Source organism: Leptodactylus fuscus, chromosome 3, assembly GCF_031893055.1.
Source record: "Leptodactylus fuscus isolate aLepFus1 chromosome 3, aLepFus1.hap2, whole genome shotgun sequence".
Taxonomy (NCBI): Eukaryota; Metazoa; Chordata; class Amphibia; order Anura; family Leptodactylidae; genus Leptodactylus; species Leptodactylus fuscus.
In genome coordinates, this window is record NC_134267.1 from 53469611 (window position 1) to 53596528 (window position 126918).

At 43.5% G+C, this 126918-nt stretch overlaps 2 protein-coding genes and 1 pseudogene across 5 annotated transcripts; 2 read left to right on the forward strand and 1 right to left on the reverse strand.

The window, feature by feature from the left end:
- Positions 1–27001: 27001 nt before the first annotated feature.
- Positions 27002–72395, forward strand: PNPT1 (polyribonucleotide nucleotidyltransferase 1). The gene is made up of 28 exons (XM_075266580.1): positions 27002–27250; positions 29205–29265; positions 30540–30614; positions 30909–31014; positions 31326–31375; positions 31653–31716; positions 37139–37186; positions 38498–38611; positions 39411–39597; positions 41317–41368; positions 42592–42649; positions 44096–44192; positions 44272–44374; positions 45851–45921; positions 48264–48300; positions 50852–50918; positions 52979–53068; positions 53381–53434; positions 53899–54008; positions 58976–59047; positions 59181–59244; positions 60457–60540; positions 64911–64994; positions 67174–67280; positions 67365–67420; positions 69146–69224; positions 70502–70549; positions 72177–72395. Exons 1-28 carry the CDS (start codon positions 27081–27083, stop codon positions 72321–72323), a joined length of 2355 nt encoding a protein of 784 aa, XP_075122681.1. The 5' UTR covers positions 27002–27080; the 3' UTR covers positions 72324–72395.
- Positions 72396–80650: 8255 nt separating this feature from the next.
- Positions 80651–115233, forward strand: PPP4R3B (protein phosphatase 4 regulatory subunit 3B). Of its 4 annotated transcripts, none has more exons than XM_075267590.1 (16): positions 80651–81228; positions 93325–93380; positions 94311–94409; positions 95402–96025; positions 101136–101213; positions 102172–102288; positions 103352–103468; positions 104381–104530; positions 105126–105228; positions 105727–105768; positions 109446–109604; positions 110365–110534; positions 111292–111431; positions 112084–112268; positions 112432–112634; positions 113528–115233. In XM_075267590.1, the coding sequence occupies exons 1-16, from the start codon at positions 81087–81089 to the stop codon at positions 113621–113623; spliced, it is 2481 nt and encodes an 826-aa protein (XP_075123691.1). In that variant the 5' UTR covers positions 80651–81086; the 3' UTR covers positions 113624–115233. The 4 variants fall into 4 exon arrangements, with proteins under 4 accessions (XP_075123691.1, XP_075123694.1, XP_075123690.1 ...); XM_075267593.1 differs by having other exon boundaries at positions 104381–104512; XM_075267589.1 differs by having other exon boundaries at positions 80652–81228; positions 113525–115233.
- A 3271-nt stretch (positions 115234–118504) lies between these two features.
- Positions 118505–118604, reverse strand: LOC142198745 (U2 spliceosomal RNA; annotated as a pseudogene).
- Positions 118605–126918: the final 8314 nt, after the last annotated feature.

Consider the following 126918-nt stretch of genomic DNA (forward strand, 5'->3'; position numbering starts at 1 on the left):
CCTCCTGAACTTTTATGGATATTAATTGGCTATGGATTTTATGAGGCTGCTAAGGATCGGAATTGGTCACGTCAGATTACAGATGGATTAATATGGTGACGGATATCTATTGATGGATTTCTATAAAATGATATAAAGTTGATCCGCATACAAAGCCTGGAATATATGGTTTGCTAAGGGAAGAAATTTCCTTAAAATGTGGTTAAAAGTGGCTTCAGCGGTGTGAATAGTGTCACTATCAAATTAGAGAATCCAGCGAAGTAGTCTATTAAAATCTGTGTGTCATAACCGGAGTCCGTCTCCAGTTCCCAGCATATCATGCTGTTTTCCTCTTGTGAATTGCTGTCTCCATTGAGATATTGTCATTCTTGTCAATATGTAAATCAGTTCTTTGGAGCAATGAGGGCAGTGTTATTGCTCCAAAGAGGTAAACAGCAACACCCTTGTTGCTCCAAAAAGTTCATTTGTATAGTGTCAAAAACAAGGATAGCTGGGGCCACATGGTGGCTCAGTGGTTAGCACTGCAGCCTTGCAGCACTGGAGTCCTGGTGTTCAAATCCTGCCAAGGGCAAAAAACCATCTGAATGGAGTTTGTATGTTCTTCCCAATTTGCATGGATTGCCATCCCATATTCCAAAAAAGACATACTGATAGGGAAAAAATGTACATTGGGAGCTCTATGTGGGTCTCACAATCTACATTAAAAAAAAAACAAAAAAAAAACAAGGATATCTCAGGAACAGAGGCCATGGTTCATAAGGGGACAATACTGTATAATTTAGCCTGGAAAGTTTGTGTGCAATAACCCTTACCCCCTAGCAATGAGTGCACATGTCCAAACTTATTTGGCACCAGAAAGGGTCTCTTTTTGAGGAGAAGCCATCCTACCAATAGCAGCACACTGAATTGAGGACCTGCACAGTCATTTGCCCTCAGGTCCTGCCCACATGCAACACAACAGTATTAAAATAACACATCTGAAAGGGGTTATCTGCGATAAACCAATCATTCTAATGTAAGTTAGCCACCTGCCACCTTCCTTCTAAATTACTTACTGTACCAAAAAGCTATATTATTACACAGATTCCTGGGGCAGTCAAGTGACCCCCGCCCCCAACCCCCAACCCCCCCCCCCCGGGGTTAATTTTCTGATTTTTTTTTTGCTGACATTCCGTTTCCCCGTTTCCGGAAACAGAACCGCACCAAGGAGGTACTGGCCGGGAGTCAGCTCTGAGTGAAGAGCAAGGCATCATGGTGGTTGTAGGAAAACAGAACAGGAAGATACCCATGTAAACAAATGTAGAAGATGTCAGGAGCTCCCAGAGAAACCCATAAATCACTCAAAACACTGCTAAAGCTATTTGGTTGAATTTATTAACCTATTAATAGCACTAACCAACCTTTTTTGAAAAAATATTTTTGGCTCATAAAAACCCCTTTAATAATAAAACACATGACAGGCATTATCATCATTAACATATATAGTTGTCTTAGAGGTTGGAAGTATACTCCATAGTAATATATTTAAAGTAACCTCTTGCATATCTTAAAAAATGGGGCATACATATTAGACAAATGTCCAAACCAGACAATTTTGGTGAATATTCTGCCTAAGCATTTAGGTTCCTAGCCTGTAAATGTTCATCCAAAGGTGCTTCTCTGTACTGGATTTATTGTGCCTTAAAGGGGTTGTCCCATCACAAGGATCCTATCTATACTGCTTGTTAATGTGGATGTAAGACTTTTCCTAAATACACTGCTTCAGCAAAACTGCTTTGTTTGTCCACTATCTTACTTTATTCAATTCATTGTTGACACAGCCCTTGACTTATCTGCTCAAAAGTCAAGTGATGTATCTGCTGCTCTAAGGGGGAGGGGCTAAGTTTACGGGAGCCAGCCCGTGTTTCTAGCTATTCCTGTGTCTACACTATGTGACCTAGCTTCCTGCACTCAGATAGGGGAGAGGAGTTGCTTTCATTTCTGAACTCGTCTTCTGTTCTCCCAGTTATCAGGCTAGCTAATTCAATTGTGTTCATTATGGCAGAGACAGGCAGTCTCTGTATGTAACACAGAATGGAGTTGCTCCTGCCTGTACTTCATAGAACAATATTGTGCATATAGTGTTGTTTGAGGACCTTTGATGACATCACAGGCCCTTCATCCGCCCCATAGGATCACGCTATGTGGTGGGCGGAGCTACACACTAATTTGTGGGTGGAGCTAAACGGAAAGTTGCATGTGAAACCCCACCCACCAAATGACGCAAGAAACCAGGAAGAAAGAAGATTTTACAGCAGTGAAGACTGGTGAGTATGCGATGTGGGAATACCCCTTTAACTCAGCTGGTTTCCTGATTTTGTCTCTGCCTGCTGTCACTATCGTCTGACTACCTGCAACAGACTCTGGCCTATTCCTGAGTACTGAACTGATGCTTTGAGCCTGGACCTTATGCCTACTCTGCACAATCTCTGACTGCCCTTACTATATCCATGTTCTCTGACATTGCATGCACACTGTCAGCCCTGACTTGAGCCAGTACTTAGGCTCTGCTTCTGTCTGAACCCTTGGTGTTCTGCACCATAGATCGTGATCTGTCAGCAATATCATGATCAATCCAAGAGGTAGCCACCTGATGGTCTCCCTGCAGTGAAGTGCTTTTCCTTATTTAGAGTTTATAGGGTGAAAATTAGGGAGACCATTTTTACAGCAGTGGCTCAAAGATAAACCAGTTGGGTTACACAATCAGCCCACATCCCACTGGCTGATACACTTATTCAACTCTCTCCATTGAAAGTATAAATTTGAAAGAACTTTGTTTATGGGCATATAAGGAGGAGTAGCTCAGCCGATAACTATCTAAAATTATAGTATAAATTCTCTTACTCATCCATATAATACCATATGTAGTTTACATCCCCTTATGACCTTGTGGTTTATTGCTAAAGCTAAAACAGTATGCCAAATTAGCAAAAAAAAATAGAGAGAATATATAAGATCTATGGTGACAGGAAAAGGCACTCCCCAATGGATCAAGCATTTTACAGAGATCCATGGAGACAACTTGGAAGATATAAGGTTTTTAGGGTTGGAACAAATCCTAAATTTCAAATGGGATGGAGATAGAAACAAGATGTTTGTGTACAGGGAAATCCAAAAGTTATTCTTTGGTTCTTCAGTGTTAAATGAGATGGATGAGTTCCACAGTATTTTGTAAAAGGGAAGGAATTGGATTACATTAGTGTGCAAATTAGGCTGTGCTGGAATGGCGATACCTCTGTGATGCTCTATTAAGCCTAATGTAATATAAACACACAAGAACCAATGTAACACAAATGTGGCTAGTTTATTGGATATACTGTAATTAGTTTGTCCGTTCCCATTTAATACTTTGTTTTGTGGTTGATCTATCGAAAAGCTGATTTCTCTTAAATTCCCCTTTGTGAGGTCGAACTTAATGAAGCATGATAATTAGATATAAATAAAGGGGCATGTAGAAATCCTGGACATATAAGAATATACATCTAGGCAGATAGAATGGCTGCAGCTGTGGACAGGCAAGTTTAACATATTACATGCTCCTTTAAGAAACCCCCGCTTTCACACCGGCTGGCGTATCGAAGGCTGCTGACCCCTACTCTAATCCTACCAAAGACCACTTTTTTGAGGAAATTTTCCAGTGGGAACCCATTTGAACAGACCACACATTGAACTTGCCCATACTGTGAAATGCTTTTGCGCTGTGCAGTATCACTATACCGCAGCATGCAAGAACAAGAGACATCAGAGGAGAAAAGTTACCAGCAGGAAATCCAGGTCATAGTCAATGCAATTTGCTACTTAGGTGCTGAATATACATGTCAACATTCCCAATTTTGTTGAAAAAATCTTGGGAACTGGCTCACAAAATTGAACAGTTTTATGAATATCCCACACTAAAGTGAGCATTCTTTTGTTGTTTCCAAGTGGGCTTTATAGTTCAGATTTTGGCCGATGAGTAAGTATCATCAAGGTTAACTGAAAAGGGAGAAAATGTAAAGGAGAGCCATGTTGTGGTCCGGGCAATGACGAACACCGATAGCAAAGGGGCCCTGTGCAAAGACTTATATTGACTGCTACTTATTACATTATTCTAGTAGGTAGCAGTTGATAATTTAATCACCCATCCACACTCCTGTCCAGGCCAGCCTCCACTGCCTAGATGGTGCTGCACTTATGTGGAGGCTGAAGAGCACCAGGACACTATGTCCACTGTCCTGGCATTTTTCAGCGTTGGCTACAATGTGCCCTAGTGGTTGCAGTGGAGGCCAGCTTGGACAGGAGCATGGATGGGTGAGTATCGCCCACTACTTATGGCAATAATACAATAAGTAATAGCCTAACATATACTGCGGACAAACTGGGCATAGAAGGCTGGCATCTACACCTCTTCCCACTCATCAGCATCCTCGCCAGGACTGGTCTCTATTGGCATTAGAGACAAGACATCAGCTTCGATTTTGGCTTTGCTGAGCTTGTATTGGAGAAGAAAGCTGTGGCTCCCAGTGCTGTGAGGGACTCTTCTATGCGAGGTAAGGGATAGGCATTCTTGTGGGTGACAGCATTCAGCTTCCTGTAATCTACAAAGAACCGGGTACCACCATCCTTCTTCTTCACTAGCACGAATGGAGCAGCCCATGGGCTGTGACTGTCACAAGTCACAATAGCATCCTTCATTTCAGCCAGCAGCTTCTTGCCAGTCTATAAGTTAGGCGGTGGAATAGGCCTGTACCTTTTTTTTATAGGAGGATGGGAGTCAGTAGGGATGGTAAGCTCAATGAACTTGGTATGCCTATAGTCCAGTGAATGTTGACTGATGGCTGACTGACAAATCTTCACCACAGAGAGAACTCCTTCAGTCTGCTCACCTGGAGTGTCTGGGGCTCCAATATGCAAGTCCTCCCACCTCCAATATGCAAGTCCTCCCACCAGATTCTGTCGGTACCTCAATGATGTCTTCTGGAGCCCATAGGACACAACAGCCAACAGGTAGTGTTTCTTTAACTACACTGGAAGTTTACTCAAGCTCATGATGCATACTAGCATCTCTCCACTTGTGATCTTAGTCAGGCAGTGTACGGCTAACAGCTTGAGGTGGACCTCTAGAGGTATAGGTTCCACTAGAGCCAGGTAGTTCTGTCCTTGTACGACACCACACTACAGTCTCTGTTCCAGGTTGAAGAGTCACTGACCTGCTGTCTTGGACACAGGTCTAACCAACTTCTCCTCTGACATTGGCAAATTTCTGCTGAGCAGCCAGGAGACAAATGGTTTTCTGGATCACCCTCTTTTTGGTAGGTGAGGCAGTAGGTAGTGCATTCTGCAGAGCCTCCAGCATTTCTCCACGCAGCGCCACAGGAGGAACAGCTGTCAGTTACCAGGATACCTTGTCCATATAGCTTGACCCATCCAACCACCACATCAATGGTCCAGTACCCAGTGATATCAACTAGCAGTCCATTGCTAGCAAGCACCATAGGTGGCGCCTCACAGGGATGCACCAGTCGTTTATCTCCCCATAATTTGGTGAAGGTGGCTCTCTAGATGGTAGTGACTTGAGAGCCAGTGTCCAGCAAAGCAGTAAGTAGCACCAATTCAATATGTATGGTGATGTCAGGATGGGGGCCTACATACTTAGGAGAAGGCTTCATGTTGTGTGGTCCTATTGTTCTTCTAATGTCTCAAAGTGAGCCCCAAACAGTATAATGTCCCATAGCAGCCACTTCACAGACTATAATGTCTCATAGTGGCCCCTCCATACAGTATACAGTGTCAGATAATACTCATTTTCTTCCAGAAAATGATTGCAATAACAAATTCTTTGGTGTTAATATCTTCATTTAATTTGTCTTCAATGGAAAACCACAAAAAGAATTGTCAAAAAGCCAAATTGGATATAATTCCACACCAAACATAAAAAAGGGGGTGGAAAAAAGTATTGGCACTGTTTGAAAAATCATGTGATGCTTCTCTAATTTGTGTCTAGTTAACAGCACCTGTTACTTACCTGAGGCACCTAACAGGTGGTGGCAATAACTAAATCACACTTGCAGCCAGTTGAAATGGATTAAAGTTGACTCAATTTCTGTCCTGTGTCCTTGTGTGTACCACATTGTGCATGGAGAAAAGAAAGAAGACCAAAGAACTGTCTGAGGACTTGAGAAGCAAAATTGTGAGGAAGCATGAGCAATCTCAAGGCTACAAGTCCATCTCCAAAGACCTGAATGTTCCTGTGTCTACCGTGCGCAGTGTCATCAAGAAGTTTAAAGCCCATGGCACTGTGGCTAACCTCCCTAGATGTGGATGGAAAAGGCATTATGAAGTCTGAAGACTACCAACAAATTTTGCAGCATAATGTAGGGTCCAGTGTGAGATAGCTGGGTCTCCCTCAGAGGTCATGGGTCTTCCAGCAGAACAATGACCCAAAACACACTTCAAAAAGCACTAGAAAATGGTTTGAGAGAAAGCACTGGAGACTTCTAAAGTGGCCAGCAATGAGTCCAGACCTGAATCCCATAGAACACCTGTGGAGAGATCTCTTGATGGCAGTTTGGAGAAGGCCCCCTTCACATCTCAGGGACCTGGAGCAGTTTGCCAAAGAAGAATGGTCTAAAATTCCAGCAGAGCATTGTAAGAAACTCATTGCTGGTTACCGGAAGCGGTTGTTCGCAGTTATTTTGTCTAAAGGTTGTGCTACCAAGTATTAGGCTGAGGGGGCCAATACTTTTGTCCAGCCCATTTTTGAAGCTTTGTGTAAAATGATCAATGATTTGACTTTTTTTTCATTCTCTTTTGTGTTTTTTCATTGCAAGCCAAATAAATGAAGATATTAATACCAAAGAGTTTGTGCTTGCAATCAATTTCTGGAAGAAAATGAGTATGAGACAGAATTGCAAGGGTGCCAATACTTTTGGCCAACACTGTACAAAAAAAACAAAAAAAAACAGGGGCAAGGCAGGTCCCATGCCCTGTGATAGCCGCCATGACTGCTGCTCTAGTACTTCTGTCTCTGGTGCCAGCTCTCTGTGTGTTAGCAGTAAAATGGGGTCTAGACATGGTCACTGATTGAGGGTCATGGGACCCGGCTCTAACATCAGCGCCCCCTTTGACAAACACTTTGGACACACTGCGCAGTCACAACATTAGTCTATTGAGCTGCTGAGTGATGACCCGGGTTACATGTTCCACTGCCATCAGCCATGTCTAGAGGCCTATTTACTGCACGAAAGGCACATGCAACAAGTATTATTATTTGCTGCTGTTATGTGCTGTTTGCAGCATAGTGTCTAAAGTTTAAGGACAGTGACTTACCCTTTAAAGCATAGGCCATACATTATAAAAACCTGGATAACTTTAAGACATATTTTCTTTTGGAGACAAACAGCTGCAATTTGTCAGATTTTCAGAAGTAAAGTTGTGATCATGACAGACAGGTAGGTAGGTAGATAGATAGATAGGCAAGCAGAGTTAGGCTCTGTTCTCAAGGAGTAAAGCGGCGCTCATTGAGACACGTATACACGTGTCAGAGCGCGGCGCTTCAAAACAAATCCCATTGATTTCAATGGGTGCCAGCATACGTGCGTGACACATTGAAATCAATGGGTTACAAAGCCTCCCATTGATTTCAATGTTTAGCGCGCGTAAGCCGGGACCCATTGAAATCAATGGGATCTGTTTTGAAGCGCCGCGCTCTGACACGTGTATACATGTCTAAATGAGCGGCGCATTACTCTGTGAGAACGGAGCCTTACAGATATTCAGTCAGATCACAAGTCAGTGCTCTCCAACAGTATGAACCAGCTAAACAAACTGGAAGGTTTGCTGCTGCGTATTTCTTAGGCAGATAACTACTGCCATCTAATGGTAAGAACAATGTGCCTGATATATTAAGGTGAAATATTATCTAACATGGTGTGACATTTGTTCTTATGTTTACTTGCAGTCAGCAGCTCAGACAAAGCAATGTATAATTAAATGAAAACATACTTCAATACATTCTAGTGGCACTGCCATTCCCTATTACCAATTGTTTTTAATTAGCATGATGTAGTGATGCCATTAGTTGCCTGCTGTAATTAAGCTTCATCTGCATTCACTGCCTGTTATACTCATTTTAAAATAAAGGGTACCATGAAGTGGCAGAGACGAGTGACACAAGGTCAGAGTCAGTAAAGAGAAGTATATTACAGAGTTCTTTTCATTACACGTTGTGTGAATTTAGCTTTACATATTTGTCCCAGTTGTAGTATGTACAGTATGTAGGGTGTATTGCATGTCTCTTCAGAGTGCCCCCAGCACGCCATCCTGTAGTAATGTAGGAAAGTCTTTCTTCTGCCAGGGGTCGGACCACACTGGTGGGCCAAGTAGAAAGAATGGGGGCTGGATTGTGTAGTGTTGTAGTGAGGATGCAGGTCTTCTGGAATAAGTCCACTATGAGATGGTTACTCTTGTAGATCAGAACTCTTTATTCCATGCTCCATCATGGCTCCCTGTCTAACAACTCCTCCCCCTAAGCTCAGCTCCTCCTCCATTACTACCTCACTGTTGCTAGGCAGACAAAGCAGAATAAGTAAGCAGAACAGAACATACAGAATATACTTATAACAACATCACATCTCTCCCCTTCTTATAAAAAAATAAATAAAATGCAAACATTATAAATGAACAATAAATAAAAGGTCCGAACTGAAAAGAAAATTTTACTGCAGAACATAGTCCCTGAGGTGCGTTGGTGGCCTTCGACTTATCCTTGTCGGGTAGCGTTGAGACATCTCGTTATCAGAAACAGTCTGTGAATTTTCGGTATCTCTTGTTGGTGTTGCTGAACCAGTTGTACCTGGTGAAATGTCCTCATCATCTGTCTCCTCTGCACTTGCTCCTGGATTGTAGTCACGAAGCTTTTTAAAATGGGAGACATTTCGTGTCACTTGATGACCCTGGCGTTGAGCAGTAACCATGGTACCTTTGACATGTGTGACTTGAAAGGGTTCTGGATGATAAGGGGATGATAACTTGTCACTGGGTCTCAGCCTTTTAACAAGGACCCAGTCTCCCATATCCAGCTGTTTGAAGCGACAACTTCTCTTATCTGCATATCTTTTCATCCTGCCTTTGGCAAGGGAATCATTGAGGACCAATGGAGTCTGGACGTGAACTACTGGGATGTTTGGAAGCTTAATGCGCAAAGGCCTGCCGAAAAGCGCAGTCGCTGGCGGAGTTCCTGTAGTAGAGTGCGGGGTGGCTCTGTACTGTCTAAGGAATCTGTACAATTCTTGCTGCAAATCCTTGTGTTCCATGGTAGCAATCCGAAGAGTTTTGTTGATTGATTGCATGAAGCGCTCCACTTCACCATTGGCTTGAGGCCAGTAAGGAGTTATTTTCCTGTGGTTAAAACCAAGATAAGTTGCAAAAGACTGAAAATCTGCACTATTGAAAGGTGGCCCATTGTCAGTCTTCACTGTTTCAGGTATGCCATATGCAGAAAAGATTTTGTCCAGTTTTGGTATGACAGCTCTTGCAGAGGTGGTGGAAACGGGTTCAATGACTGGAAACCTAGAAAAATCATCTATGACAACCAATAGGAATGATCTGGCAAAGTGCAGAAATCAACACTCACAGCAGTCCATGGATTGTCTGGCAGAGGTGTCATTTGTACTGGTGCTCGGCTATGGTCCACCGTAGTTGCTTGGCAAGGTATACATGTGGCAATAAGTGCTTCCACTTGTTTATCTAGTCCAGGAAACCATACTTTCTCCCTGAGTAATTGCTTTGTTTTAACTATACCTTGATGGGCCTCATGGGCCAGATCGATCACTCTACTCTGAAGTTTCTGAGGAATGACCAGGCGGTTGTCACGTAGTAGTATGTTTGAGTCAGATACAGAAAGAGAGTGTCTTGCATTAAAGAAGGCCTGCAAATATGCTGTTTGACCCTGCGGTTGAATACGAGTCTCAGCTAGAAAAGAGTTCCAGTTCTTAGACCGAACAGTGTCAATTACCAACTGAAGTTGGGGATCAGAATCCACCGCATGTTTAATTTCTTCGAGGGTCATTGCTCTTGGCACAGAGTGTGTAACAATGAAATTTACATGCTCCTCAGCTAAGACAGTGGCAGGCAAGTCGTCTTTGGTAGACTGTGGTGAAGGGTGTCTTGAAAAATAGTCTGCAGGGTTCCCAGCTCCTGCCTCATATCTCAAGTGAAAGCGATAGTTCTGCAGGCGTAGTAGCCAGCGTTCAAGTCGTGGGGGTGGCTTTGATGAATGTTTATTGAAGATTGGAATGAGTGGTTTATGATCACTGACCACTGTGAATGGACGACCAAAGAGGTAAAGATGAAAATGAAGGCATCCCCATACAACTGCGAGAGCTTCCCTCTCAGTTTGAGAATAGCGCTGTTCCGTTTCTGTTAAAGCCTTGCTCGCATAGGAGACTGTGGAGATACTGCCAGTTTTGGACACCTGAGTTAAAATTGCACCAAGGCCTACAGGACTGGCATCCACAATGAGCTCAGTAGACTTTAGTGGGTCAAAATAGGCCATGACCGCGTCACTAGAAAGACTGGACTTAAGTGTATCAAAAGCTGATTGATGTTCAACTGTCCATGACCAAGGAGTATCCTTTTTAGTGAGTTGTCGTAGGGGTTCAGAAACAGTAGCCAGATCAGGTATGAATCGTCCACAGTATGTGACCAGACCAAGAAAACTTCGAACATCTGAGACATTTTGTGGCTGGCTAGCAGAGGTTATGGCTGCTACTTTCTCAGGGTCTGCAGAAACACCATTTTCAGAAAAAATGTAGCCAAAAAAATTCAATGACGTCTTGTTGAACTCGCATTTTGATGGATTAACAGTTAAATTGCAGGTTTGCAGTCTCTGAAAGACTTGTTCTAGGTGATTGTCATGTTCCTCTTGGGTTGTGCCAAAGATAAGGATGTCATCACTAACATTGAGGACTCCAGGTATTCCTGAAAGAACCTGCCTGATAACATTCTGAAAGATTTCTGCAGCCGATGAAATGCCAAAGTTCAGCCTCTTGAACCTTCTTAGACCGACATGAGTGCTAAAAGTTGTGATATATCTGGAGTCTGGATGCAATTCAAGCTGATGATAACCAGATTTTAGATCAATTTTTGAGAATACTTTTGCACCATTTAGATCTGTGAGAATATCATCAATGGTAGGTGTAATGTGCCTTTCTCTTTGAATGGCTCAATTGGCATGTCGCATATCCACACATAACCTGATTTTACCAGGCTGCTTAGGTTTAGGCGCAACAACAATTGGTGAGACCCAGGGAGTTGGGCCCTCGACACATTCAATAACATCATCTGTCTCAAGGTCTTGTAGCTCTTTCTCCACTAGCTTGCGGACATGGAATGGGATGCGCCTGTGAGGTTGAACTGACGGCTGGACTGACTGGTCAATGTGTAATTTCACTTGAAAGTCTTTCAGCTTTCCTATGCCTTGAAAGAGTTGAGGATATTTCTGCATAATAGTTTGGACAGAAGAGTGTGTTACGCTGTTTGCCAGTTTCACTAGGCCCAGAGATACCGCACTATTGCAGCTGAGAAGAGTGTCTGCAGAACACTCCACTACATAGAAAGTGTCCGTGATGGATTTCCCTTCATCCGTTAGTAATGCCTGAAATTTGCCACATAGGGGTAATGCAGTAGCTGAACCATAAGGATATATCTTCAGGTTAGTGCCTTGCAAAGCAGGTTTGTTCTTTAGCTGGCTATAAGTGGCATGACTAATAACATTGACAGACGCCCCTGTGTCTACCAGTGTCTCCACCGGATTGCCATGTATTAAGATGACTTGTTTGGGATTAGACATTGCATGCACATTGCGAGACCCCTCAGTCACTGAGAATAAGTAGGTGCTACTGGGCTCATCCGCAGGGGACACTGACTGCACTGCCTGAACTTTCTGTGGCAAGGCTTGTTTAGCAGAGAGAGAAGATTGTGATTTTGATCTGCAGACTTTTGCAAAGTGATTTTGTTTCCCACAGTTATGACAAGTTACTCCCTTTGCTGGGCATGGTTTCTGATGAGGATAAGGACCTCCACAGTTGTAGCAGGCTGCAGCCTGTGTGTGAGGCACATGTGGCTTCTGAGTGAGATTTGCTACAGAAGATGGCTGCTCTGGTATACAGTCTGTGTTCTCTATATGTTTAGCTTGATTCTCTGCTGCATCATGAATACGTGCAATGTCCAGTAGCTTTGCTAAAGTCATGGTGGGATCTCTGAGTGCTTGTCTCCTTAACTTAGAGGACACACAACCTTGTATGATTTGCATCAGAATTTCCTTGTCTATATCAGAAAATTCACAGTAAGCTGCAAGTTGTCTTAAGCGGACATGATATTCATCAATGGTTTCTGTTGCTGACTGTTTTGACTGTCTAAACTTGAAAATTTCAAAAGCTGCATTTATGTATGGAGAGAAATGCTTAGTTAGTGCTGCTTTGCTTAGCTCATAGTCACTGTCCTCCCCTGTATTGGGCAGAGTTGTGAAGATATCATAGACTTGCTCCCCTGCATAGTGTAATAACATGGCTTTCTTTCTTTTATTGTCAGTAATGTTCATTGCTTGCAGGAATATCTCAAAGCGTTTCAGCCATTTATTCCAGCATGCTGCCAAGTTTGCTTGGGGCTGGTGCACATCAAATACAGCAAAGGACGGTAAGCAGGCCATGGCTGGTGCTAGGATTGCAGTCTTGTAAACAGTTTCCTGTAGCAGTGAAATACCTTTAGCTGATGATTCTTAATCCTCGTCGCCAATTGTAGTGTTGTAGTGAGGATGCAGGTCTCCTGGAATAAGTCCACTATGAGATGGGATCAGAACACTTTATTCCATGCTCCATCATGGCTCCCTGTCTAACAACTCCTCCCCCTAAGCTCAGCTCCTCCTCCATTACTACCTCACTGTTGCTAGGCAGACAAAGCAGAATAAGTAAGCAGAACAGAACATACAGAACATACTTATAACAACATCACAGATTGGAAACAAAAAGCTGTCCTGGCAAACAAATCCATCTAGCCCACATGCCTATGTACACAGTACTTAAATTGGGAGAAAAGTTTTAGGGGGAACTCTGGAATAATTCCCCACCTCCACCCCGAGGACCGACTGACCTCACCGCCCCATGGCACACAATATTATGTCCCATAGTGGTCCCTGCACACAGTATTATGCCCCATAGTAGCCTCTGCACATAGTATTATTCCCCATAGTGGCCCCTGTACACAGTATTATGCCACATAGTGGCCCCTGTACACAGTATTATGCCACATAGTGGCTCCTGCACACACTGTTATGCCCCATCATGGCCCCTACAAACACTATTATATGCCATAGTGGCCCCTTCACATACTATTAGACCCTATAGTGGACCACTCATGAACAATTTCAAACCCCAGAGTATAATGATCAGAGACCCGGGGAGGATACAAAAAACACTGTTACTTACCTCTCCTTGGCTCCGGCGCACTTCCTGCTGACATTGGCCATCTTCAATGATACACCAGATGTCACTTGAGCCAGGGCTTGCATCGCAACACATAAGAAGGACGTTGCACAAATAGGCCTGAAGCCTTTCGAAGCCAGCAGAAGAAAGTAACAGCGTTTTAATGTTAACCTCACCTCCCCTGAGCCTCTGATCATTATACTCAGGGGTCTGAGTATAATGATAGTGTTTGCGGGGTTCACGGGCCCATGGCCTCACTTACCGATCCCGACTCCTGATCACAGCCGCTTCCACAGAAGGGGAAGCGTTGGCGGCCATGAGCAGGATCGGTAAGTGCTGGAGTTAATCAGCAGGTAACAGCCTATTTAAAAAAAAAAATAAAATCTGCAGCAGTAGCGGCTACCCCGGGCCCCCTAATGTCCCGGGTCCTCTGGCAGCCTCTACCTCTGCTACCCTGGTAGTCACGCCCCTGCATCAGGTACTGCTTTAGATGTTATGAACTATTGCCTTCAGGGATATTAGGGATATTCAAGGGATGGTGTGAAACAAGCCTTAAAGGGGTATTCCCATCTTCATAATTATTTTTTAATTTGTAGATGATTAAAAGTTAAACATTTTTGCAAATATAAGTAATAAAAAATTCAGCAGAGTTTTAAAGATTTTCTCTAACTTTCTTAGTGGTGACAGTCTTTTATCTTGATCGGTTGCCATGGATATGACCACCAATGCAGAAACTTTCTAAGGTCAGAAAATCAGCCATGATTTCTTTATAGTGGCCGGGATATCTTCTGATACATGTAGTGTCCCTGCCTGATAACCCGGCTACAATAAGAAAATCAACCGATCAAGATAACAGACTGTCACCACTTAGAAAGTTAGAGAGAATCTTTAAAACTCTGCAGAATTTTTAATTACTTATATTTGCAAAAATGTATAGCTTTTAATTATCTACAAATATAGATATGATTATGTACATGGGAATACCCCTTTAATTCATCCAAGGCTTTTGCTTTATTGTGCCATTTATGCCAAGCTTAATGGCAGGGATGAGAATTTGGGAATTAAGGAGTTATTTGCAAGAAGAGTTAAAATTAGAGGAGGGGTTAGAGGTGTTAAAATGGAGTGCTGTGGTAAGGCTGGGGTCAGTCTGGGTTTGTTAGGGGAAGCAGAAGGACGTCAGCCCCTGGTTTTTGTTGTTGCTAGCTTTTGGTTGTTGAAAGGGTTGAGTATAGGGTCAGAGGCCTAGTGGCGGATTGTAGGATTTCGTGGGAGGTATAAAGATCTGGAGGATCACTACTGCCACCCAAGTGCTGGTGTGAGTAGTGCAACTAAGACCGATTCACTTGAGAGCAACAATAATATGCAGAGAAAACGCATAAGGGTCTTCACTTACGCTAAAAAAAAGCAGGTACCCAAAGAAACCCATGAACCCCATAAACTATAATGGGATCCATCAGGTTTCTGCCCGATGCTGCTTGCAGCGTTTTTCTCTCAGCATTTTTAAGCAGGATCGGGGACTGAAACCCCAAACAGAGTTCAAGCGCTGGTGTGAACCTAGCCTTAGTTATAAAGCATGGAGAATAGAGCAGATGTTACAATGTAAAATCAATAGATTAATTGGTGTTTTTCATATTTCACTCCTCATAAAGAGTTAATACAAGTGAATGAGTTAGTAATATGTATATTATCCTGCAATAAACAAGAACTCATACAGCAATGTCGATAGAAATATTAATAGGCCTTAGGGCTAAAACAGTATTGGTACTTAAGGGGTTAAATCCTCAGGCTGCATCAGTCACCATAGTAACCACAGCCACAACCAATAGGATTGCAGGACAGGAATTTGAAAAATCAGTTATCTGCAGTCCGTTAGTGGAGGAGAGAAGCCGTCCGCGTGTCCGCTCTGCAGCCGGGAGGACGCTGGTGAGTGACCGGGATCTAATCCTAATACTGAAGATCTCAAGACATGACCGATCATTACACAGACTGTATTACAGATAACACTAGGGGGCGACTGTCAGAAACTGACCAGTATTAGTCTCTGTTCACTTGACCTTCTGTCTATCATTTATATAACAGATAAGAAACATTTCCATTAGAGATGAGCAAACACTATTCCAAACAGCCGTTTCGAATAGCACGCTCCCATAGAAATGAATGGACGTAGCCAGCACGCAGGGGGTTAAGCGGACGGATGCCGGCAAAGTCTACGTGCCGGCCACTTACATTCATTTCTATGGGGGGCAGATAAAGCATGGCTGCCGTATACTTGTAGTCAGTTTATAGACAGTAGGATTATTTCCACTATATAATAGAGTGCAGCCGGCAGGTGCTATGTACACTGTGCAATATGGAGTATTACAATGGTGGCTGATGGGTGATATATGCAGCTGTGAGACACTCAGTTACAAGGGTTAGAGACAATCACTAGAGGTTTATATTAGAAGTATTTCCAGACATAAGTGTCACACAAATGCCACAAATGTAATGTGAACAGAGTCTTACCACTAGCTGCATGCTGCACATTTACAGTATAGCTTTTCTCCCTGTATGTGAATTATTACTTCTATCATAGACTTTGTTTGTAGCTGACTTACATGATTTAATCATTGTTGCTACACAGGACAAAGAACAAGAAATGCGTAAGAAAAATCCAGGTAGTATATACAGTATGTACAGTCTGTGTGAGTGGTGTCCAGTTTTGTATCAGGTATGTATGCAAAAAGCATGTGCATGGTGTATATATTATATATTAATACACACTTACATACATATGAATTAGCAAATAGTTCATTATGAATTTTCCCAAAAAATTTCAGGTTTGAAGGATTATTATTATTATTGTTTATTTATATAGCACCATTAATTGCATGGTGCTTTACATTTGGGGGTTACATACAGTACACAGAATATACAGGTAGATATAATACTAACAATGACTGGCTGGCACAGTGGGATAGAGGGCCCTGCCCGTGAGGGCTTACAATCTATGAGGGAAGGGGCCATAGAGACAGAAGGAGAGGGGGGAGACTGTTCAGATGGTGGTGGTGTGGTGACAGTAGTGTTATTGGAGGTTGTAGGCCTTCCTGAATAGGTGAGTCTTCAGGGCCTTCTTGAAGCCTGTGATTGTGGAGGTCAGTCTTATGTGTCTTGGTAAGGAGTTCCAGAGTATGGGGGATGCACGGGAGAAATCTTGGAGGCGGTTGTGTGAGGAGCGGATGAGAGCAGAGTAGGAGGTCATTGGAGGATCTGAGGTTACGTGTGGGCAGGTAGCGGGATATTAGTTCAGAGATATATGGAGGGGACAGGTTGTGGATGGCTTTGTATGTTAACGTTAGTAGCTTGAATTCAATTTGCTGGGCTATGGGTAGCCAGTGGAGGGACTGGCAGAGGGGAGCAGCCGATGAAGATTGGGGGGGTGAGGTGAATTAAGCGACCAGCACAGTTTAAGGTGGACTGGAGGGGGGCGAGGGTGTTTGCTGGGAGTCCATGGAGAAGGGTGTTGCAGTAGTCTAAGCAGGAGATTATGAGGGCCTGGACGAGCATCTTAGTTGTTTCGGGGTGAGGAAGGAGCGGATTCGGTGGATGTTTTTGAGTTGGAGGCGGCAGGAGGTGTTGAGGGTTTGAACGTGTGACTTGAAGGATAGGTCGGAGTCCAGGGTTACCCCAAGGCATCGGGCCTGTGAGACAGGGGTAATTGTGGTTTCGTTAACTTTGATAGATGGGTCAGGTGGAGGGGCCATACGGGGTGGGGTGAAGATGATGAACTCTGTTTTCTCCATGTTGAGTTTGAGGAAGCGGGAGGAGAGGAAGGTAGCTACAGCTGCTAAACAGTCTGGAACTCTGGCCAGCAGGGAGGTAATGTTTGGTCCAGAGATGTAGATTTGGATGTCATCGGCATAGCAATGGTATTGAAAACCATGATATTCTATGAGTTGGCCCAGGCCGAGGGTGTAGATGGAGAACAGGAGTGGTCCTAGGACGGAGCCTTGGGGGACACCTACAGAGAGAGGGCGAGGTGAGGAGGTGGTGTGTGAGTGGGAGACGCTGAATGTGCGGTCGGTGAGGTATGAGGAGATCCAGGAAAGGGCCAGGTCTGAGATACCAAGGGATGAGAGAATTTCTAACAGGAGGGAGTGGTCAACTGTATCAAAGGCAGAGGAGTGGTCAAGGAGGAGGAGGACAGAGTAATGGCGCTTGGCTTTGGCAGTTAGAAGGTCATTGGTGACTTTTGTTAGGGCAGTTTCAGTGGAGTGCCGGGGTCTGAAGCCTGACTGTAGTCTGTCAAAGAGCAGGTTGGACAAGAGATAGGAGGAGAGTTCTGAGTGGACGTATTGCTCAAGCAGTTTTGAGGCGTACGGGAGCAGTGAGATGGGACGATAGTTGGCTGGAGAGGACAGGTCGAGGGACGGCTTCTTAAGTATAGGAGTGACAGTGGCATGTTTGAAGGCTGAGGGGAAGGATCCATTTGTTAGCGATAGGTTGAAGAGATGAGTTAGGGCCGGAATAATGACTTCAGTGAGTTTGGGGATGAGATGTGACTGGATCGGGTCAAGCGTGCAGGAGGTGAGGTGGGATATGGAGATTAGGGAGGAGAGTTTTTCATCAGTGATGGTGGAGAAACAGGTCAAGGATGAGGAGCAATGAGCAGTTGGGTGGATGGATTGTCGGGGGAGTAGGGTGAGACTCTGATGGTGTCAATTTTAGTTCTGAAGTAGGAGGCAAAGTCGTCAGGTGAGATAAGTGATGTCAGAAGGGGGCAGGAGGACGGAGGAGGGAGTTGAAGGTGGAGAATAGCTGTTTGGGGTTACGAGAGAGTGCAGATATGAGTGTGGTGAAGTAGACCTGCTTTGCGGAGGTGAGTGCGTTCTTAAACGTGAGAACTGCCTCTTTGTAACTGAGGAAGTCTTCCTGGGAGTGGCTTTTCTTCCAGAGGCGTTCTGCAACCCGCGAGGCACGTCTCAGTTTCTTAGTCAAGTCAGTGTGCCAGGGTTGCCTATTGATCAGTCCAGGGCTGAGGTAATGGTGGTATTGTAGAAGGCAGCAGCGGCATCTGTGTCCTGGAGTGAGGATATGTCAGCGAGTGGTAGGATGGTAGGAGAGAGTCTGAGAGGGTGCAGGTGCAGGTGTCAAGGCGGTTGAGGTTCCTGCGGGGATGTGTTGGTTTAGAGGTTAGGGTTTCTATTGGAGAGGAGAAGGCAGAGAATGTCAGCAGGTTGTGGTCAAAGAGTGTGGATGGAGAGTTAGAGAGGCTGCATATGGAGCAGAGGCGGGTGAATATGAGGTCTAGTGTGCTCCCTTTGTTTCTGTGAGACCATGAAATCCGAGTTCATTAGGAATGAAAAGGTTGTGGATGTGGTCTAGTTTATTACGTACGGAGCGGGCATTCCAAAGTGCACCAGAGAGGACAGGGGGAGGGGTAGGAGGGGAGGGGTAGGAGCGGGGGAGATTGGCTTTAGATTTCGGGGGTTCCGTGCGTTAACGCCAGGTGTGGGGAAAAGGCCAACAGTGGGGAATTGCTGGGGAGGTCCAGGATTAGGAGATATTTCACCAGAAGCAAGGAGCTGCAGGGAGAGGGACAGCAGGTGTAGGTAGGAGAGGGTGCGGGGGGGTTGTAGGTGTCTAGGGCGGAAAGCCTGCAGGTTTGTGAGGAGCTGTGCAGAGAACGTTATATGGTGGGGTAGGAGAGAGGGAGAGATGAGGATTTCGTTACTGACAAGGCTGGTTTGCGGTGGAAGAGTGTTTTTTTACAAGGATTGGGAGAACAACAGTGATTAAAGTGAGAAGCATTTCTGTTAGACAAGTGAGCAGTTTGTCGTAGGTGGTTTTTGTTACCTTCTGTTCCAATTCTGGTGTAATTCTGAAGTCTACACTTAGATTCACACTTGGATTGCACACTAAATAGTACAAATGACTAAGGTCAAAGGGGGCACAGCAGGGTGTACAGACAGAGGGATCACAGCTAATATAGTTGATACAAAGTGGTTACAACATACCAACAGAATGATTGATAATAGCAAGCAAGAATACAGTATGTTGGGAGCAGGAGTGAGATTCAAGTTACAGAGTGGAGTTGATTGTAGTTCCCACAAACCACTGTTATACTCTGGGGTCTATTTTCACCACTGAGTATAATGAATGTAGGCCCAGAGGAGGTGCGTAAACATAGCAAACAGTCTTATTCACCTCTCTTGGGCTCTGTCACAGCATCTAGAGGACACGTAGGGTGCAACAACATAATGATGCTTGCATCTAAGCATTACGATGTCGGTGTGCCCCACTTGACTACTAAGGCCCAGTCACCAGGCCTCAGTAGTCCCCAGGGCCTAGTATTCACATATATCTGTATCTATGTATGTAAGAAGAAATATGTGTAAGCTGTATTACATTTGCAAACAGGTATCTCCATAGTCAGCATGTGTAAGTAGTTTGTACTGTAGTTATATAGATGTAGTAGGTTTTAAAATTAACGAAAGGTACGGAGAGTAAAGGAAAAGAGGGATAGGAGAAGAGGAGGGGGTGAATAAAAGAGAGGAGAGAAGAAGAGAGGAGGAGTAGATGGGGAGGAGAGGAAAGGAGGAGTAGATGGAGAGTAGAAGAGAAGTAGATGGAGAGGAGATGTAGATGGAGAGGAAGAGTAGATTAAGAGGACAGAATAGGAGAGGTGGAGTAAATGGAGAGGAGAGGAGGACTAGATGGAGAGAAGGGTTAGGAGTAGAGGAGAGGTAGGAGGAGATCAGCAGTAGGAGGAGAGGAGGGATAGAAGGAGAGGAGAGTAAAGGAGAGGAGAGTAAAGGAGAGAAGAGTAAAGGAAAGGAGGGGTAGAAGGTAGAAGGGATAGTAAAAAAAAAGATGAAATAGGTGTAGAGGAGAGGAAAAGTAGGAGAAGGGGAGAGGATGGGTAGTAGGAGAGCAGTAGGCAGAGATGAGTAGAAGAGTAGGAAAAGAGGAGGGGTAGATGTACAGGATAAAAAATGGTATGAGGATAAAGGTTAAAGGGAAGGGCATTGAGGAGAGGATGGGATTGAGGGAAGGAGAGATAGAAAGAGATAAGGAGTAGGAGAAGAAGATGGTTAGCAGGAAAGGAGAGTAAGGGAGACTTCACACGATGTAACGCTGCGCCCATTCTGATCGTAAAAACATGTTCAGAATGAGCGCGTAAAAAGCAGCTCCCATTGACTTGAATGGGAGCCGGCATATGTGCGCTCCCCATTGAAATCAATGGGAGGCTTTTAACCCTATTGCTTTCAATGTATTAAGCGCGTATCACATTGAAAGCAATAAGGAAAAAAGCCTCCCATTGATTTCAATGGGGAGCGCACGTATGCCGGCTCCCATTCAAGTCAATGGGAGCTGCTTTTTACGCGCTCATTCTGAACGTGTTTTTACGATCAGAATGAGCACAGCGTTACACTGTGTAAGCTCCCTTAAAGTCAAAAGAGTAAAGAAAAAGAGGGATGGGAGGTGAGGAAGAGTGAGGAAAAGAGGGGAGGAGTAGATGGAGAGGAAAGGAAAACTAGATGGAGATGAGATAAGGAGTTGATGGAGCGGAGAAGTAGATGGAGAGGAGGAGTGTGTGTGTATATATATATATATATATATATATATATATATATATATATATATATATTGAGCCTAAACAGCAGAATGGCTTGCTTGGTGGGTTCTGCAGCTGAATATGCTGTAAGATCTAGCAGAATGTTGGGATCTTTCTCTTCCATTTTGTACAAAGGGAAGCAGATTTAGTATGGAGTTTGGCGCCAATTTTGAGGCAGAACCCGCCTCAAAATCAGTTCCAAATTCCACCATGTAAACTAACCCCATGTATATATTTCCATAATTACATGCTGTACATATATTTAGTCCTGTCTTTAAGTAGTGCCCCTTATGTAATAGGTGTCTCTATATATAGTAAGTTAAGGTGTGTACAATTAAACATATATATAGTTATAGTAATTACTATCACTAATATTCTATAGACTATTTTTAGGTTTTAGCTATAATGATGTTATAACAAAAATGTTGCATATGTTTTAGCCCATCAGCCACTTCAGTGGCCTTAATAAGATGGGTCCCTACACTAACACTTTACATATAGGGCAGGAGATAACCTTTTTATACACTCACTGTTACAATATAGTTTCTAAGAACTTGATGTATGAGAGTGGGGGGAACAGACTTTCTTCAATAAGTAAAGTCTTAGTGTAGGTCTGAATGAGGTCGCCGTGACGTGGCAGATGGGCTCGCACAATTCACCAAACTGTGCGCCAAGAACCTCACATTTATAAATATAACTTAGCAAATAGAGTTTACAAAATTCACACCAGGAGGGGAAAGGTATGCTATGGAGGGTCATTGCAATGCAACTTTGAATGTGACCTCTTCTAGTTGTGTAAATCTATGTAAAACTACTGTAGCACCAACAACCCAATACAAGTAATAATATAGTGCTGGTAAATTCTGAACAGTCATAGACTGATAAAAGAGCCAAACACTAGTTCCACCCATTTCTAGCTATAATATGACTGTCTACATCAAGTGTCCTCAAACTACGGCCCACGGGCAATATGTGGCCCGCCAATGACATTTTTCTGGACCGCTGGCAGGGGCACACCTATCGCTCACTAACGTGGAATCCAGTACAGTACTGCTTTCACTTGTATGTGTAAATGCAGATATAGCTGAAAGCAGTCAGTACCTGGTGGCTCTTCATTGTGTGTGTGTGTGGGGGGGGTGCTTAGGGGGAGCATATAATATGGTGTGGGGGTCTACTGAGGAGCATATAATTCTGTGTGTTGGAGCGTACTGTGGAGCATATAATACTGTTAGGAGGTCTGCTGTGGAGCGTATAATACTGTGGGGGGCACTACTGTGGAGCGTATAATACAGTGTGGGGGGCGTACTGAGGAGCATATAATACAGTATGGGGGGCGTACTGAGGAGCATATAATTCTGTGCATCGGGGACGTACTGTGGAGCATATAATACTGTTAGGAGGTCTGCTGTGGAACGTATAATTCTGTGGGGGGCACTACTGTGGAGTGTATAATCTTAAATTTTTTTAAAACAATATTTTGGCCCTCCAATGATCTGAGGGACAGTGAACTGGCCCCCTGTTTAAAAAGCTTGAAGACCCCTGGTCTACATAATATGTCACTTATACTTCTCTGCTTCTCCATAAAGATAAAGTTTTAACTCAGTTACAAAACAAAGTCCTGGATTCGAATGACAGGAGCACCACATAAGCTGCAGGGGCAGTTTAGGACAAAGTGTGGCTCTGGGCAAAATTAAAGTGCCTCTAGTGTGCTTACATCTTATGATCTGAACTGCCTAGGAGTCAATCCTGGAGATTAGGGCACAGAGAAACTGATGGAGCTGTGGCTCCAACTAGGTGAGTCAGAAATGTTACAAAGCTCCCTATTGCTGTTTAGCTGAGTCAAGACATCACTAGTCAGAACAGTGACAACCATACAGCCTGGCGGTCTCCATGTCTCTGTGCTTAGTGACTGATCGCTATACGTAGAGAGACACAAATACAGTTGGGTGCAATTGATATTGTTGTACAAAGGGATCACGATTCTCCAACCAGGGATGAAGCTAACCTTTCTGCCACAGAATCAAGCTGCAGTAACAAACATATAAGTAATTAGATCTATATACAGATGTCCCCACCACTGTATAATGCTCCTTAATGACCCAACTCTCCATATAATGCTCCTAAGTGTCTCCATCCACTGTATTATGCTCTTCAGTGCTGCCACCAGGAATGCTTTAACTGGGCACTTGCACCGAGCCTTATGGTAGCAGGGTCCCTTTGGAACAGCGGGACAATCCTACATTTGCTGTCCTTCCATTACAGGCTGCTACACGGGCGGCTGCTTCACCATTCCTCCCCTCTCTTCCTAGTGATGTCGCTTACATTATGCCTGCAGCTCCCTCAAGACTCCAGACTAGAACAAAGGGGGAGCAAGGAAAGGTGAGTATTAGGCCCGGTTCACATCTGCCTTTGGGATTCCATTTGGTGAGCGCTCTTGGGGACCCCCTGAAAGGAAACCTATATGCATAAACAGCGTTTACCTGGGAAAACAGTCGGACCCCATAGACTATAATGGGGATGAGGTCCGTGTGGCTTCCAATTAGTTTCTGCACTGTTTTTGTACTTATGTACTGCTACTAAAATTACTAAGTAAAATTATAAGTATGGCAATACTTATTGCCATAGACTGGAAGAATGCACTTACCCACGAGTCCTGCATTGATAGCTCGGAGGAAAGATGTCAACAGTTTGGAATTTTTGACTGTTTCCCTTATTCACACAGTGGAGGCCTTCGATTCTATCTGGTCTCACTGGGACACCTACTATACCTTGTGGGGTCTCTCACACTTAACGCCAGCCTTCAGACCTACCTAGGCTTGCTGACGAGTAGCTGGAATGGAGTACAAAACACTATTACACCAATTGGTCTGAGCATCCCTCATTCCCAAGTCTGGGCGTACTTAGCAATCAGGAGACTACTACCCCCATTGGGAAGCTGCACTGGTTCCCAGGTCTACAATTTGCCACAGTAAAGTTATTTTGTTTCACTGCTTCCTGAGTTCCAGCATTTACTATCAGGGCCCTTCTGAAAACACCATCACCCCGGCTCAGGGTAAAAGAAGACCCCTCGCCAACTGGAAACTCCATGGGGGAATTATTACCACCACCATCTAGTATTGCAAGCCCCCATGCCAGTAATTTCAGATAGCGGCAAATTCTCATCCGAAAATATGTCAGGAGTATCACGCCATTTTTCAGCAATACACAATACAGACACTTCTACTTTGAAATTTTATGGATTAGAATTAGTAAATAAAAAAAAATTAAAAAAAACACGGGGAGGAGACTGGCGAAAAATGCTTCTCAAAAGGGAAACTTTTTGTATATTAAAGTTCAATTGTAGAATGCCATACGGCATGAATGTCAGAACGGATTTGGCACACATCTACTAAAGTTTATTAATAGGTTTACTACATATCTGTTTCAATGTGGAATATTTAATTCAATACATAAAATTATACTTCAAGGAACTGATCTAAAAGTCATTGTGGATGCAGTTCAATACTTACCAGTACTGGTCTTTTTTCAGGAAATAGAGAAACATATCCATTAGCCGCTATATGAAGATCTAACAATAAGTCCACGGGATAAAATGATTAATGCAAACCATTAGGAGTTTCTATTGGTGGGATGGAGTCACGTGGGTGTCACGTGACTCGTAGTATGGAAACTAAGAGGGGCGGGCATGTACAATATTTTCATTCATTGAAATCATAGTGATATAGCCTCATTGGTTGAGTAGTGGTCACGTGACATTTATATGATTGGCAGAACTGTAGAGCGTTCTTCCCTTTGAAACAAGCGATCTTTTCATATATATATAGTTCAAGAAAATACAACTTTATCTTTAAAGGGATCCTATCATTGGATACCCTTTTTTTCTCGATAACACGTCAGAATAGCCTTAAGAAAGGCTATTCGTCTCCTACCTTTAAATGTCTTCTCCGCGCCACCGTTCGGTAGAAAACCAGGTTTTCTTCAGTATGCAAATGAGTTCTTTCGCAGCACTGGGGATGGGCCCCAGCGCTCAAACAGCACTGGGGGCGTCCCCAATGCTGCGAGAGAATTCTCCAGAGACACCTCCATCTTCTTCAGGAACCTGCCTCTCTGCGCGTCTTCTTCCGTCCTGGGACTTCTATTTTCTAGGCCTCAGGCAGAGCCGAGTGCGTATGCCCATGCCACAACAAAATGGCCACTTACACTGTAAGCTGTGTAAGCCGCCATTTTCTTGTGGCCTGAGCATATGCAGTCGGCTCTTCCCGAGGCCTAGAAAACTGAAAACCCAAGACGGAAGAAGACGCGCAGAGAGGCAGGTTCCTGAAGAAGATGGAGGCGTCGCTGGAGAGTTCTCTTGCAGAATTGGGGACGCCCCCAGTGCTGTTTGAGCGCTGTGGCCCGTCCCCAGTGCTGCGAGAGAACTCGTTTGTATACCGAAGAAAACCCGGTTTTCTACCGAACGGCGGCGCGGAGAAGACATCTAAAGGTAGGAGACGACCTTTCTTAAGGCTATTCCAATGTATTATCAAGAAAAAAAAAGGGATCTTTTAAATTACTCCTTGAAATATAGTGCGTATAAGTGTATCAGCCAATATAAGTTCGCATTTCCTTTATCGCGTTTCCATAACAACACAGCCATAAATAGACTGTACCTATCCTGGACTGCCATACTGGATGTCAGCACTCTTATAAATTGAAACAAATTTAAACTATTCATTCCTTCAAAAAGGAAAACTGCAGTTGGACGCAAGACTCCTGCAGCAAAACGCATGGCTGCTGCTCGAGCTAAGCCCGTCTCCAATCTGACAAGGCATGTCACAGACAGTGGTGTAACTAAGAATGACAGGGCCCCGTAGCAAACTTTTGACATGGGCCCCCGACCAACCTCCCCCCCACATTCTTGCACGCACTATTATGCCCCATAGTGGCCCCTGCACACAGTATTATGCCCCATAGTGGCCCCTGCACACAGTATTATGTTCCATTGTGGGCAGCCATGAACAGTTACAGTATTATACTTCTTTTCAGACCCCAGAGTATAATAATCGGAGACCCAGCAGAGGATACAAACATAAAAACACTGTTACTTACCTCTCCCTGGCTCCAGCGCACTCCCCGTTGATGTCGGCCATCTTCAATGATGTACGGGACGTCACGTGAGCCGGGGTTTGCTTCGCAACGCATAAGAACACAAGCCCAAGTCTGAGACGTCACACAAGTAGGACTGAAGCCAGGAGAGGTAAGTAACAGTGTTTTTTATGTTAACTTCACCTCCCCTGGGCCTCCGATCATTATACTTGGGGGTCTGAGAAGACCTTCCAGTATAATGATAGTGTTTGTGGAGTTCACAGACCCGTGTGGCCTCACTAACCGATCCCGGCTCCTAATCACGGCCGCCCCCACAGAAGGGGAAATGGCAGTGAGCAGGAGTCAGGATTGGTAAGTAAATAGGGCCTCTTACCTGATGGAGTTACCATCTCTAATCTGGCAAGCCAAGAAAAGTCCTGCAACCTGGCGGATCACATTATAGTCTATGGGGTCAGCGGGTAACGGCTTATTAAGTGGATTGGGTTTTTGGGTTTCAGGTCTGCAAGCTGACCTAAAAAGAACAGAAACCCCAATGCAGGTGTGCGCCTAGCGGAAGGCTGCTGGCTATATACACCACAGAGTTATCTATCAATTGCACAAATAGTTTTGTCTTTTTTCACTTGCGCCTATTTTATCTTTCCAATGTGTCTTCCCTATATACACCGTAATGAAAGCCTCCTCCGATAACCACTACTAAGCTCGTCTCCTTGCGCCCTCTAGCGGGATTACACTGCACACACAGCACAGGATGACGTCACCGATCGCGCCGAGTGACCTCTACAGGCTCCTCCCAAGACTTCGAGAATCGAAACTGGATTTTTCTTCCAGCAGACAAAGTGACGTAGACAGGACTCAGCCACTCAGCACACGTGTTGTTTGGAGGTTGTCTGGGAACTGTCATGGCCGCCTCCTTGAGATGCCGGTTCGAAGTGATGAGCGGGGCGCTGTGCAGGGCATGGGGCTCTGCCGGGTGCCGGAAGGGGCGCTGTACTTTACCCTGGTCTCGGTCACATGCGTGTGGAGGAGTGAGGGCAGCTAGCCACTCTGTGTGTGTGGATCTGGGTGGCAGGTAACTGATGGGCATGGGGCACACGTGAGACCCACTGCATGTAGTCATTGCATGTAGTCAGGATCAGTAGTCATTGACAGCAGGGATAAATGGTCAGTGACAGAAGGGCTCAATGGTCAGTGACCACAGGGATCAGTAGTTCGTGACAACCGTGATCAGTAGTCAGTGACCGCCGGGATCAGTAGTCAGTAACCTGACCGCCGGGATCAGTAGTCAGTGACCGCCGGGATCAGTAGTCAGTAACCTGACCGCCGGGATCAGTAGTCAGTGACCGCCGGGATCAGTAGTCAGTGACCTGACCGCCAGGATCAGTAGTCAGTGACCTGACCGCCAGGATCAGTAGTCAGTGACCTGACCGCCAGGATCAGTAGTCAGTGACCTGACCGCCAGGATCAGTAGTCAGTGACCTGACCGCCAGGATCAGTAGTCAGTGACCTGACCGCCAGGATCAGTAGTCAGTGACCTGACCGCCAGGATCAGTAGTCAGTGACCTGACCGCCAGGATCAGTAGTCAGTGACCGCCGGGATCAGTAGTCAGTGACCTGACCGCGGGGATCAGTAGTCAGTGACCGCCGGGATCAGTAGTCAGGCAGTCATGTACGATGTGACTAGGGACTGTATCTGAGCTAATGGGACATTAGTTAACTGCTTGTTATCCCCATGTTCACCGCTACTTCTGGGATTACACTGTTTAGCTTGTAGACTTGGGCTACTGTGCAACTTGTCCAGTATTTAGAGCAACATGTAGGAGGTATAAAAGAAAAAAAGGCATAATAATAACCTGTCTCCATTATGTCCATTTTACTGTCATTAGCTTGGCAGCACATTGGTTTGCAGTACACATAGATCTGTTTGGACAGGATGGTGATTTTTATTTATATATTTTTAATCTTGTTGGAACCCAGGTTATTGCTCATTCTGTTACCAGTAACACATTCTTGGTATCCAATCACAGGGCACTTATTACGTCCATATCAAATTCTGAATGTGAACAATCTTTTTTCCTTGAGGTCAGTACTCAGAATCAAGTCTTTAAAGGGATGCAACATTAGAGGCAACTATCCCGTCCCAAGATAGCAAAGTCTGGGGGTCAGACTGCCGGATTCCCCAATGCTCATAGAATAAGCACTGAAGAGGCCGCAGTGCTTGTCTGAACGCAGTGACCTCTTCCAACAGTTCATAGGGGTGCCATGTGTCAGTCTCCCTCTAATCTCATATTGATGTCTTTGCCTGAGGAGAGGTCATCATTATCATATTGCTAGAATACCCCTTTATTGGAAACTTGTTGCCATGAAGGTGCAGTCCATTCTGCAGGAGCATGTTATAGAGCAGTAGGGTCAGACTGATATATCTAAGATTTAAGTTGCATCTTACCGATTGACTTATTAGGAAACAAGTGGGCGGTCCTACGTGGCAGCTTTCTTTGAGTATGCAGATATAGTTGTCAGTCGGTGACTGGGACCACCCATCAGAATCCTTTAAATTTCCAGGGACTGTTTTGTTATTACCAGCCTGAGTTCTTAGTGTGTTGAACCTTGATCTTCCGATCTGGTTCTAACATCATGTCACATGATCAAAACCAGCACCCAACTCTGTTGTCTTTCTCCCTCCTCTCCATGTTCAGTGGTGGTGCCTGGTTTTATTATGACAATGATGGTGTCTGCCATCCCCCATAGTACAGATAATAGCAGGAGGAGTAGGGTGCTGAGAGCTGGTTCCAATCACGTGACCTGGTTTCGGAAACCAGCCCAGGAAACCCAACGTTCAATACCTGGGTGGACAGTAAGTCCCCAGAGAACCCATTTAACAACATAATAAAGATCCCTGATATATTGTGAGGCTCATGTACAATCCGCGCGCCTTTTTTCCCCCTGTCAGATATTATTATTAAGGCTCATAGCTTTTATGAATTGCAGAAAAATATTTTACACTTAGTTATATATCTTGTCTTCAGGAAGTTGGAAATCACTTCAGGGAAGTTGGCCCGATTTGCTGATGGATGTGCTGTAGTAAAGGTAATGACTGTCAGAATCTGCATACTATATAGAGAATGTGGTCTAAAACTTTGTCTAGAACCGTCCTTAAACATATAATATGGAATTATAGATACGGTAATTCCCTAACATTATATTGGTATTGGAATCATTTTCTTCACTAACTGAGCTTTCTGATATCGCAGAAGCTTGGTCTAGTCTAGAGTCCATGGACTGCAGGGAACATGTAGGAAATATCATTGTTGACTATCTTTGTGCAGTACTTCCTATCATTTACGAAAAAGAAGCAGCTGCTGCACTTAAATGCCTCGTTGGTTCCTGTGGACCTTACCATATAGTCCCTGATACCACTTTGTCCTATTGTTTGTGCACAGATACGCATCCTATGATCTCTCAGAAGTTAGGCATCGTGCACATGGACAAGTGTTCAGCCAGAGGCTAAGGAAGGGGGGGGGGGGTCTGTTCTTTTAATAATAGAGCAGGACCTATCCTGATTTGTGAAACCGGAGCGGAACCCTCCCATTGAAATTAATGGGGACAGAACTCACTTGAATCTGAGTAAAAAAAAAAATTGGACCCCCTTCGACCTGCACAGTTCGTCTTGTGCTTGAGGCTTTAATTATTTTACTGAGAGGTACATTTTAAATTGTAAATCATATAATAAATTATATAGTATTCAGACACTTCTGGGGGGGGGGGGGTTGCTATTCCTGAAGCAAAGTTATTCCTCTCCAGGGGTCGTTCATCCTGCTGTTGGTGACAGTCAGTAGTCTCCGTTGCTATTGTTCATTAGAGACACTAGCAAACCATCCCAAATCCATTAAAATTTCCATAAATTTCAATGGGATTTTATCTTGTGTCTGTTAGTGTCCGCTTAACACCAAATCCGTCACTTGTCCGCTATTTTTCACGGTTAAAAAATCCTACATTCAGAACTGTTGTGTCCGTGGAAAAAGCAAACAGTTTCATGACAGGCGGCAAGTGTTTATTGAAATCTATTGGTAACAGACAATAATGGAAGGGTGTTTGTATATAGGTGTATACTGTACAATAGGTGTCCGTTTTTTTTCTAATGGACACTATTGTAACAGATATCCAACGGTAGTGTGAACCCAGCCTGGCTTACATTTACACATCCCTGCAGTAAGATCTTAACTTTACATTTCACTCCTCATGTGCACAACTTATCTCTCCCAATAATGCCCAATTACTATCACTTTGTGGATACATTAATATGATGTAACCTATTGCAGAAATGCTGTTATTTTAACTTTTTTTTTTTTTCTTCCATCAAGCTAGGTGATACATCTGTAATGGTAACAGCTGTGAGCAAGACAAAGCCTTCCCCATCTCAGTTCATGCCATTGGTGGTAAGTGTATCTCACTTCTGAGCAACTCTGGCTAACGCTTGGTGGGTCCCAATTGTTAATTTCATGTTCCCTAATCTCACGTCCATTTATGTCTGCTCTTCCATTTTTACAGCATATCTTGTGGGTTTGCCATAAATGTCTGAGATGGAGGAAAAAGTCTCATTGTGTAGTTATATTAGTTTCACATTTTTCATACAGTGGTTTGTTATTTTTGTTGTATTTATACGCACACTCATAGACATATATCTATCATAAAATGCAGTAAGTGAGAGTATTTGTAACTTTCTCTTATAGGTTGACTACAGACAGAAAGCTGCTGCCGCAGGAAGGATCCCTACAAATCATCTAAGAAGAGAACTTGGCTCCACTCCACATGAAATTCTTACAAGCAGAGTTATAGGTGCTTAAAGATTTTAGAATATATTATGAGAAACTTACAGTAGCGCTATTGTGATCCTATCCATAGAGGGGGACCATCAAACAGAATGGACTTATTAAGGCATGAAGTATGTCAGTTCTTATGTTGTGTGAGCAGTGGTAAAATGAACGTGGTCACAATTTTTGGTGCAAACCTAGCAATACACCAAAAATTTTGCCTTTTTTATTCAACAAAAGCGGCATACACAGTGTGCTACGTTATCTCCATTGTACAACTAGATTTACTGTGCTATTGGCACATAAACACTGATCAGAAATATTTTGTGTTCCTAGATCGTTCAATTCGGCCTCTGTTTCCTGACGGTTATTTCTATGACACACAGGTAAGTGTTTCAGTGTCTTTAAAGGTGTTAGGAAAAAAAAAAAAAAGCAGCTTCTCTTGGTTTTTGTTTTCTTTTCCAAGAAACCGCACCATTACTGTCCATCTGTATGTTACAGTTCTACTCCATTCACTTGTTGGGTATGTGCTGTAATATCAGCCTTTGGACAAGAGTGATGCTGCTATTACATAACCACCTTTTATAAAACTTTCCAGTATGTTCTATTCATAGTTGTGTTTATTAACCAATACTATTGCACTGTTTATTCTCCCAACTATAGATCCTGTGTAACTTATTAGCAGTGGATGGCGTCAATGAGCCTGATGTCTTGGCAATAAATGGAGGTACTTGCTATACAGTTTCTGTACTTGTTTCTCTAGTTATTAAAGGGATCCTATCATTAGAATCCCTTTTTTTTTCTAACTAACACGTAGGAATAGCCTTAAGAAAGGCTCTTCTTCTACCTTTAGATGTCTTCTCTGCGCCGCCATTCAGTAGATATTCCGTTTTCCGTCTTCATGCAAATGAGTTCTCTCGCAGCACTGAGGTCGGGCCTCAGCGCTTAAACAGCACTGGGGACGTTCCCAGTGCTGCGAGAGAACTCTGCAACGTCACCTCCATCTTCTTCAGGAACCGACCTCTACGCATCATCTTCATCATCTTCCGGCCTGGCTTTCAATCTTCTACGCATGCGCAATCGGCTCTGCCAGCGGGCAGAGCCGACTTCACCTGCGTGCGACCATTTTTTTGTGGCCGCTTACGCGAGCTCTTGTAGTAAGCAGCCACAAAAAAATGGCCCCGCGCTACTTCTATTAATGTCAGGAATTTGGGGTTATTAAACTAGTTTTAGTAACTCCATATGCTTCACATTAATAGCAATTAACTCCATCATGTCCCTCACATTAACCCCTGTGTGCTTCACATAATGGTTACTAATATGTGAGACATATGGAGGTACTAATAAAGGACCTCAATGATGAAGATAATTATTACCTCCATATGTCTCACATATCAGTAACCCTTATGTAAAGCACACAGGGGTTAATGTGAGGGACATGATAGGGTTAACAGCTATTACTATGAGACACATGGAGTTACTAAGCTGTAATGTACATAACCATACTTTTTATTCACAACTGAGAATAAAAGTATGGACCCAGTGGCATGAGGGCTGGTTCACACCTGCGCCCGGTCTCCGCTTTCAGGTTTCCGTCTTCTGCCTGAGAAACTGGACAGGAGATGGAAACCGGCAGTCACTTTTTAATCCCATTTGAATGAGCTTGCAAAGTGTCCACCCGTGAGTGTTTTGTGGTCTCCACGGCGAAACCGTTTTTTTTTTGTTTTATTTTAAACCCCCCTGCATCCAACCATGCCCCCAACCACACCCCTTCCCTGTCCCCACCAGGACATAGAAAAATTGTCTTGCTGAAACTGGTCCCTGGTGGAAAAAAGGTTGGGACCACTGATCTAAAGGTAGGAGAAGAATATCCTTTCTTAAGGCTATCCCTACATGTTAGAAAAAAAAGGGATTCTAAAGATAGGATCCCTTTAAATGGCCTCAACTAGTGTTCTTACTATTAGTAAATTCCAGGAAATCTGTAGATTGTACAGTCCAAAAACACAGCACTGCCGCGGGTTCTGCTGTTACCTCTGCTTCACAAATATTCATGCAATATATAGTGCATCTCCATATAGCCTTAGGTCATATACACCACATATTGTGTTAGCATGGAAATCCCATCCATGTGTTGCAGAGAATACTGCCTTACAGCAGAAGAGAGCGGATGTGTGGACATGCCTGCTGCGTTCTGAGGGACTGTTCCTTTGTCAAACTTGACAAATATGAGACATGGTTATGTGTAGACACCTTGTATATTGCATGAGTATGTATAAATAAGACATTCTAATGGTAGAACCTGCTGGTACCGTGATTTTGTTAGTGAATTGGAGATTGTAAGTAAGGTGAAGATACCTCTGTTACTCTGATTAGTCCAATACACACATGTAAGATAATGTTGATCTAGAACAGGGATACTCAACTACTTTAACCCCTTCCCGACATTCACCGTAATAGTACGGCGCTGCCGGGAAGGGCTTCCCGCAAACCGCCGTACTATTACTGCGGATGCATGGTGCACACACAGAAACTGTGTGCGCACCATGCACTGCGGGTGTCAGCCGTAATACACGGCTGACAATGCCCCGTGACACGCGCGGTCGGAGCCGGGTCCGATCGCGGGTGTTAAACCCCTGATATGCCGGCGGTCAACATGACCGCCGGCACCTCTGGGGTTTCGGTTTAAAATGGTGCCGATCGGCACCCCCCGCACCGGTTTCGGGGGGTGCCGGTGTTCGTAGGGGGCAGCCCGGGGTCTGATCAGTGACCCCGGGTCTGCCCCATCACTTACCCCGTCCTCGCACCTGGCTGATCCTGCCGTAAATGAAGCTGTCAGCCTGTGCGTCTACACAGGCTGACAGCTTCCTATACACTGCAATACACGTGTAACACGTGTATTGCAGCGTATCTCTATTGAAGCAGTGATCAGCCGATCACTGCTTCAATCCCCCATGGGGACAGAAAAAAAAAGTGAAAAAAAAAGTAAAAATAAAAAAGTTTAAGTTTAAAATAAAATAGAAATAAATAAAGCCCCCAAAATCCCATTTTCCCCATATAAAATGTTTTATTATGTAAAATAAAGAAAAATAGAAAAAAACATTACATATTTGGTATCGCTGCGTCCGTAATAACCTGAACAATAAAATTAAAACATTATTTAACCCGAACGGCGTAAAAAAAAAAAAAAAAACGTAGAAAACCGCAAAAAATAATGATTATTCACCACCTTTCCCTTACAAAATGTTCAATAAAAAGTAATCAAATGGTCAGATGAAAACCAAAATGGTACCAATAAAAAGAAGAGGTGTTCCCGCAAAAAATAAGCCCTCAACCAGCTCTGTCTAGCGAAAAATAAAAATGTTATGCCTTTCAGAAGATGGCGATGCAAAAATAATGATTTTTTTCCCTGAATTGAATTTTATTCTGCACAAATAGCAACGCATTAAAAAATAATATAAATGAGATATCGCCGTAACCGTACTGACCCGCAGAATAAAGGTAACATGTTACCTATGCTGTACGCTGCACGGGAAAAAAAATAAATGCTAAAAAGCAATGCCAGAATTGATGTTTCCTTTTACATCCCACCCAGAAAGAGTTAATAAAATGTAGTCAATAAGTTACAGGGCCCAAAATGGTGGCATTGAGAAGCACCAAGGCAAACACCAAGCCCTCATATGGCCACATTGCCAGAAAATAAAAATAAAAATCTAGCTTGTACAATGTGAAGACAAAAACCCTAAAAGTCGCCAAATCATTAGGACGTAAGTGGCTGCGACTAGAAGGAAATGTGTAAGCGGTGCAAGCGTTTTCAGGGGACCCCCCCCATATTTAGAGCTTATGAGGGATAATACACCAGCACTGATCCCCCAGAATGCCCCTCTTCCCCATCCGTGTTATAGGAGCTGGTGGGAAAATAGAAAGGGATTTGGTGTACCCAATTTACTCCGCACAGCTTACACATTCACTTCAGGGTTACTAATGCTCACTACATCACTTGATAAATTCTTTGAGGGGTGCAGTTTTCAAAACGGGGTCACTTTCTAGAGGTTTCTACTGTTTTGACACCTCAAGGGCTTTGTAAATGCGACATGGCTCCTGAAACTGATCACAGCCAGATCTGCCCTCTAAAAGCTCCTTGGCACGCCTTCCCTTCTGCGTCTCGCTGTGCGTCCATATATTAGTTTACACCCACAAGTGGGGTACTATGGTAGTCAGGAGAACTTGCATAACAAATTGTGGGATGCATTTTCTCCTTTAACCCCTTGTGAATGTGCAAATTCTAGGGCTAAACGAAAATATTAGTAAAATAAATTCAAATTTGAAAATTTCACCTCCATTTTGTATTAATTCCTGTTAAGCACTTATAGGGTTAAAATACTAGGTATATGTTGTTTTGGCTTATTTAAGGGGTGCAGTTTTGAAAATGGGGTGATTTATGGGGGAGTTTATTACAAGGGTCTTTCAAAACGCCTTCATAACTGGATTAGGCCCTTTAAAAAATGGGTTTAGGAAATTTCTTGAAAATTTTGAATATTGTTGTTTCACTTGTAAATCTTATAATGTCCGTAAAAATTAAAAGGGCGCCTAAAGTTTGATGCCGACATAAAGCAGAGATCTGGGACATGAGATTTAGGATATAATTTTGGCGGTCTATCTGTATGTAATGTACATCATTTCAAACTTTATAAAATGCATATTTTTCAAAATTTCCACCAAATTTCCAATTTTTTCATAATTAAACACAAAACATATCAACCAAAATTTACCACTAACATGAAGTACAATGTGTTACGAAAAAACAATCTTAAAATCACTTTGGTAAAGTTAAAGCGTTCCAAAGTTATTGCCACATAAAGTGACACGTCAGTTTTGAAAAATCGAGCTTGGTCAGGAAGTCAAAAAGTGCCATCGGCGGGAAGGGGTTAAGGGTGCATTCACACGGAAGAAAATGGCGCTGAATTTGGTGTGGAATCCACGTCCGTGCTGAAAAAAAAGCCTCCCATTGACTTCAATTGGTTCCTTTTTCTGCTAAGGAACCATTGAAGTCAATGGGAGGCTGTTTTTTCAGCACTGAATCTGACGCGGATTACACACCAAATTCAGCACCATCTTCCTCCGTGTGAATGCACCCTAAGTAAAGGTCCACTGACCAGGGTCTGAGCTGCACAGTAGCTGAACACTTCCATTATTTTCCGGATAATAATGCTGGGTTCACACCAGCGTTCAATCTCTGTTTTCAGGTTTCAGGAAACCTGTCGTGCACTCCGCGGCAAAACCATTTTTTTTTTTTAAACCAGACTCAGAGTACTGCTTGTCCGACTCTGTGTCCAGTTTAAAAAAAAAACGGTTTCGCCGTGGAGCGCATAAAACGCTCACTGGCGCACACGGCCAGAGACTTTTCAAGCCCATTCAAATGAATGGGCTTGAAACATGCCGGCAGGTTTCCGTCTCCTGTCCCTGTTTTGTGCAGGAAACGGAAACCTGCAGAACGGAGTAGTATTCGGTGACAGTGTGGTGTCTTGATCAGTTGCCAATGGATACCACCATGAATTAAGGAATTTTCAATGGTGTGGCACTTGTCCCAAACTCTGTTATTGTGGTCAGGTTATTTTCTTATACATGTACTGTCCCTGCTTGATAACCTGTGCACAATAAGAAAATCATGGCTGGGTTCCTGACAAGTGTCAGCACATAGAAAGTTCCTGCATTCACGGTTGCATCCATGGAAAACTACTGAAGACAAAAGACTGTCACCGCTAAGCTGGTTATAGAAAATCTTTAAAACTTTGCAAAGATCTTAATTATTTATCATTTTAAAAAATGTTTGGGCAACACGGTGGCTCAGTGGTTAGCACTGCAGCCTTGCAGCGCTGGAGTCCTGGGTTTGAATCTGCCAGGGGCATCTGCAAGGAGTCTGTATGTTCTCCCCGTGTTTGTGTGGATTTCCTCCCATTCTACAAAGACATACTGATAGGAGAAAAACATGTACATTGTGATCCCTATATGGGGCTCATAATCTACAAAAAAAAAAAAAAAATGTTTAACTTTTTACTGTTTACAAATTTAACTATTAAGTTCATGGGAAACTCCTTCAAGTGCATTTTGTATCTATGACGTTACCGTAACTTATCTGTGTGTGTTTTTAGCCTCTGCTGCTCTGGCATTATCAGATATACCGTGGAATGGACCAGTAGGTAAGTTAAGATTGTAAGTTAGTTGAACAATGTGTTTAAGGTTTATTTATACTAATACCGGTAGGGGCAAGAACTGGACATGATGTGAATCGTGGTCAATAGCAGCTAGTGGATTCTTACTGTTTGTTGGCTGGCATTAGTGGCACACCTACCATATAGACAGACTACCAGAAGTCCCAGCCTTAAACAACTATTTCTGCTTCCCTTCACATAATTAGAATTTAAGCGATTTTATAATATTAGGAGAATGGGGACCAAAAGTTCCTCTGTATGTTCCATGTAAATAAAGAACTGGTTAACTTGAGTGACCAGTGCTTCATTTAAATTTTGCTTGGAGTCAATTCTGAATTTTGCTATAAACATCTGTGCATGTCTTTCTAGCGGCCTTTCATTTTGGGCTGCTTTGTAGAGGAAGTCATGGATAGTAGAGATGAGCGAACACTATTCGGAACAGCCGTTTCGAATCGCATGCTCCCATAGAAATGAATGGAAGCGGCTGGCACGCAGACTTTACCGGCTGCATAACCCCCCGCGTGCCGGCTACATCCATTCATTTCTATGGGAGTGTGCTATTCAAAACGGCTGTTCCGAATAGTGTTCGCTCGTCTCTAATGGATAGAGTAGGTAGCTCATTTAGTATACGGGGTGACTTTGTAGATGCCATCATTTTTATAAAACATTGCAGAAAAACTAGACTTCTTCCTATTGTTCGTTCTTGTTTGATAGAAAATGTGATATTGATTCTGTGAATTACTTATTATTTGTACAGTTTCTGTCGTATTCTGTGCGCCTAATTTTACTAAATAGGTGCAATTGCATAATAAATTGTACGCCAAATTCACTTAATGGAACTTGTGATTCCAGTTTAAGGGTGCATTCACACGGAGTATACGCTGACTGATTCTGAACCTTAAAACACGTTCAGAATCAGCGCATACATAGCAGATCCCATTCATTTCAATGGGATTCGGCATACGAACGCTCCCCATTGAAATGAATGGGCTATTTTTTTCCCCTATTGCTTTCAATGTGATACGCGCATATCACATTGAAAGCAATAGGGAAAAAACGCATGCCTACGTTTTACAATAAAATAGCAAAGTGATGATCCTCATGTAAAAGCCTTCAATGTAGGTGCATACACATGATGAATCTTGCACACATTGTATAAAAGTTAAATAAAAAAAATGGGGGGTGGGGCAGAATTGGAATAAAATAGATGAAAGAGACTTGATAAATGCCCCCCTGTTTATTAGATGTAGTTTATTTTTATTTTCTCCTAAGCCAATATTTTTTATTTAATACTTGTAGGAGCTGTCCGAATCGGCCTCATCAATGGAGAGTTTATTGTTAACCCTAACAGAAAGGAAATGTCAACCAGTTCATTAAATTTGGTAGTCACTGGGTCTGCCCAAAACCAAGTAGGTAAGTGAACTGCCGCCGCCTTGTTTTCTTTTCTCTCCCTGTGTTTTCTTTATAGCCATGAGGTAGATGCTATAGATCGTTTACACTGCCTTTATACATTTTGCACATTGCCACCCAGTGAAGCTGTCGTATGCGTTACTAAGGGCAGGTTCACACCAGCACCCAGTCTCTGCTTTAGGCAATCTGGCGGTTTTCCGTCTTCTGCCCGAGAAACTGGACAGGGGACGGAAACCCGGTGGTCAGTTTTCAAACCCGTTCACTTGAATGAGTTTGCAAAGTGTTCGCCCGTGAGTGTCTTGTGCCTCTTCACGGCGAAACCGTTTTTTCTTAACCGTACACAAAGTTGAACGTGCAGGACTTTGTTTCCGGTTAAAAAAAAATATGGTTTCGCGGCGGAAACCAGAAGACGCCCATGGGCGGACACTGACTGCCGGGTTTCCGTCTCCTGTCAAGTTTCTCGGACAGAAGACCCGCCCTCACTATGTATTTACAGAACAGCATTAAAAAATATATGGCGGATGTTGGGTTATCTCCCAAAACAAAGTAATGCTTATGGACCCCAAAGTGGCACATATAGAAATTACAAAATGTCTCACAAACAAATAAGTTCCCATATTACTGTTTTGATTCAGAAATTAAAATCAAATACAAAGTGTGCGGATCAAAAACTCAAAACATTTTATAATGCCAGGAAAGCCAAAATAAAGTGCTGCGCCTTCACTGAAGCTGCGCGGTCCTAGTTTTAGAAGAACTATGCTCGCTGATTGATTTTTCTTTATCTTTCCCTCTTTATTTGTAGTCATGCTTGAGGCTGCAGCAGAGAATGTATTACAACAGGATTTCTGTCATGCTGTTAAAATGGGAGTGAAGCAAACAAGTCTTATCATCGGCGGCATACAGCAACTAGCAAAGGAACACGGCAAGCCAAAACGTGCCATACAGAAAATGTTTACTCCTCCTGATGAGATTATAGAGGCTACAAAAGCGTGAGTAACACATTATGTATTATCTTTGCCTATCGCTCAGGGCTCGTTCACATTTGCGCCCGGTCTCCGTTCTGCAGGTTTCCATTTCCTGCACAAAACAGAGGCAGGAGACGGAAACCTGCAGGACTCTTTCTCATTCATTTGAATGGGTTTGAAAGCTGTCTGGCCGTGAGTGGCGGTGAGCTTTTTATGCTCTCCGCCGCGAAACCGTTTTTTTAAAATCCGGACACAGAGCCGGACAGTACTCTGTGTCCGTTTTTAAAGGGGCTCTATCAGCAAAATCATGCTGATAGAGCCCCACATATGCGTGCATAGCCTTTAAAAAGGCTATTCAGGCACCGTAAAAGTTAAATTAAACTACCCCCCCGTTTTAAAATAATAACTTAAAAAAGAATGTTCTCTACTTACGGAACGTGCACCCTGGGCGGGCATCTGGGTGTGTCTTCATCTTCTCCCCTGCCTCTTCTTCCTCTGACGTCTTCGGGTCCCGTCCTCCTCCGGCGCTTGCTCGCGGACACTGATAAAAAAAAATAGCCCGGGCGCATGCGCAGTAGCCGTAGTAGAGGCCACGTGCTACTGCGCATGCGCCCGGGCTATTTTTTTTTTTATCAGTGTCCGCGAGCAAGCGCCGAAGGAGGACGGGACCCGAAGACGTCAGAGGAAGAAGAGGCGGGGAAGAAGAAGACTGCGCACCCTGAATGCCCGCCCAGGGTGCACGTTCCGTAAGTAGAGAACATTCTTTTTTAAGTTATTTTAAAACGGGGGGGGGGTAGTTTAATTTAACTTTTACAGTGCCTGAATAGCCTTTTTAAAGGCTATGCACGCATATGTGGGGCTCTATCAGCATGATTTTGCTGATAGAGCCCCTTTAAAAAAAAACGTTTTCGTGGCGGAGAGCATAAAACGCTCACGGACGGACCTGGTCTGTGGTTTCCGTCTTCTTGCATGCAGAAGACGGAAACCACAGAACGGAGACCCGAACACAGGTGTGAACCTAGCGTCAATCATACCTTACAGACATCTTATATGCAGTCTAAGGGTCCATTTACACGGAGTAATCGCGCTCATTTTGGCAAAATACACGTGTAAAGAATACACGTGTTAAAATAAAACTCCTGTTGACTTCTATGACATTTTTTACACGTGTGAATGGACCCTTATTATCAGGTGCAGAATCTCCACTAGATGGTGCTAGTGCTTATTATACAGTATTTTATGTAATATTTTTGTCTTGACGTAGTATTGATTTAAAGAGAATCTATCAGCAAGTACAAAGTGCTGAATGTTGTACAAATTTGGTGTGTTTTTTTTTTGTTGTTGTTTTTTTTTTAACACAGGGATGATTTTGTACATATATATACCCCCTTCCCTCATAGAAGCAGGGCAGGGCCTCGCGGGCAGGGCCCTCTACCCCACTGTGCCAGTCAGTCATTGTTAGTATTATATCTACCTGTATATTCTGTGTACTGTATGTAACCCCCAAATGTAAAGCACCATGGAATTAATGGTGCTATATAAATAAATAATAATAATAATAATATATATTTCTTATTCAGGGGTTCAGCAACAATCAGATGAGGTATATTAGTTTTTGGAACTTGGTTTGGTGACAGGTTGTCTTTGAGGATTTGTGTTTGATGCCATCACGTATGGTTAGCATGGTATATCAAAACTACTGTTACAGATTTCATTCCCAATTACCCCTCTCATTTTTTGCAGGCTGGCATCTGAGAGGCTATATGCAATTTTTTCAGATTTCACTCATGACAAAGTAAGTGTTTAAAAACTTTGCTTTTTTTTTCGTGTCCATAGTCTTAGTTATTTGTGGAATTGTTCAAAAGTAAACTTAATTTCTAAGTCGTGCTGTGGAATATCTTGGTGCTGTATAAATAAAATGTATTATATTATAATAATAATAACGTGCTTAAATGGGCTCTATCATTGGAAAAAGTCATTTTTAACTAATCACATCCTTGCATAGACTTTAGAAAGGCTATTCCACACCTACCTTTTGTATGTAAATTGCCTCAGTAGTTTTTGAATGAGACCGTTTTTATTCATGTGCTAATTAGCCTTCTACATGCACCCCGGAAGTCTCTTTGTGCACTGTTTGCTGTGTATACAGCACAGGCTGATGATGATGATGATGACTCTCTCACACAACAGGGAGAGGAAAGCTGGCTGAGAACTTCCTGTGCACGGAGGAGGCTAATTAGCATATGAATAAAAACTGACTTATTCAAACATTACTGAGGCAATTTACATACAAAAGGTAGGTGTGGAATAGCTTTTCTAAAGGCTATGCAAGTATGTGCTTAGCTAAAAATGAATTTTCCCAATGATAGAGCCCCTTTAAGAGATTTTATAGTTTTCAGTCGAGAGCTGGTATTGGTACGGATATTTCTGTATCCTGCTGATGCAGTCCTTGGATTTTACTTTGATGCATACCTCTAGTTAGGGATGGGCAATTATGAAAGATGCAATGAGGTAAGGTGGTAAGATTATGGTCACACAGAGGAAAAGGTCACGGAAACCTTTCCCACCCTGTGAACATTTCACGCGGCTAGTCGTGAAGGGATGCCAATGCAGCATCGGCATTTCGTTGTGGCTTACCACTCCTGATTAGGTCCGAATGAATGGGCCTTAATAGGAGCGTGTCTTGAGCCGCAGAATCCGCGGCAAGGTAGGTCATCCCGCTTTTTTTTTCCACTACTAGCTAGCAGAAAAAAAAAGCGAGCGGCTGCCATTGAAGTCAATGGGAGACATTTTTGCAGGCGGATTCCATGTCAAAATCCGCCTGCAAAAAAACTCAGTGTGAACATACCCTAAAAGATCCTCTTTAATGATCAGGAGAAGGAGTGATAATGTGCTTTACCTGATCACACAGAGGTCTCCCTCGCTCGCTCGAACACAGCCTTCTCCATAACACCTTATTGTTAGATATGTCATATTGTCTCAAATATATTGTACTTATGTATTTTTACTGTGTTTTAGATCTCTAGAGATGAATCTGTGAACAAGGTCAGGCTTGAAACTGAGGAAGTGCTGAGAGGTATTGGAAAGTTTTACACATGACGAATATTATTACTGCTGTCTGTAGTTGTAATTTATTCTGTTTCCATTATGCGTCCAGCAAACTGAATATTAAATCTTACTCCCTTACCTGTTTATCATTGTTGGACTTTACGGCTACAAGAGATGGTGATGTTGGCTGGCTATACTAGCTAATGCTACAACAGTTTTCTGATGTGAACTTCAATCCTACATTTTAGGCTCCATGCACACAAGTCTGTGCTATGTCTAGTGTTCTTCATGGCTAGAACACTGACACACTATTGTCTTATGGTCCTATACACACACCCAGGTATTATCATGAGTCCGTGTAGAAGGCTGTAATCCTGGGGCGAAACTCAGGATAGGTCCTATTTCTGTCCATTTTGCAGCCTGGGCTCACTGGGCGGGAACAAATTGCACACGGATCTTATCTATGTGCCATCTGTACAGCTTTGTCTCTGACCTGTACATGCATGTTGCCTTAGAAATTCTTCCAAAATATATACCTCTGACAGAAAGCAAAACAAATCCAGCATTATATCTATTAATGTGTTCTAAACAAAAGAAATTAGTAGTCTAATCTATGTCAGACATATAGGTCTATTAAAAGAGGAAAAGTTTACATTTCTTGCCATTTTTTCCACTAAATGCTTAAAAGAGGACCTTTCATGGTTTGGGGCACAGGCAGTTCTATATACTGCTGGAAAGCCGACAGTGCCCTGAATTCAGCACACTGTCAGCTTACCCGATCTGTGCCCCGGGTGAAGAGCTATTGTTCCCGGTACCGTAGCTCTTTACAATCAGAAGGGCATTTCAGGAACGTCGTTCTCCACAGCAGCGCCTATAGTGCTTTACAGTGTGAGCGGGGAGGAACGAGTATTATCAGGAGGGGAGGGGGCGTTCCTCCCCGCTCACACAGTACAGCACTATAGGCTCTGCTGTGGAGAAGGACGTTCCTGACAGACTGTGCCCAACTGCCTGTGCCCAAAACTTGTTATAGCTAGAATATCTCTTCATCCACTGAATAGGTCATAACTATGAATTTGGTGAGGGTTCAACCACTGATTGCCAGAAAGGGGTCCCAAGCCCCCAGCTACAAGACCATGACGAGTAAGATTTGATAAGAGCTGCGGTTGAGCATGATCATTGCCGCTCAACTCAATCTTTATGGGACTGAAGGGTTCGGAAACGCAGCTTTTTTTGTTGTAAATTTTGCTGTGATTTTTTTTGAGCCAAAGCTAAGAATGGCTACACAAGGAATGAGAAATATATAGAAAGTTCTTACACTTCTACTTTTTGCTCAATCCACTTCTTGCTTTGGCTCAAAAAAACGCAGAAAAATCTGCAACATAAAAATCTGCATTTCCGCAACATGGGGTCGCAGCCTTATACACAAATAGTTAGTGTATGTATACATAAACCTGTCAACCTTTCTCTCTTCTAGAAAAATTCCCAGATGCAGACTCGTTTGATATCATTGAGTCCTTCAATACTGTAACAAAAGAAGTTTTCAGAAACATCATACTAAATGAATATAGAAGGTATTGTGTCACTTCAGTCCTCTGTATTCTCCTGGATGGCAGTGAGAATTTTCCTAAATCTTTTATCCTTTTGCTGTAGGTGCGATGGCAGAGACTTAACATCTCTCAGGAATATCAGCTGCGATGTTGATCTTTTTAAACCTCTGCACGGTTCTGCCTTATTCCAGCGCGGACAAACCCAGGTCAGTATTATTCTGTGCCATGACCTCTCTGATGGAATACAGATACTTATGAATTTATAGGTTTTCCCTTGTTATATTTGAATATGACCCCTTATTAATCTACAGTTACTCAGGCTTGTATAACACTAGTGTTGGAGACTCCGCCGCAGAATCCCCATAAAATTGGTGGAGAGGAAAGTCTTACAAGGAGGATTTTTCTCCCATTTGGTTTTAATATAAAATTGGCACAAACCTGGCAGATCCGGTTATAATCTTTGGGGTCTACAGGTTTATGCATGTAACCACTTTTTAAGCGGACAGGGCTTCCGTCTTTCGGGACCACATGCGGACCCAATGGACGGTAACCTGAACGGTAGTGTGAACCTAGCGTCAGTTACAGTTTAGTGTAATAATCCCCTCCATTGTCACACTGCTTACAGGCAGCTTGCAGATTTTACTTAGAGTAACAGTAAGTTTGTCAGTCACTTGTCGGACCATGCACTGTGGTCAGATGACATTAGCACATGGACATGGCATTCACAGCAATGGGGTTTTTACCAGTGTGGGCACTGTATAAATTATATACGGATATAACTTATTTCAATAAAGCTCAAAAAGAAATCCGAAAGACAGCACCGAGCTGCGTAGTGTAGTAATTCTCAGTGAAGTGGAATTCAAAGTTATAAATTTAGAACTCTCACCTTGTCAAGTTGTTAGGAATTCACAACTACTTTAAACACGCTGGAACTGATTTACAGAGGGATCCTCTCTGGTACCAGGGAGCAAGCAGGTCCGGAGCGGAACTAAACACCCCTCCATGTGACACTTGGCATTCTGCTTGGTAAAGTAAAGCTTACGCGCAGCAATTGGCCTTTAAAACAAAAAAGTTCCCGGTGGTTTTTGAGCCAATCTTAAAGGGGTTTTCCCATGAAGTAGACCCCCACTCATCAGTAGAATAAGGGACTTTTATCTCCTGTTCTGATTGGAGCAGTGATAGTGGTCACTACTCCATTCATTTAGCTATCTCCAGAACTTCCACTGAAATTAATGGAGCGTCCCTCTTTCTATTGATCACTGTAGGTCTGAACAGGGAATGGGAGAAAATAAAAAGAAACCCCTACATTAACATCTTCTATCCCCTCCCACCCCATGGCAGCCATTACAGTGGTCCTCACCAGTCTCTGCGTACTTTCTGTTGTTCTGGTCTGCCACACATGTATGTGACTACAGAAGCTAGCGGTGGTCCTGATATTTTAGGCACACTATCACTGAGGCTTGTGTGAGCATGTACACCATATAATCACTGCAGGCTTGACCGTCGAGATTGAAGAGGCGAGTATAGGGTGTTTGGGCATTTATTTTTTTCCTGTAAATTCTGGACAACCCCTTTAATTTCTTTGTAATCCCCTTTAAATTTGGTTTATATATTGATTAATTAAAATTTTGAATACAATATAACATTTGTAACCATAAATTTCATGTATTTTCTCTACTTAGGTTTTATCTACAGTTACTTTTGACTCTCTTGAGTCGAGTCTAAAAGCTGATCACATTACGACAGCGTTAAGGTATGTTCTAGTTTTGCCTTTAGAAACTGCTTAAAGGGGCTCTATCAGCAAAATCATGCTGATAGAGCCCCACATATGCGTGAATAGCCTTTAAAAAGGCTATTCAGGCACCGTAAATGTTATATTAAACTACCCCCTGTTTTAAAATAAAACCCTAAAACAGAATGTGATAAACTTACACATCGTGCATGGTGGGCGGGCATTCAGGGTCCGCCGTCCACCGTGCACCGAGCCTTTTTAAAGGCTATTCATGCATATGTGGGGCTCTATCAGCATGATTTTGCTGATAGAGCCCCTTTAATGCCTTAGAAATGTAACAATATACAAAGCAAATTCTAATGTAGTTATTTAACCCCTTAAGGACACAGCCCAAAAGAATGTTAAGGACCAGGCCTGTTTTTTCAAGATTGACATGTGTCACTTTAAATGGCAATAACTTTGAGACGCTTTAACTTACACAAGTGATTTTGAGAATGTTTTCTCGTAACACATTATACTTCATGTTAGTGGTAAACACTAATCAATATTTTTGTATTTACTTATTAAAAAAAATAGGAAATTTGATGGAAATTTGGAAAAAATTGCAATTTTCAAAATGTGAAATTCTCTGCTTTTCAGGCAGATAGTCATACCACCCAAATACATTAATAAATATTATCTCCCATATCTCTGCTTTATATCGGCATCATCTTTTGATTGTATTTTAATTTATTTTGAACGTTACAAGGCTTACAAGTGTAACAGCGATTTTCCAGATTTACAAGAAATGTAACTGTTTGTTTTGTTTGTTTGTTTTACACACTTTATTTTATTTTTTATTTTTTTAAACTTTTTTACATTTGTGCTGTAAGCACACTAGAACCTGCGATCAGAGAGGATCACTGGTTCTATACTAACTATAGACTTGCAATACACGTGTATTGCAGTCTATAGAGGAAGCTAGCTATGCAGATGCATAGACTAGCTTCCACTCGTCCTGGCATCCAAGGGGTTAAGGAGCAGCGTGTAGCTGTAAATTACAGCTAACACAGACTCCTGATGCTGCCGGCAGCATGATTTATAGCCCGGCCAAACCCCTAGGGTGCCATGATCACTATGGATCATGGCACCTTAAGGGTTAAACAGGGGGGGGTCGGTGCAATCACCGTCCCTGCTGCTACAGGGGAAGCCTGGCTGTCAGATACAGCCGGCCTCCCGTGGAGATCGCACGGGCTCTGCTTCTGAGCCCGGTCAATCTCAATCACGTACAGGTACGTGGGAATGCGGGAACTAACCACATTCCCTGACGTACAGGTACGTGATTTAGCGTTAAGGGGTTAAAGGGAACCTGTTTTCTAAAGGAAACTGTCAATGGAAAGTTTCTCATAGTTTCACCCAATTGTCTTCTTTTACGTATGTTGTACTCACTGCCCTGCAGTTCATTCTCCTCTCTGCTTTGGATCAGACTTTCTTAATTTTTTTTAGCTTCTCGTGCACTATACCTTATTATCTATCCCATGATCCTTCAGCACAGTGTCACATGGGCAGCTAGAATCAGTACCATCTCCGCCTTTTGCGAGGGACAATCTTATTATACTTCCCTGGCTATTTTCCTAAATAAGCTAAGACACCAGAAGTATACAGTCGGTGAGATGAGGGGGGTCTTAGCACTTTCATTATGAATTTGTGACAGAAACCTGTCTAATCATCAGTAGTAACTGTGACAGAACAGTTTTTCCTCCTGTGTCGTACAGTTCTGGTGCCTTTATGTGTTATCCCTATGGAAAAGCATGTCCCCAAAAGCCTAATTCACATTGTTACTATGGAATAGCCCCAGTGTCATATATAGAAGTAGGAGCATAAAGGAAAAGAATAAATGAGACATTAGAAATAACACATACACACTTGTCTCCACTGCTGTCCAATCGATTGTGCGTCTGTCTCGTTCCCTTTGCCCAATGGGGTTAATACCTAAGTGAATGTTGTTTTTTCTCTGAAATTCAGCATTTGATATTTTCATTTCTGTGTGATGAGTTTTTTCCCTTTTGCACTAGAATTGTTTACACATGATTGCAGTGAAAAAATTGCACGACGTAGCGGTACATGGTGACACATCGTGTAGTCACGTTTGACATTTAAATCGTGCTACTACTGATGCTGAGAGGGTTTTGTAATTGCTGGAAATGGAGTGAGTGGGAGTCTGCTTACACGCCACATTACCGGAATATTGCCTTCTAAAGAGGCAGCTCATTTCTGGCTGATATTTCACTTGGATGATGTACAATATCTATTGTAGTAGCTGAGACATGCAATGTATCATTTACTATTTGTCCATATAAACACTTCATTTTTATTTTTTATAGTGGTGTGAAAGATAAGAACTTTATGCTGCATTATGAGGTAAGAAAACTTCAAGGTCCCTTATGACTTTAAGGGGATGTCCACAAGATCGTTGGGTCATGCTAGTGTGGCTCCCACTGTTAACAAGGACGGGGCCCTGTATTCCACATCTAGACGGAGTGACCATCATGCATACACTTCATTGGATTGATGACAGACGATAGCTGAGCTCCGGCTACGTCTTCCAATCACATTGAACAGTCTGACAGCTGCCATGCACGACTGTATATCCATTAAAATCAGGGATATGTTCGGTGTAAACCCCAGAGATCACATCCCTATCATTACACCAGATGAGACAAAACCTCAAAATTGTGTTTGCATAATGTGCAAGGTAGCTGATCTTCCAATGTTATTTTTTAAGCAGGGCCACATTAGCCTTACAGTTGTCTTCAAAGGGCTTTCTTAAAGGGGTATACCCATGTACATAATTATTTTCAAATTTGTAGATAATTAAAAGTTAAACATTTTTCCAAATATAAGTAAATAAAAATTCTGCAAAGTTTTAAAGATTTTCTCTAACTTTCTTAGTGGTGACAGTCTGTTATCTTGATCGGTTGCCAGTGGATACGACCACCAGAAACTTTCTAAGGTTAGAAAATCAGCCATGATTTCCTTATTGTGGCCGGGATATCTTCTGATACATGTAGTGTCCCTGCCTGATAACCCGGCTACATAAGAAAATCAAGTCCCAGACCAGAGAAAGTTTCCGCATTAGTGGTCATATCCATTGGCAACCAATCGAGATAAAAGACTGTCACCACTAAGAAAGCTAGAGAAAATCTTTAAAACTCTGCAGAATTCTTAATTACTTATATTTGCAAAAATGTTTAAATTTTAATTATCTACAAATATAGATATGATTATGTACATGGGAATCCCCCTTTAATTCTGCGACTGTATAAATGTACTTATGCCAGTTATGTGTAGTTATATTTATAGCTCGTCGAAGGCAGCCATAAGGCTGGTGCTATCATATTGTTAAATATTGTCTGGATGTCCCCCCCCCCCCCATAGGCAATAGTGTCCTAATTACCCCTCCCCCTCAGAGGAAGTAGTACACCCATAGGTGATGGTGCCCTTACAGATAATGGTCACTCCATAGGTAATAGCTCCCCCGCCCCTCCCCTCCACATATCAATATTGAAGACCCCCCTCAGGTAATACCGCACCCCACATCAAATTACATACTTAAAGAGGACCTTTCATCAGATCGGGGCACAGGCAGTTCTATATACTGCTGGAAAGCCGACAGTGCGCTGAATTCAGCGCATTATCGGCTTTCCCGATCTGTGTCACGGGTGAAGAGCTAGCAGTCCTGGTACCGTAGTGCTTTACAGTTAAAAGGGCATTCCTGACAGTCAGTCAGGAATGTCCTTCTCCACAGCAGCGCCTATCGCGCTGTAGAGTGTGAGTAGGGAGGAGTGCCCCCTCCCCTCCTTATAATACTCCTCTATGGACGATCTGTGTGAGCAGAGGGAGGGGGCATTCCTCCCCGCTCCACAGTACAGTGCGATAGGCGCTGCTGTGGAGAAGGACGTTCCTAACTGACTGTCAGGAACGCCCTTCTGACTGTAAAGCGCTACAGTACCGGGACTGATAGCGCTTTACCTGGGGCACAGATCAGGAAAGCCTGAAGACCTGACTGAAGACCGAACAAACTGAGTGATGCAGTTTAAGGGGCTTGTGTTTGATAACTGTGATCTAAAGAAAGGTCATTTATTCCTTAAGTAGAAAAAAATATAATCCATAGAGCTGTGCACAGATTGTTGTCATTTCTTGGCCTAAAATGGATCTCTATCCAATCATCTAGTTTCATATCTCTGAAACACATACAGTAGACTCCATGAAAGGCTCTACCTATGTGTCTATAGCAGACTTGCCATGGTTTTTTCCGAGTCCAGGCAAAATTCCAAGACTAAAACTTGGAAATAACTCATATTTGCTAATATACAACTTTTCCATGTGGAGTTCACAGCAATAATGAAAATTCTGCGGATTTTAGAATTTGTCTCCTTCATGTGTAATGTCAGTGGATTCTGTTAGGTAGGGTTCACACTACCGTTGGTGTCCGCTCAGAAGGTGTCCGTTTAAAAAAAAAACCAAAACCCTGGACACCGACTAATGGCTATCAGTTACTGTTCATTATATGTCCATTGCCCAAAGACCTCATTGTTAAAAAAAAAAAACAAAAAAAAAAACAGCTAGTGTCCATTGCTAAAATCTTGTAAGGACAATAGCCACAGATACTGCTGAGTGGACACAAACAGTGGTGTGAACGCCCCCTTAGAGTTTAGGCACAAAATCTGAACATGTAAATATAAAACTGACCTAGACATGAGATGATGGTTGTCAGATATCAGGATCTGTTCACACCAAATTTTATCATTAATTATTATTATTATTGTTTGTTTATATAGTACCATTAATTCCATGGTGCTTTACATTTGAGGGTTTCGATACGGCACACAAAATGTACAAAACAAATATTGTAGATATTGTAAAAATTGTAGATTGTACTCCCCACATTCTTATTGATTGTGCTTTTCAGTTTCCTCCATATGCTACAAATGAGATTGGCAAGGTCATGGGAATGAACAGGAGAGAACTTGGTCATGGTAAGTAAACCCGCGTAGCGGTATATTAGTGGTACATATCACCAGGAGCAAAAATAACCAGAACATTAAAAGGGCCACAGCACTGCATTTTTTTCATGGAGAACTGCAGATCATCTGTATGGAGGATGTGCACTGAGGCAATATGGCATTGGCTCAGCTATATATGACAGGTGCCCAATGTGTTATACAGCAGAAGGAATTTTTTCCCCTGAAATGGGGCAATTGGCATGAGCCTTATGGGGTTTTTTGCCTTTCTCTGGATCAACACTGTAGGGGATTGTAGGGTTATAGGTTGGACTTGATGGACTGATGTCTTTATGCAACCTCATCTACTATGTAACTATGTAAGAAACCTGCCCGAAGCAGTGATGTCACCAACCGTGGCTCTTCAACCTCTTAGATGCCAAAGTCACGATCAGACCTCATGGGGGCTTCCACCTTGAAACCAATCAGTACCCACGCTGCATCATAGTGGGCATCAATTTAACTGCTCCGAGGCTTGTCCTCAGTTAAATTCTATTGCATGTAATAGAACAACAGTAATATTACAATATACTGCAATACTGACTTATTGCAACATATTATATTACTGATGTAAGGACTGCATGTTATATTAATAATGAAGATTTAAGCCATTGTCCTGATGACGATAATGAAACTGAGCTACAATAATGGTGTACGACCACTATACACTTGTCTAGCTCCATGCATTGCATAGTACAGCGAGCAGATGTACCCCTGAACAACTGATCCGGGTGGGGGTTGGTTGTCGGCCTCCAAACAATCAAATATTTGTGGCCTTTCCCAAGGATAAACCATAAATTCCTGGAAAACCCAGTTAAAACCATTAAAAAATATATGTTTAAAATATTATATCTGTCCCACATAAACACAGCCCTTGTATAGCTCTCTAGATGGAAATATAAAAAGTTATAGGTGGCATAATGAGGCGATGAAAAAGTAAATTTAAGTAGTAACACATTACATAAAAACTGTTCAGTATGACCGTAATTGTACTGACTTGCAGAATAAACGTTACATGTCATTTTTACTAAGGGCGGGTTTCCGTCTTTTGCCCGAGAAACTGGACAGGAGATGGAAACCCGACAGTCAGTGTCCGTCTTCTGGTCTCCGCGGCAAAACCGTATCTTGTTTTTTTTAACCGGACACAAAGTCCTGCATGTCCGACTTTGTGTCCAGTTAAAAAAAAACTGTTTCACCGCGGAGAGGCAGAAGACGCTCACGGGTGGTCACTTTGCAAACCCACTTTGAAAACTGTCTGCCGGTTTCCGTCTCCTGTCCAGTTTCTTGGACAGAAGATGGAAACCTGCAAAGCGGAGACTGGGCGCAAGTGTGAACCCTCCCTCACTTTTGAGTAAGCTGAATTCAGCGCACTGTCGGCTTTCCCGATCTGTGCCCGGTGTAAAGAGCTTACGGTGCCGGTACCGTAGTGCTCTATGGTCAGAAGGGCGTTTCTGACAGTTAGCCAGGAACGTCCTTCTGACTCGCGGCGCCTATCGCGCTGTGCTGTGGAGCGGGGAGGAACGCCCCCCTCCCGCTCCTGATAATGCTCGTCTATGGACAAGCTGTGTGAGCAGAGGGAGGGGGCGTTCCTCACCGCTCCACAGCACAGCGCGATAGGCGCCGCGAGGCAGAAGGACGTCTCTGGCTAATGGTCAGAAACGCCCTTCTGACCATCGAGCACTACGGTACCGGCACCGTAAGCTCTTTACACCGGGCACAGATCGGGAAAGCCGACAGTGCGCTGAATTCAGCGCACTGTCAGCTTTCCAGCAGTATATAACACTGCATGTGCCCAAAAGTGGTGAAAGGTCCTCTTTAAAACAAGGCAATTTGGGACACTAAACCCCTGGTGTATAAGGACCTGAGGGTGGGTTAGTGTGCCAAATAGACTTGACAGGTTCCCTTTAAAGTGTGTTCTGATGAGTGGACAATCTTGCAGATCTAAATATACAGTATTAATGTGACTATGTGTTGTATTAGTTGCTCTCTTAGCATTTCTGTTGATTCTATGAATGATTTCTTTGTTTCCTATGTAGGTGCATTAGCAGAGAAAGCCTTAAAGGCGGTAATACCTAAAGACTTTCCCTTTACAATAAGAGTAACTGCAGAAGTATTGGAGTCCAATGGTAAGCAGTGTATGAGTGATACTTAATAAACTGTCAGTAGTGCCTGTGATCACCCTAGTGTAGTATAGCTTGTGTTTCTGGGAGGAAATGACCAGCTGCAATAGTAATGTATAGAATCTCTCATAAAATAGTGAAGAAAAAAAAAAAAAGCTTTAAAAAAAATATATAATAAAAAAAAAGTAAATAAAAGTGTGTGTGTATATATATATATATATATATATATATATATATATATAATAGTATATATAAAATAACAAGGAGTAGAAGTTTACTTTGGCTAAAGTTATTCATAAGTGTTTTTTCTTTTGTTAGGCTCGTCCTCCATGGCTTCTGCTTGTGGGGGTTCTATGGCTCTTATGGATGCAGGTAATAAAGCATTTTCATCTGATTTTCCTGCCATGCTTCTTATGCTTAGTTTATATTACAGTATGACAAAGTAGCAGTTTCCTAGATGGGGATCACCTTGTATATGGTCAGCTTCTATAATCTTAGTGATATCACATGACTGAGATAGCTATATTGTGGTTTCTGAATCATACCGTAACACCTGGTAGTCCAGTCCTATGTCACATCTCATGTTTGGGGGTCAGTAAGTATGAGCTTAATTTGTCACAGTACACATTATACACCAAGAGATTGCAGGCATTTTAGTTGTGTTTTTTTTTTTTTTTTTGTTACATCATGTTTCTTCCATGTCCACGTTAGATGTTTCTGTTGTCTGATTTATTTTTCCCTTATCCACTCTCCGGTACATGAACCATGCCTGAAACTATCATTGTGGGCTTTTATAAATTGACTTGCTGTTCTTTGCGTCGTGTTGTCTTTTCTAGGAGTACCAATTTCTGCTCCTGTTGCTGGTGTTGCAGTTGGTTTAATTACAAAATACGGCAAAGAAAAACCCGGCGAGATAGAAGATTACCGCATACTGACTGATATACTGGTGAGGGTGATTCCTATTGGTAGAGTAACTTAACGCAAATTGGAGTATATTCTTGACATCTGAACAGTTGTGTATAGTATTCATGTTAGTCCAATTCAACTGGTATGCATTGCTAATGGGGTTATCCAACGTATTAAAATTGATGGCCAATCAATTTTAGGTTGTTTCATATGTTTGAAGTGGCCTGCTACGCCTTCAGTATCTTCATCTGGCGCTGAGAATACTGAAGTTTGTGTAGAGGCAGTTCTGGGTATTTCCACGTTGCCCCCTATAGGCTGTGTGATGCAGTCCCATAAAATGAATGTAGCAGCAGCGTTCTTGAGAATAGTGAGTAGTTAGGCCCCTTCATATATGACTGTACTTTGCATCCTCAATTAATATACCTCAATTCCGATTCCTATACCTGTCCGTATTTGCGTATCGATCCATTTAGTTCAATGTATGGGTCAGTAAAAAGCACAGATGACACACAAAATATATCATCTGTGCCATTTTCACTAAATTCATACGCTGCACACAGTTGTGTGCAGAAGGCCTTAGATTCAGGTACTGACCTGCTCGCAACTGGACAACCGGATTGGCAGAACCAGGAAGACCAGGCTGCATTCGCTTACCGCTCCCTGCTCCTGCTTACAGTTTCCTCTTCCCTTTTAATCCATTATTGGGACCTGTGGGCCGCACCTCATGTTGCAATAGTAGAATATGGAGCATATGGGTGCCCCCTGGTGGCCGATTAGGAGGCCGCGAGGGATAGGTAAGTTAATAGGGGCTGTTATCGGACCTCCACTGCCTATTAAGAAATCAGGGGGGATCCTAAAGACAACAGTGCTTACAGGCCGGGTAAAATTTTACTTTGGACATACCTGCTTTATAGGTTTAAAATTTAGGGACTGTGAAATCCAGGGCAGCAAACAAATCTAGCTGTCATGATCCTGGCACCATTTGCAGAATGGTACGTTGTCCTGCTGAAAGTGTCCATCTGCCATGGGGTAATGACTGAAATGGACAAATGAACTTGGTCGCAACTTAGGTGTATGCTTATGTCCAAATGTCCATCCACCCAAGGTGTGCCAAGAAAACATGCCCAACATCAGTGGCGTAACTAGGAATGGCGGGGCCCCGTGGCGAACTTTTGACATGGGGCCCCCCCCCCTTCCTGACCGACACCGAAGACCTCGACCGACCGACCCCCCCCCCCCCCCCCCTGCACGCTCTATTATGTCCCTCAGTGGCCCCTGCACACAATATTACACCCCATTGTGGCCCCTGCACACGGGATTATGCCCGATAATGAACACCCATAAACAATTATTATACTCTGGGGTATTTTCAGACCCCAGAGTATAATAATCGGAGACCGAGGGGAGATACAGACATAAAAAAAAAGTTACTTACCTGTCTCCGGCTCTGCTGCAGTCTTTGGTTGTGTTCGCCATCTTTAATAACACACTGATGTCACATGACATTTCATACCCTCCCTCCATCTTCCCCCAGTTTCATGCACCCCTCATCTCTACCCACATTTTCATGTCCTCCCCTCCATCTCTGCCCCTAGGTTACTGTTGCTCCTCACCACACATACATACACACTCATACACACTCACACACACTTACACACAGACAGACACTCTCCATCCTGCATCTCCCTTCCCCCTCCCCTTCACTACCTCGCAGCAGATCTCTCCTTCTCTTTTCAGGACTGTACGGGCTATAGACACGCCCACCCAGTCATGTGACGGATGACGTCACACAAGGTCCTTTTAGCTTTCCCCTGCTCTTATCGCAGTTAAAACAGTTTGTCTGCGATAAGAGCGGGGGTAGCAGAGGTAGCTGTCGCCGGGCCCCTGATGTCCCGGGCCCTGTTGCAGCTGCCTCTGCTGCTATGGTGGTAGTTATGCCACTGCGCTGATCATTATACTCGGGGGTCTGCAAAGACCCCCGAGTATAATGATAGTGTTTGTGGAGCCCGCGGTGTCACTTGCCGATCCCGGCCCAGCCAGGATCAGCAAGTGAATGGGGCCCGTAACGGACTATTTTAAAAAAAAAAAAAAAAAAAAAAAAAACAAACGCAGCGGTAGCGGCTGTCACCGGGCCCCCTAATGGCCCGGGCCCTGTGGCAGCTGCTACTGCTGCTACCACGGTGGTTACACCCCTGCCCAACATCATAAGATAAGATAATCCTTTAATAGTCCCACAATGGGGAAATTTCAGTGATACAGTTTCATAGATGGTACAGTAGTATATAACAAGAGAGGAAAAACACATACAAGCTCATGGCAGATAGAGAAATCCTAGGAATCATAGCAACTAAAATGAAAAAATACAAAGACACACTGCAGGATCATTTAGTTCTCTGTGCGGAGTGATGTTGATAATACGGCCTGGCCGGGGTTGGAAGACATGAGGAGGGGTCCACTAGCCTGATCTGTTGACATGTAACAGGAAGAGCTAATTGACTGACACTTTATTTAGACATGAGGTTACAGTAAAAAATAATAAAATGAATACATGAACATAGAATTTTAGCCTCTCAACCAGAACATGGGCTTCTAATACAGATTTCTACCTGCCATTTCCTTACAAATTACTCCCCATATTTTAGGAATCTGCACAAATAAAACCTCACCAACAGTATTGTCTAAGATATAGTGTCCTACTTCAGTGATATTCCTGACCTTCACCAGTTACTTGGTATATTAGAAGACAATGCAGAAGCAAAGACTATAATGTCTTCACGGTCGGGCAGGTGTTGCTAATAAAGTGGCCATTCAGCATAAGCTGTACATCCTATATTGTACACTTTTGTATAGCATGTTGTGGGGTCGGGTACATCTTTACTAGCTATATTACAGGATACTCTCATTCTCGCTCTTATTTTGCAGACTGGCGGTACATTATGTTCCAGTTGATATAAACCCTTCATCTCTGTGTAAATGACAACTTCTCCTTTTTCCACCCACAACTTCTGACTCAGTGCTGACGTTTCCACTACAGACTATATTTACCAGTAGCTGCATTATTATTAATGTGCTTTCAGGCAAATTGTACTAATATCTGCTTAATGGCTCATAGCAAATGGATAGTTTCCTATTTCATATCATACATAGACTATTTTACAGTCACATTTTTAGATTTGGAGGCTTATGTCATCAGATATTGTGCTGATATGTACATATAGCTATGTGAAAATAAGGATAATTCAGTAGGTAATGTATCAATTTTATACACCCTTTTTATATAAAGGAGAAAAATAACGGTTTTGATGCCACAAAATAATCCGTTGATCACCTAGTGTATAGTGATACCAAGCGTAAATTAAATCTTTACATGGTTTTCTATAAGGTCATTGTATAGGTCATAAACAATTACTTTTTACTTGTTGTTAAAAATGATCCAGTAAAAACTTAAGACACTTCCTTTGGATAGTATGGCCCTACATGGAAAATATCAGACTCTGGCTCACTGAACTGTGATGCTACCTATATTTAAAGAGGACCTTTCATCAGATCGGGCACATGCAGTTTTATATACTGCTGGAAAGCTGACAGTGCGCTGAATTCAGCGCACTGTCGGCTTTCCCGATCTGTGCCCGGTGTAAAGAGCTATCGGTCCCGGGACCGTAGCGCTTTACAGTCAGAAGGGTGTTTCTGACACTTAGCCAGGGACGCCCTTCTGCCCAGCAGCGCCTATCGCGCTGTGCTGTGGAGCGGGGAGGAACGCCCCCTCCCTCTCCTGATAATACTCGTCTATGGACAAGCTGTGTGAGCAGAGGGAGGGGGGCGTTCCTCCCCGATCACACTGTACAGGCGCTATAGGCGCTGCTGGGCAGAAGGGCGTCCCTGGCTAACAGTCAGAAACACCCTTCTGACACTAAAGCGCTATGGTCCCGGGACCGATAGCGCTTTACCCGGGGCACAGATCGGGAAAGCCGATAGTGCGCTGAATTCAGCACACTGTCAGCTTTCCAGCAGTATATAGAACTGCATGTGCCCAATCTGATGAAAGGTCCTCTTTAAAAGGATAGAGTTCAATACAGTGATATATATTCTTGTAGATAATCAGTATCTATAAATGCTGTGGTATATACGGATTGTCCACAGAATGAGTATATTACTTTATTGACTTTATTCTATAGTTTTACATTACAATGTAGTGAAAGGTTTCATGCATCCTAACAGTCCACTCGTAGCCCCTGCACTTCTATTACCCTGGTGTTCTCTTATGTCTACTGTAGCCAAAGCCCAGCTCTTAGACTTCAGTCTCCAGACACAAACTGAGTCACCGCCATGGCTGGCTTCTGAAAATACTGGCATGCATGGACTCCTTACTAATGCTAGGGGTAGCTATTCCTGGTGTCAATAGAGAGGGCAGATCAATCATAAAGGTCCATCATACCTGCAATTTTTAGTTTGTGACATAGCAGGAGCCAACTGATGGTAGTGGGGAAAGACAGGCTTATAATCTTGAAACTGGACATGGTATAACAGGATGCGGCTAGTTGGGCAGCACGGTGGCTCAGTGGTTAGCGCTGTATCTTTGCAGCGCTGGGGTCCTGGTTTAGAATCCAACCATGGACAATGTCTACTAGGTGTTTGTATTTTCTCCCCGTGTTTGTGTGAGTTTCCTTCAGGTACTCAGATTTCCTCCCACAATCCAAGGGAATTTAGAGTGGATGCCCTACTTGGGGCAGTGTTGACATTTTCTCTGTAAAAGCTCTGTGGAATATGATGCCGCTATATCAGTACCTGCAGCGGGAATAGGCTCTGGACAGTGGGGGCAACTTGGGCATCTGGCAGCACCGTGACCACTACCCCAACCTTCTCCAGATTTTGCTGCCCATACTGCTGGGACCTTCCCTTTCTCTGGTATTGGATGAAGCCAAAACTGATTTTTTGACCCTGTGAACTGCATAGAAAGCTTTGCTACTCCAGCACTAACTCTAAGACATTGTACTTGTGTATTTTCAGGGCATTGAGGATTACATGGGTGACATGGATTTTAAGATGGCTGGCACTAGCAAAGGTATAACTGCTTTACAAGTAAGTTACATTTTCCTGATTTTAAGATTTTTTTGGGATTTTCCCCTTTTTACCAGATTTTACTGTAAAGTTTTTGCTTAAACCCTTGTGTGTGTTGGGTTTGTTTGTTGTTTTTTTTTGTTTTTTTTTATAGGCCGACATTAAGATCCCTGGGTTGCCACTCAAAGTAGTCATGGAAGCCATACAACAGGCTAGTGGTATGACTCTTTGCATTCCTCTTTATTCGGTACACTCATAGCAAATATACAACCAATATAAACCTAATGTTAGTATTTTATATATTCATGGATTAAAAGTTAAATTTTAAAGAAACCGGAGAGATGCCAATCTATCTGTTTACACATACCAGTAACCATGCTTTTTTAAAGGGATTCTACCATTAAAACCTTTTTTCTTGTGGATAAGACGTCGGAATAGCCTTTAGAAAGGCTATTCGTCTCTTACCTTTAGACGTGGTCTCTGCTGCGCCGTTCCTTAGAAATACCGGTTTTTACCGGTATGCAAATGAGTTCTCTCGCAGCTGGGGGCGGGCCCCAGTGCTCAAACAGCGATGGTACCGTCCCCACTGCTGCCAGAGAAGTGTCTCCAGCGCCGCCTCCTTCTTCGTCCGCCACGTCATCTTCAATGTCTTCTTCCGGCGCAGGATCGTAACTTCTAGCAGAGCAGTGCACAGGCCACGGGAAAATGGCCGCTAACAATACTGCACAAGCAGCCATTTTCCTGTGACCTGTGTGCCTGCGCAGTCTGCTCTGCCCAAGGCCCGAGGCCTAGAAGTTACGAGCCTGCGCCGGAAGAAGACATTGAAGATGATGCTGCGGACGAAGAAGGAGGCAGCACTTGGAGACATTTTTCTGGCAGCAGTGGGCCCGCCCCCATAGCTGCGAGAGAACTCATTTGCATACCGGTAAAAACCAGTATTTCTAGGGAACGGCGCAGCGGAGACCACTTCTAAAGGTAAGAGACGAATAGCCTTTCTAAAAACTATTCCGACGTCTTATCCACACAAAAAAAAAAAAAGGTTGTAATGGTAGCATCCCTTGAAGTCTGGAAGGCAAAGGTCGTGCACCTCAAAGACTCTACAATATATAGTGCAGTGAGCTCTAGAACTTTTTTTCTTTGTTCCTACATAACTACAGCAAAGCCCTATTCCTACTAAATTTGTCTTGCAATTCTTGCACGATGCTTGGAACTGCACTGCTCCTTGAGAGAGCACTGTGGTCCCTTTTGTTTTAAGAAATAGCAGTCAGATCCCCACTATTCGGACATTTATGACAAATCCCTTTGAGATACCATGAATATTATTGGTGGTGAACTCGTTTAACATATTTGGTTAGAAAAAGAGTAAATGTGCTATAGTAATATGTTATTCTTATTACACATCTAACATCTGCCTCTTGTTTCATCTCCAGTTGCAAAAAAAGAAATATTGCAGATCATGAATAAAAGTATCTCAAAGCCAAGAGAAAACCGGAAAGATAACAGTCCTGTAATTGGTAATAATGTGTGATCAATTACTAATGAAATGGATGGATAGAGATAGATAGATAGATAGATAGATAGATAGATAGATAGATAGATAGATAGATAGATGCTTACATGCAGTATTGTTTCAGCAGTACCCTGTGTGTACATGAGCTAAGTTCTCTCTGGCATTTAATTGACTTGTGTTCTGTGGTTTTAAACTAAACATGCAGAAGGGAAATCTATCTTTAAAGGGATTCTACCACTAAAGCAACATTTTATGAGGCTATTCGTCTCTTGCCTTTAGACGTGGTCTTCGCGGCGCCATTCCTTAGAAATACTGGTTTTAACCGGTATGCAAATGAGTTCTCCGCAGCAATGAGGGCAGGCCCCAGCCCTCAAACAGCGATGGGGGCGTCCCCACTGCTGCCCGAGAGCTCACTCCAGCGCCGCCTCCATCTTCAGCTGCAACCCCGCCTGTCTTCTTCTGTTGGTCCAACTTCCGACGCCTGCGCAGTACGCTCATTTATTGAATTACAAGAGCAAGAGCAGCCTCCCAAAAATGGCTGCCGGCCATTAATTTAATATGTGTAGAAACATACCTTTGAGGCCACAAACCGACAAACAATGCAGAGATTATCATCATCTTATGGATAAGCAAATCAGTTTTTCAAGTGCATTGGGGGAGGCGCCTAATTTACCCAATTTCTCTACAGACAACTGTGATGCAGTCGGAGGCTAAAGAGCAGACATTGGGCACTGTTTTCAGAGGAAAACCAAAGCATTTGTACCTGTGTATTGAGAAATCAGTCCCTCCCCCAGTGCACTTGAAGGCTGATTTGCATATCCAGAAAATCGTTGTTAACATTTTACAATTAGAAAAATATATTTCTACTACAGGCCCTTCATTACATGTGCTTCATTACAATGCTTGGGAAACATTTTAGACCTGACAGACTAGCTGTAATTTTTGGTTTGCTTTGAGCTGGAGACTATCTGCTGTTATGACAATTTACTGTATTTCTGATATAGAATAATAAAGCACACTGTAAAGTTACACTTACTTTGTAGATATTTTCCGTACACAAGTAGAGGCTTTATCGTCTATCCTTCGGAGAGAGGATAAATAGCTGATCAGTGGGTATAGGACCACTAAGACCCCCACTAGTCTTGAAAAACAGGACTGTTTTCCCTTCTTTGCAAATTCAGTCTGACCATGCTGGATGGGATATGTCCATGTTCCCTTTCACTTCAATGGGAGCTCTGGAAATCTTCTGCTATATCTGGTGCTGCCATTGAATGACTGGGAACATGGATACCGTATTTTTCGGACTATAAGACGCACTTTTTTCCCCCAAATTTGGGGGGAAAAGAAGGGTGCGTCTTATAGTCCGAATGTGGCGCCTGGCACCCGCCGTAATAAAGAGGCAAATGCCGGCAAGGGATAGACGCCGGGGCCTGAGACATCGCTGCGCTCCTCTGCCCTGCATGAAGCCAGCAGCAGGAGGAGTGATGCTATTCCGCTCCTCCGTCCCCCCGCCGCTGGCTTCATGCAGGGCAGAGGAGCGTAGCGATGTCTCAGGCCCCGGCACCTGTGCCAGCGTCTATCCCTCGCCGGCATCTGCCTCTCTAGTACAGCGGATGCCGTGTCAGTATCGGTGGCCCCATCTCCCCCGGGGCCGGTGCCCACCGGCCCCATACCTGTGAAGTTGCAGGCCGGCTCCTGCGCGGCGATATCGCAAGAGCCGACCTGTTCGGGTGACAGCCGGAAGCCTACTGAAGGCTCCCAGGCCTGTCACTGCTATATTAGTATTGCAGCTGGGTCTATGACCAGCCGTAATAGTAATATACAGAATGTCCCATAGACGGCAATACAGTTGTATTGCCGTCTATGGGACTTGCAATCAAGTGACCGCAGGTTCAAGCCCCCGGGGGGGAATAAAATAGTAAAAAAAAAAAAAAAACTTTAAAAATATATAATAAAAATATGAAATAAAAGTTCTAAATCACCTCCTGTCCCTAGAATATATATATATAAAAGTAGAAAATCATATGTCATAAACCACCGGGTTTTTTTTCAATACAAGGTGATCTAAGCAATAGATATTCCCCAAAATGGTATAACTAAAAAGTACATCTGGCCCCGCAAAAAAAAACACTCTATAATAATAATAATAATAATAATAAATTTTATTTATATAGCGCCAACATATTCCGCAGCGCTGTACAATTTGTAGGGTTCAGATACAGACAGATACAAAACAAAGAACGTCATTTCACACAATGGGACTGAGGGCCCTGCTCACAAGAGCTTACAATCTATGAGGTAGAGAGGATGACACAAGAGGTAGGAGGGGCGGCATTGCTTATACAGTGTTCAGACAATTTTGTAATAGAGGTTGCAGCCATTACACAAACAAAGCTTTATGGGCCATCACTAGTAGTGTCCTTTAACATGTGGATAGAGCATGGACAAATATGTTAGGCTGAAAAGGCATCAAGAAGGGTTTGCATTAGGAATTGTGATAGGCCTGTCTGAAAAAATGCGTCTTTAGTTTGCGTTTGAAACTGTAGAAATTGGGAGTTAATCTGATTGTCCGGGGTAGAGCATTCCAGAGAAGTGGTGCAACTCGGGAGAAGTCTTGTATACGAGCGTGGGAGGTTCTGATAATAGAGGATGTAAGTGTTAGGTCATTGAGTGAGCGGAGAGCATGGGTTGGGTGGTAGACAGAGATGAGGGAGGAGATGTAGGGAGGTGCGGCATTATGGAGAGCCTTGTGGATGAGGGTGATAACTTTATATTTTATTCTATATTGAATAGGCAGCCAATGTAGCGACTGGCACAGACCAGAGGCATCGCTGTAGCATCTAGCCTGATAGATGAGCCTGGCCGCTGCATTCAGAATAGATTGTACAGGGGAGAGTTTAGTGAGGGGAAGACCGATTAGTAAGGAGTTACAGTAGTCAAGGCGAGAATGAATCAGAGAGACAATAAGTGTCTTTAGTGTATCTCTGGTAAGGAAAGGACGTATTCTGGAGATATTTTTGAGGTGGAGGTGACATGAACGTGCGAGTGATTCAATATGAGGGGTGAAGGAAAGGTCTGCGTCAAACATGACCCCGAGGCAGCGGGCCTGCTGCCTAGGAGTTATAGTAAGGCCTGAGACTGCAATGGATATATCAGGGACAGATCTATTAGATGGTGGAAACAGTAGTAGTTCAGTCTTAGAGAGATTTAGTTTCAGGTAGAGCGAGGACATGATATTAGAGACAGCAGAAAGACAGTCACTGGTGTTCTGTATTAGTGCAGGGGTGATGTCACGGGAAGATGTGTATAATTGGGTGTCGTCAGCATAAAGATGGTACCTGAAGCCAAATCTGGCGATGGTTTGTCCAATGGGGGCTGTGTAGAGAGAAAAGAGCAGGGGGCCTAGGACCGAGCCCTGAGGAACCCCAACAGCAAGGGAAAGAGGGGAGGAAACAGAGCCCGCAAATGATATGCTGAAAGTGCGTCCCCGTACAGCTGCAGGGTCACCTGTCAATGTGGCCTTGCAGCTGTTGCAAAACTACAACTCCCATATATTAAATATTTTACCATTTTTTGCTTCAAAATTTTTTTTCCCTATTTTCCTCCTCTAAAACCTAGGTGCGTCTTATAGTCCGAAAATACTTCCCATCCGGCACAGACACACCTACATTCAGCCTGGCCATGGCCAGGCTAACCTTAAAATGGAGGAAAAACATCCCCCTGTTCTCAGGACCAGTTGGATTCTCAGAGATCAGATCCCCAAAGATCAGCTATTTATCCTCTATCCATAGGATAGGATAAATATTCTTCATATGATTAACCCCCTTAAGTGCTTTAAAGGGGCTCTATCATCGGGAAAAGTCATTTTTAGCTAAGCACATCCTTGAATAGACTTTAGAAAGGCTATTTGACACCTACCTTTTGTATGGAAATTGCTTCAGTAGATTTTGAATGTCTGTTTTTATTCATATGCTAATTAGCCTCTCAGTGCTCCCCGGAAGTGTCTCTGTGCACTGTCTGCTCTGTGTATCAGAGCAGGGAGATGAGTGATCAGCACAGCAGCCTCTGCTGTACATACACATAGAGCAGACAGTGCACAGTGACACTTCCGGTGCACAGAGAAGCCTAATTAGCATGTGAATAAAAACAGACTCATTCAAAATCTACTGAAGCAATTTACATACAAAAGGTAGGTGTGGAATATCCTTTCTAAAGGCTATGCAAGTATGTGCTTAGGTAAAAATGACATTTCCCAATTATATAGCCCCTTTAACTCGCATAAACTTTTTTTTTTTTTTTTTTTTTTTTTTTTTTGCCCTTTCATTACATCATAGATGCTGTAGGATTTGTTACCATTTTTCTTTCATTCCCTAGAAACTGTCCAAGTACCGTTATCCAAGAGGACCAGATTTGTTGGACCTGGGGGATATAATTTGAAAAAACTTCAAGCTGAAACAGGTCAGTACCCGCGTTTTAAGCTCCTGTAGGTGTGACTATTCCACTAGAATTAAGGATTGGAATGTCCGATTTGCTTAGCGTAGGGATAGAAATTTGAATATATTGTCAGGATCTGGGGGGTGCTGGGTGGTTGTCATAGACAACGACTCCAAGGTAATAGTCCAAATGTTGAGCTTTATTCATTCCAAAAAATGCAGTACCAAAAGATAATACAAAACAAACACCTGCCCATCTGGGCTCTAACTAAACATAAGTTGCTTTCCTCACCTAATAATAGAAATCAATTGAGATTGTCAGGTTCATCTCCAGCAGTAGAAACCTCCTAGGTGGCTTTCCAGCCAAGCTCTGACCAAAGTCTGTTCTCCCAGCAGACTTCTTATGGCTCGCTATCAAGGCCAAACCCGAGACAGCCCAGTGTGGACTGGAGGGGATGGGAATGACAGGTCCCACTATCCACCTTCCTGCCATTCCCTAAAAATCCATTTCCATCGTTTCCATTCAGGGGGTCCCCCAAACAGAAACCTGATCTTAAAAAAGCTGTTACCTGTGGAAACTCCATAGACAATAATGGGGTTCTGCTGGGTTTCCGCCTGGTTTCCTCCTGAAAGGGACGAAAAATGCGGAAAGAAAAGCGCTGCTTTTCAAGCAGAATGGGGAACGGAATCCCCAGGCGGAGAGCAAGCACAGGTGTGAACCTAGCCTTAATCACATTGATGGTTTTAGCTGTGTGTGTATATATACAGGAAGTGCGGTCAGTCAGTCTGTGGGGGTGGAAAAGCAGAACTTGCAGGCATCCTGGCAAGGGTGTGTGGGGGGGGGGTTTGTTTGATTTTTTTTTTTTTTTTAAAACACAGTATTGTGAATGGATGTCAGAACATCGAAATATAACACAAACTTAATGTTAAGAAAAAAGAAAACAAGAACACAGGATTAAGAAGGAAAGGGGAAGGAACATGCTGTGAGTAGGTTTATGTGATAGAATAGAAGAAGGACAATAGTGGGTCAATGGTATATTGTTTATTGGCAAGCTAAAAGAACCGCTCACAGGCAGACACAATAGACACACAAAGAATAGAAACTGTATGTTGAGATTAGGGAACTCACGGAAAAGGCATCTGGGCCCTGTGTAGGTCTTGTTGGCCTTTCACACTGTAAGGGTGGGTTCACACCAGCGCCCGGTCTCCGTTTTGCTGGTTTCCGTTTCCTGCCCCAAACTGGACAGGAGACGGAAACCTGCAGTCAGTTTTCAAACCCATTCATTTGAATGGGTTTGGAAACCGTCCAGCCGTGAGCGTGTGTGAGCGGTTTTTGTGCTTTCCGTGGTGAAACCGTGTTTTGTTTTTGTTTTTTTAACCAGACACAAAGTCAGACATGCAAGACTTTGTGTCCAGTTAAAAAAAAAAAAAAAAAAAAACGGTTTCGCCACGGAGAGCACAAAACGCTCACAGGTGCTCATGGCTGGACACTGTCTGCCAGGTTTCCGTCTTCTGAAAACGTAGATCGGGCGCAGGTGTGAACTCGCCCTAATGGGTCAAAGGGGAAATACGCAATGCACCTCACATTCTGAACCTTCTCTGGGCAGTCACAGTTACAGTACACAATGGTATTCTATGGCAAAGTGTTATTACCTAATTTACACCATTGAGATAATGTGGGGGCCTTAATGCCATCCAACGGAGGGCCACAGCCTTATGGGCCAAAAAGAGAGACTCCCTAAAAAAGATAGATGTCCTTGTGATGCCAGGGAGAGGCTCGGAAGACAAAAACCAGTAGAGGGCCTATCCATGGACATATTATCATTTCTGCCAGAATACTGTTGTAAACATTGGTAAATTTGTCAGGGCTCATGGCTATGTCGAATGCCACATCCCCTCTTTGAAAAGTGACGAGGACGGTGTAAAACCCCATTTTTAAAAGTCGCAAACCCACAGTTTCGCATTTTTATACCAGTTTTCCACAGTAAAGGCTTGATAAATCTCTCCCATAGTCTACTCCAAAATCTTTATATACTGTATAGTAGACTATAGAGAAACCTGTCTAGCAGACCACCCCCATTTACACCAGATTTTTATGTGGCAGATTTTGACTTCACCTATTTTCTGTGTATATTTTTTGGAGAAGACCACTGGCATTTACCTTGATATTTTATATTAAACCTTTCTATTTTTCTGTTCTGCAGGTGTAACTGTTAGTCAGTTGGATGAAGAGGTATTTTCTGTTTTTGCCCCAACGCCTAGCGCCATGCAAGAGGCAAGGGAGTTCATCAGTGACCTCTGCAAAGATGATGTAAGTGCTCCCCTTCTGTGCCCCGACTAGTGACTGCGGTGTGCCTTGTATTTTCTCCTTGCTAAAGATTTTTCTATTTTGCAGCAAGATTTTCAGCTGGAGTTTGGAGCCATCTACACAGCCACCATAACAGAAATAAGGTAAGGTGAAAGTAAAATCTTGTGGGTTTACATTCTTATAATGCAAGAATGAAAAGGGACTATTATGCAGTTTGAAGGGATATTTTATTAATGGTCTGTTTTTTGGATAAAGTAATGTCTGACCCATTCATCAGTTTTAAAGGGATTCTACCACTAAAACACATTTTTTTTCTAGTTAACACGTCGGAATAGCCTTTAGAAAGGCTATTCGTCTCCTACCTTTGGAAGTGCTCTCCGCCGCGCCGTTCGTTCAAAATACCGTTTTGTACCGGTATGCTAATTAGTTCTCTCGCAGCGATGGGGGCGTCCCCATTGCAGCTCGAAAACCGACCGCAGCGCCGCCTCTATGGTCTTGGGTATCCTCCCCTTCTTTCTTCAGCGTTCTGTGGGACGCCTGCGCAGTACGCTCTGTTCGGCGAAGATTGCCGAACGTACTGCGCATGCACGAAATTGCGGTGGCCGCACTATGGCTGGGACCGCAATTTCACGCATGCGCAGTACGTTTGGCAATCTTCGCCGAACAGAGCGTACTGCGCAGGCATTCAAAAGAACGCTGAAGAAAGAAGGGGAGGATACCCAAGACCATAGAGGCGGCGCTGCGGTCGGTTTTCGAACTGCAATGGGGACGCCCCCATCGCTGCTCCTGCGATGGGGACGCCCCCATCGCTGCGAGAGAACTAATTAGCATACCGGTACAAACCGGTATTTTGAACGAACGGCGTGGCAGAGAGCACTTCCAAAGGTAGGAGACTAATAGCCTTTCTAAAGGCTATTCCGACGTGGTAACTAGAAAAAAATGTGTTTTAGTGGTAGAATCCCTTTAAGGTGTGGCAAGGTGTCAAAGTCCCTCTGTCCAACATGGCAGCATCTATACCCAGTAATACAAGGCACAGTTACTTAGCTGCTCAGTGTTGTGCAGTAAAGAAGCCACAGTGACCCAATTGGAAGTTTCCAAAAAACTCTGCAGTTCTCTGTACAGGAGCCACACTGGGCCAGGAAATTGATTGAAGCCACAGTAATAAACCAGTGCTGGCCCCCATTTGCTATCGGGATTAGTGAAGGTTCCAGAGGTTGGACTCCTGCTGGTCAGTCATTGACACATTAATAGAAGATGCTTTGGGGGGGCCACACGGTGGCTCAGTGGTTAGCACTGCAGCCTTGCAGCACTGGAGTCCTGGTGTTCAAATCCCACCAAGGGCAAAAAACCATCTGCAAGGAGTTTGTATGTTCTCCCCGTGTTTGCATGGATTTCCATCCCATATTCCAAAAAAGACATACTGATAGGGAAAAATGTACAGTGAGCTCTATGTGGGGCTCACAATCTACATTTAAAAAAAAAAAAAAACATTAATAGAAGATGCTTTGGAGCTGCTACTCTCTGTCCACATCACAAGCTGGGTTTAAAAAGGGTGTCCAAAGGTTTACCCTTTTTTACATATTCACAAGGCAGGTGATAAGTGTCTGGTCTGTGGGGTTCTGATCACTGGGACCTTCACAGATGCAGAGATCCTTTTCTCCCATATGAAGGCAGCAATGGTCGAGCATGTGCACTGCTGCTCCTTTCATCTCTCTGGGGCTAATGAAGAGAAGCAAAGTGCCGTATTCGAGGTCTATGACAGTGTCATAGAGATTATGGCAGAGGCTGCACACAGGGGAACCAACCATTTAATACTATACTATTTAATTATTACAAAAGGGATATATCATTCGATTATGTTTTTACAGGGATATAGGAGTGATGGTAAAACTGTACCCAAATATGACTCCAGTTTTGCTTCATAATTCACAACTTGATCATCGAAAGGTAAGTGTTTCAAATATTTTACTAAAAAAGAATTATTTAATTTAAGTGTTTGTAACCGAATAGGACAGACATTGATGACAAAGCAGTGCAAGCACTTTTATAAAAGACATCTTCAACCTAAATTTGGCACGTTAAACTATCAGCATTGGTTCAGTGTCCCAAGTATCCCCATAGAAAGGCTGTCTGCCTCAGCAGCATTAATCTTGATAAGACTCCTAGGAAAGACAGTGAGAGTCCTGCTTATGAGTGGGGCAAGCCAGACTCTTACTGTGTGTGGGCAGGGTATACACTCTCATTGTCTCCTAGAAGTCGTCAGGGTTTAGGATGGTTTCACTCCACAGAATCTCAGATACGAAACTTGCTTTGTGTGTTCTGGATTTACTGGAGCGAACACTGCCATGAAATGGACTCCTAGCAATATAGAGATCTATGATGCTTGGAGTTCCTGCCCATAGCGACATTACAGTACAGGACATTATGTTGCACAGAGGCAAGCACTGTCAGTTTCATACAGAACTATAATGCCAGGAGCCCATCTCCCGTCAAAGTGTTCAGTCTGATAAATCCAGCATGCGCATGGACTGAGTTTGATATCCCTGAGTTTAACTTCCGAGACTCAGTAGTGTGAAATCAGCCTTAGGCTGCATTCACACGGAGTAACGCCAGCGTGTATCACAGCCGTACACGCCGGCGTTACAGCAGGGCTGCCGAACACTTCCCATTCATTTCTATGAGAGCCAGCATACGAGCGCTCGCCATAGAAATGAATGGGCTGCTTCTTTCACTGCGAGCAGTCCCATTGAAGTGAATGGGAAGTGCCGGCGTATACGGCAAGCTCTGCTCATGCCGAGCCGTACACGCCGGCACTTCCCATTCACTTCAATGGGACTGCTCGTAGTGAAAGAAGCAGCCCATTCATTTCTATGGGGAGCGCTTGCATGCCGGCTCCCATAGAAATGAATGGGAAGTGTACGGCAGCCCTGCTGTAACGCCGGCGTGTACGGCTGTGATGCACGCTGGCGTTACTCCGTGTGGATGCAGCCTTACTTAGAAATCCTCTAACCCTATATACGTATGTCACAGAGCTTGGCTTTCCCCCTCTATCATATCCTACTGTCAGATAGGGCAGCATAAATCACCTCATAGGTGCACCTTAAGAAATCGTTCTTCAAATGTGGACATCACTTTTAGTGAATAATATAATGTGTTGTTATCCATGTGAGCAATCCTGTATTAATGAGTTTAATGATGAGATTTTTATACTGAATGTTTTTCAGATACAGCATCCAAGTGCATTAGGCTTTGAAATTGGTCAACAGATCCAGGTATTTATACTGAAGTTTTTATGTCTGTAGAATGAAAATAATTAATTTTAAAAAATGTATATATTAAATATATATATCATTTTTATTTTATTTTATTTTTTTAATCTGTTCAAACATTTATTCATAAAGAAACTGGTATTCTATTATACAATTTATCATTGGTCTTAAAGGAAACTCTGAAACCCAGAAATTCCAAAAATAATTATTTATCAGGCTGCCTAATAAACAATCTCTTTAAGCAGGACGCTTCATGTCCTCATGCATATGCAGTTTTATATACCACTAGAAATCTGATCTCTAGTAGCACCGATCTTTCCCCACTGTCAGAACGACGTTCCTGACAGTCTAGTGTCATTGCGGGGCTGTGAAAAAAGGGGCCCCTTCTCCCTTCCTGTCGCCAAACAGAACTCGTCCATAGTGGGGAAGTGGTTCCTCAGAGCTCACAGTCATCACTGCGTGGTAAGGAATCCCCCCTCTGACAGTACAAGACTTTCTAGCAGTATATAAAACCGCATATGCATTAAAACATGAAAGGTCCTCTTTAAAGTGGTCATCTTGCTAAGAAGTGCTCTGCACACTGTGCAATTTCTAGGGAGCAACATCTGCCCAAGTGTATTAGATATGTCTTCCTAGGTGGCGGGGCTAGCAGGAGAGATAATGTTCTGCAAACTAGTCATACATTGTGAACACAATCATTGAGTATAATTTAACATTTTGGTGAGTATTTTTGTATATTAAATACAATATATGGTAAAGACCTCACGGTGCTCATTGATCCTCCAGTATGGCAACTGCCACCATAACTTAGTGCCTCCATGACCTACAGAGTATTCCTAGGCAAGCTGATTGTATGAAAAAGTCCTTTTGTGGACTGAAATCTCACACTGTTCTGTCACTTGCTAAAATAATAAGATTTAGATATAATATTATATGTAAAATATATAGATATAATATTATATGTATAATATTTACAGTCAAGTTGCGACACACTAGAACCTTTTTTGGGGCGGTACTAAGAAGGTAAAATAAGTGTTGCCTTGAACAATGCGCAGCTATGTTCACTGGGTTCTAAGAAGCACCAGACTAGAATACAGAACTCCCTAAAACCCCAGTATGTATACTATTGCAGAGCTTACTGTTATAATACAGCTATAATATACAGGCTGCACTGCCAGTAACTCAGAATCAGTCCCAAACACTAACCAGACCAGCAGGTCTGTAGGACTTATTATACTCAATCGTCACCCCTTTAACAGAGTTGCCTAGTTAATGGGTCTGAATAGGAAGAACTCCAGCTACATACTGATTCTAGGATGCCTATTAAATAGTATTAACTACCTGACGCATTTCTGTTAATAACTATTTAGCTCATCAGGGGTATTATTACAGTATATCCGGGTGGCCATACATCACGGCCAAGGGAATACTATGTGGGATTGTGTATTCTCAATGGCAGAAAAATATGTCAATTCAAAAAATACAAAACAAAAAAATGTTGACCAAATGGGAGAATGAAGACATAACAGAATTCTGCTACATTTCTGTTTCCTTCTGAGTAAATACATGACAGTGATACAATAATGATTTGTTGAATAAGACACCTACATCCCTTTTTCTTCTACCACAGGTAAAATACTTTGGCCGCGATCCAACTGATGGACGAATGAGGTTGTCTAGAAAAGTTCTGCATTCCCCGGCTAGCACTGTGACCAGAACCCTGAGCGACAAGAACAGTATCACAATGAGTGGAGCGAACTCTTCACCCACATCGTAGTTACACCCTGAATAACTGTGAATGACCTACATACCCTCCCTGGCTGTATATTCTGTACATAACATTTTAAATACCTGATAAAAGTATTTGATACAATATCATTATGTGGCTTGTAATTCATTCCTTGCATCCATATTGTTCTGCGGTGGTAAACTTCCCTTTTGGATGGAAGGATTTATGTTCTTGTATAGTACATAATCCACTGACCTTGTGAAATACCTTTTAAAGCTTACCTGTCATTTCAGTCACTATAGTATGACCAGTATATATTTATTTTGCTTACTTATATAGCGCCATCATATTCCGCAGCTCTTTACAGACATTGACAGTCACTGTCCCATATAGGGCTCACAATCTACATTCCCTATCAGTATGTCTTTGATGTGTGTGAGGAAACTGGAGTACCCGGAGGAAACCCACGCAAACACAGGGAGAACATACAAACTCCTTGGCAGGATTCGAACCCAGGACTCCAGCGCTGCACCGTGCTCAGTGGTTACCACTTGTATTCTGCTTTTTAACAGATTTGCTCTGTGCAGATGCTATCTCTAAATTCTGTTTTCCCTGAGCTATTGGGTAAGGATTAGCTGATATGATAACTACTTTCCTATCACTTTTTTTACTCAGACATGGAAGCAGCAACATGGAAGACATTATACAACACTAAACTGTATAAGCCAGCTGTTAATTGTTGTTATTCCAACTCAGTGGTGAGACACAACACTCACTAGGACAGCGGTTCTCAATCTATGGGTCATGACCCCAGCGGGAGTCGAACGACCAAAACACAGGGGTCGCCTAAAGCAATCGGAAAATACATACTGTATAGAATTGTAGCGACCCCCTGTCGGTGAAATACTTTCCCTATTAATATAGGGAAAGTATATGTCGGAAGGACTCTGTGTAGCTGCAGCAGCGGCTAATAGCAGCCAGTCCAGGAGCTGCAGCTATGACAGCGCTCTCAGGAGGCTTCACCCCCCCCCCCCCTTCTTCTCTGGCTGCCCTCTGCCCACCAATGAGAGGCCTGAGGAGAGCCCAGGAGGCAGGGATTATCCCTATACAGAAGATGGACCCTGCTGAGCTCCTGCCGTCTGCATAGTGCACAGAGAAGAAGGAGTAAAGGAGACCTCGGCAAAGTGACAGTAAAAAAAGAAAACACAGGTACATATTTGATTCACTATGCCTAGTAATGTCAGGCATTTGAGGTGATTAATTTGGTTTTAGTAACTCCATGTGCCTCACATTAATAGCAATTAACTCCCTCATGCCCTCACATTAACCCTTGTATGCTTCACATAAGGGTTACCAATATGTGAGACATATGAAGGGACTAATAATGAAGATACCTAATTATTACCTCCATGTCTCACATATCAGTAACTCTTATGTGAGGCACACAGAGGTTAATGTGAGGACATGATGGGGTTAACTGCTATTACTATGAGGCACATGGAGTTACTAAACTGTAATGCACATGACCAGACTTTTTATCCTCAATTTTGGATTAAATTATGGACTATTATATTTCAATGGTCCCGTACGTACGGCCGTTGTTTTACTGCCGTATGTCCAGGCCAAATTGAAGAGCTGCAAATCATCAAGCAGGTCCTATATGTGTCCTATAGCTGTCATATACCTAGACCTTTCATGTCCTCAGAGATGGTTGGTATTATATACCACTAGAAAGACGCAGTGCACTGAATTCACTGCACTGGCAGCTTTCTCAGTACGTGCCCCTGTGCTGGAGATATTGGTGCTATTAATTTCGGCAGCAATATTTCTCCACTGTCAGAAGAGTGGGTCTTCTAGCTTAGCGTCATTCCTGGGCTGTGAGGATCGCCCTCCTGACTGTATTCTTCCATAGCCTTGTACTGTCAAAGGGGAGTTTTCTACCACCCAGTGATGCCGCTAGACTAGAAGGCTCACTTTTCCAACAGTGGAAAGATGTCGGTGCCGAAAATAACTGCACCAATATCTCCATCATGGCAAATACCGGCAAAGCTGGCACAGCACTGAATTCAGTTGGCTTTCTAGCAGTATATAATACCGCACATCTCTGAAGACATTAAAGGTTCTCTTTAAATACATGTCATCTGCATCAGTTCTCTGGTTATCCAGGACCATTTTTTGGTTTGGGGTCACCGGAACATGAGGAACTGTATAGCGGGGTCACTGCACTAGAAGCTTCAGCACAGTTTCTGTGTCTGTCTTTCTTCATCAGCAACCTCCACCCCACCTAAGCTGGGTTCACACATGGGGTTTTTCAACCGGATTTTGAGGTGGAGATCACCTCAGAATACGGTCCAAAAAATGACTAGCTGCGACTAGATGCCGGTGCAGTGCACCGGCATCCAGTCGCAGCATTCCACTCCATATTAGGCCCAAATGAATGGGCCTAGAAGGGAGAGAATGTCTTGCTGTGGACGTCCACGGCTGATTCAGCCGCGGATTCCGTCTCAAGAAAGGGCATGTAGCTTCTTTTTCCGTGAGCGGGAACAAACAGTTCGCGGAAAAAGAAACCCATTGAATTCAATGGAAGGCGGTTTTTTGAGCCGGATTCTGACGTGGATTCCGCATCCGCATTCCGAAAATCTGGCCCAAAAAACCCTGTGTGAACCCGGCTTTAGACTTGTATATCCAGTATATTACGTGAAAAAAATTCAAGTGAGATTTTAGGACACCGGGAAAGATTAAATAAGTAGAAAATTTAGTCCAAATTAGACACCCTTTCGTGAAATGATGTGTTGCTCAGACTAATATGTTATTGTAACCACTATAACTCTGACAAAGGTACCGATACAGCTAAGGGAGGCCATATCATCATATTTCACCATATCATTTTATTAAATAATAAAAATCTTTAGTAATTTATTGACCTGGATGAATATGCCACTAAAAATGACATTTTGTTAGGACATGCAGTTTGTTTTTTTAATAACTGCAGCATGTCCTGTCCATTGCACACGTGCCACTGTTTGACCTCGGTGGGGAAAGAACTAGTTTTTACCTGCAGCATTTTTCTAAAAGAACATTTTCTAGAACCGGTTTTTCAGAGATCTCAGGACAGACCCATTCAATGTAGAGAATACAAGGTACACATCACGTGCTTACTCACTTGACAAATTTTCTACGGTGCTCCAATGGAAGACTGTGATATATGCCACTGTATATGTAGCCCATAGGATTCCAATGTGATGGGTGCAAAAAATCCAAACTTTGGTTTCCTTCTTCACTAACATGTCATGTCATTGTTACTGCAGCGTGAGAATATTAACACAACCACATTCATTTATATTACCTCCAATGAAGGCAGTATTACATTGTAATCTTCGGCCACACAACAGGTTGCACCCAAAACCGTCATGTAACCTTAGCCTAAAGCCATTGAGCAGTGAAATAAGTTCACCAAACAAAAAATTTGTCAAATCATCATTTAATATTGTGTAACTCTGCCTCTGGCCTTGATAACCGCCTCAATTCGGTTAGGAAGTGAGTACGCAAAGCTTGTCAGGTACGTCGCATCCAGTTTAAGCCACTCGCTGAGATGATGATCGCGCAAATCCACTAAATCACAGACCCACCTCCAGCTTGAACCTGACCTTGCACACATTCAGGATGAAATGCTTCATTTGGCCTTCGGTGCACTCATTGGCCTTCGACGTGCATCTTTGGAATATAGGCAAAAACGTGATTCATCAGATCACATCACAGTCCGCCAGTCAGCTACTGTCCACGGTCGGTGATTTCTAGCCCATTGAAGATGTACAGCTTTATGTGCTTGAGTGAGCAATGGCCTCTTGCGAGGTGAACGACTCCAAGTGTTCATTGCATGCAGTTTCCCTTGCAATATTTACTCGCTAACAGGTTGGGAAGGACATTCATTCACTGACTGCAGCAATTCTTGTCAGGTTTGGAAACTATTTTCATCCACAAGCCGTGAAACTCGTCTCCGGTCCCTCTCAGTTAGAATCCTTTTCCAACCACAAATCTGACGTTGTGTTTTGTGGCAAAGTGTATTACACTTCTGCTTACAGACACGTCAAACAGTCTGCTGCAAAACACCAACAAATCCAGCAACTTCACTCCTTGTATTTGGCATGGACACGGCCAAACACAATTGCCCCTTTTTGCCACGCTGTCACATCCTTACGTTTACCCATGTTTACATACAATTACCGAATTACCGCTTGAGGCAAACTGTCTAACTGATCGCTACTGTCTTATGATCACGTAGAGGAGGTGCATGCGCAGTTGAGCTCGTGACTCAACTGGTGCCCCATCTGTATAGGCTTCATCTGCGCTTGCACACTAAGGTGACTAATTTTTAGTCCGGTGAGCTTATATAACGCTAACCTCTGCCCGCGACTTCGTCTGCATGTTATTTGTGTCGATGATCTGCATATATTCAGCAAATTGCTGCCGTCGATGGTTTGCCTGCCCCGGAAGTTTGGCAGCTCTTAAGCTGTTCTGCTGCTGAACGCGTTCCTCCCGCTGTACCCGTGATTGCTTCGGTATCTCAGTGGCTTGCTGGAACAACATATAATGAGTGTGTTGTTGGCGTTGATGATCCACCTGCTTCGGCGTTTCAGCAGCTATCAAGCTGGCCTGCAGCTGAACCCATTCCTCGCACTGTGCCCATGATTGTTCCGGCATCTCAGCAGCTCGATGGGAAGCCATATAATGAGCGTGTTGTTGATAATCTTCCTGCTCAGCGTTTCGGCAGCTGTCAAGCTAGCCTGCCGCTAAACTCGTTCCTTGCGCTGTGCCCGTGATTGTATTTCTACATCTCAGCAGCTCGCTGGGACACCATATAACGAGCGTGTTGTTGGCACTAATGATCCACGTCAGCTCCACTTGAGGAGAACTCTGTTGACTTCTGGCTACCTTCATAGCTGTCAGCACTGCCTGGAGCTGATCAGATTATATGCAAATGTGTGTACACAATGGCCTGAGGGTTGCCTGTGTTTACACAAAGAGATAACAGACCTGGCTGAGATAAGCTACTGCAAGAACAGTGTAATATAGTATGTGAACATAAATTCATAACAGTCATGAAGCCATGTCATTTACCAGGATGAAAAGTAGCCTATGTTTTAATCGAGGTTACAATCTATCTATGTGCCGAATTTCATTCAAATCCGTTCAGTGGTTTTTGCGTGATTGAATAATAAACATTCAACCATCCAAACTCACATTTATAATATTAGTAGGATAGGATTAATTACCTCATGACAATGGCGCCTGTGTAGTGGCGGGATGTATAAAGCAGCAAACAGTTCCTGTGCAGGAGAAAGTGGCAATTGTAAGGAACTGCAACCAATTTGTGATGACTAAGGCTGCTTTCATACAGCAATGTGTGGTCAGTGATTTTGTTCAGTGATTGTGAGCCAAAGCTAGGAACGAAGACTTTATAGAGATCAAGAAATATTTGTACCTGTTCTGTGTTTTTAACCCATTTCTAGTTTTGGTAGACAAACACTGACTATGTGAAAACCGCCTTAACCAGGGTTGCTCAGACTTTTATTTTGACTTGGCCTCACCAGTCAATCTGTTGTGATGACAAGACCTCACTACCATAGACTGCCAAAGAAATGCCACTCTGCAGCACATAATACCCTCAAGGATCAAATACCACAATAGGGCACACACAGTGGCCATAGCAACACCATATACCAGTATACAGCAAGAAGTACCTATTCAGGCACCACTAATGTTATTTTAACACCCCCCCCCCCCGTTTTAAAATAAAACCATAAAAACATATATGCAAATTATACTTATCATGCACAGTGGGCATTCATGCACGATCCGACGTCATCTTCTGGCATGCCTTTCTCTTCTTTCGGCAACGCCCTCCGGTCCTGGCTCTTCCCCGGCTTCATCGTCTTCTTCTTCTGGGGGGACTGGTTCAAATACAGCATAATTTTGCTGATAGAGCCCCTTTAATGGCAGGTGCAGTCTCCCTCTTTCCACCTCTAGCTCATTGTCAGCAACATTCTCCCCAAAATTAACCTTCTAAACATCCCCAATTCCACAAAGCACACAACATAAGAGAAGAACCTTTTACCTCTAGGACCAGTCTATGGTGTCTGCAGATGATGGACGTGTGGACTTTTGGTACTGATGTCACCACAGGTCTTCAGCCTTTCAAGCTATGGAAACTGCACCGATAATACAAGGCTGGCATTATCAGTACAATTTCTGATTTAGAGTCTTTGGTTTGTACCAAAGCACACAGTGCCATGTGCCAGCGAGGGCAGACTCAAGTTAAGAAACATTGGACTAAATGACTGGATCAGCGCATCTCCAGAACGGCAGGTCTTGTGGGGTGTTCACAGTAAAAGTAAAATTGGTTAACTGGTGACAGGAACATGGACGATAAAGGCTAGCCCATCTGGTCCAGTGCCTGAGAAGGTTTTGTGCTATTATAGCACAAATAGATGAAACAGTTTCCGACTATGACACCCAGGCCACATTTTACACTATTTGGTCAGTATTTTGCATCCATATTTTTAAGTCAAAACCAAGAAGGTGCAGATCTATCCATTAAGTCGCATTGTAATTTTGTGGCGGCCACATGTGTTCGCCAATGAATCGCACAATTCCACTGCTGCTGGAGCACATGGCTGCACCCTTATACTTTTCTCTGTAAACTCCATTTCCACTGGTCTTGTGAAGCAAAATACTGACTGTGAATGTGGCCTTAAAGGGTTAGTCCACATGTATACCCAATCACTGGATATGTGATAAATGCTAGATTGGTGGGAGTCTGTCTGCCAGAATCTCCACTTATTGCGAGAATCACCCCCCTACTTTCCTCATCTTCTAGAGACCATAGGCGTTGTATGGTGTGTGTTTGACCTCCACATCTTTCAAATCCTTTGCGACGGTTAAGCATGAGGACTTATGGAGCCCACACTTCTCTCTTTTGGATACAGAGGGGGGCGCTACATAATGTTAGGAAGGTAGTTTTAATAATAAGGCTGATCGGTGTAGATCAACTCCTGTTTTTGCATTAAAAACTATCTATAATTGTCCCTTAATTTACCAAAGTGCAAAGACCTTGACATCTCCATAATGCCACAACTCCCTACATTTCCTCTCTCAAGTCTGTCTACCGCCCAACCCGTGTACTCTGTTCACTCAATGACCTAACACTTACATCCTCAATTATCAGAACCTCCCACGCTCGTATACAAGACTTCTCCCGAGTTGCACCACTTCTCTGGAATGCTCTACCCCGGACAATCAGATTAACTCCTAATTTCTACAATTTCAAACGCAAACTAGACACATCTTTTCAGACAGGCCTATCACAATGTCTAACGTAAACCCTTCCGTACTATAATTAGAATCCCCAAAATGTAACCCTCCTCTGTCCCAGCTCCCACATTACCCCACATGATATGATGCCATTTCAGGCTAACTTTATAGGTCCAAGCTCCATCCACATGTTAAAGGACACGACTGGTGATGGCTCATAAAGTTTTAAGTTTGTGTAATGACAGTCACCTCTATTACAAAAGTGTCTGACCTCTGCATAAGCAATGCTGCCCCTGCTACCTCTTGTGTCACCCCCTCTACCTCATAGATTGTAAGCTCTTGCGAGCAGGGCCCTCAGTCCCATTGTGTGAAATGACATTCTTTGTTATGTATCTGTCTGTATTTGAACCCTACAAATTGTACAGCGCTGTGGAATATGTTGGCGCTATATAAATACAATTTATTATTATTATATTATTTAGCTTTGGATGTGACTAGAGTGCTCAATGTGTCACGCAAACGCAATACAAGAAAAGTAAAAGCAAGCATTCACACAGACAGCAGACATCTGCACAAAGATTTTCTATAAATCCCCGTGTGAAGTGTCTCTATCTCCTATGTAGATTAGTAGTAAGAGATTCCCTTCTTGTATACAGGGCAGAGCTGTCACATGGTGGACAGTGATCAATACTAGGGACAGCTGCCTAGAGGGCGGGGACTGTCACCGGCGCCTCTGATTGGCTGGCACATTGTTTTCCTGCTGTTTCCTTGGGGTCATAAAGATAAACCTTGTCCATTTATTACTCGCACGATTTCAAGCTGAAGTCATATGTATTATGAAACAGGAGGTGGCGATAGAGAGCAAGCGAGGAAGAGCCGGCCGCCATCTTTCTTTCTGGTCATTCTCGCCCAGGCTGCAATTGCAAAGGTTGAGGCGCGCTGTACGTATGTATAAAGGATTTAGCCTTGCCCACATTAAATATGTCCTCCCTTGACCTTCTCCCGCCCCGTAGGATGACTCTGCCCCCTGCCTGTTTGCAGCAGTTCCCGGAAGTCTTCGTACTGCTTTCTGACCCTAGAAGGACACGGTAGCTACCAATTGACGAGCGCCCTCTGCTGTCTAGCCGTGTTTCGCGGAAGTCTTTGGTGGGTTTCTTGTCCCTGGAAAGACACCGTAGCCCCTGCTGAACGAGTGCGGACAACCTGTTTCATTTATCGTTGGAGGAAGAGAAAGGAGAGAATCGGGTTACAAGATGGCGGCCGTGTGATCTACCAGTAAAACCGAGGAGGAGGAGGTGGGGGATCGCCGCTTGCAGAAGGAGGACGGTAACAACGACGAGAGTGGGCTACCTAGTACCCGCGGCCGAGGTCTCCGCCTGCACATAGCCGGCGGCCCCAACTTCAGTCTCTGAGGCGACCGGCAAAGGATGAGCCGCGGTGGGGGCAGTTCGTGAGGGAAGCAGAGGCGGCACCGAGCGGGGGGCACCGAGCTGCGCCAACATGTCTGACACCAGGCGGCGGGTCAAGGTCTACACGCTGAACGAGGAGAGGCAATGGGACGACCGGGGCACCGGGCATGTGTCTTCCACCTATGTGGACCGGCTCAAAGGCATGTCGCTGCTGGTCCGGGCCGAGGCTGACGGTGAGAAGGGGCGAGGGGCGGCCGGGGTGAGGGAGGAGACCCCATAGCTGGGCACATTGGGGGGCTCATTCTGCTCTAGTCCTGGACACGTGTGTGCCAGGCTCAGGGAGAGGACTACAAGTCTCAGCATGGCCTGGGGAGCACTGGCATTGTAAATGGCTCCAGATTATGGTCAGTAGTGGGGGGAGGGTTGGCTACCTGACCAGGGGGCCCAGTCACAATTTGTGAGTTTTTCACCCTAGAACTGTAGTATTGGGAATCTTATGTGGACTGGGCCATTGTATGTAACGTGCCAGGCCTAAGCGCCGTTCTGTTCCGTTCGGCCACGGTATATTGTTGGGGTAGGTTTGGTTGTATCCTGGTGGGAGTGATTTATAGAGTAGCGGTATAACCACCACTGAAAACTTGGACTCATTATAAGGTATGGGGTCCATCAGGGGCTGTCCATAGTACCCGCAGTGTCCATGCAAGGCACAGAGTGAGGGGACGTCTCCGACAAATCTGGAGGAAAAAAAAGTGTAAGAATACATCTAAAATTTGTAGATAAATCTGAACAGTGTTTTTGTTTTGTTTTTGTCTGGACATATCCTTCAAAAGGTTCTCTAGGGAGTGGGATAGGGAAAAAATAGTTATAGTGTCCTACACCCAATCCGGCCTGAAGTACCAAGATGACCGCTGAAGAGAAACCTTGGCCTCTCATTATATGTTGGGTACTGGTAACATAGTGGCAACGACATCACTAGCGCCCAACATGTGACTTGGTTATCCGGGAAACCCTGACCCATAATTATGCCCAATTCTTCAGCGTAGGCTATCAATCTGTGACTGAGGGTCTGATCCGCCGGTGGTGGGGGCCATGGTATTCAGATCACTGCAACCGCTTTATTTGAAAGATATTGTCTGATCGGGGGTGCCCTGTGTTTAGCGCCCACACACACACACACTGATTTTGTATTCTTAGGTTATCACTATGTATGTTCCAGAAAGCCCTTTAAGATTAAGCCCCCAATAAAGGAAATTAAGCAGCTTGTTCCTCTGAAGCCACATCAGCAAAAAACAACCCAAACCAGGCGCTGGAATCAGTAGGACAAACCACGGACTCCTCTCCTTTTTTTTTCCAAATATCCTGTAAATCACAAAAAGGTGCCAATGAATTCCCATGAAAGTAAATTCACCAGAAGCTTCATTTTATTTCGGAGTTTGAGTCGGTAACTTTTTTCCGACTCCACTCCAAATTGCCGGTCTTCTTTTGGCTTTTTAGCTTTGCACGTTGCGGCCTAAAACTTGTTGCAGGTCCTAATAAATTGGGGGCAATTTACAGTTTCTTGGTGTACATGGAAATATTTGGTGCACGGCCATTTTTTGGACTCAAAGGTGCTCTCTCTGCGCTCCGCTCACTACTTTTTGTGAACGTTCAGAAGGTGGCAGGGAATCCTTAGCCTGACACATATAATACAACTCACACAAAAAAAAAAACCTCAAGTTCTGTAGGAAGTCTGCACTAGCATCTGACTGGTGTGGATTTCCATTCTGATGCATAGGAATACACTTGAATTATTATCGGCATTTCGTCATGTCAGGATTTCACCTGCCCTCCTCTCTCCACTCCCCTCCACTTTCTGTTTTTTTGCTCATTCCAGTATGGAGCTGCTGCTCTGTTCTCTTAGGATTTGCCTGCAGAGATGATACTCTGCCCTGGAAGCTTTAGGGGGCATTCTCACAGAGTAACACGGCGCTGATTCTGGCACGATAACTCACGTAAGGGCTAGTTCACATGGGACCAAAGGGGCGTGTTTGACGGCGGAATCCACGTCCTAATCCGCCCCTTTACAGTGGTGGTCTATGGAGACCACTAGCGTTCTTTTTTCTGCTATCGGCAACTGCCGATAGCGTGAAAAAAAGAAGCGAGCTGCCCTTTCTTCAGGCGGATTCTGCGGCTCGCTGAGCTGCGGCTTCCGCCTGGCAGCCGCGACCTCCAATGTCGGCCCATTCATTTGAGCCGACTCCATGGTGGGGGAAACCGCAACATCGTGGCAGGTGGGTTTTGACCATATTTTGACTTGACTCCGAGTCAAAATATGGTCAAAATCCGCCCCCGTGTGAACTAGCCCTAAGAATCAGCGCTGTAAACAGTATCCCATTGACTTCAGTGGGTTCCGTTTAACGCGCGTAACACATTGAAGTCAATGGAATTCTGTTTTGCAGCGCTGATTCTTACGCGAGTTATCGTGCCAGAATCAACGCCGCGTTACTCCGTATGAATGCCCCCTTACACTAGTGTTTGGATCCTCATGGGAACCCAAATGACAGAGACCCTGTCTGCTTTAAAAATTATTTACAGACGGACTCCATAGAGTATAATGGGATCTGCTGGGTTCTGTTAATGTTTTTATACTGAAACTGGCAGAGAGTAAAGTCCTCTTTGCAGGACTTTTCTTTCTGCTGATTTTAAGCGGAATATGAGCAGAGTCTCCGACGCAAATGGGAACCTAGCCTTCAGGACTCGTTCACATCTTCGTCAGTAATCCCCTGAACGGACTACCGAACACATTTGCAACCGGTGTACAGTGAAAGCACACGGATCCTTATAGACTATAATGGGGTCCGTGTGCTTGCCGTGAAATCTCCGCAGGGAACATGCAGACAGGAAAGTATTTCACAATCTACATTCCTGTCCGCGTGACTTGTGCGGAGATCTTGCGGCAAGCACACGGACCCCATTAATAGTCTATGGGGTCTGTGTGCTTTCACTGCACACTGCTTGCAAATGTGTCCGGTAGTCCATTTGGGGGGGGGGGGGGTCCCCATGTGGACTCCCCCAACGGATTACCAAACGCAGATGTGAACCAAGGGTTAGAGTTTATAACCTGAAAGCCATATGCAATGAGACGGTTTTGAATAGACTATAGATGGCGAGGAGGTGGGACTGAGTCTTCTGTCTGTAATGGGCACCAGCTGTAAACACTGAGGAGAGAGTGTGAGCTGTATCTGACAGAGCAAGATAGAGAACGTACTATTGGGCTTAAGCTACAAGTCTGTATATAATCTTAGATGGGAATATCCCTTTAAGAGGCCAATGTCTTCTAACAATTGTGGCGCAGATTGCAGTACAGAACTCCAGTCTTGATAAATTCCCCTCAATAAATGGATGTGTGTGTGTATATATATATTTTTTTTATAATTTTATTTTTCTCTCTGCAATGTCTGGTTGAGTTTCATTGAAACTTCTCCCACTTTGCTAGTACTGTAATACCCTGCAGTTTGTCTGCACGGTTTCATGCTGGAATATCTGCAGTGCCCATTTGCTGGTTGCGATCATACTTTCTTGTTTTTACGATACAGTAGCAGATTTGTTGCGCCACACGGACAATGACCTACAGACCTCTTTGGTACTGGGTTCTGCAGCCATGTCTGTTTCTGTGGGGTCATGGATGGAGCACTATTCTCCTTGTCAAAGGTGACAGGATCTGCAATGGACACTTGGACACAGGTGTGAACATCGCCTTACTGTTGCCATAATGTTTTCTCAGGACCTTTCCTGTTACTTACCAAGACAACAACTGGTTTGGTTAATGTTGGGCTACAGAAAGCGACAATGAGAAGCTCAATAGACAATAAATCACAACACTTGAGACATTTCTGACCAGCCCATCACACCTGACACTGCAGGCAGCATGTTATAGAGCAGGAACATCTGAGCTGGTTAACACTAGGGGGCATATTTTGCTCTAACAGGCACGTATCAAGATTTTGACTCTTAAACTGAATAATCTTCCCGTATAGTTTTGTTATTAGGGGTCCAGTATAACTTGTATTTTATTAAACCTCTGCCAGTCCGGTGTTTAGGAGCCCAGGGGGTTGAGGACTTTTTTTTTTTTTTTTTGTATGAAAGGTCCTCAAGGATCTTCCCTAGATTTTTTTTTAGTGGTGGTAAATGAAATTGTGTGCTCCATGTAAACTGCACGTCCTTGTTCATAACCACTTTATGGTTGGGGTCTCATTTTACAGCCAGTAGATAATGGGGCAAGATTTGTAGGAAACATCCACATGTTGTGAGTAAAACCAGAACTGGCAGTTTCAGCAGCGCTACCAAAGACTGCCATGTAGCTCTGCGGCTCTCTCACTCATTCACGTGGAGGGAAACGCATTGCTACCCCATGTGCGGTGACATCTAGTTGCGAAAAACTTCAGCAGCCCTCTATCTCTGTGCAACTATGGTAGAAATTGCAGTCACCGCACCCTCAGTGTGACTCCATTCTCCTACATTGGGGAAGGAATCACAGGGTGACACAGTGATCTTTGCTTGTGTAGTGGGACTGGCACCTAATGTCTCCATGTAGCCAGGGCTTTCTAGTCACTAGACCAAACCACTGATTTAGGCCCCGTTCACACGGGGCACGGGATGGCGCGGTAAGCCGTGTCAGAATAGGACCAAAATGCGACTGAATCAACCGTGGAATCTTCCTGAAGAAAGGGCAGCTCGCTTCTTTTTTCCGCTAGCGGGAACAAACCACTAGCGGAAAAAAGAACGTTAGCGGTCTACATAGACCTCTATTGTGAGGGGGCGGATTTTGAGGAGGATTCAGCGCCAAAATCCACCCCGTGTGAACGAGCCCTTAGAACCTTATTTTTCCACAGCTCAACTTGGACTCTTTCATAAATGGCTGACGGCCATGGTAGATATAAGCAGGAAAGCTCCTCTAAATCATTAAAGAGGACCTTTCATGGTTTGGGGCACAGGCAGTTCTGTATACTGCTGGAAAGCCGACAGTGCGCTTAATTCAGCGCACTATCGGCTTTCCCGATCTGTGCTTTGAAGAGCTTTCGGTGCCAGTACCGTAGCTCTTTACAGTCAGAAGGGCGTTCCTGAAAGTCAGTCAGTCAGGTATGTCCTTCTCCACAGCAGCGCCTATCGCACTATACAGTGTGAGCGGGGAGGAACGTCCCCTCCCCTCCTGATAATACTCGTCTATGGACGAGCAGAGGGAGGGGGCATTTCTCCCTGCTCACACAGTACAGCACGATAGGCGCTGCTGTGAAGAAGGACGTACCTGACTGACTGACTTTCAGGAACGCCCTTCTGACTGTAAAGCGCTACAGTACCGGGACCAATAGCTCTTTACCCTGGACACAGATCGGGAAAGCCGACAGTACGCTGAATTCAGTACACTGTTGGCTTTCCAGCAGTATATAACACTGCCTGTGCCCCAAACCCATGAAAGGTCCTCTTTAAAAACCTATTGATATACTTCCTATGAAAGTAAATATGTAACAAACTATACATCTAATTATATAATATTATTTTTATTAAAAATTGCATAATATCATTAGAAGTAGTAATTTTATTTTGGAGTCAAAAACTATTTGACTTCACCCAAAATAGGTTCTGACTCCACAGCCCTAGCTATGTCCTGTAATGCAAATTTCCCCAGCATGTCTATTAGGGTGAGTTCACACGGAGTTTTTTTGGAAAGGATTTTGAGGCCGTATCCGCAAGCTGGAGCAAACCGACTCCCGCAAAAAGAAGCGAGATGCTGTTTGGCCTCATGATTCGGCCTGAAGACACTCCCTCCTCCCATCTAGGCCCATTCATTGGGCTAATCCCTGAGCGGAGTGCGCGACCGGATGCTAGTGCAGTGCGGCTACCTGTTTTTTGGTCCAAAACCTGAGGCAGCCTCCGCTTCAGGTTCCGGACCAAAAACCCTGTGTGAACTTACCCTTATTGTAGCATGTTTTATCCTATGGGTTGCTAAGGTTTAAAGGTGCGGGATGTGCTACAGGAAAAAAACATCCAATTTCAGGCAGCTTTAGCGGCAGTCATTTTTGGAAGGCCATGTTGCTGAGTTTGGTGGCAGTACAGCTCTTTCTCTATTAGGAGGCCCCGGCGTTAATACTAAAGCTTTAAGTAAAGTGGGATATTCAATTTACAGGGCAACGGCACCTACAATGGTAGTTATTAGGGGAGGGCCACGCGGTCTGTTGAGGGGATTGTACTATTGGCTATGTCTTATAGATGCCGTATTTGGTATTGGAGTGCTGCATGTTTGATTCTTTAAAAAAAATGCTGTGGATATTTTATTATCTTTGCAGCATTGACTTCAGCGGTATAGACATGTCAATATATATTCAAGGAACAGTTGTATACATGTAAATGCCCCTTCTCACGCTCCCACTGCATTATGTATGGTCCAGCACACTTAACATGTTGCTGGCGTGCGGGTTGGATGGTTACAGTGTAAGCTTTGTGTTCAGACCCCTATACATGTAGCACCTCTTTAGATCTGCCCTGTCTGGCTCTGTCATCATTATACATTTGGATTACATAAATGGATCCTTTGTATGACAAACTGTTCCGTGAACATATTCCCATCTTGTTAGTCAAGTATTACCAGTCTGCCATGCTGCTGCCTAGAACATACAGCTCAGTGACGGCTTTAGATGGGAGCCAGGCTTGTTGTTAGGTCAGGGGCTATTTACTTTATAGGGCTCAAGAGCCATCTGGAGCCAAGGACTGCACCCGATATCCATGTGTGCTACATGTGAAGTCATGGGTGACAGGATTGTAATGTGTGAAATCTCCCAATACCTGCCCATATACTTGTACTGTTGTTAGTGCATATGGACTGCCTAGAAGAGAGGATTCTGCTTGTCCCTGCCCCCTCTATTGAGAACTATTAGGCTTAGGGGGCATTCACACGGAGTTACGCGGCGCTGATTCTGGCACGATAACTAGCGTAAGAATCAGCGCTGCGAAACAGAATCCCATTGCGTTCAATAGGTTCCGTTTAACATGCGTAACACATTGAAATCAATGGGAGGCTTTTTAACCCATTGATTTCAATGTGTTATGCGCGTTAAATGGAACCTATTGAACGCAATGGGATTCTGTTTTGCAGCGCTGATTCTTACGCAAGTTATTGTGCCAAAATCAGCGCCGCGTAACTCCGTGTGATTACCCCCTTAGGCTCAAAAAACTGCAGCAATCCTCAACAAAAAAGTTGCCTTTTTGCATCGTCAAGCCTCAGCCTTAAAGGAGTTTTATGAAATTTAAAAACTTAAAATATTTAAACCCCTTTTAACCTGACTGAAGATGTGAGAAAATTATTTGTCCTGAATATTTCACTTGACACCAAGTGATTCCATTGGCACGGATAGGACACCACCAGTATGTAGGGGCACACCATCAGTATGTATGGCATGTTATTACTGCACCTCCTGTAGTTCAGGGGGTGCTCAGCAGTCATCGGGGTGGGGGGGGGTCCAGAGTGTGACTGCTATGTGCATTAATATGGCATATGGACAGGGATGGGGAAAATCATTACATCTGCTGCCAGCTTTACAAGACTGATATATGATGCTGTTCATTTCACAATGGTAACGTTTGCTTGTTGGGAACGCACGGAAAGGCATCATTAGCACTCGATATATGTACCCACGTGGCAGTCAGCTGATGGGGTGTCTTTACTATCATTTAGGCTGCTATATATCGGCATACCACAACAAAAACTATTACTGTGACCAATTGGGATGTTGCAAAGGTATTCTCACACAGGCAAGTTTAGCATGATGTGAACAGGCACCCGGTTAAATGAATGGGCCTAGTCCGGAGGGTGCTGTCGCGAGGCAGACACTGGGGCTGAATCAGCTGCAGAATCCGCCTGAGGAAAGGGCAGCTCACTTCTTTTTTTTTTTTTTTTTCCCGTGGAAAAAAGGAAGCTAACGGTCTACATAGACCTCTATTGTGAGGGGGCCGATTCTGAGGTGGATTCGGCGTCAGAATCCGCCCCCTCTTGCCCCATGTGAACGAGCCCTAACAGTGACCGACTGGCACAGTGGGGTGGAGGGTTCTGCCCGTGAGGGCTTACAATCTGAAGGAATATATGGACACCGGTGACCTTCCTGCTGCTCATATACACGGTTGCAAAACAATGACCCCTTCCAGATTGAGGTAATGTACGTGTCTGTCTGGTTTTTCATTGTTTTACGCTGAGGCCCCACTTTTTTCTTTTTTTTTGTTTGCGTGTTTGTAGATCTTGCTGCGTTTTTTGCGCCAAACCGATAAGTGGCTCCAAAAGGAATGGGTAATATCTAGGAAGCGCTTATCAGCTTTTCCGCAACATGGGGCCTCAACCTTAAAGTTTTTTTGTTTTTTTTTCCCTGTAAATCTTAGTGATGGTATTTTTGTCTTGATTGGTTGTCACTGGATTGTCACCACCATGAGTGCAGGACCTGGTCTGGCCCTGATTTCCTTATTGTGGCCGGGTTATCTGAAGATGAACATGCGTGAGAAGATAACCCAGCCACAATAGGGAAGTTCTGACCCAGACCATAGAAAGTTCCTTCTTTCATGGTTGTATATATTGGCAACCGATCAAGACAAGACTGTCGCTACTAAGATGGTGAGAGAAAGTCTTTAAAACTCTGCAGAATCCTTTATCTTTGCAGAATGTTCCTGTACTTAGAAAACAATTTTTAATAAGTTGAAGTGAAAAGGGCTTAGATACACGATATATCTACATCATGGACCTCGCTGAGTTTTCTGGGTCACGCACTGTAAGGTATTGCATTACTTGCTGGATGTCACTAGAGAGGAGGGACAGTGTAAATAGGTGCCAATATATGATGAACTTGATGCATCTTTAGACTTTTTATGTAACTTTATACCACCTATTGCACCAAATTTGGGCACAGGTTGGCACAAAGTGTCTATTATATGTGGCTCACAGCATGCATTCCACATTTTGGCACAAACAAATCCTGAATTCTGGCACAGTGACATTAGTCTCTGCCATGGTCTCCCCTCCCCCTCCTGTGTAGTCTGGCCGTGCAGTCATTCTTCAGTCCCTCTGTTTCCTACCAAATGTATTTTTAGCAAGAAGTATGGGACAGGTGGAAGTAGGATCAGACGGTTTCCATAGAAACATGTACATTTACATTGGAGCTGCAGGCAGAGTTGGTCCCCTCCCCCTCCTCTTTGGAAAGTGTAGGAGCTTATGTTTACCAGGAGACCGTAAACAGATTTGTTCTGTGACTCATAAATGGGATATGGAGGAATCCTTGTTCTGCTGCAGAAACAGCCCCATTCTGATGTATTACATAGACTTGTAGAAAATCTCTATATTCACATGTGGTGACGCCAAAGGAATACCCACCAAGGTCTCACAAGTGGTAGTCATCTGTGGAGATCTGCTGCAGATATGTCTGTGACAAAATGGCCGGTCTCCACCGTGGCATTAGCCCCCTGCCGCTACTGCAGTTTTTAATCTTTGCATAGCTTGAAAACCACTGTAGAATAAGGACAATGGGGTACAAACCACTATGTCCTGAGGGGGTGTGGATAGCATGTGTTAAAGTTCTACCCCCTTCACCACAACATGTGGCCTTCCAGCACTGACATACCCATAACCCATCCTCACCAGTGCGCTCTGTGCTGAGAGCACAATGCCATTCATTTTATGGCAGCCATACTTATTGTTGCTGCAGGCACTTTTATATGAAAGGGACCAAGTTACAAACAGATCCTGCTGATGGGGGATGTTCCCAAATAGGCCATCAATATCAGACTACTGGAAAACCCCTTTAGGCCGGGGCCCCACGAGCTGTAAATGCCGTGGTGTTATACAGTATAGGCAAAGTGCATGGGATTGTTTATTTTCTTTCCTTTTCTCCCTCCCTCATCCGTTCTCCATTATGTTTATTTCTCTATTATATTATTGTACCGTAATTGCATTGATTTGTCTTGTTTTCCCTGCTGTTTCCTTGTTATTCTCGTCCATATTGGACGTGTTTCTGTTTGTTGTGTGGTTGGCTGGGCTGGGGTTTCCGGCCATGTCCTACCTCTCTGATGTGTATTTGCTCTTGTTTATATTTATATTTAAATAAAGAATTAAAAAAAAAAAAAGTCTGCGGAGGAAAACTCCCTGAACTTTCTCTTCAAAGCACTGCATGAAGAACCGCAATGTGTTCTCACTGCGGTTGTTCCCGCAATGCTTTAGCGCAGCGTTTCCGGCCTGTGGGGCCTTAGACTGAGCCCCCATGTTGCAGATTTTGCTACTTTTTGTGTTTGAGCCAAAGCCAAGAATGGCTACTAAAGGAGTGAGAAATATTTAGGAAGGTCTTATTCTTCAACCTTCTCAATCCATTCCTGGTTTTGACTGGGAAGAAAAAAACCAGCAAAATCTGCAACAACAAAAAAGCTGTGTTTCTGCGATGCCTCAGCCTTAGGGTATGTTCACACAGAGTTTTTGCAGGCTGATTTTTTTTCTTTAATGGTAGAAGAGAAAAACATGACATGGTGAATCTTCACGCAGATTCTGTCCTGAAAAACCCTTTGAAATCAATGGGAGGCAGAAAAAATGCGACAGATTTTCAGGTCCATATGGTTTGCTGCTGCAAAAAGCACTACAAAAAATATGACACAATCAAAAACTCGTCATGTAAAAAAAAAAAAAAGCCTAAGAAATTTTTTTTCTAATTCCTGAGAAGCAGTTTTTTTAGGCCTTCAAAAAACATACCCTTAAAGGGGCTCTATCAGCAAAATTATGCTGTAAGAGCCCCACATATGCATTAAAAAGGCTATTCAGGCACCGCAAATGTTATTTTAACCCCCTCCCTGTTTTAAAATAAAACCATAAAAACATATTTACACACATAAAGAGGCCAATACTGCATAGTGTGGTTACGGGACTTAACTCATATATACAAAGAAAACAACCATATCCACAAATAAATATAAAAGTATATTTTATTACTATCCAATTAAAAAGTTTTTCACATGGACATACAATAATACATTACATAAATAACATAAAGTAAACGGGCTAAACCGTAAGGTTTATAAGTGCCAGCAAGCCAAAGTGATGTGGCTGAGACAAAGACATAGGTATTTGAAGTCAGTATTTAGCCATGGGCAGGGCAACTAACGGGTTAATTGAATAGTATACATGCATACATATATACCATGATAGAAAAAAGGACAACTAGTCCATTAATATGTAAAGTTACACATGGCATAATAATCAAAGATCACAGAACTCAATTATATCCCAAAGTGCCCACATATGAATAAGAGATATGCCTTAGCTCACCTTAACATCATATAAACTGTCCGACACGCGTTTCACCCCTGCTACAGGGCTTCGTCCAGGGACCACTCTTTGTCTTTGTCTCACCCACATCACTTTGGCTTGCTGGCACTTATAAACCTTACGGTTTAGCCCGTTTACTTTGTTATTTATGTAATGTATTATTGTATGTCCATGTGAAAAACTTTTTAATTGGATAGTAATAAAATATACTTTTATATTTATTTGTGGATATGGTTGTTTTCTTTGTATATATGACATAAAAACATATTTGTAAATCATACCTATCGTGCACGGTGGGCGGTCCTCCATGGTCCGACATTATCTTGCTGTCACGCCTTCCTCTTCTTTCTTTCTTCCAGCGACGTACTGTCCTCGCTCTCCCGAGCCTTCATCTTCTTTTCTTCCGGAATGAAGAAGTTCGCGAGCGTGCTGTGCATTTGCAGTACACTCGCGTAGTTCTAAGGGGTAATTAGAACTACAAGAAAAATGGCGGGTGCGTGGTAGCGCTCCTGAGGGAGCGATACTGCGCACGCTCGGGATTTGAACACAACCCGCCGGAAGAACACTAGATCAAGGCGGGGAAGAGACAGGACAGGAGAACGTCGCTGGAAGAAGAAAGAAGAGGGGAAGGTGTGACAGCAAGATGACGTCGGACCGTGGTTTATGGTTTTATCTTAAAATGGGGGGGGATTTAAAATAACATTAGCGGTGCCTGAATAGCCTTTTTAAAGGCTATTCACGCATATGTGGGGCTCATACAGCATCATTTTGCTGATAAAGCCCTTTTAATTTTCTTAGCTCTACTTAATGTAAAAAAAAAAAAAAATCCTAAAATGTTGGGGGGGGGGGGGACAAACATGGACCAGGTCATCCTGCAGTTATAAAAACCTGCATTGTAAGAACTGAACTCTTACTGGTTTCTTTAACCTCAGTGTAACATCTGAATACAGCTGTAATATAATACAGTTCTACGACTTTGTGCTAATTCTTGCTGGTTGTGTCTTCTCAGGTTCCTTGCTCCTAGAGTCCAAGATAAATCCGAATACTGCATATCAGAAGCAGCAGGTGTGTATTGCGGTGTCTCCGAGAGAGCTCTTGAATGTACAATCTGAGGTTGTTCTTTTCCAGCTTCTGTTTCTGTAAAGTTTATATAAAATCTTTGCCTGGAAGAAACTTAGTTGATGCAGTGTGACCTCCTTGTGTCTTCTTGCTGTGCCCTGTCTTGCCATAGTGTATGACCTGTGTCATGAAAAGGCTACAAATTTGATGTTATTAAAGAAGGTTTGTTCCTCGCCCATTTTTAAAGAGTGTTTTATACTGATGTGTCCATCAGAGAGGTCATTGTTGTGTAACCTGTGGGTGTTCAACAACAAGACCCCCTGCACAGATCGACTGTTTAGACAACCTCCGAGCACCAGAAGCTGCTGCAATGGACAAGGAACACGTGCGCTACTCTTATTCAAGTAATAGCAGCGGCAGTGCAATTCCCCCGAACTGCCACTTAAAAGGATCAGAGCGGCAACTCTGATCCTGTAATAGGCGTAGCCTGTGCTCGCTCCTCATCCACTGCACCAGCTTCCAGAACAGCTGACTTGTGCGGCATCTTGGGGTTGGATCCCCACAAATCGCATATTTGTGACCTTTCCTGTGGAGAGGTCATCCGTATGAAAACTCCATTTGGGGCCGCCTCCTCAGCTGTTTCTGTATCAGGCAATGACTGTGTTACAACCTACATGATGAGATGGAAATTATCGCTTGTTTGGTATAAGCGGGTAATCCTACACCTGACTAGAATGCTGTAAAATTCTTTCTTTTATTCACTTCATTTTAATTGACAAGAATAAACTATTAACACTTCTATTTCTGAAAACACTTACTTTGCAACATTTTTTTCACATCTGCCTAAAACTTCTGCACAATACTGTATATATTTCTGTGCTTGGAAAATGTGTCATTTTAGGCCGTAGCTAAGTCTTCTGTTTGGTTTTTGTGCAGGATACGCTGATAGTTTGGTCTGAAGCAGAAAACTATGATTTGGCCCTCAGCTTTCAAGAAAAAGCCGGCTGTGACGAAATATGGGAAAAGATTTGTCAGGTAACGTCTGAAGTGACTCTTCTTTCTGTGATACATGTCTGAAAGCTATCATACCTTCGGTAGCACATGAGCTATCCACAGGAATGAATTCATGGGCTGTCAGAAATGAGTCTTCACTTTAGTTTATCTTTACATACAAAAAGTATTCAGAGACTTGGGACAGATTTATTAATACTGTCTTGTATGTAGACAGCTTGGAACTAAACTAGATCACAGTGGTGCACGCCAGATAATATACAGTATTTGACTGCTCAGGCGCTGCTTCCTATATACTGCCTCTTGGTTTCCTAAGGCCTCGTTCACACGGGGCACGGGACCGCATATTTTGGTCCTGATTCTAATGCGGGAAGCCACGTCAGAGTAGGACCAAAATGCACCTGCCACTTTTGTCGCGGCTTCCGACAGTCGCGCCTTCCCACTCCGGAGTAGGACCAAATGAATGGGCTGGAGGGTGGTGTCGCGAGGCAGACACTGGGGCTGACTCAGCCGCGAAGTCTGCCTGAAGAAAGGGCAGCTCGCTTCTTTTTTCTATGAGCCAGAACATACCGCTCACGGAAAAAAGGAAGCTAGCGGTCTACATAGACCTCCATTGTGAGGTGGCGGATTCTGAGGTGGCTTCGGCGTCAGAATCCGCCCCCTATTGCCCCATGTGAACGAGCGTTTACTGTAGATTAATTTTTTGGTGTCCAAATCGAGCCTCACTTTGGTGCATCTCAGGCCCAGTTCACATCTGCGTTCGAGCCCTTTAGTTACACTCTCCACGTGAAAAATGTGGAGAGAAGTCCTGCAAGTGGCACTTTTCTCTGCGCATTTTTTGTGCGAAAACCACATGGACCTCATTATAGTCTATGGAGTCTGCTGGTTTCCTAAGGTAACCGCTTTTTTATGCGGATTAGGTTTCCGTTTGGGGGGAGGGGGTCCCAAGTGATCTTACCTTTTCTTATATACGGTATTAATGCAGCTAGTATGATTTTGTGTATTGTATTTTATAGGTTCAAGGGAAAGACCCCTCTGTGGAAGTCACGCAGGACCCCATTGATGAATCAGAAGAGGAGCGCTTTGAGGAGATGCCTGACACAAGCAACTTGATTGATCTTCCTTCTTGTGAACTGAGTAAACTTGAAGAGATTGCTGACCTTGTTACCTCAGTCCTGTCATCACCTATCCGTAGAGAGAAGCTAGCACTAGCCCTGGAGAATGAGGGCTATATAAAGAAACTGCTGCAGCTCTTCCAAACCTGCGAGAATATGGATAATGCAGAAGGCTTGCATCATTTATACGAGATTATCCGAGGAATTTTATTTCTCAATAAAGCAACTCTATTTGAGGTGATGTTTTCGGACGAGTGTATTATGGATGTTGTGGGGTGCTTAGAGTATGACCCATCCTTGGCTCAGCCAAAGAGACACCGGGAATTCTTGACCAAAACTGCAAAGTTCAAGGAAGTGATCCCCATAACAGACTCCGAACTTAGACAAAAGATTCACCAAACGTACAGGGTACAGTATATTCAAGATGTCATCTTGCCCACACCATCTGTCTTTGAAGACAATTTTCTTTCTACACTCACGTCTTTCATTTTCTTCAACAAAGTGGAGATAGTCAGCATGCTGCAAGTAAGTATTTTTTCTGGAGAGCTCGGACACCTCGGTGGCTTTGGCTTTTTACTTGAAAATGGGAGTTTAATTTTTATAGTAGTTAGCCTCATTGGTGCACCAGCCTTAGGCTGCTTTCACACGGAGTAACGCTTTGCTCATTCTGACACACAAACGTGTCAGAGTGAGCACAGTAAAAAAGAATCCCATTGACTTCAATGGGTTCAGTTTTACGTGCGCTACCCATTAAACTCATGTATCACATTGAAAGCAATAGGTAAAAAAGCCTCCCATTGAGTTCAATAGGTAGCGCACGTAAGACCGAACCCATTGAAGTCAATTGGATTCTGTTTTACTGTGCTCACTCTGACACGTGTTTGTGTGTCAGAATGAGTGGAGCGTTACTCCATGTGAACGCAGCCTTAGTGACATGTCCTGTGTGTGACAGTATGGAGACAGTATCACTGAGGTCTATGGAGTATATAGTGTTGATTTGGGTGGTTGCTGGGGGGGGGGGGGGGTTGTGTTTAAATGGTAAGTATATCAGTGTGTTTAGGTCAGGAATTACACCTGACCAATTTATCTAAGGTTGTCCAGTCACACCATTTTGTTTATTTTTTTCCTCAATTCAAGAAACTTTCCAAATTCTTCAAATAATCACCTGTCTGCCCTGGCGCTTCCCTCACCGTTTTATGTACTATGCATAGAGATGTGACTGGTCAGCCAATCTCTTGCCATAGTGAGTCCCTACTGTATGATCATTTTTAGGATCTGACCATTGCCGTGTTATCTGTAGATCAGGCCTTCCAAATAAACCCAGCTGCGTGAGAGAACTGTGACCATGGCATTTAGCCTGGCACTTTGGCCTTTTCATTGCTAACCTTTGCCCTTCTACCTGCTTACAACCTACTAAGTAGTGGTATTGTAGCTGTAATGTCCTGCACTTCTGCCACTAAGTAGATGGCCTGTGTGTAGACTGCTAAAAAACAAGGATCCCAAAGCTGGATTTCTTAGTCAGACTCCCACTGATATGATATTGGTAACCTATCAGTAGTATGGAACTGGAAACTGCTTTAAGTTGAGGGCTCCACATTGTGGAAACGCTTTTTCTTTTTTTTTGCGGATTTTGCTGCGCTCTTTTGTTTGTTTTTTAAACCAAACCTAGCAGTGGCTACAAAAGAAATGGGAAATATAAAGTATTTCTCCCTTCTGCTCAATACACTCCTTGCTTTAGCTCAGAAAAATATAGCGTTTCTGCAACGTGGGGCCTGACCTTAAAGTTAAGACTTCATGTTGTGGAAAAGCAGATTTTTTTATTTTTAAATATGTTGCAGTTTTTGAGCCAAAGCCAAGAGTGGATTGAGCAATAGATAAAGTATAAGAGCTTCCTATATATTGCCCATTCCTTTAGAAGCCGTTCTTGGCTTTGGCTCAAAAAAGTAACAAAATCTGCAACAACAAAAAAAAAAAAGCTGCTGGGACTTCAGCCTAAAGATGTAAAACCCTCACGTTGCGGAATCGGCTTTGGCTGCTCCGGAAGGAAAGCAGTGTGTTTTACAGTATCAGCATAGTATCAATACTGAAGAGAAATATCCACACACAGAACAATATATAAGATATATCCATCTTTATTAGTATCCATTAAAAGAGGATATACATAGAAGACTTACAGATAACAATAAGTTAGGGGGATAAGGTAATCATTGCACCAGTTTACCAATGCCAAGGTAAGTATGGAAAGGTATAGGTGATGTATAGAAGATACAGAAGTATACAAAAGAGATGAGGTGGGGTAATCTATATGCAGCAAATGCCAAATTATTGTAATGCCACCAAATCACTGAACTAGTTTAATTGCTAAACATGAAAGTAGAACATACCACATGTACCCAGGTAATTATGGAGACCCCATATCAGCATAGGGAATGAGAGTCTTGCAAGCATTTACTCTATAGATTTAATAAGGGAAGAGGAACACAGTTTATGCTGCGGTTTGTTTTTTTTAGCTTCGGTTCAGTACATCAGCCCTTAGCCTAAGGCTGAGTTCACACTGGATATTTCGGTCAGAACTTTGAGTCGAAATTCGCCTCAATCCTGACCGGAAAAAAAAAAAAAAAAAAAAAGGCTCCCATTGAAATCAATGGGAGCTGGTCAGTTCCGGCTGGTTTGAAAAAAGAGGCGACATGTTCATTCTTTAGGTGGATGTCGCAGAAGTCTGCCTGAAGACACTCCCTCCCGACTAGGCCCTTTCATTTGGGCCTAATCCGTATCGGAGTGCCATGAATGGAAGCCAGTGCACTACATCAGCATCCAGTCGCGGCTACCCGTTTCATGGATCAGAATCTGAGGCGGCCTCCGCTTCAAATTCCGGTCCAAAATACCCGTTTGAACCCAGCCTTAAGGTATTGTCCAGGACGTTGGCTAAAATAAAATAAATAATGCTCACCTACTCCTAGGTCCCTGTCCCATTCAATGCCTTGGCCAGGAGTGTAGCCGCTGTGGTGACTACTGCAGCCGGTCACTGGTACCTGACATGTAACTGAGGACAGTGATGGACTGTGGCAGTCAGATGAGCCAATTCACACCCAGGCATGAGGTCAGAACAGAGGGTAGGCTTGCAAAACTGCTTATTTTTGCTGACCCCAGTCCTCTCCTGGGTTTTTCAATTTGTCTTTTTGTCTTTTTATTTTTTTGCTACTAAATTAATTGATGTAATTCTGATGGATTGTAGCACTCTCTGTAAGCGGCTTACAAGCTTATTGCATTATACCGTTTTTCATTAAACTTTGTAGAAACACGGTATGTAGTAAGGTATTGTATTGGCCATTGCAGTCATCCACAATGTCATGGAAGACGCAGCCAGCCAGCCATAAATGGCTTTCCACATTGTACAAGGACAATCGAGTCAACTAGAACTATAGCCGCTTGTGCGAAACGCCTCTCCGATCTGGCGCTCTCTGCTGTCTGTCTTTAGTAGGGGATTGTCTTCATATTCTACATCAAAACCCATAATCTGCTTTATCGTATCTCAGAGAGGGAGAGAGGGGGAAAAAAAGTAAGCAGCTAAGAGAAACTTTATAGTTTCCATTGTAGCATTTTTTGCCATTAAAGCCCAGAGGAGAAGCCGCAGCACCAAATATATAGAATTTTTTTTTTTTTTTTTTTTTTTTTGTGGATTCCAGATTTCTACAGTGTATATATATTATATAGATAAATAAATATGTCCAAAAATTGGAACAGCAGGGACCTGGCTTGCACCTGCTCCAAGCGCCTAGGATTGGAAAACGTCAAATCTTGATACTGTGGACAATAGCGACCGCAGCATTGAAATAGATTTGGAAAGAGGGGGCCCCCGCCACTAGGTATCATCTTCCTGGTAAACACACTCTGCACATGCCTTCTACATGGCAGCTGGGGACCTCATGTGGGCCCCGTGGTATGCCTTTAGTATTTCCGTGTGTGTCATACATTGCACTATACATTCACCATTTGATACGACTGAGGTCTGTAAAGTTCACCTGATCTTCACTATGAAAGTTTTTATTATATGGAGAATGTATTTTTGTTGTTTTTTGTGTATTCCTGTGTTAGGCTGTTTTCAGTGTCCTCTTTCCAGCCATACCCAGTTCTGCTGCATTTTTAGCCTTTTTGTCCTGGTACGTTTGTGCACATGGTTATGTTATGTACAAATATAGCAAAGGTTTTCCAAGGTAGTAGCATGACAGCAAACCTGACGATGACACCGTGGAGAGCGATTGTGTAATGTGAATACTGGTTAGACAACACATGTAGACATGAATACAATGTACAGGTAATAGCCTCACCCATAACGTCCTCGCTGTCTGTACGGGCTGATCCTCTGAAATAGTCTCAAATAGAAATCCTTCAGTTCTCCTCATCTGTTATACCGCCTAAAGGGCACTGTGATGTGTTATCCATCACTGCCGCCATTGGGGTTTGTTGCTTTCTTTTCTAATACCAAGTGGGAGTTCCAAGAACAGCTGAGAGACCATGACCGTGCATGCTGGAGCGCCAAAGGGTTATTGACCCCTGGTTTAGAGGGGTGTTCCCATCTTATAAAGTGAATGGTATATTGCTAGGATATTCCAATCACTTCATCTGTAGAGGTCCAATCTCCCAACACTGAGAACAATGCTAAAGCAGCACTGTGACCCAATAAAAGTGATGCTATACACAGACTACTGACCGCCTAGAAGGCTGGAGCATGCCCCCATTCTTCTGAATCAGACTGGTTTGCACTTCCCTACCTGCCGCTGTTGGATTGGCACGGGGGTGCCTATCGTTTTCTCCAGCCCCACCAAGCTCAACGACAACCCCTTAACCAGAATCCAGAGGAAAAACCCCATGAAGGGATGTCACAGGTCAGCGGGTGCGGCTGTGTCACTATAGTGTCATCACCTGACACACAGGACATTGAAGAATAGGAATTATGAAATGGCCCCCACAAAACACTTTAGGTATCAGGACCGTCACTGTTCACTGAAGCAGTCAGCACTGCACCCCTTCTTCATACAGATGGGAGAGTTTTGAGGATGGGCATTATCATCACCAGTCTTCATAACTACATTGTCAGTGGGGGTGGGGGGGTTAGTTGTGGACATTTCCGCTCAAAGGAGGTGCACACTACACCGGACAATATACCTGGAGACAAATCTATGCCAGTTCATAGCTTGCAAGCCCTCACCACGCGCCATTTTCAGGAACGTGCCAAGGGCGTCGCAAAAAAGGTGCAAGTTTTATTTACTGTGCTTTATATATCAGAAAACTAGTGTAATAAGTCTGTCCCACATGGGCATGTACCTCATGTACCCGAGGACAGCTGGAGCTCTGTTGAGCACGCTTTTACCGTCATTTCAGTTGTTTTTGGGGTCAACACTCAGACTCCAATACCGCTGCTTACTTCACTCCTCGCCATGTAGCGCATAAACCGGCTCTGTACGAAACAAAATGGCCACATTACTCTAGTAATCCTGAGGAATGAGAGTCCCATATTGTACAATATCATCTGCTTATAGATACCTTGGACTACCGCTCTCATTTGACTACGTTGCTGGACTCCTGCACCAAGAATAAAGCATTTTTTTAATAACTTTTTGCCTTTGTTCAACAGGAAGATGAGAAGTTTTTATCAGAAGTTTTTGCACAATTGACCGACGAATCCACAGATGATGACAAAAGACGGGAATTGGTAAGAGAAGTTACATGTTTTTTTTTCACTATTTTATAGGGCTAGGTCCATTAAATATCATGTTGGTTGTATTAATAATAATTTATTTGCATATTGTGGCACCGCCTAGTGTTCAGAGTGTCCAGCATGTGCACGTCTATGCTCTCTTTGAAGAAGCTGCTTATGTCAGGGAAGTAACTTCCGGGGTAGCAGCGGTAGCCCCTGCCACATGGCCCATTAGGTTGGCCCATGTCAAATATTCGCCTTTGGGCCACGCTGTTCCTATTTATGCCACTGAGGGGAGGCATTAGTTTGAGACTATAGTTGTAGAAAGAAGGGACTTTATTGTCCATTGCCAGATGGGGAAGGAGACTGATTCTGTCCAGAATCTTCCAGTCGTGAACACAACTAAAGTGAAAACCATTGCAGTTTCTTCAAACTCCCCAACACGGGCACGTCTGATGTTTCCGGGCTGGAGCTCCTAGACTCTCTGGCTCACACCATTGCACTTGAGCTTTGTTCATTTGTAAAAACAGCTTTTTCTGAGGAAATAGTTAATCTCCTGGACTGTCTGCAGGTACGTATGGTGGTGCTCCGCATAGTGTCTCTTACAATGCCCTGTGACTGATGCAATATTGAGTTCTCCAGTGACAGACTCCCTTTAAAAAGGCGTGTGCTGGAACTTGTATATTGAAAACCTTTCTTTAAGACCAACACCTCGACCCTCTACTGAACAACTAGGTTGAAGAGTCTGCAGGATATTTGTGATCGCTGGTGAATAAATCATGCACGGCTTATACATATTGTAGGGGCTGTGCAGGGAATTCCATCCTTGTTTGCTTGAATGGGACTGAGCTGCTGCTGTTATATGTGCGAGTAGTCCCAGGCAATCACTTATTAATAACCTATAAGCTAGAAACCATAAACTCCATTACATAGGTGTAATATATATATAAACTACTTTTTCTTTCCTCAACAGGTAAACTTTTTTAAGGAATTCTGTGCGTTTTCGCAGACGTTACAGCCTCAAAATAGAGACGCTTTTTTCAAAACTTTGGCAAACTTAGGAATTCTTCCTGCCCTGGAAATTGTCATGGTATGTAACCCAGTCTTCCTGACTTGCTGTACACGTGGTTTTTTGGATTTTCTCCTAGTAAAGATGTCCCTAAGGGGTGCGATGTTTAGTGCTTACATAAAGGCCATCTGCTCATTATTTTACGATTTTGGGGATTTTCTTGATTTTGCGGATGTTCCTGTCCGCATGACTCGTGCAGAGACTGCACGGAAATCACCCGGACCCCATTATAGTCTGTGGGGTCTGTATGCTTTCACTGCTCACCATTTGTCAATGCGTTCGGTATTCCATTCGGGCGGTCCCCATGCGAGCTCCCCGAATCAGATGTGAACCAGGCCTAAGGGTATGGAGCTGCTTAGCGAGCCACAGCAAAGAAAAACGCTGTGAAAAAGACAGCAGCGGAATGTATCACGGTTTTTTCCCACCGCAGTTTTCACAGAAGATCTGCAGAGTTTTTCTCTGCGGACTTTTTGCCTCCATTATACCTATACAGAAAGCACCAGCACTTCCATAGATGTCATTGAAAATCTGCAATTTTCAAAAAACGCAGATTTATTTTTTTTCTCTGTGCAGTGTGTGGATGGGATTAGTTAGAATCCCATCCACTTTGTACTGTAGATTATATAACAGGCTGCGTTTTCACAATGGAGGGTCCTAGCATTAAAGGGGCTCTATCAGCAAAATCATGCTGATAGAGCCCCACATATATGTGAATGGCCTTTAAAAAGGCTATTCAGGCACCGCTAATGTTATATTAAACTACCCCCCCTGTTTTAAAATAAAATCCTAAAACAGAATATGTTCAACTTACCGAACGTGCACAGGGCGGGCAACAGGGTCAACGTCCTCTTCAGCCACACCTCCTCTTCCAGCGATGTCCTCAGGTCCCGTCTAACTCACGAACTGACATTGATTAAAAAAAATGGCGCATGCGCAGTAGTAGAAGCAGCATGCACCTGCGCCATTTTTTGAATTTAAGAAGTTGTTCTGATTGGAGATTCTGGTAAACATGTTTAGTATTCCACATCTGTCTTCAGTATCCATTTCAATATCTAGCCAAGTAATACTTACCTGTTCATTCCAGGGTATGGACGACTTGCAAGTAAGAGCAGCTGCAACCGATATATTTTCATATCTGGTAGAGTTTAGCCCATCTATGGTCCGGGAATTTGTAATGCAGGAAGCTCAGCAGAGTGATGATGTAAGTACACATGTACATTGCCACTGTATGTCCTACAGATCGGTATCCGTCTGACGGCCATGCTTTTCACTAACCCATACGTTCAAATGAATGGACAGAGCCGCAATTACAAACGGATATAGGACCTGCTCGAGAATTTGCTGCTCCTCAATTTGACCCAAACATACCGGCTCAGACTATGTTGTGTGTATGGGCCCATTGAAATATATAGGGATCTGCACTTACTGATCTGCAGTTGTGGATACAAATGCATTTGTGTGTATGAGGCCTAAAGCAGGCATTGCTCTGTACATCGCCATAAGTGGTCCTGGCAGGACAAACTAATTCTGTCCCACAACTCCATCTCCACAGCGGTGAGTATTGCGCTTCTCTCCTATTCAAGTCAATGGAACATTCAGGCTCATCTGAATGTAGCTTTCTCCCCCATGAAAAGCAATAGCTCCATTGCAGAGAGATTTATTTCACAATATGCAAATGAGCAGTGTAGAGACCTGAGGCCACCCCATTGCTCCATACTATACCCTACACTGCTGCAATATGTCAATGAGATTCTAGCATAGCTCCTTGACCCTGTCACTCAAAGAAAGGTGGGGGAAAATGCGGATATGTTAGAGCAATGGAGCCGCCCTCAGTGCTGCAGTCTGCTCACTTGCATATTATGAATATCACTGCAACAGAGGTATGGATTTACATTATGGGGGGGGACGTTATATTTAGCTGAGTCTGCTCTATCCTTGTTGCTGGTTTAATATGCTTCCCCTCCCTTTTATAATCTTTTGGGCTTGACACTCCTGCCATATCTTAGGTCCCAATGTTGCTCTTACATACTCTTAGATTTGCTCATAAGCACAGTTAGATCTTGCTTTCAGTGCTATTATATTATAACATTGCTTTGTGTTTTTCCTTCCCCAGGACATTCTGTTAATAAATGTCGTCATTGAGCAAATGATTTGTGATACGGACCCTGAGCTTGGAGGAGCAGTTCAACTGATGGGACTCCTGCGGACTCTGATAGACCCCGAGAACATGTTAGCGACAGCTAATGTAAGAACGTGCAACTGGGTAAAAGCATTTTTTCCATCATTGTTTTTATTTTTTATTTTATTTTCAAAAAAATTTTTGAATCAAAGTATAGTGCAGTGTGGTATGGTCAGCCTGCAGCCACCTTTAACATGTAACTGTGTACATTTATCCTTTAAGTTTTTCATAGGACACTATTGTAGTGATAAGTCTTTGGGTTTCTTAAAGGGGCATTCAGGGTGGTGATATTGGGGGGAGTAACTCCCATTATTCCCACCGATCAGTTGTTTGAAGAAGCCACAACATTCAGAAGAGTCTTCATGGCTCACCTATACATTGCAGTTCAGTCCTATTTCTTTGCGCAGGGCTGAGGTACGGCGAGGTCATGTGACCTGTGATTGAAATGTCCTTTTGCTTCAGTGATGCGACTTCTTCAAACAGCCGATTAACTGGAATGTCAAGTGTGAGACCCCCACAGATCTGATAGAGATCTTCTATTCTATTTGCCCCTGGAAAACCCTTTACAATGAAAAATGTGGATGACAGAAAATCTTCCATCCACAGCACTGTATATATAATATTTTTGGTTGCTTTATCATCTCTTTGGCTTAGTATCCATTTTTTTTTTCTCTTATAGAAAACGGAAAAAAGTGAATTCCTGAATTTCTTCTATAACCATTGTATGCAAGTCCTCACGGCGCCTCTCCTGGCAAACACATCTGAAGATAAACCAGATAAAGGTAGGATATGAACAAATCTGATGTCGGCCCAAGTTCTATGAATAATACATTTTATGTGAGAATATATTGTGGAAGAAGATATATGGCTGGCAGTAGTCATGCGGGTATGGTGGCGTGGACAGAAAACCCCTTTGAAAGTTAAGCCGCCCGTCCCTTATCCTACTCCCGAAAAAGTGTAATTTTGTTATAGACACAGTTTCACAAATACCTACTTTGTGTTTGAGACTGCTTCTAAACATTAGATAAGCAAAGTGCCTCATGCTACGTCCTACAAGTCCACCCCATGACTGAGACTGTTCGGTCTGTCAGGACGTTAACACAGTATTTGCCATTTCCTTCATGTTGATTTCGGCAGTAACTCATGAAGCGCATGGCAACACACAGCTAATGTCCCTAAGCCGGTTTAGATGTATGTAGTAATGTGCATACTTTGTTTTTCCTATGAAAACTGAAATACAGAGAAACAATGCCTTATTCTTTTATTTGTTACCCCCTTAGATTCCAGTATCGCACCCTCTAAGGGCAGCAGAATTTGTCCAGGTAAGTGGTTTTAGTGTCTGTCCTAGAGATGAAAGAGAAGATTCATTTTTAGGAAGCCAAATGGAAACGAGCAAAGCCTGTGTTCTCTGATCCCCAAAATGAGAGAGGGTGGTTAAGAAAGGCGCCTGTGTTGGTCTGTACAGATTTCTTTCTGTTATGTGTGAAGGGGTTGTCAAACTAAAATAGAAGAGAAATCTGGGGGCTGCAAACTGTGTAAATAAAACCGGTCCCATGTTGACAAATCCGGTCAGTGGCGGAAGTCTGCAAGAGGTCCTTAATCATGGCATCTGGAGATGTTCAGGGCACTCCTGGCCTCAGCAGCAACACATACATCCTGTCCTACTACTACTATACTAATACGTTTGTTCCTAAATCATGCAAAAGCGGCTGAATGGGTTTTAATGAAATTTGGCACATAGATTGTAACCTCGATTAAAACATAGGATACTTTTTATTCCAATACATGACATGGCTTCATGACCGTTATGCACAAATTTAGCTTCATATTAGACTCAAGGACCCTTGATGACGTCATCACAGGTCCTTGAGCTGGCTATAATAGGATAACGCTATTGTGTGGGTGGAGCTATATCGGATTGAACAGGACAGTGTGGAAGCGGCTGAGAATGGTGTCTAATGGAAGGAGAGAAGAGAACATGCAGGCTGTGTGTGGGCAAGAGGCGGATATGGGGTGTACAGTTTGGGTGAGTAAGAGGGGGGAATGTGGGGTTCAGGCTTCAGCCTTTGTAACACAGAAGCTGCTCAGACACTGACATAACAAAACTCCTTTCAGCCAAATTCCCAGATCTAGCAGAGCTTATGCAGATATTTACAATACCTGGGTATGCTGTTCATATGCAGTTCTGTAGATAGAGCTGGATGTGCTGTGCATATTCACAGATGTAGCAGAGCCGAAACGCCAGAGCAGGCAGATCATGGATAGCAGCAATTCGCCAAATATAAGTGGATCATCAACAACACGCAGACGTAGTCGCGGGCAGAAGCTAGTGTGTGTGTGTGTGTGTGTATATATATATATATATATATATATATATATATACATATACATACATACACACACACACACACAGTGGGGCAAAAAAGTATTTAGTCAGTCACCAATAGTGCAAGTTCCACCACTTAAAAAGATGAGAGGCGTCTGTAATTTACATCATAGGTAGACCTCAACTATGAGAGACAAAATGAGAAAACAAATCCAGAAAATCACATTGTCTGATTTTGTAAGAATTTATTTGCAAATTATGGTGGAAAATAAGTATTTGGTCAGTAACAAAATTTCATCTCAATACTTTGTTATAGATCCTTTGTTGGCAATGACAGAGGTCAAACGTTTTCTGTAAGTCTTCACAAGGTTGGCACACACTGTTGTTGGTATGTTGGCCCATTCCTCCATGCAGATCTCCTCTAGAGCAGTGATGTTTTGGGGCTGTCGCTTGGCAACACGGACTTTCAACTCCCTCCAAAGGGTTTCTATAGGGTTGAGATCTGGAGACTGGCTAGGCCACTCCAGGACCTTGAAATGCTTCTTACAAAGCCACTCCTTCGTTGCCCTGGCGGTGTGCTTTGGAGCATTGTCATGTTGAAAGACCCAGCCACGTTTCATCTTCAATGCCCTTGCTGATGGAAGGAGGTTTGCACTCAAAATCTCACGATACATGGCCCCATTCATTCTTTCATGTACCCGGATCAGTCGTCCTGGCCCCTTTGCAGAGAAACAGCCCCAAAGCATGATGTTTCCACCCCCATGCTTTACAGTAGGTCTGGTGTTTGATGGATGCAACTCAGTATTCTTTTTCCTCCAAACACGAAAAGTTGTGTTTCTACCAAACAGTTCCAGTTTGGTTTCATCAGACCATAGGACATTCTCCCAATACTCTTCTGGATCATCCAAATGCTCTCTAGCAAACTTCAGACGGGCCCGGACATGTACTGGCTTAAGCAGTGGGACACGTCTGGCACTGCAGGATCTGAGTCCCTGGCGGCGTAGTGTGTTACTGATGGTAGGCTTTGTTACATTGGTCCCAGCTCTCTGCAGTTCATTCACTAGGTCCCCCCGCGTGGTTCTGGGATTTTTGCTCACCGTTCTTGTGATCATTTTGACCCCACGGGGTGAGATTTTGCGTGGAGCCCCAGATCGAGGGAGATTATCAGTGGTCTTGTATGTCTTCCATTTTCTAATTATTGCTCCCACAGTTGATTTCTTCAATCCAAGCTGGTTGCCTATTGCAGATTCAGTCTTCCCAGCCTGGTGCAGGGCTACAATTTTGTTTCTGGTGTCCTTTGACAGCTCTTTGGTCTTCACCATAGTGGAGTTTGGAGTCTGACTGTTTGAGGGTGTGCACAGGTGTCTTTTTATACTGATAACAAGTTTAAACAGGTGCCATTACTACAGGTAATGAGTGGAGGAAAGAGGAGACTCTTAGGGTGCATTCACACTGAGTAAACTCTAGCTTATTTTGTAGAGTAAAATTACACTTGTAAAAAAATATCATTGAAGTCAATGGGATAGCAAAATTTACAAGTGTAAAAATACGCCTGTAAAAAATACGCCTGTAAAATGTCATTGAAGTCAATGGGATAGCAAAATTTACAAGTGTAATTTTACTCTACAAAATAAGCTAGCGTTTACTCAGTGTGAATGCACCCTTAAAGAAGAAGTTACAGGTCTGTGAGAGCCAGAAATCTTGATTGTTTGTAGGTGACCAAATACTTATTTTCCACCATAATTTGCAAATAAATTCTTACAAAATCAGACAATGTGATTTTCTGGATTTGTTTTCTCATTTTGTCTCTCATAGTTGAGGTCTACCTATGATGTGAATTACAGACGCCTTTCATCTTTTTAAGTGGTGGAACTTGCACTATTGGTGACTGACTAAATACTTTTTTGCCCCACTGTGTATGTATGTATGTGTGTGTATATATATATATATATATATATATATAATGTGTGCATTTGTATATATTAAAAAAAAACACTGATCGTGTTTGTTTTTTTGTTTTTTTTTATATCCTCTTGTATGTGTCTTTCAAGGTTTTTTTTTTGTCTTGTATATATTTTGAGTTGTTGAAATTTTTGAGTTTACAGTGTTCTGTGAAACTTAACTCTTTTTGTCCACGTTGTATAACATCTTACATCCAAACGCGTTACGTGGGATGACTTATAGAAGACTGTTTTGTGTCATTCTCACTTCTGAATTCTGCCTAGACCACTCCATGAGACCTCGACCCTCATAGGTGTATAAGAGGTGCTGCTTTTACCATTGGCTCCCACTAGGGGGTGACAACTGCCAGCTTATAACTGTGTAAAGCTTTGATTAATATATGGTTTGTTTTGGGGGGGTTTTCTTAGAAAAGATCCAGTATAATATGTTAATTTCTCTCCGCTCTTAGCTGCCACCCGCTGTACATCTGGATGTCTGTACTGTAGGTAGTCGCTCACTGCGTAGAACCAATTACTGGACTCCAGAGACATAAATTAATAAAATCCAAGTTCTACTGAATATTTTCCCACAAGTATAATCGTGCCCAGCTCCCCTTATTTTTTTATTTTTTTTACCTTGTTGCCTACAGATTTTCCTTGTGACTGGATTACGTTCCGTTTCAGGTGCTCTGTGTGTCTATTGATGGATGCCATTTTATGTTCTGTATTCCAGATAACTATCAGACGGCTCAGCTACTTGCATTAATACTGGAGCTCTTGACGTTTTGTGTAGAACACCACACGTATCACATCAAAAACTACATCATGAACAAGGATTTACTCCGAAGAGTGTTAATACTCATGAACTCCAAACATACATTTTTGGCACTCTGTAAGTCGTCTTCTATTACCAGTTTTCTGAATAGGCTATAAGCCCAGTACACAAGGGAAAGAGAAATGTATGAAGGGGTCCTATTGTTTCATAAGTTTTGAGGTGCCAGAACTTTTGGTTGATGTGGACCCCTACCCACCAGAGCAGAAGTACTCGGCTGAGCTCTGACTCGTCGGCTCTCATCCAAGGAGTGTTGATCACAACCAAAGGGGTTTAGCACCCTGAGTGCTATATACTCAGTACATAAGTAACATCTCAGTACCCAGAAGTCCAAACTACAGGTACTGGGATGTAACTGGAGTCAAAGTACAATGGTTTCCAGGTCGGAGACTCGTTCTTCATTTGAGGATGGGGTCCTGCTTGTTCATGCTCAGGCCTAACCGCTTCCTTCCTATGTATTTCTGCTCTAGTATTGGTTGTGTGGCCTGGATATGGCAAAACGTTCTAGATTGTACTATACTGGCATCCATCTTATACAGCTGTCAGCTGTCTTTAAGGTACAATTTCCAAATGGATGCTATAGTATACCACCCTCCAAATTCTAGTTGCTCTTACTAAACAGTAGGCTTCTTACACGTTCCTTGGTAAAATGTGCCATATGACGGTAGTCCTTAAGGCTGTGCATTTATTTGTTGTGCCCACCGGGTAGACTCAGAAAATATTTTGTTGGTGTAGGGGGTATATTTCAGCTGAATTTGGGTCTGGTTATGTCTATATGTTTGTAGTTGTACATCTTACCCATATATTGTATATATTTTAGGTGCTTTACGTTTCATGAGGCGCATCATCGGCTTGAAGGATGAATTTTACAACCGGTATATAATAAAGGGAAACCTTTTTGAGCCAGTTATTAACGCCCTGCTGGATAATGGAACCAGATACAACCTGCTAAACTCTGCAATAATAGAGCTGTTTGAGTTCATCAGAGTGGTAAGTGACTACTCCAACTCTGCTTCACTATAGCCATACACAGGAGAACAAAGACACGCTCGCTGAAACAGGGGACTGCTCTATATACTGTCCTTTCCCATAATCCCATTGTTCCAATAGGGAAAACTGTGTGTGAATATTCTGCGGCTTATCATATTTTCATTGGACATTGTTCCAGATCAATTTCTATAATCTTCATTATACTTCACATGGAACTACAGGTCCCAGCACTGTCAGAGTAGGTCCATTTTTACAGCATTCTATAGTATAGGCTAGTTAAGTGATGGCCATCGATAGGATCAAGTAAGAATGTGAACCCATATTTGTAATATTGCTATAAAGACATGTTAACTTGGGATCTGCGGATACTTATAGTGGCAAAAATCACAGCAACTCAAGTTTTGTGCATGACTACAATCGATGGCAGATTTGGTGAAACCCTGCAGATCTTCTGTCTAATTCCACAGTGGGAAATCCAGTATATACATCCCTTACTTAGATAGTCCCCACTTATAGTTTCACCCATCCTCAGCAATTCCTCCTCTTTGCATTCAGCACATTCAGACTACAATGAAACCTCTCCACAAGACCACCCTCTATAAGGCCACTTTTGTACAATTTTGGCCGATTATCTCTGGTTTTTCTGCACGCCCTTTTTTCTGTTCTTTCATTTCTAAACCAGTGATTTCCTAAAGATCCACTTTATTAGTGACGAGATCTGGATTTCAGCTATGTTTTTTTTTCTTCTCCATTGTAGGAAGACATAAAGTCTCTGACGGCGCACATAGTGGATAACTTCTATAAAGCTCTCGAGTCCATTGAATACGTTCAAACATTCAAGGGGCTGAAGACCAAGTACGAGCAAGAAAAAGACAGACAGAGCCAGAAACTAAACAGGTGAGGTGGCCGCATGACATCTGGTGTTCCCTTTATAGTCCCATTTTTCCTTTTTGGTTCTAGTTGGCCTTGGAGCTGTGTAACCATTCAATGAGGATATATCACATTCTGCACTACCGCACAGGCCAGGACATGATATGACACTTCTGTATTTAGTGTCACCAGTGTCCCCAGACGAAATGGAGTCATAATATTGCCATGTGCTTGAGGCTTTCTATATGCTTATGTGATGTAAACTGGGTTCCTGGCATCATATACTTTGAATATTTTTGATATTATTAACACTGCTTTTAAGTAATGATGTCCCTGAGAGTGTAATACATACTATGCCGGTCTCCACTGTGGGACCCATCTGCTAAAACATCTGTTACCCACAGTCACCCGCAGACCCCATAGACTTTAATGGGGTATCTTCCGTAGACCTAAATCTGTCTGACTATTAACTGTAATAAGGTCTCTCTCGTTCCTGTCATGGGGTCCAGCCTTTTAACAAGTATAATAGTGCCACAAGTTCCATTTTGTCCATTTTTTTTTTTATAAATGTTGCCTCCGTTACAAAAGTGAACATAACATAACCTTAGGAATAGTTGAGTGTTTATGAGATCACTTCTCTGTTATGCCATCAGTTGCCTTTAATATATTTCCTCCATAGTGTACCATCTATACTGCGTAGCAACAGATTCCGAAGAGATGCCAGAGCTTTGGATGAAGATGAAGAGTTATGGTTTAATGAAGACGAGGAAGAAGAAGGCGAAGCTGTCGTACCTCCTATTGAAAAGTCTAAGACTGAAGATGACTTTCCTGACAGTTATGAAAAATTTATGGAAACAAAGAAAGGTAGATGTGTGGATTACCTTCTAGTGAATGGCTGGTTTTCATGAAAGTTACTCTAATATGGGTCAGGTCTTCAGTTTTAACAGCTTTCTTTGCTGTTACAATTGTTTTCTGGCTGTGTGTTTTCTATTTCTAACATTTTTCTTTTGTATTCCGCCTCTCATAGCTAAAGAAAGCGAAGACAAGGAGAATCTTCCAAAGAGGACGTCCGTGGGAGGATTCAAGTTCACTTTTTCTCACTCTGCCAGTTCAGCTAATGGAGCAAATGGTGCAAACAGTAAATCTGTGGCCGCTCAGACCCCACCAGCAGGATCTAATGGCTCATCCTCCAAAAACACAAGTTTATCGACTACAGTAACATCTACAAAGGTGAGATGGCCACAGGCAAACGAACGCGGCTCTGTGACTGCTAAGGGCATCAAGGCCAGATTTTTATTTTTGTTTAGCTATCTAGGGTGTTAAAAATGGCAGCGATGGCGTCTCTCTAAGTAATAATTTATTCCTGCATCAGCATCTTTTTTTTTTTCTTTTTTTTTTTTTCAGTGCTGTCTTGTGCCTTCCCTCTGTTTTTTATTCTTTTTATAAATTGATTAATACATTGAATAGTGGGTGTCAGAGCGGAGTCCCTATAGTGTCACTTTCCAGGAGGAATAACAGGAATGGCAGAACGTAGTTAGAATAGTTACAGTATCAAACATATGTTTGTCCTAAAATACCTTGCAAGGAGGAGAGCACAAAGTTAGAGGCTTTATAAGGGAAAACCTCAGATGTAGGCTTTATTTATCCTCAGCCATTTTACCCCTACCAAAGCCACTTAGGCTGCCCCCTACCTCCCACAGAGCATCTTGCAGTTGGCCCTTACTTTCATAGAGAAGAGACAGCCCAGACTTCCACAGAGATGAACTGCTGCCCCTGCTTCTTGTTCTTCTCGAAGACTCTTGTCTTGTAAGAGTTTGATCACAAGGCTCCATCTTGTGACTAACCTCTTAAACAGCCAAGAACCTACATGTAGGTGGTGCACTTACCGCAAGTTTTTCAACTACAGTCTTGAAGTCGGTCATAATTTGAGGATACCCAGAACTTGTGGCAAGTCTTGATATTGACTGTAGTTATGTCTACTGAGTGTTGCTGAAGAAATACATGTGAAATGCAGCTTTAGATCATCTAGAAGCTGCTGGTAGCTACATCCCCAGGCTTGCGTCATATACAGTAGGTACATCTTGTACATGCGTCAGTAATTAACACTATCTTTTCTGCAGCAGGGAAGTCTGATCGGGCTGGTGGATTACCCTGATGATGAAGAAGAGGAGGAGGAGGAAGACACATCTCCAAGGAAAAGACCTAGGCTGGGATCGTAAATTAACAACTATTAGTTTTGGGTTAATACGGCAACTGATGTCTGAGCTTAGTGTGAGTCAGGAAGCTTTCTCCCTCGAATAATACGGAAGTAGCCAAACTCCACTAGAAGGGTAGAAATGGCAAGATTTCATGGAAGCCCTTCAAGTGTTCACAAATTCTTGTAGGGTTTCAATATGATGGATTAGCTTTGACAACCAAGACAACTGCTCCAGTCTCTCTTGTGTTTGGGGGAAGGGGACAGAATGGATCACTTAGAAAGCCACACTTTAACGTTGCAGGGTTGCCCCAAGATGTCAGTCAGCTAGACTCAATAAAAAACTGAAAGCTTTTCAGTTGCACACCGGTAATCTTAATTTTCAATGGTGCTGGCCATAGCGTTTTATTAATCGCCTATTTTATAAGAAGAAATTGAAGGGAACGAATTCTGATCTAACTTTGGGACCATTCTTTGTAAATTTTAATTCCCGTCTTCAGTAGTAGGGATGGGAGGAGGGGGAGGGATGGGATGGGGGAGACACATCGTAGTGCATGTTAACTTTTAAAAAAGAAGAAAAAAAAATGAGAAAAAAAAAAAAAGAATGAGAATCTTTCAGTGTGTATTTTATTAAAATCTGAAGTCAGAATGAACAGAAGTAATAAGTAGCCCGTCCTGCATACTGCACTTCCAGAAATACTGATGCCAAGGATCAGTAGCTTCCAAAACTAGTCTGGAAACTGCCCGTTGACCTCCTAACCAGTGCCTCAATCTCTTGCAGTGTTACGATTTTTCGTGTTTATTCTATGAACAGTGTGTTTTACCCATTTTATTATAATTTTTTTTTTCCTTTAGCATTCAGCTTCCTTGGTTTGACGCCATTAGCTGTTTTAGTCCATATGAAATGACCTATTCCAGTTTTTTTAAGTGCTCAAACCATCATGGCTATACAAGAAACAAATATACCAAAGGGGTTAACACCGCAAGCAATGAGTTACCATCAGCCATTTTGTTTCATAGTGTCGGGGAAGACTGATATATGCACCTTTTATGACCTTCGGCAAGGGTGTAAAGGGAGAGCTGCTGCTTTCCGTACACTCCCTTTCTATACGGCAATTCAGAGCACATTCCACGGATGGAAGTGAATTGCAGCCGATACAGTGTAACCGGTCGAGTTGTGGAAAACAATTTGGTCTGACTTTTAGTAGCAACTGAAGTGTAAATATTTTTAAATCCTCCCCCCACCCCCACCCCCCCATATATGATCTGAGATCATGCTGAAGAAAAGTGTTCCCTCCTTCACTTGAATTTACTGTTCGGAGACACCCGGAGAAGCCGCAGTCCTCGCTGACCGTCACCCTCGTGACACTTTCTAGATCCGTTTCTCCTGATAATAGTTGAAGCAGTTTCCCAGTTTTGGAGATTTTTTTTGTAGTTAATTATAATTTTAGCTATTGTTTGGAAAGATGGGCCGTCTGTGTAGATATGAAGTATAGTTCTTTTTTTTCCATAAAAATACAGAAGTTTATTTTGTATTAAATACCACTGTACTTGTTTTACACCATTTGTATACATGTGGTGATATTAATGCTGAACTGTAAAATTCAGGAATTAAAATGTGACCCTGTAATTCCATAGGTTTTGCTTTTACTCGTGTTTTTTGTGTACGCCGTCTTTGCTTTTCTCCTCTTGGAACTTGTGCGAATGCTACAGAGGCCATTTTCTGGGGATATTCTCAATCCTTAAAGGGGCTCTATCAGCAAAATCATGCTGATAGAGCCCCACATATGCGTGAATAGCCTTTAAAAAGGCTATTCAGGCACCACTAAAATTATATTAAATTACCCCCCCCCTCGTTTTAAAATAAAACCCTAAAACAGAATGTGATCAACTTACCGAACGTGCATGGTGGGCGGGCATTCAGGGTGCGCCGTCTTCTTCATCCACGCTTCCTCTTCCTCCGATGTCCTTGGGTCCCGTCCTCCTCCGGCGCTCGCGAACTGACATTGCTTAAAAAAAAAAAAAAAGGCCTGCGCTCATGCGCAGTAGCCGTAGTAGAAGCAGCATGCTACTGCGCATGCGCCCAGGCCATTTTTTTTTATGCAATGTCAGTTTGCGAGCGCCGGAGGAGGACGGTAAGTTTATCACATTATGTTTTAGGGTTTTACATTTTAAAATGGGGGGGGGGGGGGGGGGTAGTTTAATATAACTTTAGCGGTGCCTGAATAGCCTTTTTAAAGGATTTTGCTGATAGAGCCCCTTTAAGGAGAGATCACCTTCACATGTGTATGGAGACTTACCAAAGCCTTTTTCGCTGCACTGGGGGAATTATGTGAAAAATATGCAAATCTGTTTTCCAAGATGTAAATAGGAAATCAGTGCCTCTGTTTGCTGCCCTCTAGGGGCAGCTCCCTTAAACATCATGCCCGACTTTTTCAACAAGCCTATTGCTATGAGGCCATTGTGAGCCATCTGTATATTGCACTGTGATGACACTTACAATCTGCACCATGTACAGGCGGATTTGCTGATTTATTGAATAACCGAAGTGCAACAAAAAAAGTAGATAAAAGGATAACAATACAAACAATCCTGAAGACAAAATCTATGGAATATGACACAATGATATGACAAATCCAGAGTGCAATAAAAAAACAGTGAGAGGAGGTATGGGTAGCCATATTGTGCATATGTCTAAGGGGAAAGGGGGATCCTGTCTAAGTGAAGAAATAGAGACCTAATACAATCCCAGTGATAAACTAGAACTGGCGACAATATGACAGACCCCATGTTGGACCTATTAATCCAGGGTGACCAAACCCTATCAAAATGTGGACAGGTATCAGAGATGGTAGCATTAACTTTTTTTTTTCTTTTTTTTTTGACTCATCTAATGACATCTGTCAGTGAAACATAGGGGCGATTTGCTCTGCCATCAATATATACTGTAGTAATTTGTATTGAGCATATGAGAGTAGTGGGCTTAAGGACAAGTAGAGAAACAGAAGCAGACAATGAAATTGTCCAGATAGTTGCTGCATCATCTTATGGATAGATATACAGAAGTCACGGGCCAGAGGGCAAGTTCACTAGATATGAAAAATATCACCTAATACGTCACAACCTCAAAAACAAAGGGGTGAGATCGTAGGGTAAAAAAAAAAATGTGGGATCTAGAAGGAACCTAATAGGTTCTGTGGAGAATTTTTTAAAGAGGCCTCCATAAGGGTAACTTGCCAACTGACCTTCCTAATGAACTTGCAACAATTGGTCCACTGAGCTGGGGTCAGGGTGGTCTCCAGGTCCTATTCCCAAGCTGTCATATAGTCAAGTTTAACGAAAAATTGGGGCCGGCCTGATACAATGCTCAGCCTGAAGAACAGCGCTCACCCAGAAGATGACACAAATTTCTTTAATAACAAATGGAACACAACGCGTTTCGGACATGTGGTAGTCCTTCCTCAAGTGCACAGTCACTTCAAGCAACATAGATATATAGTTAAGTTTGACCTCGGAGAGCGGAGTGTTCAGTATGCTCTATAATTAAGAAAAGGGAACCTTTATTAGCTGCCCTATAAAGACACAGTATTTCAAAGCTAGTTTAAAGGGATTCTATCATTAAAATCACTTTTTTTTTTTTTTTCTCAATCACACGTAGGAATAGCCTCAAGAAAGACTATTCTTTTCCTACCTTTTAGATGTCTTCTCCTCTCCACTCCACTGTTCGGTAGAAATACTGGTTTTTGTCTGTATGCAAATGAGTTCTCTCTCTGTATTGGAGGTGGTCCCCAGCGCTCAAACAGCACTGGGGGTGTCCCAATGCTGCGAGAGAAATCTCCAGCGCCGCCTCCATCCTTTTCAGGAACGTCTCTCTGCGTGTCTTCTTCCGGAGATGGGTTCAAGGTCTGCTCTGCCCGAGGTCTCGTGAATAAAGAATAAAAGTGCTTTTTCTCCGCATCCCTGGAGCTTTTTTTTTTTTTTTTTTTTTTTTATCGAAGGCCTCAAACAGTGCCAACGTAAACACCACAGTGCATGAAAAAAGTGGGAGTGCCACTAAAAAAAAAAAAAAAAACGTGCTCAGGATGCTAGCCAAAAACGTACCCTTTCCCAAAAGGGAAGGGGGTTCCCGACTGTACTCTTCCCCACCAGGCCCAAAAGGCACCAAGCGTGGGTTGAGTACCAGCGGACAAGCTACCGAAGCAGCGAGTCCTCAAACGTCCTTTTCCCCTTGGGCTGCCACCACCTAGGGTACTAGGGACTGCCCTTCGTCCAGTTTCTCCTTGGGCTGCCACCACCTAGGATACTCCTGGACTCAGACCAAATACCAGCGTCCGCCCCAGTCAACCCAGGGCGGATCACCAAAGAGACAGGAGGGAAGCCCATTACAGTCTTCACCTCCCAAACGACTGTCGGGGGTGTCCTAAAAGGGTACAGCATCCCTTCGTTGACACACAAAACAGTGACAAGTGGACAAAAGAAGTGAAGAACAGTTAAATAAGTGGTAAAGTGCCAGTCAAGGCCCGGTTTACCGCCGGATCTATAAAAATTCTCCCGCACTGGTAAACCAGGCATAGGGAGTGGGGTGCTCAAAAAGGTGTAAACTAGTGCCACGCAATGTGCCCAAAACCAGTGGGTTTCCCATGCCCAGTGGTCTAAGGCACCCCGGGGTCCACTCTGCCCCCAGGGCACAACACTAGAGGCCTTCAAGCGCTTCCCCGGTCCCCAGCCAAGATCCCCAGGCACTGAAACACCTGGTGGTCATATTGCCAGCATCCGAAGTCTTCACCAGCCCCCTGCAGTGACCGACGCCACAAGCCACTGGCGGAACTGGCTACTAGCTGCTTCTCCCAGCAACATGCCCTAAGTGGTTCTCCATTCCCATCTCCACAGCGTTCGGTCTACTCCTGCACGGTGGGCCCTAGTCCAGCACCTCTGGCAGTTTCACTTACTGCTTCTGATAAGAACAGATACTACACTTGATCTTAGCCATACGGCTGAGAAGCGATCCCTGGAGCTCTGATATACTTAAAGGTATGGTTTCTATTCTGCTAACACCATCTACAGCACTATGGGAGCAGTTTAAAGTAGTTGCGGGCAGTGATAGACTCACTTTAAGATCGATGGCCTCAAATTTTTGGAAATAATCATCAAGGCATGTTTTAGTCTTCTCCAACGTGTCAGCAACTTTATCCAGTCTATCCTCCACCTCCAAGATCCTGGATTTGTTTGGTGAAATCGGCCACTGTCTTAGAGAGTTTGGTAGAAAACGGCTGAATTTTTTTTGGAGAGCATTGGGATCCAAGACAGTTGCCCCAGCGTCTACCATAGGTTCCTGGTCAGAGGTAGCGAGTGAGGAGAGCCCCTCCAGGCTGTTCAGAAGGGCAGGGTAATGTGAACAGTTTAGGTAGAGTAAGCCAAGCAGCCGATTCGTCTCTGACCTTACAGGCTTTTGATTTCAGAGGGCGAGTAGCCATATTACTAATAAAGCAGGTGGCATAGGAAAGAGAATCAAGCCATCGCTGCTAGTGGGGGAGCCATGATGGATAGCTGAGGTGTTCATCAGACATCACATACAGTATACAATGGGCAGAGACAGACTCCATAATAAATACTGGCTTGCCATAGCAATCCAGCAGGCGCTGAGCAGTATCAACACCAAATCTGGTGTGGGATGCAGTAATTGGTGTAAAAGCAACAGATCCAAGATGGCTCCCACTAGCAAAACAAAAATACAAGTCCTCCAAAGTAGGAACAGCATAAAGCAATCCACAAGAAGTCACTCACAAAGTCCAGAAGAGAAGAGGTCAGAGAGAACAGCTCAACAAAGCACCAGGCCAAAGAATTCATCAAAGGAGAGGTGCAGGTGCAGATATATATAATGGCCGCCTACTGTGTATGTCCCAGGAGGAGAGCTGAGCAGCAGTCCAGGACCGCGTTGGAGTCTGCAGAGTCTGGTTCAGAAGAGAGAAACACCAGAAGGAGGCTCACGAGGGAGTAGAGATGCTGCACGCCAGCACACAAAGCAGCCGCCAAAACAGCAAAGCTAGGCCGGGCCGCCTCAGAATTGGGAAGATGGCAGCAGTGGCACGTGGGGAGGCCACAGAGAAGACAAGCTCAGCCAGTCCACAAGTACTAGTGCAGTAGGGGATACAGAGGTAAATAGTAGCAGGGGGATCCAGGTGGGAAACCCCAAACAGAGTGAAGTAAGAAGATTGGTACCAGAGCTGATGAGATGCACGTCTTGTCTGCTGGAGTACCAATCCATGTGACCCCTTCCCCCTTACTGCTCTGTTTAAAGGGATATGCATGTACGGTATATCAATGCATATATATGGATGTAGTATTTATATACAAATATATAAACAGGTAGCACTGCTGGTGAAAAAGTGAGGGTATGTCATTGCCCCGTACTAGCAATGTCTCAGCTCAAGTGTACCCTTACTTTTAAAATAGCCTGTTCGCTTGGGCCGGTACCCATTGGATTTGTGTGTGTGTAAATAAACTCCCCCTTTGTAACCATTTTTAGTTTGCAAAGCCCGGCAGGGTGCTGGAAATCTGTGCTCTTTTTTGCCAGCTCTCCATCTTTTGCATTACTAACTCTGCTCTACACCTACTGCTTGTACATATTCTCTGCAACCCACTACATGGTGCCTTAGCCTAAGACTCCTGGCAGACGACCATGGTGTGGGTCAGGGTGCCATCCTTATATTCTTTTCTTTCACATGACCGTGAATTTCACGCTCCTGTGTGTGCGCCAACAATCTGGGCCGCAAAATATAAAACAGGTCCTATTCCTGTCCTATTTTACACTCTTTGCTTCTGTGGCTTCTATTCATTGAATGAACAGATCTGCGAAAGCACGGCGCATGCACGGGCAGCACACGGAGGCATCCTCGTGTCCCCATGCTTTTAATTCATGGCAGGCCGGTTGCAGCACAGTCGTCTGCAATCAGTCTAAGAATTGGGGACCTGCATATATATTAGTCAGTAGGCTTATCCAATGCCGGGAATGCACTGATAAGCTTTTTAGTTCCCTACATAGCCCCTTTAACACCCTCCTGCAAGGGGACAGAACTTATCATAGCTTTCCCGTAAATAGACACACATTTAGTGGCTGGTACAGTTATATGGGCTCTGCCTTTCATCACCAGAAGTAGATGGTAACTTTAACTGGACATCACATCCAACCCTGACAAGTCACACTTGTGTTTCTCTCACCTTCACAAAAGTGATGCAAGAAGGTGGAAGGGGTTACAGTGAGGGTCCATCTGATTTATCGTATCTTATGCCAGAAATTGGCTTCAACTATGTAATAAATCTATGTTAGAGTTGCTGTTATGAAGCATTGGCAGTCTCTCTTACTCAAACACACTTTTTAGTATGTTAGTGACTTTTCCACTGTCTGTTATTGCCTCATCTGAACTCAATTCTGTTTGGGGCCTAAATAGTTTGATATCCACTACACAAAGTACCCACCCCATGTATCTGGTTGTCAGTGATACCACTTGGAGCTGCCATGACATGCAGTGGTGAACCTAGCCTCTCTGCTGCCTGAAGCGGACGATGAAAAGACGCCCCCACACCACCCCACGACTCAATACCGGGGAGGGGGTGTAGTTCCATCTGTTGATCATCCGCCTCAGACAGCGGGGGGTTGGGGGTGCTAGCGGTAACATTACAATAAATACAATGCAGTAATATTTTGTGCAGTAATACTCACAGGAGACGTCTTCCCACATTTCCTGTCTCTTCCCTTTGTACCGCCATGACCACTCACCCAACCCCTATATATATATATATATATATATATATATATATATACATACATATATATATATATACACTCACCGGCCACTTTATTAGGTACACCTGTCCGACTGCTCGTTAACACTTAATTTCTAATCAGCCAATCACATGGCGGCAACTCAGTGCATTTAGGCATGTAGACATGGTCAAGACAATCTCCTGCAGTTCAAACTGAGCATCAGTATGGGGAAGAAAGGTGATTTGAGTGCCTTTGAACGTGGCATGGTTGTTGGTGCCAGAAGGGCTGGTCTGAGTATTTCAGAAACTGCTGATCTACTGGGATTTTCACGCACAACCATCTCTAGGGTTTACAGAGAATGGTCCGAAAAAGAAAAAACATCCAGTGAGCGGCAGTTCTGTGGGCGGAAATGCGTTGTTGATGCCAGAGGTCAGAGGAGAATGGCCAGACTGGTTCGAGCTGATAGAAAGGCAACAGTGACTCAAATAGCCACCCGTTACAACCAAGGTAGCCAGAAGAGCATCTCTGAACGCACAGTACGTCGAACTTTGAGGCAGATGGGCTACAGCAGCAGAAGACCACACCGGGTGCCACTCCTTTCAGCTAAGAACAGGAAACTGAGGCTACAATTTGCACAAGCTCATCGAAATTGGACAATTGAAGATTGGAAAAACGTTGCCTGGTCTGATGAGTCTCGATTTCTGCTGCGACATTCGGATGGTAGGGTCAGAATTTGGCGTCAACAACATGAAAGCATGGATCCATCCTACCTTGTATCAACGGTTCAGGCTGGTGGTGGTGGTGTCATGGTGTGGGGAATATTTTCTTGGCACTCTTTGGGCCCCTTGGTACCAATTGAGCATCGTTGCAACGCCAAAGCCTACCTGAGTATTGTTGCTGACCATGTCCATCCCTTTATGACCACAATGTACCCAACATCTGATGGCTACTTTCAGCAGGATAATGCGCCATGTCATAAAGCTGGAATCATCTCAGACTGGTTTCTTGAACATGACAATGAGTTCACTGTACTCCAATGGCCTCCACAGTCACCAGATCTCAATCCAATAGAGCATCTTTGGGATGTGGTGGAACGGGAGATTCGCATCATGGATGTGCAGCCGACAAATCTGCGGCAACTGTGTGATGCCATCATGTCAATATGGACCAAAATCTCTGAGGAATGCTTCCAGCACCTTGTTGAATCTATGCCACGAAGAATTGAGGCAGTTCTGAAGGCAAAAGAGGGTCCAACCCGTTACTAGCATGGTGTACCTAATAAAGTGGCCGGTGAGTGTATATATATATATATATATATATATATATATATCTCTGATACACCCAACCCCTCTATCTAATCTATCTACAGTCTATCTTTGGCTCTACAGTAATACTCTGCACATTTTCCATCCACACATTGCTACATGTGAAAATACCAATTAATTAAGACTGGCATATCATACACCAGTCTTAATAATCAGCCCGACTGCTGCCAGGGACACGAGATTGAATAGGCTACAGCTTCTTAATAAATCTGTGTGTAGTCCCTGCACCAGAATCTATGGTGGTCAGGTAGTGCCGTAGGTGTCCATTGTAACTCATATTAGAAAACTGTCAGGCTAAGGAATCTCTGCACTGCCCAGATATACACAATGTGATGGGCGAGGCACACATGGGGGCTTGGAGCACATACGTCTCAATATCTTCCTTCTCCGCGAGTTTTCTGGCATAGAGAGAAGGATGAAATTGCCCCAATATACCTACATGATCTCTGGTTGAACCCCGATACAGATTGTTACAGATCAATATCCAGGATCATTTTCAATACCTAGAGGAAGATAAATAAAGACGCGCACTCCATTGCAGTATGCTGTAGATTTATTGCTTGTATGCATATACAATCTATGATACCATCAAAAGTAAAAAAAAGAAAAATGTAAAAATACATTTCTATAAGATAAAACATTACTGTAGGTAACCTCCACTCTAATCGTGTACTTGTATCTGAGGGTCAATAGACAACAATCTGCTACGTAGAAGGAAATGAGAGACCAAGACCTTATAGAATTATTATTATTATTACTGGAATAATCCAAATCACCGTGCAGCCAACATCATGAAAGGTAAGAAAAGCTACAGTAAGTGAAGGAGTATTGGTAAGACAAGCTATTACTTCCTCATTGATGGGAAGCGGACATTGTGGCCAGCAGTGTGCCATTACAGAAGAATAAGGCAGACCAATCTCCCCAACGCTAGTGGGAGCGGCGAACCATTGGATGTCTATCGGAGCCAAATTGAAGTCAACAAAAAAAAAAAAACATTTTATCTGAGAATTACTATATCTGATGTGTACGGTTTGCTTGAAACAACAGTGTCGCTGTTTCCAAGCACTGACATCTATGTTTTAGGAATTGGTAAAGGTAAAAGGTTTAACCCCAACCCATCAGAATAGCATATATAGATATACCCCAATAATACCATCATAGCATTCCCTACCAATATGTCAGACATTATGTAGAATGACTACGAGCTTGTGGTGACATGGATGTCTGAATCACATCATGTATTGCTTGTTGTCTTAGTGCTGGACGTTACTGTGGATTTCCATTAACACTCAAAGGCTGCTTTGCTAAACGTACGCAGGACTCTAGCCCGTACGTAATAGTATGACCAACACGTCCATGCACATAGATATCACCGTACAGGTACGCAGGACTCTAGCCCGTACGTAATAGTATGACCAACACGTCCATGCACATAGACATCACCGTACAGGTACGCAGGACTCTAGCCCGTACGTAATAGTATGACCAACACGTCCATGCACATAGACATCACCGTATAGGTACGCAGGACTCTAGCCCGTACGTAATAGTATGACCAACACATCCATGCACATAGACATCACCGTATAGGTACGCAGGACTCTAGCCCGTACGTAATAGTATGACCAACACGTCCATGCACATAGCCATCACCGTACAGGTACGCAGGACTCTAGCCCGTACGTAATAGTATGACCAACACGTCCATGCACATAGACATCACCGTACAGGTACGCAGGACTCTAGCCCGTACGTAATAGTATGACCAACACGTCCATGCACATAGCCATCACCGTACAGGTACGCAGGACTCTAGCCCGTACGTAATAGTATGACCAACACGTCCATGCACATAGACATCACCGTACAGGTACGCAGGACTCTAGCCCGTACGTAATAGTATGACCAACACATCCATGCACATAGACATCACCGTACAGGTACGCAGGACTCTAGCCCGTACGTAATAGTATGACCAACACGTCCATGCACATAGCCATCACCGTACAGGTACGCAGGACTCTAGCCCGTACGTAATAGTATGACCAACACGTCCATGCACATAGACATCACCGTACAGGTACGCAGGACTCTAGCCCGTACGTAATAGTATGACCAACACGTCCATGCACATAGACATCACCGTACAGGTACGCAGGACTCTAGCCCGTACGTAATAGTATGACCAACACGTCCATGCACATAGCCATCACCGTACAGGTACGCAGGACTCTAGCCCGTACGTAATAGTATGACCAACACATCCATGCACATAGCCATCACCGTACAGGTACGCAGGACTCTAGCCCGTACGTAATAGTATGACCAACACATCCATGCACATAGACATCACCGTACAGGTACGCAGGACTCTAGCCCGTACGTAATAGTATGACCAACACGTCCATGCACATAGCCATCACCGTACAGGTACGCAGGACTCTAGCCCGTACGTAATAGTATGACCAACACGTCCATGCACATAGACATCACCGTACAGGTACGCAGGACTCTAGCCCGTACGTAATAGTATGACCAACACGTCCATGCACATAGCCATCACCGTACAGGTACGCAGGACTCTAGCCCGTACGTAATAGTATGACCAACACGTCCATGCACATAGCCATCACCGTATAGGTACGCAGGACTCTAGCCCGTACGTAATAGTATGACCAACACATCCATGCACATAGCCATCACCGTACAGGTACGCAGGACTCTAGCCCGTACGTAATAGTATGACCAACACATCCATGCACATAGACATCACCGTATAGGTACGCAGGACTCTAGCCCGTACGTAATAGTATGACCAACACGTCCATGCACATAGACATCACCGTACAGGTACGCAGTGATTTCCCTTCGCATATTATGTAAACTGACACACATAAGCGGTAGTGATGTGATACAACGCTGCGCCACTACCACCCAAGTCATAGACTGTACAAGTAGTTGTCAATGGTGCACACTGCCCTATTCAGTACAATGTGATATGTGGTCATTGTAGAGAGTTTTGTGGTAAAAGAAGAGCGTGTTCGATGTGGTAACATTAAATAGGATGCAATGTACTTCTGAGGGCTGGAAGCACGGTCATAGGAAGATTGGCTCACGTGAACTCCAGACAAACTGCAGCTTCAATTTGCATTCCTGCATCAATGGAGTTGGCTACTGAAAAAACGCGGTCAGCATGCAAGCTCATACTAAAGACTTTCAGAGGGGAAATTGTGGGATCTCTCCTGTAAATGGACATGAACTGCATTCTTCATGCTTTGGCAACCTTACTCCACAGGCTATGCCATAAAAACCTGCCAGGTGAAGGTCTGACATCACAGATCTCCATCTATCTATTCCGTTTTGCAACCTGAGACATCCGGCATTAGGCATATATAGGAGGAGATGAAATAGAGAGGGGGCTGCCTGTCACCGGATGGGGATCATTCTTTCATATTAGGTTGAGTTCACACTGAGTTTTTTGGTCAGAATTTTGGTCAGGAAAGATCCACTTCTTATAATTCCTTTGGCGTTTTTTTTTTATTTACATGTTTTTGAGGTGTTTTTAGAGGTCTTTTCCGCCTGAAAAAAAAATCAATGGGAGGCAGAAAATCTGCCTCGCGGTTTTTAACAATTCCATGTCCAAAAACCATGAGGCGGATTTTCCGCCTCCCATTGACTTTCACTGATTTTGTTTTTCAGGCGGAAAACGCCTGAAGAATGGACATGTCGCTTCTTTTTTCCGACAGCGAAAATAAATTAGAAGTGGATCACATAGGACTGTATGGGGAGGCGTTTTTCTGGAGGCGGATTCTGCCTCAAAATCCTGACCCAAAAACTCTGTGTGAACTCAGCCTTAGACAATAAAGGAGTTATCCAGGATCAGGAAACATGGCTGCTTTCTTCTTCTTCTTCTAAAAAAAAAAAACCAGCATCATGTCCATCAGTTACAGGGCTATAGTACAGCTCAGTCCCATTCAAATAAATGGCAGTGAGCTTCAACACGGTCATGTGCAGAAAGGATGCGATGTCGCCTCCTCAGACGAAGAAAGCAGCCATGTTTTGTAATCCTGGATGACTCCTTTATAAAGTGTAGCTGAGAGGGGTTTGCTGAACATTTTTGTAACTTATTGTACATTCTTTTAGCAGCAATTAGGTTCTGAGATTCTCCCTAGCAATACAGCAACTAAGCGATGTTTGGGAGATCCATCCCATAGTCACCCTGCATTGCCA

Coding starts and splice junctions, on each gene's coding strand:
- PNPT1 (XM_075266580.1), top strand. CDS start 27,081: ATGGCCGCCTCCTTGAGATGCCGGTTCGAAGTGATGAGCGGGGCGCTG. Junction 31,376..31,652: donor GTTATTTCTATGACACACAG/GTAAGTGTTTCA, acceptor TCCCAACTATAG/ATCCTGTGTAACTTATTAGC. Junction 64,995..67,173: donor AAAACTTCAAGCTGAAACAG/GTCAGTACCCGC, acceptor TCTGTTCTGCAG/GTGTAACTGTTAGTCAGTTG.
- PPP4R3B (XM_075267589.1), top strand. CDS start 81,087: ATGTCTGACACCAGGCGGCGGGTCAAGGTCTACACGCTGAACGAGGAG. Junction 81,229..93,324: donor GGTCCGGGCCGAGGCTGACG/GTGAGAAGGGGC, acceptor GTGTCTTCTCAG/GTTCCTTGCTCCTAGAGTCC. Junction 104,531..105,125: donor ATGTAAGAACGTGCAACTGG/GTAAAAGCATTT, acceptor TTTCTCTTATAG/AAAACGGAAAAAAGTGAATT.